Source organism: Canis aureus, chromosome 22, assembly GCF_053574225.1.
Source record: "Canis aureus isolate CA01 chromosome 22, VMU_Caureus_v.1.0, whole genome shotgun sequence".
Lineage (NCBI taxonomy): Eukaryota > Metazoa > Chordata > Mammalia > Carnivora > Canidae > Canis > Canis aureus.
Window position 1 is genome coordinate 422,581 of NC_135632.1, and position 126,934 is coordinate 549,514.

At 41.3% G+C, this 126,934-nt stretch overlaps 1 protein-coding gene, 1 long non-coding RNA gene and 1 pseudogene across 30 annotated transcripts; 1 reads left to right on the plus strand and 2 right to left on the minus strand.

The window, feature by feature from the left end:
• Positions 1–2,231: 2,231 nt before the first annotated feature.
• OPA1 (OPA1 mitochondrial dynamin like GTPase) lies at positions 2,232–88,597 on the minus strand. 10 transcript variants are annotated; one of them, XM_077864543.1, is made up of 33 exons: positions 88,441–88,576; positions 87,811–88,028; positions 84,510–84,567; positions 80,857–81,175; positions 80,105–80,201; positions 78,291–78,398; positions 77,738–77,791; positions 77,018–77,085; positions 68,313–68,423; positions 63,522–63,575; positions 60,530–60,634; positions 58,593–58,679; positions 57,351–57,464; positions 54,649–54,729; positions 54,448–54,522; positions 54,069–54,140; positions 53,886–53,985; positions 53,414–53,544; positions 50,770–50,842; positions 50,611–50,683; positions 48,565–48,680; positions 47,641–47,705; positions 46,793–46,869; positions 40,613–40,778; positions 38,467–38,619; positions 36,797–36,905; positions 36,219–36,298; positions 32,425–32,565; positions 30,534–30,650; positions 28,925–29,018; positions 28,106–28,216; positions 7,362–7,429; positions 2,232–5,170 (listed from the first exon to the last, which is right to left on the minus strand). In XM_077864543.1, the coding sequence occupies exons 1-32, from the start codon at positions 88,470–88,472 to the stop codon at positions 7,365–7,367; spliced, it is 3,324 nt and encodes a 1,107-aa protein (XP_077720669.1). In that variant the 5' UTR covers positions 88,473–88,576; the 3' UTR covers positions 2,232–5,170; positions 7,362–7,364. The 10 variants fall into 10 exon arrangements, with proteins under 10 accessions (XP_077720669.1, XP_077720670.1, XP_077720671.1 ...); XM_077864542.1 differs by lacking the exon at positions 2,232–5,170 and adding an exon at positions 6,075–6,332 and having other exon boundaries at positions 68,313–68,425; positions 77,017–77,085; positions 88,441–88,578; XM_077864544.1 differs by lacking the exon at positions 77,738–77,791 and having other exon boundaries at positions 88,441–88,575.
• Positions 88,598–88,757: 160 nt separating this feature from the next.
• Positions 88,758–117,900, plus strand: LOC144293624 (uncharacterized). 20 transcript variants are annotated; one of them, XR_013360804.1, is made up of 7 exons: positions 88,758–88,964; positions 94,372–94,635; positions 95,923–96,053; positions 99,566–99,624; positions 103,865–103,930; positions 108,853–109,129; positions 112,254–113,106. It is a non-coding gene; the product is annotated as an uncharacterized LOC144293624 (long non-coding RNA). The 20 variants fall into 20 exon arrangements; XR_013360806.1 differs by lacking the exon at positions 108,853–109,129 and adding an exon at positions 112,112–112,161; XR_013360802.1 differs by lacking the exons at positions 99,566–99,624; positions 108,853–109,129 and adding exons at positions 104,064–108,781; positions 112,112–112,161 and having other exon boundaries at positions 112,229–113,106.
• LOC144294421 (U4 spliceosomal RNA) lies at positions 97,445–97,517 on the minus strand (annotated as a pseudogene).
• Positions 117,901–126,934: the final 9,034 nt, after the last annotated feature.

Genomic DNA, 126,934 nt, shown 5'->3' on the forward strand with positions numbered 1-126,934 from the left:
ACTCCTGCCAAGTACCTTTTGCAGAAAAGCGGACTTTGCTCTAGTGGGCACATCACGCGGTACTCGTGAAAGCCGAGGACAAGGGAGGGAACCGGGGCGGGGGGTCAGGCCAGCTCGGGCACTGCTGCCCCCCGAGGCCTTGGCCTGATCCTCAGAAAACCTGGGGCGCAGCCGCGGGGTTCGTGCGTGGCAGCTCGGGCCTCACCAGCCTCCGGTCGGTGCCAGGCCCGGGCCGCCAGGGTGAAACCCTCCATTCCGGGCCGCCGCTGACCCCCGACGGCAAGGGCCTTCCGCTTCAGGCCGCTCGGCGGGAGGCGGGAGGCGGGAGGCAGGAGGCCGGAGGCGGTGGCCGGGCCCTCACTGGGGCTCGGGGCCTGTGGGCCTCTAAAACCCGAGTTTTTTACATTTTCTCAGACAGCAGGACAGGAACCAGGCTAACACCTGGATTCATCAGTTCAAAGCGATGAAGAACTCTGGACCACCAAGGAAGAAAGGAAGCGCACGGCTGTGAAGACGGTGGAGGGACTCCCTACCCCGTGGCCGGACACACGAGCTCGACGCCGGTCCTGCGAAGCAAGCAGGCTCGTCTGCAGTGACCGTACACGCGCGTGTTCAAGCTACGGACTCAACTCTAGCATCTCAAGGTACTTCTTTAACCTGACGATGTACTTTTCTCTTGCCCTTACTTTATGGAATTGTCCTCTTGAGCGTAAAGGTCACTCATGTTTAAACTGTCCTGAGACTGTGCTGCTTCCTCATCTTTGACAGTTTCTGCGGTGCTCACCTTAGCTCTTAAGTTTTCTACATCCATCAGCTTAGCTTAGTACGTGCACAATGTGACCATTTTACTTCTTACAAACTGGGTGTGTTTATTTTAAAACATTTTGGAATAGGGCAGCCCGGGTGGCTCAGCGGCTTAGCACCTGCCTTCGGCCCAGGGCGTGATCCTGGAGACCCGGGATCGAGTCCCGCGTTGCGCTCCCTGCACGGAGCCTGCTCCTCCCTCTGCCTGGGTCTCTGCCTCTCTCTCTGTGTCTCATGAATAAACAATAAATAAAATCTTTAAAAAAAAGTTTGGAATACAATTAAACAATACATCTGTGAATTTTTCATATACCTGAAGCTAATTTAATATTACGTGTCAACTATATTCAAATTAAAAAATAAAGAATGAGTAGTTTTTAAGAAGATTTTAATACTTCAATTGGAAGTGTGAGAAGGAAACAAATCACTATTGAATCAATAGAAAGTAAATTCTTCAAACTTTTTTGATACATGAAGTTTTTTTTAAAGGATTTTATTTATTTATTCATGCGGGACTCGATCCCGGGACCCCGGGGTCACAGCCCTGAGCCGGAGGCGGACGTTCAACCGCTGAGCTGCCCAGGAGCCCCATTACATGAAGATTTTGACCTTGAAGTGTACAAAGGATAAAAAAATTAAAGTAAAACTACTATTTGAGCCTCACACTGTGACTGACCTGTTAACTGTGTCAAGTGTGTCTCAGGCTGATGAGACTGAAACATTCTTCCCCAAAAACCTTCCAAAGGAATTCAAAGACTGTCTCTTGACATTTACTCACCCGAAATAAAGCACATCCAGCTATGAGGTGCCACCTAGTGAAGCAATCACGGCTTTGAACCTTTCCCTAGTTTTGACTTCAGCCAACCACAGCAGTCCTGGAGAAGGCACAGCACACCTATGCGCTGCTGCCTTATTTTACACATCGAATGATGAACAGACAAGAAGTATCAATTAGACGCAAAGTTCTGGGGGAAAAGAATGAGAAAAGGGAGTTCACAATTAAGTGGTAGATGAAAGTAAGGGATCCTCAAGGGTCCTTCCCATTCTGAGACTCAGGTATGACTTTGCAGTAGGCCCCGTACGGATGAACGTGCTAGCATCATCAATGAAAATGATGGCCGTAGCAGCAAAATCCAATTAAAAGACATTTTTAATATATTTTATCAAAGAAAATAGCAAAATGTTTTGACAAGTATCAAGACACGAAAAAAGACAGCATTGTCTGACCGTGGATTACAAGTGTGAGACGTGAAGCATGTGAAGTGTAAGGACCCAGAAGAGCCACGTTAGGCGGCCTGTGAGACCACGGATTTGGTGGCACCGTGAGATCACATGAGGACCCTGTGCGCACAGGTCTCTCCTCTCTCTCTCACCCCCTCATTAATACAAAGAGAGGTTAAAAGATGCTCTCCAATGTAGAATCGGGATGTGACTTAAATATCTTTAATTACTCATCTACACAAATGACCTTAATTAAGCACAGGCAAAATATAAATTGCAGTGACGTCTACGCGGAGTGTGATGGTTTCAAGAAATAATACAAAGTTCATTCACAGTGCACAAGTAAACACCAGGTTGAATTTTAGGTATGTAAACACATAGCCATGATCATTCAAAAGTAAGTGTATTTGTAAGCGCGTCTCTGTACTCCTGAAGTACCTGAAACTACGGCAAACACCAGCATTATTTTGATCCCTCTTACAGGAAAACTAAAATACCGTATTTCTTTCTGCAGATAAATACATCCGAAATATACAATTATTAAGTAGTCAAGGAATTCACCTCTTAAGCCTATGCTCTGAACCTTTATCACGGGTGAATTTCCCAAATTATACGGTGAGGAAGCACCACTCTGCAATGTTCCCTACTCATTTTTACACACCTCCTTTGCACGTGGAGGCCACGCCGCTGGTGGGAAGGGGCCCACTGGAGTAAAGCCTGAAAAACGGAGGGAACACAAAGAGGAGACGACGAAGCCACCAGGAAAGGCGGACGGCTCACCTGCAGCTGGGGCTCCGCGGCCCCGTGAAGCAGCAGGGCGGCCTGTCTGCTACTGTGCATTGCCCACCAGTACTGAGCTCGGACACTCCTACTCTGTGTGGCTGTTCGTCTTCCATACGGAGCTCTCCTCGCTCCGTTCTTGGCAAATTCTGCCACGAGAAACAAAGGATTCCTGCTCGAGTTAGTACTTGACTCCTGTACGTTGAATTTCTGAAGTGATTTGTTTAAATTTGAATCATTTGTGATTTTTGAACTATAGACACAACACACCGGGTTTACCGTTGAGAATCTGAATTTTATTTTTTTCTTTTAATAACATATTATCAACCTAACATTCAAGGAAGAAACTAAAAAAAGCATGCTTAGAATGAGGTCAGCTAAAAAGGAGAAAAAAATACATAGTCCATGATAGAAAGAAATCCTATTACTGCGGGGGAGGAGGTGGTGTCTGGACTCTTACGTGGGATTTTTAATCACATTAACTTTTATCATCTATTTGTACGTTTAAATTACAAACACTGACCTCGAAATGAAGACCCTCCCATCCCCGTTTCTTAGATTTATACAAAGAGATGTGAAAAAAGTACTGACTTAACATCAGCCTTTTGCTTGGGAAACATCTACAGACATACAGCTGAGGGTATTTTTCCTATCCACAGCACAAATAAACGTGGTCCTATTTCTTCAGAAATAGATTTATAGTTGTAGGTCGTTGTGTTTTTACAACTATAAAAATATTAATAATTGCATGGTGCCTGCTTCTGTGAGGGGTAGTTGCCACCAAGCAGCACTGGTTAGAGGAGTTAACCAGTGAGGTCATCTCCAAATTCGGCACAGGACGCTGGGCGGCTCTGCTCCCTTTCTGTTCACCCATCAGCCCTAGGGCTGAAAGACGTGAAATGTCTTTGGCTACTTATCGGCCACAGAACGATGTGGGCTGCTGACAGCCGTGTGCAGCTCGATCTACCTTTCTTCTCAGACAGTATAAAACAAATATTCACCAGATTCTGAATTTGTGAAATAACTTTGTGATATCCCTCCAACTTTGCATATTGTCATCAGACCTTGAAAGGAATCACAGTGAAGAATATATTGATGCTAAATTAAAAAAAAAAAAAAAAGTGGGGTGGCAAGGGAACTGTTACCCACCATAATTCTAAAAAAGCTGTAAAATTAACTATAAAATAAAAGCTGTCACACAATGGGCCTTTTTATTAGAATAATAAAGGCTTAATGAAATGGCAACAAACAGCAGAGACGAGAAAGACTATCTAAGTCAAAAATGGCATATTTCTGTGCTTTAAAGTCCTTTAGCCAATAAATAAAAGTTATTTGTATGAAACACAAGAAAACACTGTGAAGGGACTATAACTGAATAGCAATGAACCAAATCTTAGGTTTTTCTTTTTTACACCTTCAGCCAAGAGGGAGGTGGTCAACATTATTCTGTTGAAATAAGTCCTATTTAAAAGAGTCTTGTAACAGAAAGTAGTCTCGTTCTCGCTTTTCCCGATGCCCACCTGAAATGCTTGACCACCGTCTACATGAAATCAGTCAGCTGATGACTCTTTGTCTTCCTTATCCTGTGTCACAATCCAGTAGCTCTGTCAACAGGCTCAAAAAACCCTGCGAGTTAACAAAACCCGGCTTGCCTATACAACATTCAAAATGAATGAATCTGAAATGGGTGCAGAAAGGACAACAGGGCCAACGGAAGTGAACAAGGAAGCGCTGCTGACTTCACCTCGAAGGCAGCGAGCGCTCTCAGCTGTCACTGGAGGCGGGACCTCTTTCACTGGACATGGAGCTGTGATCGTCCAAATTAACTTATTTGAGGTGCTCTGCTCTTAGCTAGTCCTCTTTTCACATGATAAATGTACACTGAATTTTCATCATCAGCTTCTGCACATAGATCGTTACGGATACAGACAACAACTCCGCGGGTTACCATCATCTTATATACAACTGATAGCTTTTCACAACACCTGGCATTTTCTCCCCGGAAAAAAATGGACACTGCGTAACATCCCCTCATGAATTAGTTGAACGAGTGCCGCCACAAATGAGACAAGCAGGAGAGCAAGTTTCTTATCTTCAAGGACTGACCCTAACGGCCACACTGCTTGTATTATCTCAATTTGTCACTTCAACACAGTAAAATAGGATTTTAATGCCATTTCCACTGTTCTTGCATTCGAAAGGCAACTGATGGTTAAAGTGCCTCGAACACACATAAATTATTTTTATCCCATGACTTTATTTTATGTTTAGAAAGGTGAAATAGAAGGAAAAAAGGCAGGACAAGAGACTTTGGAGTTTTCTTTCTTCACATGTATGCTGAGGTGATTATATTATGAGTAGGATTCTGTAAAAATAAACACATTTGATAAATTAAGGCATGAGGAGACATATGCAGACTTTCTAAATTTTATTATTGCATGATCCTAAAAATACTGAAGCTTAACTGCCTGTCTGCTAGTCTTATTAAATTCAAAGTATCACCTACTATAACAAAAGAATGATATTACTAACATGATGTATGAACCAAAAAATACTGTAATTCATTTTTTTATGGAAAAAATTTAAAAACACACGAAAATCAAGCAGCAGGAGGAATCTGTATATGGCTGTGCTGGGTATATAATCATCAGCAATTATCGGAATGAATTACGTGTAACTCTCAGGCTGAGGAACTCCACACATGTTAAAACTATTACTAAGAAACTATCCTTAAAGTGCCTGGTACCTTTTATAAAATGGTCAGCATGAAGCAAGGCGACTACTAGTTTGCCACATTTATTCTTTTCAATGGATCCGCAAGGTATAAAACAGATCATGTGTCCAGCAACACACAGATAATTCTAACAGTTCCCAGGGTTATACATCCCAAGGGTTGGGAAGGGCTGTAGAATCTAAAGACATGTAAGGAACAAAGTTGGGATGGTTTCCCCATAGATGATTAATCATCACAACTCAGCTCTGGGGCCTGCCCTGGCCTCCACCTGAGACACACAGTCTGGCAGGAAAAGGCATGTTCCCAGGAGCGACGGTAACACTAACATGTCACACTGACCAGCTAGGGAAGTGACACTGGCCACTGTGTAAAACACTGGCTCGCTTTAGGCTTCCTCATTTTATTAAAGACAGAAAGGCAGCTTATATCTTTAATGGGTTTCTGTGATTTTCATGAATGTCCCCCTACCCCCACCTGTCCCGAACCACACTTATAAACAAAATTATCAAGAGAACTTTGGTACTGAAGAGGAGAATTTCCAAATCAAAAAGGCTCTCAAAATGTTTATTTCTCACATTAATTATTGATAATAATTATGACAACGAGGAAGATATCATAACAACCTTATGGCTTTAACAGAAAATTTTCATACACGAAGTTGTGTAAAGCATTTATGAACACAGGCACTGAACAGCAATGAATTAGTCTGGGGCTGTGTTAAAGACGACTGATATTTAGTCTCTAGATACGTTCTGCATCCATCCACACCATCCACAGTAGCAGGTGTACTTCGCTTCCCGGAGAGGAAACAAAGTGACAAAGCATTACTGGAAAGCTTTCTAACTCCTTCCTCTCTCCTTCATCCCTAGTAAGCTGTTCTGAGGGATAAGGGTCTGAGCTGTGCTTCCTTTTCTAGCTTGCTTTCTCAAATATACTGTCCTCCAGTGGAGGAAGACCCACAGTTTGGGTAAAGAGCCTCTTTTGAAATGAATGCAGCTGGGGAGGGGAATCTTCTCCTCCTTCCAGTTCTGCCTACGGGGCAGGCTGCAGGCTGCCTACAGGGTGAGGCTCACAAATAAAGTGATGAATTAAATATTTTAAATACACAATAATGTCTTAATTATAGCATTTTCCCTTTCTCAACTTCTTCAATAAAAAGCAAAAGACTTACTAATTAGAATTCTTTAGCAATAATTAGGAGGTTACTATGCTACTAAGGCAAGTCTTTAAATATGTAATACTTTACTTGGAACATGCTTCCAACGCCAGACTAGAGACCTACACTAAGAGTCCACGCATTCAGAAGAGTACCACATTCTAAGGCTATCTGAGTAATTTTAAATGGGAGAAATGTTTTTAAATATAAGAGAATAAGATTAAGAACAACAGTTAGGATTATTAATCAAGCCAAATAAATGCTTTGCAATTTAACACACACGTAATTATCCACTGAACGTGAACAATGAGGAATAAAATAATGAGAGCTACAGTTCAATTCTTTACATGCAGAAAACTGACGAGCCACATGCGTATTATGAAACAGCTTAGCTTTGTTTACCTTTGTTCTGTCCAAAATGAGTTCTAGGGAATATTTTTAGTTCAGCCAGAGGCAATCAAGTATTGAAAAGGAACATTACACATATGAAATGTAGAATTAGTTTCAGAGATTCCTGCCATTAAAATGATTTAATTACATTAAAATTGCTATTAAGGAATAAGCAGGATATAGTCAAATACAATGATAAACTATAATAATAAGTTAAAAAATATAAATTTTGCATCTAGTCAGTACCAATGCAGGAAGAGGACTTTGACTTATTACCATTTATTTTTCCTGATGAAGAGCTTCAATAAAAGCATCAAGTTTTTCTTGAATTTCTCTAACTTTCTCTGTGGAGTAAAAAAAGATAACAAATTAGTTAAAAGTGAATTTCTTTCTCAAAGACAATACAAATCTTAGAAGATAATTATTCAATAAATGGTCTGGGATACTCTATTTGGGAAAAGGGGAAAAAATTACTTTAGCACCACACACCATCTGATATCCAAAAAAGGTTCAAATGGATTGTAGTAGTAGCTCTTAACAATTTTTTGGAAAGGGAAGGACTATGGGGTTGGTGACAGACTCTTCTGAGAATGTTTTAAGAGTTATGGAATCTATGTAGAGAAATGTATGTATAAAAACATATGTAACTGCTTATAGAATTTTAAGGAGTTCTCTGATTCTCTGGAGTCCAACCAAGGACTCAGCAATATCTGGAACAGAAGAAAATATAAAATAAAATAATGGAACTATTTTTAAAAATTAAAAGAGAATACAGGTGAGCATTTAATAGGCCTTAGACTGGAAAGAGACTTTCTAGGATAAATGGGAAAAGTTATAAAGGATAAGATTACCAGTATTACCACATTAAATCGTATACTTTATATGTCAAAATGTCCTAAATTTAAAAGATAAAAGAAATTGTAGGAAATATTTGCAACAAACATGAAAAGGGAAAAACACTTTAAAAATACATACAAAAAAATTACTTTTCTAGCTATAAATTAATAAAGTTTAAAAACACCACAGGTACTGGAGAAAGACTTAGATTATTTTATCTGAATTTTATATTTTCATGTTTACAGCCTTCCAAATAAAATCTATACCTTCTCTCTGAAAGATTTCCTTCACAGGAAAATAAACTAGTCACAGTACACGTCAACCTCTGAATGTCAAAAAAAATAAATAAATAAATAAGTCATGATTTATTCTACTTCATCGCTAATTTAATCATGCAACTCCTCCTTTAAAATATAGCTTGTGGTAAGCCCAGTAACAAATATTTTTTGCCTGTTTAACATAATTCTACACATTAGTGGGAATTAGCAATTAAAGTGAAGTGACTGGTTCAAAACTATTGGTCTAGAGGCAAAACTGTAAAGCATTCTGCTTTGTATCTGGAAAAATCATTGTAATATTTTATTTATTTATTTGTTTGTTTATTCATGTGTTTGAGTGGGAAGAGAGGCAAAGTGAGGAGAGAATCTCAAGCAGACTCTACTGAGCATGGAGCCTGACGTGGGCTCATCTCCTGACCCTCAGCTCATGATCTGAGCTGAAACTTCAGGTTTCAGACACTCAAGTGACTGAGCCACCCAGGCACCTCAGCACTTCTATATTTTATATTTAAAAATAATCTGCAATTGAAGACATAAACATTTCTATAAGTGACACAGCAGTTGTGATGAACAGCAATGAAAGGAAGAACTGTCCTCTTTATGAATTCTTATTAGCAGTGCAGGAACTCAACAAAGCCTATAAGGCTGCATATCAAGAACATAGTGTCTTCATCTTTTTTTTTTTTTTTTGCCAGTAATTTAACACTTCTACCTCTTGGTATTAGTCTGAGACTATCACAAAATCAAAAGAGAAAAAAAAAAACCCTACTGTTTTTTAATCAAACTATTTACTGAGCAAATATGAGAATAGTTATCGCAGAGGTGGCAATAATTCCTTAATTGCAAAAGTAAACTGGAGAAATGGTAAAAAATAATCCTAGCCCATCTCTTGGAAGTTTAGTCTGTACTATCTGTAAAAGAACAGTCAAACCCCGTAAACTACATCCTTTCTCAAAATAAGGCCACATTCTTATTTTTAAAATTAATTCATCTAGTTGCTTAGAAATAGCTTCACCTATTTTCTTCAGTACATTTTAGAGAGTTCCACATAGTGCAGTTCATCAGCTGGAGAAATTTTTTTTTTTTTAAAGGGGAGGGAGAGTAGGAGAAAAGGAATTTTCTATATGGCCTCAGAGAAATTTGGAAATGAACAGGGTATTTAAAAAAATCATCTGGCTTAAATAGCACAACGCATGAAATTTAAACAGGTGTTTGAAAGCCTTGGAAACCCCTTTAAACATTTCACTAAGAACTATTTCTCCTTGGGAAACCTGTACTGTATGAAGAGAGGAAATCTGATTCTATTTGCTCCATGATCTGAGTACAATCAGGCAGCTGCAGGGCCAGCTCCATCCATCCTTTTCCCTGTCACTGACCTCCATCCGTAGCTGGACAATCTGTGAGCGGGCGGTACAGTAGCATCACTCACGAGACACTGTTCAGAGCAAGATCTGTTTGTACTGAAAGAGACCAAGGGCTACTCTAATGCAGGTGACTAACTGTAGAGTCCGAATCAAATTCAAATACTTCTAAAATTAAAGACAGGCAATTTTTTTCCCAAATGAAAGCAAACAGACTTATCTAATTACTTTAATAAGAAAACCACAGAATAAAATTGTCAAATTTTGCTTTTAAAAAGCTGTTTTTACTAAATATTTTACAATTAGAGTATCAGGACACCATGCCACCGTATTCTGAAACCTCAAGAATGACACAAAGGGTATTTACTTAAGGAAGTCACTGAGAAGTAATGGCGGGGGAGCAGGGAGAGGAGGAGAGGAGAGGAAAGAGGTAAATGTTAAAAGAAAAAAGGGTAATTGTGATAAATGTATCCTTTATAAATTTAAAAATTCATTTCTTGCCCCTTCATTTTATACAGTGCACTCAAGGGAGTAATATGGGCACACAGATGCCCTCTTGCCTTTGAGAAGAACTCCTTAGTCACCTCCTACCTACTTCATTCTAAGTCTATGAAGTGTCTACTCTGGGATGATTTTAAATCCTGTGTTTCAAAAAAAAAAAAAAAATCCCATGTTTCATTTGGTCCTCATACGACCCTGAAAGTGTCACTCTCAAAGACGAGGACACGAAGCCTGGAGAGTTATTAGCTCTGGGACATGCTTCTGATTCAGAAACATACTAAATTTGCTACCATATATAGACTCTAAATGGTAACAAAACAAATGCTATTATTTCAAGTGTATTTGTTTTAAGTTTTACCTTTAATGTGCAATAAGATATGTTGTGCTAAAAGTTTGGGAATGGAATAGTTACCAAGTACTCTCCTAAGTAGTTCTGAGCCTAGGAAGGACTAAAAAACATACAATACGTATTACCTCTTGAGAAGACTACATCTATACACATTTGAAGAAATCCTTGCAAAACCATACAAAAGTATGAAGCTGAACAAAGAAAGTCCAGCATCTTCAATGTCTACAACGTCAGACTCAATATACACACTCAATAGATACTTGATAAATGGTAACCGAAGTTCCCAGAAATACAGCACAGAAAATAAAGGCTATAGGTTATCGAGAAAGAAAACATCACTGGACGGGCTTCCTGGGTGTTATGCCAGTGACCAAGAGGGCAGAAGCCAGGAGCTAAGAACCAGAGCCAGCCTGGGCACAGGAGGCAGCGTACACACTGACAATGAAGATCAGGGACAGCTGCTGGGTCACCCGAACCACACAAGCAACACTGAACAGAGAATACTCAGATCTCACGATACAATACCAGGGGAAAGAGAAACTTCAATTTAATTATTACACTTATTAAGACTAAAATATGCTGACCTTGTGCGTGTACACACATACACACACAGAGCTTTAGAAAGTAGACTATTTCATTCTTTGCAAAGAAGCTATATTACAAATAACAGCATTATTTCTCGTATTTGAATTCACTCATTTTAAATTCTAAGTTTTCAGCACTTTTATATACTAACTATGCCACCTGACTACGTACAGAAAATAGAGTTATCCATAAAAATAGGGTTAAGTGTGAGCAACTAAAACTTTCTACTTTCTGATCCTTCCAAATTAATGTCCCAGTATTAGTGTTCTCAAGTCCCAAGATCTTACTGTATTTAACTATTTTGCTATTATAAATTTCCCACGGAAATGTGTGCACAGATTAGCATGGCTAATTACAAAACAAACTCCTTTTTCTATTAAATATTTGCATTTAATATTTATAGCTAGAGAGTTCTTATAAAATTTTAGATTAACTTGATAAATTAAACCAACTCAGGAAGGGATTAAACAAACCGCTATTTCTGTTTGAACTGCTATTTCGGTTCTGAAATAGGCAATTCTACATGTAGTGAATATGGAGTCTACTTTCCATTTATCCAATGTTTACTTAAAAGATGAACTATTTCAAACATCAATTCATTGTACTTCTTGATTGAGTCATGAATATTCCCATAATCCCCACCTCATAAACCGTTCATCTCAGTGAATGAAGTTCCTTCTCTTTTTTCTTTTCTTCAGATGACTTGACACCCATTCATGTTTTGGGTCCCTTTATCTCCACATGAAATGATACTGCTACTCTCAGTTTCTTTTTGAATCTTCTGATACTTGCTCTAAAAGTCTCAAATTTGGACTAATCTGTAATTAGGTTTTGAATACACTGTGAATACCAAAAGGCCAAACCTGGGAGAAGGTTCACTTCAGTGGTTAATAACAGTTTAGAACAGGAACAAAGAACCACACACAAAACACTACCACATGCACTGAAATAAATCTTTTACAACTTCTGAGGTTTTCGGAGAAAGCACAAAGACACGAACTGCAAACTTACTAAGGCAGTGTACTTTAAGTAAACCACACATCCAAAGATCAAAATGTACCTTAACAGAACTGTTTTATAACATGCTGCATACATACTTTGTACCAAGTTTGAAGACACCCTGTAGGTGAGATTTTGCTGTAAAAAAGCTGATCACTAAAGGACTGAAAATTAAAAGAACAATTTTTAACATGTGATATATGTTGCTCCTAAAAAGGCCTGCCTTTTATTAGGCAATTATACAGTAAGTGCTCATTAGAAGTTCAGTATTTAGAGGAATTACCCAGAGTACTGGGAAACAAGGAAAGAAAACAAACAAAAAAGGTGAACAAGAGACCAGGTTTAAGATTCTCAAAGGTATAGTCAAAAAGATTTAGATTTAGCACAAGTCAAAACTGTGCACCTTTTACATCGATGAGAGGAAAAACCAGAGAGATAGTCAAAGGCGTATAGCTAAATCCGACACTTCCCTGAATCTTGGCACTATAGTTTTTTTTCCCTACAAATAGACATGATTATTTTAAACACTCATTAATGAAGACAAACAGAATACTTCTGCTTCTTACAGAAAAAGGAGGCATCATTTCCTGTGTCCTGGAAAGCTATTTGAGATTGAGATGGTAATTTCAAAGCTAGGCGGGGTCCCTGACTTCTAGGGGTCTGCTGAAGGTGGTAATAGAGTTGTCTGGGTCATTTTCATTGTCTCAAAAGTTCAAATGGAAATCTTTGGCCCAAACTATATCTACTTTATAGTTTTCTTAGGAACAATGATTATTTGGGCTGATAGAAGATATAATGGTAACTCTGTGTTTCTAAGGAAAAAGATTACTGTAGACAGATCTTCCAAAACATAGACTTCACAGGAGTATACAATAATGAAAGGTGTGTTTTATGACAACAAATGCTACAAACCCCTAGTCTAACACCTTTAATAATCAAGGGAGCAGTAATTTTATATGGTTTTTGCAAAGATGAGGACATAGTGGATTAAAAGCTATGTGACAGCAGCAGTCAGGAGAAGCAGGTTTCTAGCCCCAGCTTTGCCTTTAACTTCACAACCACAGTCATGTCACAGCTCTAGTTTATCTATAAAGTAAGGAAATCTGTCCAGAAGCATTCAAAGCCTGTATTGCTTTAAAACTTAGGACTGAAATATATTATTATGATTATATGTTTTTAACTGCATCCTTTTAAACTTGTCTTATTTGCTTAGTATTTTTTATTTATTGGATATTAAGCTCTAATAAAAATTCAACTGCATATGACAATATTATCCTCACAGGGCTATATAATTTTAGAAATACCAGTTTTATACTGTCCCCACCCCCATCCCCACCCCCAGCACAGAAATCAATGTGGGACTGTTTGCATGAATTATCTACGTACAAAAAAGTCCGTTATTTAATATCACTTGGCCTAGCACAGAACTTGCTATGCAATAGATGCCTATGGATATTCATTCACTGTTGAGTAACCTACTTAACAATACGTAATTCAAACATTAAAGATGACCATTTTAAAAATTTGCTATAATTAGACCCCCCCCCAAAACAGTATGATTTAGAAAGCTGCCTTAAGAAAGTCTATGAGACAAATTACAACTTTATTTTCTTCTAGTTTCTCTTTTCTTAAGGCTCTTTTAGCTAATATAATCAAAACCACTTAAAACACTTTCATGATATAGTTAAAGCTAATTCTCCATAAGACTTCAGTATGAATGAACACAGAGCAGCCTTACACTTGGGTCTTTCACTTTCATAAGTAAATGGCAATCGTAATTTCATCTCGGCTAACTATTAATGCTTACGGAACTGCTCTTAATTAATAGAGTAGCTCCTTCCAGGTTTTTGTCACTGTCAATGAGTGTAAAACCTTGAACTTTGTGCTACCTGTTATTAAAAGGCTCAGCTGCAAGAAGAATTCATATTTATGGAAGATCGTATGGAGGACACTAGACATTAGCTACTACGTAAGTTTATCTTTAGATAAGTCACACAGCTACGTATCTGGACTGCATCATTTTGATTTCACCTAGAACTGCTTATGCTATTAGCCTACATTGAGCCAAAACCCAGTAAAGAGCCCTGTGAAACTCATGATTATATGTAGTCACTTGATTTACTTTATCCTATAATTCAGTGAGGATGAAGGAAATTTCCCTGAGGCGCTGTATACTAGGAACACCTATGCTTCCACTAAGCAACGGTGTGTCTGTCAGCCACCAGCAACACCACGTCATCGACTTTGTTTTCCATTTTGCATCAGCTGTCTAGGAAATTCAGAGCTAAATTTTCAGGTCACTTGCAAAACAAGAGAACCCCTGAGCAAGTATTTTGAGGGGGTACCAATCTTATCCCAAGTTTCACATCATTCCACTTGCCTTAACTTTCTTTCCTTTCACTCAACTTTCCACTTAAGCATTTTTACATCTTGTAAAGGATAGATCTTTGCAAAAGCTGCCTCGTATCTTTTGGAATAGGGCAGGGAATTAATGAACAACCTAACAAACTAGTTCATAGAAGGTGTACCACTAGGCAGCTGATTCATATAATATGCCATAATACTTGAAGAGTGGTCTTTTTATGCTGGTAATGTTTTTAAAATCAGTAATTTAAAAATATATTGAGGGGACAATTAATCGTCCATTAATTTAGTTCCATTAACCTTCTATAAGTAATTTCTGCATGGGAGAAAACATTTTTATTTCTGCTCAATGTTTGGAAAATCCAATGATATAAATACATATATTAAAGCATTTCTTTTTAGCAATGGGAGAAAAAAAATGGTAAGTTTTTATGGGATTCAGGATTGTCTTTTAAATGTAAAAAAAAAAAAAAGGGGGATCCCTGGGTGGCTCAGTGGTTTGACGCCTGCCTTTGGCCCAGGGTGTGATCCTGGAGTCCCAGGATCAGATCGAGTCCCACATCGGGCTCCCTGCAGGGAGCCTGCTTCTCCCTCTGCCTGTGTCTCTGCCCCTAAATTTTCTCTCTCTCTCTCTCATAAATGAATAAATTTAAAAAATCTTAAAAAAAAAAACTAAATAAATGTAAAAAAAATAAGATTAATAATCATCTACTGTGAATTGTTTTATTCTGTATCCAGTACATAAAATGTTACACATTATTTACATCTGTCTACTCAAATTATGGTGAAAAAAATCTCTAAAAGTTATATTTTAGCTCATTAATGATACATTGTTTTATTCCCCCACCAAAGGGTTTAAATACACTATTTCAAAATGAATATATTCCTTCTGTCTCCACAGAAAAATCTAAATATCAAAACAATTTCTAAAATATGATTTAGGTTATTAATTGAGAAGACTAAAAAATCGTTAGCCAAATGACCAATAAAATATTCGGTCTAAATCAATTAAGAAAGCTTTAAAATAACTCATCGTCTTTTTTCTTTTCTATTTCCCTCTTTTTCTTAAAAGTACATTTTACTCTGAATTTTGTTAGAAGGAAAGTTGAAACATTTTAAGAAAAGGAAAACCACCCAGGCAGCCTTTAAAGAGACAGGACATCATTTATCACCTGTGAAGACAGATTTATAAGAAGAGGGCCCCTTCTGTTCCTTTAAGGCTGCAAAACAGATGGGAAGTGAATGGACAGTCAATGGGACAAGAAAACACATGGGAGGTGCTGCTGTATGTATGTTCCCAGCATAAGAAAGAGGTCAAGATTGTAACTGCATGACTGGGTCCTGGAAAGGGTCTTTCTTCAAGCTGTTACAAAGACAAACGCTGTTCCTCATCCTGCTGTCAAACTGTTATAAATATTGGTTTGTCAAAAGACCTTCAGTACTGAAGCCTTAAAAAGGAGGCGTAACAGATGAATGAATCATGAGAATGATTCTTAAACAGTCAGCTCATTAATGTAATTTTTAAAAGTAAAAAAGTAATATGTGAACAGACACTGTAATTCTGATTTATGAACCTACCCAAAAGTTTGTGAAAAAAATATGGAACTAACAATTGAAGGTTTTAATAAAGCTACGATTTAAGCAAGATGAAAAACAAAAATGAAATACAATTATATCTCTTAACTATGACGCTGCAGCAGGACAAAGGATTATTATTAAACTTATCACAGGAAGAGCTACCGGCATTCATGTTTTGTTAGGCTGATTCTGTACTGAATTTCAGTCATTTCTCACTATAACCCTGTAAAGAGGCATCATTGTTGATGCTGGTTCCAGAAGTCAGGATAAGGCTCAAAGAAATGAAAATAACTTCAGAATCAGTATTACATATTCATTAATTTAGAAAATCACCTTTGCATTTTGCCACAATTTCTTATTTTCTACAGAAAAGGCAAATTACAAAATTGAAACAGCAGTAAAGAATACAGATTTATAAATCTGTATATTGATCTTTTTCGAAGAATGAAACCATTACATTATGTCTTTAGGAGACAAATTCATTGTTCAAGATTCCTAATAATTAGTTTAGGAGAGTAGGTTCAAAAACTAGCACACTGAAAATAAAAAAGAAAGCCAAATTACATGAACTCGGTTACCCACAAGCAAAAACCCAAAGACTAAAGAGTAGAATCGTTAAAACAAATCTAAGAAGATACTACCTCTAACACATGTTGTGAGCTCCAGCTTTGCCAAAAATATTTACGTAACTGGCTAAATCGTTTCCCTCAACGAACATTAATTTCCCCATCTGAACAATGGGGATAATACCTTACAAGCGAGCCTCCTATGCCGCGGAAATATGTAACACTTTCTATAAAGTGTAAAACTGTATACAAACGTCAGAGACAGTTGTAGAGCTCCAAGCACGATTTGGATCCCAAAGTACCAAATACTGCAGTTACACGGGAATACATACTTTCAATTCCTTAATGCTCCCCTGCCCCACTGCTTTCTCTTGGTTGTCAGCAATCTTGGAAAAAACAAATTTGGCAGAAGTGAGAAAAAAAGATTACAAAGCTATGAGGGTGGATGGTTCAAAGTGGTGGTAGCAGGCAAACATTTGAAGGTTTTTCTGGATGAGAGAATCAAGATCAAGGCAGAGCAGTCTTACGATGGGGATGACATGAGCATCTTTGGAGAAAGGACAGACATAATGCAGGCATAAACACACACAGGAAGTGCCCGGGTCCTGGATACAGGTGGGGATTAGCTTTCAAAGCAGAGTGTACGTTTTGAATGTTCTGTGTATGTTTTGCTAGAATATAGCCTTTGAGATACCTGACCTATTTAAAGTAACTAGTACCATATGAAGAAAAGGAGAAGAAATTTAGCTTATTCTGATAAATGAGAGACCAGAAATACGAGCAATGGCAAAGAAGTGAAGATTGGTGGTGGTAAGGGAAAGCTAACCTAAGATGTCCTCAGGAAAAATGTTCCAGAAATGTGCAGGAATTATGTCCCTAAGACCACATTAAAATTTTTGTTAAAAAAAAAAAAAGAAAATTTTTATTAGAATACAATGTTACAGTGGTTATCTCTGGGTAGTGCCAATTGTTTTAAAGATTTGCCATCTATGTTTTCTAATTTCCATGATGCATATATACATGTACTAGTTCTATGCTAATAAGAGGGATTAAAACAAACGCCTCAAATCCTGGTAGTGTACTTGGTGGAGACAGGCAGTCTGTCTGTACCTATGACTCAGAGAATGAAGTGGTGCCTCAAGGAGACTAAACAGGCGAGGTTAGAAAGACTTGAATTCCTTCACCAGGAAACAGATCTAACTGAAGTGAATAAAAAACAGCCAACTCGTTTCTACAACGGACAATACTAAGGAAGAAATGAAACAGCTGTTTTAAGAGAAATTAAAATGGACTATTTCCATATGTAGTAGGTAACAATGAGGCAGGGAAAATCTATCATCTTACATGGGTTGCATGAGCTGAAATTTTTACCAGTCTCAAGAAAGACTTAAACTCATTTTGCAGATATAGATCCACAGTGGGCATTTACTAGAAATCAAAAGAATTCAAAGTGAATCCCAACCACCAGGGAAGACCTCATGATGCGCAATTACTATCTAGTCCCATGAAATGTCTCATGGCATCACTATCACCAAGAAATTATTGGGAAAATATTCAGTCACTTTTAAAATTGATCATAATTAGCTTTGTCATTTCCACGAATACAGTAATTAAGAATATGAAATTTCTAAGGCAATTTTGAATTATGCTTATTTGGGAAAAGAAACAGTTCAGAAATGTATAAAATAGTAAACAGTTAAGACTTCTTTTGCCTTTTACTCCCCTCTTTACCCTGAGAACTGAGAACCCTACTTCATAGAGATTACCAGTTTTAACATGCACCAATTCATCCTTTAAGACTGTTGCTTGGCAGGGTGGGGGGTGGGGGGCGGCGGCTCCGCCCCTGCCCCCCCCAAAAAGACCTTTCCTTTAAAAAAAAATGTATTCATATCTTGCTTAATTTTATTTTTTTAACATAGTGTTTCACAGGCCAGTAGGTTGTTTTATGATTAGATTTAGTTTCAATGAGTAGATTTCATTTTTTTTCCACCTTAGCAATGGAAAGAAAACATAAAACATAATTAAAAAAAACAAAACAATCAAAATTTAATCCCAACTTTAAGATGTTACTTCATTCTTAAACTCTCAGTAAGGAAGTGGCAAGCATGATTAGGCGAAAAAAGTCTCATTTCTAGCTGAAAATATGTACATTGGCCTTTTTGTATATCACAATATATACATAAACACGTATCAAAACACATAAATATAATCTACTTTAAAATGATAAAGACCTGTCTCATTTTTATTCCTAGTTTTAATAAGTTAAAATTGAGTTTAAGGCAAAAAGAATATACTTGCTAATAAAACACTGAACACCAGTAACCTGTATAACATAACAGAGAAGTAAATATCTTTTTAATCTTGCACCAATTTATCAATATCCTCAATGCTGCCTTTAAAAGATAAGACTTAGGCCATGAAAAATGTGCTTGATTCTAAATGCCCCATTTTGAGTCTGGATTTTCTCATCAATAACCTGGAAAGCACACCACTCAGGCTCGTCACATGAAATTCTGTGTGTAAATAACTACTTCTCTAACACAGAAGCTTCTCCCCGAGGATTACTGTATTCTTTGTGCCATGTCTCTCTCTCTCTCTCTCTCTCTGGCTACAACACAAAGCAGAGTCTACTTCACCTACGTAGACTCAAGGTAAAAATAATCCTTCCTTAGTTTCTTTGTCAATTTCACCTTACTATGAAAAATATTAGTTCACAAAGGCAAAATTTAAAATCCAATTGCTTTTACCCTGAACAGGTGCCTTCAAGACCTCACAAACTGGTAACACAAAACAGAAAGAAGTAATCTTTTTCTGCATGGATGAGAGAAACATTCCAAACTTTCCAGTTTTAAAAATATACTAGTTTCTACTAATAACCACTCCATAAAATACACAAAAGGTACATGAATGTCAAAAAGAATGAAAATATTCCAATCAACTTAAAAATGCCTAACAAACACAAAAACTTATGAAAGCGTTTTGGTAAACTGGACGGGACTGGCAATTAGGAAATCACTGGTGTCCTAGAAGTGGTTTCATTAGGAATGAAAGTCGTATCACAGGGTGTCAGCAGGGGAGGGGGCGGGTGGAGACAGGGGTGAATGCAGCAAATGCAAGCTGCTCTACAAGAGAAACGATATGGTGGCTTTCCTGCTTTCTGGCAGGACAGAGGGTTAGAAAGTTCCTTAGGAGAAGAGTGAGCTTCCTTCTTCCTCCTTTGTAAGCAGGGTGGGGCTGGGGGGGAGGGCGCGGATACAGACAGATAAAGAATCTGTATTAAAAGGTCATAATTAGACAGTCACGGAACATACCACACATACCATACAAAGTATGGTGAATTTATGAAAGAACTGTATCACTTTAGCAGAACAATAAATACACATGAATTTTTAAAATTTGAGAGAGAGAGAGAATGCACACAAGCAGGGGGAGGGGCAGAGGGAGAAGCAGACTCCCTACTGGGCAGGGAGGCGGTGGCGGGGGGGGGGGGGGGGGGGGGGGCAGGACCACACACGACACAGGGCTGTGGACCCTGGGATCAACACTTGAGCTAAAGGTAAGCGCTTAACTGACGGAGGAGCCACCCAGGTGCCCCTCAAATTTTTCTTTCTTAAACTGGTTATTTCAGTTGATCTATACAGTTGCTTAAGGTGGGAAGTCTGCCTTCTGCTCAATTAAACAATACTGGTAAGGTTTTTAATCACTGGAGGAAGGTAAATAAGTAGCAAGGAGGAAAAATCCTGGTTGAGCAAGTGATAATAGTCTGGAAGAAGACACAGTGAGAGACATGAAAAGGAGACAAAGGGAAAAGACGGCTCAGAAATGTGCCAGATGTCAGGAGAAATTACAATTATTGGCCAAAGAAATGCAGTAACGGTAGTCAGATATAAGTGAAACTATAGGGGTTACAGTCCTTACACTCCAAGCTTTCTCTCCAGGGCACCTTACTCTAATCTCTGTGACTGTGTCTTTATAAAAAATCTGGCCTATGTACCTAGATTTCTACAATTCAATGCCACCTGTTCCTTTTTCAAACCTCTTTAAGGTTAATTTTCTCTGGTTACACAGACACAAAATGAATATGCTACTTCAGATAGAGTTCAAATAACTACCCAATTTTCAACAGTCACACAGTTTCTAAGACTCCACTAAAAGAAGATATGTCGATTTTATCCCAATTAATAAAATGACAACTTTTATTCCTGTAAATAGGAAGAATTCTCTGAAGTGTGGACTTGGAGGCAGAAGGGTGGGTGGTACCCAGCAAAAATCCCCTATGGAAACTTGTTAAAATTTGTATGCCAGAGCCCTACCCCCAGAAAAATAGTTTTAAATACGAGTTCCCTTTTCCATAACTTTAACTTCCAGATTCTGAGTATAATGATCATTTTGTAGGATAATTTTCAGTCTCACACTACCTCATGGCCACTATTTTCATCCATAATGACTTTCAAGGATATGGCAGGTTTGCGAGAAGTTTAGGAATGTGGAGTAACCAACAGAAATTAAATTTGAGAGTATCCTGATATTCTTCTTCTCTAAATAAAGAACAACAAAATCATTCTGGCTGAGGGTTCCATCTAGATATGTTCTGACTACTTTTTACTCAAGTTTTACCATGGCACAGAGATATATTTCTTAACTATCCTATAAATTAGAATCGTGCTTTATTTATTTATTTATTGCAGTGGGTTTTTTTTTTTTTTAAAAAAAGATTTATTTATCTGAGAGGGAGAGAGAGAGCGTGTGCACACACACATTGGGGGAGGGACAGATGGAAAGGGAGAGAGAATCCTTTTGGAGCAGACTCCCTGCTGAGTGCGGAGCCCTACGTGGGGCTTCGTCCCAGGACCCTGAGATCATGACCTGAGCTGAAATCAAGAGTCAGCTGCTTAACTGACCGCGCCACCCAGGCACCCTTAGAATTATGTTTTAGATCTAATAAAAAAAATCTTTAAGAAAATTTTAATTGAAGTATAGTTGACACGGAATGTTACATTAGTTTCAGGTGTACAACATAGTGATGTGACAAGTCTATGCTATTCTACGGGCACCACAAGCTTAGCTACCATCTGTCACCATACAATGGTATTACAATACCAATGATTCTATTCCCGACGCTGTACCAATAAAGGATCTTTCTGGACTTAAGCAGCTATGGTGCGTTTCTCTTCCAATTTTAGCTTTTAAAATGGCAGTAATGGTTCATTCTGCTGTCACGCCCTTTTTATCACCATAATTTCAAAAATATACTAACATACTAATAATGGACAAAGTTTTCAGTTTAATAATGATTTCTGTTAGTAAATATCTGATGCTCAGAGAAAAATAAAATTTCCATTTAAGTTTTCAGAGTCAAAACTGAATCTTATGCACACTGAGATACAAAGCTGGTAACTTTGCTTTTTTCTCATTATCAAGAGAAAGCACAGGATGGATTATAAGAGGAGACTGGGAAAGTGAAGAGACACAAAGACAAGCCCCACCAGCATTGTATACTCCCAAGAGAAACAAACTTTAAGTTTTAAGAAACAATTGCTGGCTGTCTGGGAGATGCCCAGGCATCAAACAATAAAGAACAGTCAACAGAGGCGAGAGGCCGAGCACGCTGCTGTGACTCCTGCTCCCTAATCCCCGGGCTCCAGTGAAAGGCCAGCTGTTGCCACCTCGCGTAGGGAGTCAGCAGAGCAAATTAACTGCAGGAGAAAAAAGCTGCGGATATTGGAAAATTCTAATTTGCTAGGCTGTATAAGCTATACTATTTTTAACATTAAGGACATCAAACTGTATAATTAAAATAAAATAAGCCCGTGCAGTGGCAAGCCCAAGTAAAGGAGTTTATCACTGTTGCACATTTAAGTAGGGAATGAGATGGAAATAGGAAGTTTCTCAATTTTTACTGAAGCACATCTTCAATTCATGTAAAGACAAGAAGTAGGAAGCAATAAATTGAAGCCTATTATCACACATTTCAACACTCCTAGCATAAAACCACCACAAAACAAAAATGAAAAACCAAAACCCTCACCAATCTTTATGCTCAAGTAAAGATTCTCTATCTGTTAAAACTAGATCTTAAGACTCTAAGCATGAACACATCACATTGAAAAGTTGTGTCTGAATTCTGGGCAACTTACACACTACCTAATTAACTACAGGAGAGTTTGATAGCGTACAACGGGAGATATTTACAGGTCATAAATTACCTTTCTTCAGTCTGGTCAGTGGCTTGGTTTACACTTTAGCGTTCCTTCCTTATCTAAATGTTCTATCAGTTTTCATATCATTTGAAAGTTTAAATGTTAAATGACTAATACTATGCTTTTCTGACCCACTCCATAAAGGACACTGTTAACTGTAAGCTTCCAAACGCAAAGGACTATATTTTAGGTAATTATATTTCTCAAAGGCTTAACTTTTCTCGACTTATCTTGGCACAGTAGTTAAAAGGCCTGGACTCACATCTTGGCTTTACCACTTACGTGTTTACCACTACGTGTTTCAAGGTTTCCATTTCTTTATAAAGTAAGAAAATGACTGTACCTATGAGAACGCATACAAGGCCTACAAGCTAATACCTGGCACAGGAAAAGTATTTAAATACTAACTCACATTCATAAACAGTTTCAAGTTTTGATATAAATTTGAAAAGAAATGCATTGTAAAGTAAGGGAAAGACTATACATCTTAGTGATCTAAATGACTTGTGATGCCCCCTTAATTCCTCGGTCTCAATGATTCTTTGATTATGTACACAGAGAATGAAGAATAATTCGGGCTTTAGTGAATAAGAAAGAAGCCTAAGCTCTCACTCCCAACCAATTGATATAAAGGTCCCAAACTAACAATAACTTAGTTAACAGTTGACACGACATTCATATAACAAGTAATAAAAGAATTCCATGCTGTTTTGCTGAAACTCAGCAATTGTTACCAGTGCCCAGATATTCCATTTCCAGGGTGGGACAGAGAACAAATTCCAAAATGTCTATGAGATGTTAGCATTATCAGTTGTTTTATATGATGACAATCATAAAATAGATTTTATAAATCATAAAACAGCTCATTATGAAAAGAAAAATCTGAATTGAGCTATATTCTATATAATCTTTCCCTCTTCAAAGAAAGCATTTAAACATATAGTCTGTTTCAATAAAGAGATTAAACACATTATTACAAACTATACTGGAAATCCAAATAGGTTCTATCTAAGTTGATGTTGTATTTATAAATTTTTTTTTAAATTTTTTATTTATTTATGATAGGCACACAGTGAGAGAGAGAGAGGCAGAGACACAGGCAGAGGGAGAAGCAGGCTCCATGCACCGGGAGCCCGACGTGGGATTCGATCCTGGGTCTCCAGGATCGCGCCCTGGGCCAAAGGCAGGCGCTAAACCGCTGCGCCACCCAGGGATCCCTGTATTTAAATATCTATTAAAAAAATCCTTTGAAATAAAATTTGCTACAAAGTCAAAAGTATTTCATCAAGGTCATAATGGGCATATTTCAACACTAGATAGTTCTAAGTGTAATTAGATAATGCAAATAAGGAATTAAGGTGGAAAGAAGAGCTATATACAGGAGGTGCGGCGCCTGACTGGTTAAATCAGTAGAGCACGTGACTCTTCATGTTCGGGTCATGAGTTCGAGCCTCACGCTGGATATGGAGCCTACTTAAAAAAAAAAAAAAATTGTCCAAGAGGTACTCACTGCCTTCCAAAATATTCAGAGATCATAGTTTTCAAATTCTCATTTTTTCTAAATCATTTTCATATGACCATGATCCATTTATGTAAGCAAATCCAGTTATAAAAATAAAATCAAACCATTTTTTACTCTTTTTACATAAAAATAATTTCAGATATGGAGAAAAGTGGTAAGAACACTACAAAGAACATATTTTTCCTGAATAATTTATGGTCATTACATCCCATAAACCCCAAATATTGTACTGTGTTCTAGCTATAAATAAAGATATCTTCCTAAGCAATCTCAATTTAACAATAAAAATTTAAAAATGAACACCATGTAACATCCCATTCAAGTTTTACCAACTGTCCCATTAATGTCCTATAAAACAAGATCAGGGTCTGGATCATACACTGTTTGTTTTCATGTTCTTCAGTCTCCTTTGACCTGGAATAGTTCCTCACTATTTTCTGGTTTCTCATGGTCTTGACACATTTGAAGATTACATGCTACTTATTCTACAGACTGTGCCTCAATTTGGGTTCATCTGATGTATCTTCATAATTGGATTTAAGTTACACATCTTTGGCAAAAATATCTAAGAAGTGCTGTTGGTTTTTTTTTTTTTTCTTTTTTCACTGCATTCTGCAAGGTGGAACAGTTCTGATTTGACTGTTACCGAGAATATTAACTCTGACAGCTTGATGAAGGTGGTTATTGCCAGGCTTATCCATTGTAAAGTTACTCTTTTTCCTTTTTAAATTATTTTGTGTGGAGATACTTTGCGTGATTATACAAATATCCCATTCCTCATCACTGATTCTGTTCATTTATTTATATAATTCATTTTATTCATTTATATAATTATCAATTTGTGGAATCCTATTTTATTTAGTGGGTTATAATTTGTACTGTCATTATTTACTTTGATACCCAAATTGTCCTACTTTTGGCCAGCGGGAGCGTTTTCAAGCTGGCTTTTGCACCTTGCTGACGTCCCTATCATCCTTCAAATACTTCCTTACTTTGTCACCTTCGGATGCTCCAGGTTCATCCTAACCTTTTCTTGTTCCAGCTATGGAGTCCACCTCTCCAAGGAGGCCTGGTTCCTATGTTGGACTTCTTTTCTCGAGACTAGAAGGGGTGGGCTCTTGTCTCTTTGATTTTCCTAACTCAAGACAATCAGTGAATATCCAAAGTAAAGTGGTAAAAAGATTTAAAATGGAGCAAGTTTAATAAGACTGGCAAAAAACATGATGCACCAAACTTTCCCAAATCCACAATACTCTACTCTGTACTATTCTGAAATTGTGGTAAAAACTCCTTTGTTTCCCTTTCTCTAAATTCTATTAACACGCTATATTCTAATTGAATATGCTATACTAAAAACTTCGATCCAAGTAATACAGTAGTTACTGTTAAAGCTAAATTGGCTGGCTGAAGGGATCCAAGATCATATCCTTAAGTGTTACATGAAAGATAAACAGTACGGAAACGGTACTCCCAAGATTCTTCTCCAACTAATGGACCATATCATGGCTCATCTCCTTTACTGTGAAGATGAAGCCGAGTCACTGGTGAAACACTTCCTGTCAACGACATTATTTGGTACATTAACACAACCATAATTTTATAGTAAATCATTCCAAGGAAGTCACAGGAGTACTTTCTCAGGGAAAAAAAGCAGGATAACATGAATCTTGGCTTGATGGGCACAAATCTGTGTTAGCGATACACCATTTTTTTTAAATTATCAAATTGGGACTGCAAAGTAATGGGGTTGTATAAAGCTCTCTTAGAAAACATAAAAGATACATTGTTTTTAATTACTTAAAATTACATATGCTAGTAAAATACAGTGAAGTATTCCATGGTCTGATAATCATGTCCTGAGGGATACAAAAGAAATATATCTGTACACCCTACAACACTGGCACACCTCTTCCTGGAACAGCACTAACAAAGCATAAACTTGTGAGGCAGGGACTTGCAAGTGGTTTTTGAAGTTATTTTCCCAAAGCCCCTCCTAGTAATATAATAACTAATTGGAGGCATTTTTACAAAGAGGCTAAGGCTCTGAGAGATAACGTGCCTAAGGGAACACAGCTAGTGAACGGCAGTGCACAAACACAGATCGTCTACGAGTTAGCACAAACTTACTCTGATCAAGTGGCATGAAAGAAACAAAAAGAAAAGCAACAGAAAACAGAATATGAACTAAAATAAGATACACTTCAAAATAAAGATTAAGGGAAGAAAGGGCAGAAAAGACAGCAAATGACGAGCTGAGGTAACAGAGGAGGCGACGGTGCCAGTGGAGGAGCACGCTGCTGAGGCCTGGCGGGGGTGGGGTGGGGGTGGGGGGGCAGGGTTTTGACAGGAAAACCACTGGTTTCTCTTGGATATTCTAGGGAGCGTATTGTAGTGACCTAACTTCAGATTAGAAATGATTTTCAAATGTGAGGAACTTCTTCTTATTCCGTATCTGCTTTCTCTTACATACCGGAAAACTCCCAAGATGGTAAATTTAAGTATATGCTGAAAGGGAAAATACCATTTGGGAAAATTAAATGAGGAGAAGCTTGTAACAAACGAGGTAAGCTCAAACCGAAGCACCAACCTCAGTGTTTTTATTTTTATTTAACATCACTCCTTCTGGGATTTCCTTGGGTTCTCAAAGCTCTAAGTAAATCTTAACATGCAACTCAAATACTTTAAAGCTAGGAACACCAGCATTCAGGAAGAACCAAACGTCTCCAGAGAGAGACCAAGTGATCAGTAAGGCCAAGTTAGGTTGGGGGTAGGGGACGCGTGACGGAAGGGACAGCCCTATGGGCCAGTGTAGGCGTAACACCTGACCCGGTTGAAGAGGGTGCTGGTGGCGTGGCCCAGTAGTGGGCGAGTATCCGTGTAGCAGGGCAGTCCAGTCTGCTGCAGAGTTCTGGAGCACATGTAGGATGAAGAGGGAGTCCACTACCAAAGCATGGCCTGGCTTCAGGAGGTCCTGGCGCAGGGGAAGAGGCAGGAAGGATAAAAGGGGATCCGCCTACTACACAGTGCCAGTGCATGAGCTCCCTGAAAAGGAGTCTGTGAAGAAGGGTAACATGGCACGGGGTATCCGAGCCTGCATGAGGTAAAAGGGGTGTCAACACAGGGCAAAAGGGATGCTTGCGCAACGAAGGGGACAGTGACAAGTCTGCATACATATGGGAAGGCTGATCAAAGTAAGTAAATATATTAAGGAGAGCTGGGAGCCAGATTTCTCTTTCCTCAAAGAAAAAGGAGACTACTAGGATGAACCCTGAGCTACCAAATTATAAGTATCATTGTTAACTTAGGGCTTCCAACACAGACATATACTTGTGATTAGAAATAGAGATATAAATGTGTGGACAGGTATCCACACACGTATACACGCGTGCACAGAGACCTGAATGCAGGCAAAATCTGTTCCCCAGCTCTTTCCACGGAGAGAGTCTGTGAACAGTGATAGTCCAGTAACAATCAGCACATCTAGCTTCCTACTCTTGACTTCTAAATACCATTCTCCAGAAAAAGGAAGCTGGATCAGGGAAAGTACAGGCTGAGCATGAACATCTTCTTACACAAAAGGACAATACTAGGACGACACAGGATACTTGAATGGGGTCTGAAAATTAGATGCAGCAATGTATCAGTGTCAACATCCTGATCTGGATGGTTGCTAGGAAAAAAAATCCTTGTTTCTAAGAAATACACCTTAAAGTACTTGAAAGTGATGGGGCGACAGGTCAGCAACTTTCTTGCAAATAGTTCATGGAAAGAAAGTTCTTTGTATACACTTCTATAGTTTGCAATTAAATGGATGAACGAATAATGGAAATGAGGAAAGAGAAAAGGCAGCACGGGGCGGAGGGCGGGAAGAACTACTTACTGAGGTCTTCAGCCAGCTGAACTCGTTTGCCAGTGAGCAGTTTTACCTTCTTTTCACTGTCTTCAGCAAAATCTTCCAACACCTCTTTCACATTTTTCTCTAGTCGTCTGACTGTTCAAAGTAAACAAAAACTTGAGGAGCATCGTTATTATGAATGCATATGGAGGATAAATTAGCAATACATGGAGAGTAAGTTTGGATTTTTCTCATGTCAGACTTACAGAGTTCAGATTTCTCACAGCTATAGGGAGAATCTCTACCTGTTATATAGTACTTTTGTCCAACATGAATCTAATATCCTCAGAGGAACTCATATTCTCAAGTCCTAACACTTTAAAGAAGTGCAGATTTCCCCCAAAAAAACTTAAGTGATGCTTAGGAGTCCTTTTCTAACAGTTTTTGTGTAATGAAGGGAGACTCCTGGTATGTTTTATCTCCCATCTTTTCCAATTATGATTTACTTTCATTACTATTTTATGGGCAGATGATAATTTTCAGTTTTTCTAACAAATTTATTTTCATTTAAATTTATTATTTGCAAGAGAGAGAGAGCATGCATGCGTGTGCGTGGAGGGTGGGACAGAAGGAAAGGGAAGGAGAAAATCTCAAGTAGAATCCCTGCCAACTCGGGGCAAACCTCAAGACTCAGATCATAACCTGAGCTGAAACCAAGAGTTAGAGGCTTAATCAACCGAGCCATCTTAGGTGCCCCCAGTGAATCTATTTTTAAAGAATCACTTTGATATCTGTCTATTAAAAATGAATGCTATTGCTATTTTTTTGATGTTAGAATTAGAAAGTGATACCTCTGTGGCTTACCTTCAGTGTTTGTAAGTTGCTGCCTTAAAGTATTTGCAGTGATAGCAAGCATACGCTGTATTCGCCAAAACAAGACGACATCATTGCATTCCAACTGAAATTTAGGAAATGAAGATTACAGATGCAAATTTAAAAAATGAAAGCTATGACCATAAACACACACAACTACTAAATTAGGCTATTATCTACACCCTAAACTTTAAAAATCTCAGACCTAACTAATACATATATTCCTTTTATTTTTTTTTACCTAATACATATATTCCTTTTTTTTTTGAAGATTTTATTTATTTATTTGACAGAGAGAGCCAGAGAACACAAGTGGAGGGAATGACATGGGCGGAGGGAGAATCTAAGCAGGGAGCCCGACGCAAGGCTCAACCCTAGGACACTGGGACCTGAGCCGAAGGCAGATGCTTAACCGACTGAGTCACCCAGGTGCCCCTATACATTCCTACTGAAGATATAAGCCACTGAATCTTTTCTGCAGGTCAATGAACTTCTGCATGATTTGGCTTCAAACTGCCCCTCACCTATAGAGGTTTGTTTTGATTCCAATGACAAAGCAAATCAATTTGGGAAGTAAAGAATTTCATGATTTATATACAAGTAGAAAATCACAGGATATAACCTTAATTTTTATTTAGTTTCAGTTAACAACCATGTTAGCTTAAATACACCCTTAGGTTAACCTCTTTTCTTTGTGCACTCAAGCCAGTTTTGGAATGCAGCTGTAAAAAAAATAAATTAATGATATGTTTTAAAAGAAGCTTATTCTGTAAAGAGGTCTTTTCAACAATTAGGCAAAAAACTTGCCACTTTTTACACAAGTATATTTAAATAAAAATTTATTTTAAGCTGTAGAAAACTCAAAAGCATTTTACGAGTCTCAAATAAGATCATTGCTGAATAGCTCTTTCAGAATGATACTCTAAAAAAGCGTTTCTGCTTGTAAGAAAATGCTCAAAACACAATCAGTCTGCTGCCACCTAGGGGTTACTCTGTGAAACGTGGCATTAAACAATGTACAACTTTATATACTTCTTTTAAGTAAGCAGAGATTTTAATGATATAAAGAAAGAATTACAATAGACAGGAAAAAGCACAACAAAAAATTGTTTTTACAGTAGGATTTCCACTACCCAAATGGATTGTTATTGTCATACACGTGCAGATACACAGTGTATAGAAAGAGTTGAACATACACATAAAATATTAATTAAAATTCCTCCTAGGTCAGGGAATTATAAGTGACTTATTCATTAATAAGGAATATTAAAATAACTGGCTATGTCCTTTTGAAAATTTTTTTACATTTTTTATTGCATTTCCACGAGAACATACTATTTTCTAATATAAAAAGCTAATTCTTAAAAAAAAATTAAAAAGTGGTTTAATGCCTATTATCTGCATACACAATCTTTTAGTGTGTAAAATATAAACTGGTAAATACCTCAGAAAAGACAAGAGTTAGGGTATTCTTCATAACCCGCATATGCTTTTCCCAGTAGATCAAAGGACTTAAAACTAATGCTAAAGCTACTTTTTACTTTTAAGCATCTAAACAACAATCACTAAAAGCATTTCCCTTTGTTTTTGGACACCTTACCTCAGAATCTACAAAATGCCTTTGGTAGTAGTAAAAGCCTCTTCGACAAAGGTTACAATGGTTTAGAGCTGTTTTTAAGAAGTGTCTTCTATAAACTTGGTGCCAAGTATCCTTAATCTAAAATGAAAAAAGAAAACAAAAACCAAAGAGTTTCTGGATACTCTGCAGGTTGACCAAACCTATCCTGAAAGGTCAGCTACAGAAGTTATTATAAAAAACATAATTAAAACTAATGGTGATTTTATTATTCTTCCAACCTTTTTTAACCATTTAAAAAAAAATTTTAAGACAAAGATTATATTTACCACTACTCTGACCCCTTACCAGTTTATGTACTTCCAAATACACAATGTTTTTAACAAGGATTGTTGTAGTCATAGAATCATTCTGCAGAGTAGTAGGGTTGGGATTATCATCTCCCCCGGATAGAGGTAAAGAGCCCCAAGGAAAAGAGGTTGTGAGCCTAATCGAAGGACAGAGTTAGTTAGGACTAGGAAGCTGGTCTCAGACCATGTCCATCAATACAACATTTCCTTTTTGATTATTACATTTCATTGCTGCCACAGCAAAATGACCCCCCAATGTCATTACTATGAGGTTTGTTAGAGTGTTCAAGGTTCTTTCACACCATTGCCTTTTCTGAGCATGACAGTAATAAAGTTAAGCAGGTATAGCAAATATCATCAATGCTGTGTGACGGATGAAAACAGTGAAATGTTCAGAGATTATACTAGTTACTAAAGGTATTATTACTAACGAATGGGATGAAACTGTGCTAGAATCCACATCTCTGACATGTAGCCCATCTGCTATTCTTGCCATAACGTTTTGCTAACTACTTTATAGCTTCATAGAATACACTGAACAAAATGTCTCTTGGAAAAAACCTGAGATTTTCTTGCTGAGAAAAAATAATTAAAATACACAGTCAATTCGTATCCTAATATGTGGGCAAAGTCCAAATGTGGATAAATTAAACTTACATTCAACTAATAATTTCATGTATCATTAGTTTCAGTTTCATTTTCAATTTTTATAAATAATGCTAGATGTAACCGCTTGAACTGCTTTGAGTTTTACCCGGTTTCTTTTCTTGTTCTGACCTCTGGTGGAAATCACATTAAGTATACTCATTTCTCAAGTGCAGAAACAGATCATCTCTAAAAGAATTTATGTGTGGTTCTGAAATTTCTTATATGATTATTTTTCCCCTTAGAATTATTTTTCTAATTGGGTTTCACTTAAGTTAACTTAAGCTAATGTTAAAATGAAGTTTCGATTCCTTACACCCTCACTGGGGCACACAAGCCCAGAAAGTTGTTTTTTTTTTAATTTCCCAAATAAGTATCATGAAGTATTATGACATAAAACATAGTCTAAACTGTAATTATTTTTATTCTTATATTTTCCGAGTGAGGAAAATGAGATAGAACCCTAAGGCACTATCCAATTTAATAAAAACTTAACATTCATATTTTTTCTAAACCCACTCATATTTGATAAGGTACATGTGACCGAGAAAACACACATATAAGTGAATTTTATCACAGAAGAACTTGTATTTTGCAATCTGAAGGAGTATAGCGTGATGCAGAGATGTGGCGGCCTTTACCCCCTTTTGCCAGAGCTCCTTTCTGACCTTGCCCAGATACCTCACTTTTCTAAGTCTCAATCTCCTCACTTACAAATAAAGCATTACACTTAAAGAAATACCAACAAGAAATCTCTACTCTCTACAGTCAAAATGACTGTTTTTTGTCAGCAAAAGTACACATGACCAAAGTCAAATCAAGCACTTAAATATCCAAGTAACGTGTGAGAAGTAGTAACATTTTACCGTAAGAAACAGAGATTAAGGAAGTAAGTTCATATCATCAGCAGTATGTATTACCAAGCTTGGGTCCACTTCTACTCCTCGGGATTCAAGGTTCTTTCGGACTGTAGTTATCTCATCGCTCGCCAGATAGGCTGGGTGCTCCTCGTTACACTTCAGCATCTTCTCCAATTCACTCTTGGTTTCATTATGCACAAACTTTAAATTGTTTAAAAGAGGACTGTGATTTAGATGGATCATGATTTGGCAAATGCTTATAAAAACAGAGCCCTAGTTTTAATAAATATATTGCTAATGCACCACAGGGAACACGAGCTCCACATAGGAAACAAGAACATAGTATCTTGGCTTATGAATACAGAATATTGGTATTCTGGATTATGAAGGCAGAAGAAGTTGGACTTAGGCAAGGCAAAAAAAAAAAAAAAGGAAATTTAGCCTTATTTGTTATATATTTCGCTTTTGCTGAAATGTTTTATTGTCAAAGTTACCTCACCAGGTTCCTGACTCTGTAAGCTTCTTGACCTTAGGATGGGATGTCAGTCTAGGAAAAAGGACCCTGAACATGGGGAGAGATAATGTTCTATAAATGCCTCGTATCTAAGAACTAGATGACTGTAAGGACTTGCACCTGCTGTCTTTTTTGATAACTATGAAATTCATAGTTGGATTTTTTAAAAAACTCTTTTCATTAAAATTGTGCTTTAGACTGTTTCTGCAAGGTGTCTATCATCCCTCTCTTTAAGATTATTTTATTTTTTTAGAGATCTTATTTATTTATTTGAGGGAGAAAGAGCATGAAAGACAGAGCATGAGCAGGGGGAAGGGGCAGAGAGACAGAGAGGGAGAACCAGGCTTCCCACCAGGGAGCCAGATGGATCAAGGACCCAGTATCTAGGGATCATGACCTGAGCTGAGCTGATGCTTAACAGACTGAGCCACCCAGGCACCCCTAAGGTCTTATTTTTAAAGCAATCTCTACACTCAACATGGGGCTCAAGCTTACAGCCCTTAGATCAAGGGTAGCACGCTCTACCCACTGAGCCAGCCAGGTGGCTATCATTCTTAAGTATACTTCCAATCTCTTCTCTGTAACTGTTCACAGTCTGATGACCAAAGGAGTAAAAGATACATAGTAGTGACAGATATAAAAATAAGATTTTTATGCCGTGTCAAATCACGTTTATCTTTTCTTTTCAATCCTTTCAAAATTGCATGTTAAAAAAAAAGTCTAGCTTCAAATGCACTGATTACTCTGAACAAGCTACTAGCACAGCACTTTGCCCCAAACTGTAACAAACTACGATATCCAAGTACTCACAGAATAAAATATAAATGCAAATAACTGGCTTATAAATGAAACTACTAATATTCTCTGAAAACACGACATTTAGAAGAGAAATTTTACAGTTTCCTTAAACATTTGCTCTTGGTCTGAAGTAAGATGGAAATCTCCCAGTTAGATGATACTCCCCAACTCTCGTCCTGTTTTCACTTCCATCTGTGCACCTGCTCCCTGACCACACAGCGTTCAGGAGAAGACTACTCTCCCATCCACCCTGAACAAGATCACCACAGTTCAGCTCAGGCAAGGTGAGAATGTTTCAAAGGGATGGATTTTTCCCTAGAAAACTAAGGAAAAAGTAACAACATAAAAGCACAAAATAGTTTTCAGAACAGAGACTTATCTTTAACATAGGACGACCTAAAATGTCTTTTTCCACTAAATCAGTCATTCAAAAAGACAGAAGGAATTGTTACATAGCCACCTAAACTTGCAGCGTGAGACATGGGGACAGTCTCAACCTCTTCCAGAATCTGTTCCTCACCATAACCTCCAGGAATGAGGGTTAGAATAGTGGTTTTCAACAGGGAGTGGGAGGGATGAGAAAAGTCAGAGAATGAGAACGTGATTCAGTGAGTCTTACAGGCAGGGCTTTCTTCTGAAACAGAAAATGACACATAACACACACAAACCGTTCCCCAGGTGGTCCTGAGGTCCCTCCTCCTACGCCCAATGATGGCCTCTGTTCCACAGAGTCTTACGCTGGCTGCCCTGAACCCCTGGGAAGGCTCTTCTCTGAAGCGTTTCCATGTTCCTCTCCTAGGCCACGGATCCCTGCACTAATCTTAAAATTAATTCCTCTACTTTACTTGCAGAGATTCCTTTTGGATTCAAATTTCTGAGACAATAACTTACAACTAAGAATGATTTCTCTCTGAGAGTGTTTAGACCAAGTGTACTGGCCACTAGTTGCTGAGTTGCCATCATTGATTATTCTGGAGACTTTAGGACTAATTTCCCTTAAGCCTTTATGGTCAGACACCATTTTTCTTCTGAGTTTATCTGCCTCACCCCAGTTCCTTTCAATCAATGCGTCTTTTAGTCTTAAAATCAGAAACCTCTGATGGATCTCCTAGAAATTCCCTTTGACAGACCTCGTCCTCTCAGCCCATGTGCAGAGAGAGATAACCGATGCTCCCTGAAAACACGCATGATCCAACCACTAACTCTGTCCACTTCCTTGGCCTCTCTGCAGTCTCTTAATGACTCATTTTTCCACAAGAATCCTATTAGGAAAAAAGAGAAGAGGGAGACTGTCCCTTCACTTTTTTAAGACAAATTAGGACTCACATCTGATAGATTATGAGGCAAAAAAAAGGCATGAAACTTAAAAGAAAATAGGGTGTTGATTATAACTTAAATCTGTATTTAAGACAAAAACAAAAAATTAGTAAGAAAACAGGCATGACATGTAATTTGGTAATTTTCCACTTTTTAAATTTTCTTTCCTGATATTCCATATCTTGGTTTCCTTTCTCTAACTACATGGATTCAAAGACTGAAGAAAAGAAAGGGGATTGGATGCCACCTCTTTTTCGTATTATTTCCTTCACTTATGTATGTTCTGTATCTTGTTTTCACTCTTTTGTTTAAGGAATGAACATAAGAATGAGATGTGGTGTCAAACTAAATCCTAGATAGGAAGAGAAGCCATAATAAGAAATACAAAGATCAGGGACACCTGGGTGGCTCAGGGGTTGAGAATCTGCCTCCAGCTTAGGGTGTGACTCCAGGGTCCTGGGATCGAGTCCTTCATCGGGCTCCCTGTGGGGAACCTGCTTCTCCCTCTGCCTGTGTCTCTGCCTCTCTCTGCGTGTCTCTCATGAATAAATAAATAAAATCTTTACAAAAAAAAAGAAATACAAAGATGGTAGGAAGTGGGGCCTTAAATGTTCTGTACATCTTCCCTCTATTTACTCATCTGTCAAGTTACTATACTTGCTTTTACCATTTTGTTCTTCAGACGTGCTCATTATTTACTGAATAAAAAAATTCTACAGTTCTACTTCCTGTCTGAATTTTTACACCTATTTTGCACACAACAGCAAAAAATGCAGAAGAACAGAATATTTGAACAGACAACAACACAAAAATCCAGAGGTAACAACAGATGAAGTAAAAAAATTAAAAAAAAGAAAAAGTTGCTATAGGTTTTATTCTAATCATATTTCCTCTACATCCTCTGAAATCCTTGTCATTTTTAATTTTTGTTCATAGCTTTAATATTCGCTTTACCTCAAACCAGGAATTGAAATGAACAAAGTAATCTACCACAGAAAGGGCATGGTTCATTTCCCTTTCCTTTTAATAACACAGCTACTTCACTTTAAAAAAAAAAAAAAAACTTTTCTTTTATAGTTTTCTATTTATTCTAAAGATTCATTATGTTTTAAAAAGGCTGATGTAAAACATTTGAAATTATTAAGATTGGTCTGTAGGCATGCAAAAGTTACATTTTAATGCTTGAGTTAAACAAAATTCTATAAGACCAAAGATTTGTTTTTACCTGTTCTTGGGTCCGGTTCTTCCAGTATAACCACCTCTTTTTCCAATCTGGACCTACCATGTTTTCAATTGCGTTTTCAGCTAGAAAAATTTTTAAAAATTGTTTTAATTCACCAAGAATTTTGTCACTTACCAAGCACAAAAATTATAACTACTAATAAATAGTCATTTTCTTAATTACTTCAAACTGCTTGATCAATATAAAATCAGTTAAAATAAACAAAAAGATTACATGATTGATACAGTACATATATAAGAAATAATTTAAGCATATAAGTTTATAATCTCTGAAAGGTATAACTGCTTGTAAAGTTCCTGTAAGTACAGAGTCTTCAATTCAATTATAGTTTTTAAAAATGAGTACATATAAACATGTGTCTATTTTAATATTTTCAGTAGTCACTAAGCAGTTGACCGAAAAATTTCACAAAAAATATTTAACTATGGTATTAATGACAAAGACTATGAAATATTAGTTTTATTTATTTTTTAAAAAACATTTTCCCCCCAATTATCAAGTTGGATAACTTCTCCACCACCGGGAATACTCAAAACTCAACAACCTGTGTCCCTACTTACTATCCTTGAGACGAGCCTGAAGAGCTTCTTCCATAAAATATATAGCTGCATCCCACTGCTGTTTATCAGATATGGAGCGGTCTTCTAAAGCATTGTGTTGAATAACCCTCTGAAATAACAAGGAAAGAAAAACAGCTAATTTGATTTATGCCTTATCATTTTAGTAATTTTATTCAAATTGACAGCTTATCAAATATACAAAATAATAGATGTACCTAAAACAACATAAAAGTATGTCCCTCACACGCAAGTGCAGGAGGTCCTATTATCTGCCTATTGGTCACCTTTCTTTCAAAAGAATGAACAGTGAAGATTTTTTCCTATCTCAAATAAAATAGGCTATGTCTAAGACAGAGAGAGGCATATTATATACATGCAGCCACATATAAATCTGCACCCAAAACACTAGTTCTCAGAAATTAATGATTCAGATCACTACTTTTCCTTTTTGCCATATTGTCTGTGTTAGCATTTTCAAAAAAAGAGGAGAAAAACAACCACTGTCTCACTGTTAACATCAATGAAAAGTGTAAAGGAGGGAAGCTTAAAATGTCTAGACCATAAGCCAATATGAGTTATATAAGAAAATTGATTTCTAAATTTTATAACTTTTGAACGAATGAATGAAAAAGGACACTTCTGGGGCGCCTGGGTGGCTCAGTCAGTTAAGCATCTGCCTTTGGCTCAGGTCATAATCCCAGGGTGCTGGGATCAAGACCCCTCATTGGGCTCCCTGCTCAGCGGGGAGTCTATTTCTTCCACTCCTTCTGCCCCTCCCTCTATTTGTGCTCTCTCCTTCACTCTCTAATAAATAAAGTCTTCAAAAAAAAAAAAAAAAAGAAGAAGGAAAAAGGACACTATTCTCACAAGAAGCTAATCTTAATAAGGTATTTAACAAGAATGAATATTGTTTTCAAATATGAAGACAAGTATTTGTTTAAAAATAAATTACAACCAGCCCACAGTGAAATAAGCATTTTTCTATTGCTTATTGTTGCATCTTATCTTTCAACAGTGCCTCCTCTGAAGTGTCTGAGCAGAGCAGGTGCTAACACAGGTTTGATTATGGTGATGAGAACGTTCTCCATAACAAAAGATCTGTTGGAGGTGGAGGATTTGGTGCAGGTCAAGAGCTGGGGCTTTGTAACTAGAGCAGGGCTTGTGTTAGGGCTTTGAGAAGGACAATAATAGGACTGCTTAAGAACTAAATAAAATAGTGCTTACAACATATATTGTAGTTTCTAGCACCTTTTAAGCATTCAACATGTGGTAGTTAGCATTATTTTAGGAGTCTAATATTTTATGACTCAAATCCACAGAAAACCAATGAATCTAATTCCTTTCATTACCACCAAGAGTAAAATAAGAAGCAGCTATCTGAGCCATCTGCGGTTCAGGCCCATGTATTGGCGACTGGACAATTTGTGGAAGTTTACAGAAGCCTGTTTACTGTGAAGTTGGACTTTTCTCTGAAATGACAGCCACAAAAGAAATAGCAGAGAAATGTTAAAGGGCTGATTATATACAGATAAAGATGTCTTTCCCTCATTATCTTAAATTCAGAAGCTAATTGAAATGGTCATATAAAGACAACTTCCTCTAAAAAGAGTATCAATTTGAGAAAGTATGTAAAGCCGTAAGGCTGACACCATAATATACAAATGACGTACCAAGCTGTCCTCCGCAAAATCATTCCATTTGTGGCGTTTAATACTTTCTTCTTTAACAGCCTCTTTAAGTTTATCAAATATGTCATCATGTTCTTTCCCTTTTGGTTCTGTCATAAAGCGAGAAAATTCTTCCTGTAGGGTCTCCCACGCAACCTAGATTTAAAAGAAAAAGCCATATTTATAATACAACTTTAATATGTAACATGACAAACACCTGAATTTAAGCCAAATAGATGTAATAAATCAACTAACTTATCACAAAATATATATGAAAGCACAAGTTTTTTTTTGTTTTTTTTTTGTTTGTTTTTTTAAAGGCAGCAAATACAAACTCCGGCCTAGAGATCTCACACTGGCAGCTGGCGGGGTAGGTGTGGCACCCTGATATGTCTTGCTAGACAAAATGCGGTATTTTAAATTTTAAGAAATTAGTAGCCAGCATTATAAATAGCCTTCATATAAAATCTCGAACTATCTGGCGGCACTGCACCTGCACTCCTACGGGACACTAACCGGAGACAAGCAGGAGCCACCCCTTGAGACAGGTTTGCACTCCAGTCAGCCACCAGACTTAGTTCACTTATTTCATTTTGTACGTGGGAGTCTGCCTGCTTCGTCCACACTGTAGAAAGTTTAAGATTTCACAGTGACTTCTTCACATCTATGCCCTTATGTAAATATATGAAGCAAAGCATCAATACCTTCAATCACAGCCGAGAAACATTCAACTACGTTATAGCTAACTCCCGATTACTTGGGCAGTGAAAGGAAGAACACAGTGTCAAAAGTAACGAAGAACTAAACCTTCTTATGGTTCAGTGGGCTAGTTAATGCTGTATTTTTTACTCAGCCCTCTTCATTTCAAACATTAAGAAATCATGGCATAAACCACGTGACTGTCCTAGACTACCCAGTGAGGTATCAGCACCTGTTTCCTGACCTTGAGCAGATCCACATCTTTCTGCCACACCCAGGCATGAAGGGAAAAGCAGCAGGAGACAGAATGGCCACTTCCACTGCTGAGCCTCAGGATGTGACAATACCCGTGGGACAGGGCCCAGACAGATGCCAGGGACAGTTGTGAGGGGAGCTAATGGGGCAGTGGCAGTAAGCCCTCGGTTATTTTAGGGGTAAACGTGGAGAGAACTGACAGGGCTCAGCAATATGCAGCTTCGGCACAACAGCTGTCAGTTCTTTGAAAGAGAAGCAGGAAGACACTGAGTAAAGGGGTGAAGAAGCCAGGAGTGCTGTAGGACAGGAAAAGGGGAACCACACCCAAAGAATTAAAAGTTGACATTTTCTTTTTAAGGTAATGAAAAATAAGATTATCTTTAACACTGATTCTAATTTTGTGAGCAACCTCACACAGAAGCACAGGACACGCTGAGCCTTTGCTAGAACAATCATTCTTCAGAGTAACACGCATGGCAGATCAACCCTGATGATGAACATCATCACAGTAAAGCAGCTGGCGCTTACTGCAGTTACCATGGGCCCGGGACGTATCATACACATTTCATGTTCACTTACTCCTCATAACAATCTGTGAGGTAGGCAACCTATCCTCCTAATGTACAGACAAATAAACAGAGTAAGCAGGAGTCCAAGGATCCCACAGCTACTAAGCGGTACAGCCAGTGTGTAACAGAAAAGCATTCTTCAAGGTACTCTCCTAGAATTCCTCGTCTAACCTGCTGGCAGGATCCTAAGAAAATGATTATTTACATATAAATGAACCCTGCAGAAACTCAACAAATGAAATGTTTCATTCATTAAATATTTTCCTTAAAATAGTTATTTTAAGGAAATATTGTTATTTCCATATTCTGTGGAATTGTTATCCACAGACAAATTTTTTAAAGAATTTCCCATTCAAGCAAACGTTGCCAGTTTTGTTACATGCTATTTCTGAAACAGAACCGATACCCTCAGATCAACATCATACCAAATAGTAAATTTTTATGATGGCAGCAACTGGTAATAGCATTAAGGTTAACCCAACACAGAGATGAGGAGTAAAGAATAAACGGAGCATAATGGCCCTAAGAAGAGACAGTAGGCTGTGATCGGAATAAAACCTAAAATTCACAGCTCCTACTCCCTTCAGATAATGCTTCTTACCCATTTAATTAAATTATATCCTAACCTCTACTGCTTTATTAGGAAGCTGTTTATCAGTCCACTGTTTAAGCTTGATATCCACTGTTGTATTGAAAGTCCCTGAATTCATGGTCTGTGCAGCTGGAAGATATATGTTTTCAATCACATGAGTTGATACTCTTTCCCACAAGGACTGCTGAAGGATTTCCTCCCTGAAATTAAAAAAAAAAAAAAAAAGTTTCAAGAACATCAAATTTAAATATAATATTGGTTTTAAAAACTGCTTTATCGAAGTATCATTCACTCCAATAATTTGCACGTATTTAAAGTTCTGACATATGAGCACACTGGTGCATAACCACAATCAAGATAATGGCTACAAGTTCTAGCCACTGGATCTGCTTTCTGTTACTAGAGATCAGCTTATATTTTCTAGAGCTGTAAATAAATGCACCCGAACAGCATACTCTTATTTTGCCTGCCTTCTTTCACTGAGCAGATTTTGAGATTCATCCATATTGTTGAGTATATCAGCGTTTCACTTCTTTTTATTGCCGAGCAGTACTCCACTACTTGAATGTGTTTATCTATTTAGCTGCTAGTGGACATCTGGGTGGCTTCCCATTATTGGCTATTCCAGACAAAGCAGCTATGAGCATTCACGTGCGAGTCTGTATGGACACACACTGCTGCTCCTCTTGGGTGAAATGTCTAGAATTGGAATACCTACATCATATGGCAATTATACCGTTTCTCAAACTGGCTAAACTATTCTACATTCCCATGGGCACAGGATGAGGGCTCTAGACACCCCACGTCTTGCCAACACTTGATATGGTTAATCATTCTGCCGGGCTGACGGTGGTATCTCATTGTGGCTTTCATTTGCATTTCCCTAATGACCCATACTCTTAAGCGTCTTCTCGTGTGCTTATTTGCTTAATATTAATACATACTTTCTATGTATTGACTGTGGAGTCCAAGTCTGAGAACTTCTTGGTATGATTTTGAAACAATTTATCAGATCACAACACAGAGCACAGAGATGCTATGAAATATTGCTAAGTAAAACGGTCTAACACACCATGACAAAGGTTAACAGTATAAAAGATAATCATGTTGAGAATCCTGCCGTAAAGGCACCTTACAAGAACACAGATGTCTAAACAAGAAAAAGACAACTATTTCAATCAAGAAAAAAAAAACTGAACTCTTAAGAAAATATTTATTTGGCTTCTCCCAAACTAATTTCTACTGTAAAATACTACAACATACAAAAACATTCTGCTTACCAAAAGTAGTCAGTCTTAAGAGTAGCCCCAACCCCTACTACACAGCCACTAAGCTCAGGGCAGCAGAAACATCCCTGCTGGCCAAAGGTTTTCTTGGTTGAGGAGTGTCAACACTTCCTCCTATCCAAAGCTCCTAATATTCACTCAACATCTTGTGTAAAATCAAGTCTACCGAGTCAATGGGCTTGGTTGTGGCTGCCCCTTGCTAACTTTTGGGTCTTTTTCAGTGACAACCAGAACACCAAAGAGCATGAGGAAAGGGTACGCCCTGGGGCACCAGAAAGACAAAGTTCATTTAGTCACAGTGTTCATGACAGATAAGGACGGGGGAGAATTTTAGAAGGAAGCTGGAAGGAAAGAAGCTGCTCAGGGCCTCCTATTCAGATATAATTTTAAACACAAATCCAAGATTTCTGAAGATGGACAAAGGGCCAGGATCCAGCCTCTGACCACCAGGGCTTGTTGCTGCTCCCGCCTCAGAACAGACTCGGTCTGTTGTCTCTTCCTTGGAGCCTGTGGGCCAGGAATCGATATCCCAGACACCTCTTCAAGGAGGTGATAACAAAATCCCAGACCACCAAGTCCTGACAAGCCTGAGGTCCAGTCCACCCCAGGTAGCTGCTGTCACCCATCCTCACCCACCTTCCCGCGCCTGCCCTTCCACTGCCCAGCTGCTGTCCTCTGTCCATGCTCCCTGCTCCCCTTCATCACAATCACGTTCATTATGCCCCCAGTACTCGGCTCCGTAACAGACCAACCACTTTACATTCTCACATCCTCAAACCTTTCCTGGCTCTCCCTTCCAGGAGGTGGTTGTCCTCACATTCTGACCAGAGGTGCTCAAAGTTGGGAAGTGGAAGCCATGTGCTCCTCACCCTACACTCTTCCGGGCTGGACCAGGAGTCCTCAACTGCCCCACAGAAACTCCAGAGCCGTGAGGCCAGAACACGTGCTTACGCGGTCGGCCACCCTGACTTGCACTCTTATTTACATTTTCTAGTATATGTCATGTGACTGTAGACATCTCTATTCTAAATTCTACCATCATCCAGGGAAGATTCCACAAATACACAAATTACAATTAACATTACAGTTCTACTCATTCCCCTTATTATCTCCAGGAACTTTACCTCCATTTGCTCCATTTAAATGAAAACACTTTTCTTTTTTTTTTTTTTTTTTTTTAATTTTTATTTATTTATGATAGTCACATAGAGAGAGAGGGAGAGAAGCAGAGACACAGGCAGAGGGAGAAGCAGGCTCCATGCACTGGGAGCCCGACGTGGGATTCGATCCCGGGTCTCCAGGATCGCGCCCTGGGCCAAAGGCAGGCGCCAAACTGCAGCGCCACCCAGGGATCCCATGAAAACACTTTTCAAAATGGAAATTTGTTTTAAAGCAGACGACTTAGTCTTTACAATAACTTCAGTCAATACAGAAAAAGCAAGAAGTCCTCCGTAATTCCTTTCAGTAGTACAATCATTATTCACGGCTTGATTTATCAATAAAAACATTTAATGCAGGATCCCTGGGTGGTGCAGCGGTTTGGCGCCTGCCTTTGGCCCAGGGCGCGATCCTGGAGACCCGGGATCGAATCCCACATCGGGCTCCAGGTGCATGGAGCCTGCTTCTCCCTCTGCCTGGGTCTCTACCTCTCTCTCTCTGTGACTATCATAAATAAATAAAAATTGAAAAAAAAAATTTAATGCTTGCATAAGTATTTGTGTTTACATAAATGGATATTACAGACTGCTTTATAATACTTGTACAGTTTTCCATGTCAACATCCTATGTTTGTGAATGGCACCACAGTAATCCACTCTATGAATAAATCAAGTATGTTAATTCCAAATAGAAAACATAAATTTTAGATTTCTTTATACTTATACAGAAAACAACGGTAAAGATTCTTACGTGTTCATCTTTGTCAAATATATCTTCATTCCTATAAATTCCAAGCAATGTAAATTACCTGATAAAAATGTACTCACTGTTTAACTGACTTCTCTATACCTATACATCCAATCACTAAACCCTCTCAATTCTGTCTTCTAGGTAACTTCTCAGATATTTCAAAATTGTCTCTTCTTCTCCATCTGCCCAACCACTCTTCAAGTTCAAGCTGCCATCACCTCTCATCTACATAACTCCAACAGCCAACTGCCTCTTTGCTCACTGCCCCCTTCTTCACAGCCTACCACTTTCCCTACTACGGATCTTTCTAAAATGAAAATCTGCCCTAAAGTTATTCAGGGGCCCTCCGTGCTCATGGGATAAATCTCAAGCTTCTGAACACGGCTTGTATGGCCCTTGATAATCGCTATCTGGTTTGTATCTACTGTTTAATCTCCTGCCTCTTGCCGCGTATGCTAAAGCCAGAGGTAACAGCCTTCAGCTACCTGGGACACCTCCCCGGCTCTGCAATTTTCTTGTCACTGCCTTTACCTAGCACCTTTTATCCTTTAAATCTACGATTTTGATATCAGAAACCTTTTTAATTCCTCAACTCTGAGGGGACTCAACTATGCCTACCCATTTTCCTTTCATTCTTTCAACAAAATAAACTTAATACTTCTAACCAAAAGTTATATGCGTACCATCATACCATTTTTTTAAAGTGGACTTCTACTAAATGACATGAAAAATAGATAAATCTATAATAATGGTCCCATAATGTTAACGGTGTATCAATATCTCCTGCTTGATGTCAGTAATCAGTTTCTGATGATCAGGTATGTTGTGTGAAGACACTGAGAGCCAATTTCTGCCTATAATGCATCATGTAAAATATAAACCCCCAACAACCTTTTAAGAATATAGTTACAGTAGAATAGAAGGTAAGTAAATAATAAACTATCACATAAAGGACATAAAGTACTTGTAACACTGCTTCCAGATCACCAAATGTAGATCAAATAGTCCTGGCAATTAAATAATTAACATCTTAGTCATGCATCCTAAAATATCACATAAGGCATATGCAACAAAAAAAGTACGTTGGACAATAATGACTATGGGTACAATGCAGTTCAATTCAGTGTGGCATGAACTGTACAATTAGGATCTGCTATTTTGATCTATGTTTTTGTTAAGCGATAGAGTCTGGGAAAAAAAAAAAAAAAAAACAAAGAAAGCTGATGAAAATATACAGAATCATCTGATCCAGCAGGTCACAGAATAATTCTCTTGCAGCCAGACGTCCTACTTTCCTCCCTTGCCTTCTCAATAGACAACCTGGAAATACAGGCTTCTCGTCCCTTCACAATTTCCTTCAGACACCTGCATGTTAAATAAATGACATCTATCTTCCTTGCTCACCTTAGTTCAGGTATACTTTGATTTCAGACTGCTCTGCCCAAACAAAACTAACCATTTCATTTGACGATACCAGGAATTTACAGAGGCACCATATTTTTCTCCCATAAGCAGCATAATTAGTTATAACAGTTTACAAATCACTTTTCATGTACATTATCCTCATACAACCTACTATGACAAGTAGTATTCACTGTGTGTGTGTCTGCATGCCAACAGGGGTGTGTGCGTGTGTATACACACTATTTCCTGCATATTCAAAAGCTAATTGGCTTACAGAAAGCCATAGAACTGGCTCAAAATACAAATAACAACAAAGATAAGCTGGGTTGTATATATCTGATTAATCAATCAACAAGTAGAGATAAGATCAGAACTCTTTTTAAGATAAGGAGAGGAGATTAAAAATAGGCAAATTTTGAATCTTTGAAGAGAGAAAAGGGGTCATCATCCAGGACACGGAGGTGGGAAACTACTAATACTGAATTTAAACTTAAGGACTGGCCACTCTGAATGTGAACTGGTGCAGCCACTCTGGGAAACTGTGTGGAGGTTCCTCAAAGAGTTAAAAATAGAGCTGCCCTACGACCCAGCAATTGCACTGTTGGGGATTTACCCCAAAGATACAGATGCAATGAAACGCCGGGACACCTGCACCCCGATGTTTCTAGCAGCAATGTCCACAATAGACACTGTGGAAGGAGCCTCAGTGTCCATTGACAGATGATGGATAGAGAAGCTGTGGTCTGTGTATACAATGGAATATTCCTCAGCCATTAGAAACGACAAATACCCACCATTTGCTTCAGCGTGGATGGGACTGGAGGGTATGATGCTGAGTGAAATGAGTCAAACGGAGAAGGAGAAACATTATATGGTCTCATTCATTTGGGGAATATAAAAAATAGTGAAAGGGAATAAAGAGGAAAGGAGAGAAAATGAGTGTGAAATATCATAGAGGGAGACAGAACATGAGAGACTCCTAACTCTGGGAAACGAACTAGGGGTGGTGGAAGGGGAGGTGGGCTGGGGTGGGGGTGACTGGGTGACGGGCACTGAGGTAGGCACTTGACGGGATGAGCACTGGGTGTTATGCTATATGTTATGCAAATTGAACTCCAATTAAAAAAAAAAAAAAAAAAGAAAGGACTGGCCACTCTGGGCAGCTTGGGTGGCTCAGTGGTTTAGCGCCGCCTTCAGCCCAGGGCCTGATCCTGGAGACCGGGGATCAAGTCCCACGTCGGGTGTCCGGTTCCCTGCATGGAGCCTGCTTCTCCCTCTGCCTGTATCTCTGCCTCTCTCCTCTCTCTCTCTCTCTCTGTGTCTCTCATGAGTAAATAAATAAAATCTCTTTAAAAAAAAAAAGGACCATGGAGAAAGTAATTTTTCAGAATACCTCTTCTGAAAGATACTTAACAGATACATAACTTATTGCACTTAAATAATTAGACTAAAATAGTGGTTAGATTTTGCAAAAAGACATACTTTTATGCTATTGCCTATTTACTGTTTGGGGGGATAAGCCAAGGCTATAATAAATCACTGCTTTATGAATCTAAATTTTAGTATTTCATTATAATCCATATAGTAAAGTCTTTGAGAAAAGGTCAAATACTCACCAATGTTTTGGTGTAACCTGGCTCAGACTGATAACTTCATCGAGGATTTCATTTTTAGCCTTTTCAAATAGTTCGTTCTAGGTAATACAGATATAAGTAAGTAAGATTTTCATAAGATTGTCAATCTGCCCTGCCATGAGTTTCAGAGACCACTAAAAACAAGGCCTCTGACAGGCTGGTAGGCTGAGCTTACATCTGAACACGCATGACTAGCAAATAATGTTCCCTCCTACCCTCTTTTTCACAAATACCAGTGGCCATATAAGGACAAAGACATGGACACGGGTGTCTACCTTATTCATTTAATTCTGAGTGCAGTTTTTCACATAACATTTATTTCGTCAGGGAAGTTTTTCACGTAACAAATGTTATATGAAAATATCAACGCCTATTAATTTAGTCTATTTGCATCAGCAAATTGATGCTCCTTTACAATGGATGGCATTTTAATATCAAGGGAAACCAAGACTGAAGTCCCACTAAATTAGAATATATTTCTCCACAGTAAATGTTGAAAAGGTAAAAAAATTGGTATGTAATTTTTAAAAAGTTTTTCACATATTAATTCTCTAAGACCTTTTAAAGAAATGTTCCTCACTTTTTCAGAAAACATTTTACACTTGCTTTAGAATCTTATGATCTTTAATTACTTTTTAATATTATGTACTAAATAATCTAAACTACTATAGAAGAGGTAACTGCATTCCTGCAGTTAAACAGAGAGCTGTATCCTGGCAGCTCTAAATTAGTAATCTTAAGGTCAAAACCAAAGCAGTTTGGCTGACCAGGTTTTGCTCATCAACACAAATTCTGTTAGAACACGATATTAAATAAGACATCTGTATTACCCGGTCGAGTTCTCGCAGGCGAGGATAGTTATTCTTCCACTCAGTTTCAAGGTTAAAACGTGTTGCTGAGGAAGAAGGAAAGATGTTCCAGTTTCAGGACTTTCTTTCCAGCTGCAGTAGTTAAAGCTGATCTCACACACGTCTGTACTAACTGAACTTCTGAGTGTACACCTATGGTTCCTGAGTGTTCTGGCTCTCCACAACTCAGAGTCTCACCACTGAGACAGTTTTCCAAACCAATCTTCTGGACTTTAGTTTCTCCATCTTCAATCCACAAAACAGAGCTGACACAGCTTAGGATAGCCGCTAACGGCACGGACTCTGGAATCACATCGCCACGATTCAAATCCTGGGTCTATTACCTATTGTGTAGGATGCTGGGGGCACCACTTGGGTAAGTTACTGTTGCCCCAGTTTCTCTTCTGTGGAATGGGAACACAACAATACTCATAGGGTTGCGGAGGGACCCTGTGGGGGTCCTTGCCAAGGGGAAAGGGGAGGGAAAGGATACTCTCATCAAATGAAACTACGACAACAAAGCCACAGAGCAGGAAAGTGTGGGACTCAGGAACTAGTACAACACAGCTGAAGCACAGGCCGCTCTGCCTCCCAAGGCCATTCCTCTCGCATCCCTAAAAAACGGGGAATCTGAGTCCTCTGTAGTTCACTAAGCTTTCTCCCAAACAGTACTGCCAACCTTCTACTCGGTTTCAACTCTGCAAAGTGCTCCTTGTGATGTTTCCCCTGAAGGAAAAAGTGTTCTTAACAAGTGAAAATTTGTATTTTTTCTACTTTCCACATACTATCTAATAGAAAATGAACTAATACGCAACTACTCAGGGAATAAAGAATCTGCTGGATACCCAAGACTGCCATCTAATAAAATGTCTGAAGTTGTTAGTTCATTTTAAAAAGCCAACTTACCTTTGAAACTATCAGCCTGTTGCTCAACTGACTCTCGTACCATTTTCCAAAAGCAGTCTGAAACAGCGAGGCTTAAATTTCTTGTGGTCACTTGGTGTGCCTTTAGCATACTTGTCCTAATAAAAAATAACAAGAGCTACAGTACATAAAAATGGCAAAAAGGACAACATTACTATCATGTCTGAAAATGTGCTTGTTATAATATAATGAGAACAGCCACCCTCACATCTTACACCAGCACTGCTGAATGAATGTTCTGTGATGCAGAAAACGTCCTCTAACTGAGCTACCCAAAATGGTAGCTACTAGCCCCATGGGGTAATTGAGCCCTTGGAAAGTATGGCTAGTGTGACTGAGGAACAGAAGTTTTCCTTTCTTTAAAGTTAACTAATTCAAATTTAAGTAACCCGAGGCTAGTGCCTATTCATGCTGGACAGCTAGGTGCCATACACCTGGCTCCGGTCCCTACAGATAACACTCAAGACCATGTCTGCAAGAACTATCTTGATTTACTATACCAATACAGACACAAACACACTTTGCCATTTTAAGAGATTCCATATATAAGGTTTTAATATAATTCAGTTGTCCTTTAGTTCTTCTTTCTTGCTTTTTTTGTCAGGATCTTATTTTCATGAATTTCTATCAATATCTATGTAGGGTACCCCTCTGACATCCCCACCCCTGACTTCAACTTTCTCCAATACTGAAAGAGAACGGAATACATTTACACAAAATCCAACTGTTGGGGGCACCTGGCTGGCTCAGTTGGTAGAACATGCAAGTCCTTTTTTTTTAGAAGATTTTATTTATTTAGGAGTACCTAGGTGGCTCAGTTTGTTAACCATCTGACTCTTGGTTTCACCTCATGTCATGATCTTGGGGTCATGAGATCAAGCCCCATGTAGGGCTCTGCACTCAGTTCAGAGTCTGCTCCTCCCCCTTCTCACTTGCTCTCTATCAAATAAGTAAATAAATAAAATCTTAAAAAGTAAAGATTTTTTTTTTTGACTTACTTGAGAGAGAGGGAGGGAGGAAGGGTGTGAGTGGTGGCTGGGGCACAGGGAGAGGGAGAGAGAGAGAGAATCTCAAGGGGATTCCCGGCTAAGTGCAGAGCCCAACATGGGACTGGGATCTCATGACTCTGAGATCATGACCTGAGCCAAAATCAAGAGCCAGATGCTTAATCGACTGAACCACCCAGGCGCTCTGCTAGGACATGCACCTCTTGTTCTGAGTTTTGAGACCCACGTCAGAGGCAGAGTTTACTTAAAAATAATAATAGGGCAGCCCGGGTGGCTCAGCGGTTTAGCGCCTGGCTTCAACTCAGGATGTGACCCCGGGTCCCGGGATTGAGTCCCACATCGGGCTCCCTGCATGGAGCCTGCTTCTCCCTCTGCCTGTGTCTCTGCCTCTCTCTCTGTGTCTCTCATGAATAAATAAAAATATTTAAAAATAATAATAATAAACATAAAACACCAGAAGGATTGGTTCCTTTAAAAGATAAATAAGTAAAAATATAAGTGCTGATTTTTATTTTTTAATGATTTTTTAAAAATTTATTTATTCATGAGAGACACAGAGAGAGAGAGAGAGAGAGGCAGAGACACAGGCAGAGGGAGAAGCTGGCCCCATGCAGGGAGCCCGATGTGGGACTCGATCCTAGGTCTCCACAATCACGCCCTGGGCTGAAGGCGGCGCTAAACCGCTGAGCCACCCGGGCTGCCCTAAGTGCTGATTTTTAAATATCAGCACTTAGGGCATACTATAAATACTATAAATACTTATTTATAAGTAAAACAACTAAAGAGGTGTCTGTGTTGTCTTTCAGAGGCAGTTTATTATACCAGCATGTACTGTATCATAGGATAAGCTGTCCCTAATTCTGACTAGTTGAGGACTTGGCTATTAGATACAGATCACTATTTGGGACAAACTCTGGAAACTCAATGTTAAACTAACAACTACAAAACAAACTTTTAAATAAAAACAGTGTAAGCTACTCCCGCACTACAAAATCTTTAAATATTTAAACCATATACCTACTTTAAGAGTTTTGAATTCTGAAAAAATTCTTCTTCATATTCTCTTATAGCTTCAATGCTTTCCGAGCTGTTTCCTAGGAAAAGATGGTGAAGGTCTAAGAAAACTAATCTTATCTGAAGACAACAAAAACTTAAATTATAATAATCCATCTTTGCATACCTTTTCCTGTTACGACAGCAAAATAACCTAGAGCTTTCATTGGGAAGAGTTTTCCTTCAATTATCTGCTGAATCTATTTTTAAAAGTGGGAAAAAAATTTGAGATGTACGTTTATATAAGGTTTTTAAAGCATAACACACTATTCAGAAAGCAAACGATAATGCTGTATATATATATATATATATGTTCAGTCAAATATATAAATCTGTACAGAAGTATCAAAATGTTTTTCAATTGCTATTTGAGGGAAAAAATATTTAATTTCACTACACTAAAAGATACATTATTAAGATATAAATGTATTATTAAAACTTGGAATGATGTGTAGTGCTTTGGGGTCAGGCTTCGTTTAATTTTAGCTCCACCACTTACTAGCTATAAGGCCTTATTACTTTTTTCAAAATGACTGTTGAGAAGATTCTCTGAGGCACTATGATACATCCCACAGTGCCAGGGACGCAGGGGCACTCGATAAATGGCAGCAGCGATGATTATTTCCCCATGCTCTTCTTCAAATAGATATATTCTATCCAAGTTGGACTGTCCTATCTTACTCCCTTTTTTAAAATATTCGGGTCCACTGGCTCTCATCTCTTTTAGGGTCAAAAACCCTTTTATAAATATAATAAAAACTAAAGACTCTGTCCCCAGAAAAATGCGTATTTGCACAGAGATCTATCATTCACACAATTTGAGTGCTCCTGCTCCCAGGAGCCCGTTCACATTAACACTGAGATAAGAATCCCTCCTCTAAGACAAGTTACACTCCTGAGCTAATGCTGACTCTTTGGCATAAAAAAGGACTGATATAAACTTCAACTGCATTTCAAAAGAAATACAAACTCACTACCTAGAGAAGAGGGGAAAGGAATGAAAGAAATGAAGAGACATGGGAAGGAGGCACAGAATTTGCTCCTACCTCGTTTCTCCCCGCCTCCATACCAGGACCACTACCCACCACAGTAGGCCTTCCCCCTCAAAATATGGCGAAGCAAAGGTCATGGAGGCTGTGCAGAGAAGAGTTAACATAGCAGGTCTGAGACTGCTGTCCTGGAAAGGCCTGCTCGTCCCTGGCTGGCATCTGAGGACCTCAGTGGTAAACAATTACCACATTGATACAAAAGTTTCCCCATATAACAGTGGTTCATTGTGTAAGTAGTGTGGTTTCTGCTGAACATCTGCTTTCCTTTGGGTGTCTGGAATCTGAGGGTGCCTACATGCACAGCCCCCAGTCAAAACCTTAGGAGCGGAGTCTCTCATGAGAAACTTGTTGCTGGAGGGATAAGCACTTACTGCAGGACTCTACTGGGAGAGGGCTCCGGAAACCTGAGCCTGGTTTCCGCCAGATACCATCTCTTACACTTTTGTCTTTTGTGATTTGGCCTTGTATCCAATCACCGTTAACAGATCTTAGGTTTAAGGATGACTGTGCAGAGTCCTAGGAGTCCTTCTATAGAATCAGTGAGCTTTGGGGTGGTCTATCTTGGGAACCCAGCACAAGAGGCACACTGGCAGAAAGTTTCAGGTGGAAGGAGAGAAACTCTGCGCAGCAGCACAAGGGATGCACACTTGTATCCGAAGTTGCTCTATGGGGGAATCAAGATACAATAGCAGATGACAGCCACCATGTATGTAAGACCATGCCAAGCATTATTTTAACCACTTTACAACGAATATTTGACTCATTTTGCAACCTAGTACCATTAATATCTTCATTTCCAACAGATGAGGAACTGAAAGCACTAAAGAGGTTTAAAAATGTACCCAACATTACACAGCTAGCAAACACTAGAGCCAGCATTTGAAACCAAGCACTCTGACTAGATTCTGTACTCTCAACCGCTACGGTCTGCCTTTACAACTCAGTAAAGAACGTGTCCTCAGTCAGGACCTGCATCCTAATATCACTTACAATGTTATCTTGAAATAAAACTCTTTTGTTGATACAGGAGAAGGACAGGAGGGACACTGAACCCCGCATATAAAGTTGCAGAATTTCAGAAAGAAAATGACCCAAGAGATCAACTAGATTAATAGGATGGATTATGCACTAACTAGATGCAGAGAAGTAACAAGATTTGCCCAAGGACACAGAGACAGTTGGTAGTGGAGCATGGATAAGAATGCTGAGGCCTGACCCCAATCCAGTGCCTTCCCTATTAGAAAAATCTGCTTCATAGTCTTTGATCAGTTAGGAAAGATAATGTTTATTTTGGGGTGGGGGTGGGGGGGAGGACACAATGTCCAAAAGGAATCTATAGTGTCACTAGGTCTACACTAATTTATGAACATCAACTAAAAACAAATTAGAAAAGAAACACCACAATTGTTACTAATTTGTGGTTAATAAGTGGTTAATGACTGTCAGCATACAAGATTTAAATCAGAGTAAGCAACATTAATATAGTGTTCTAAGAATTTCTGAAGCAAACAAACCAAAATTATGGGATTTTATTTATATCTCAAAATTGCACTTAAGAATTTACTATAAACTTTCTAATACTTTGTTTTTCATAAGAAAAATCCCACTAAAGTAATCCACAGAAGTTTTCGTTTGCTTGTTTTTGTTTGTATAACGAGTCCCTGTCATAGCTGAAGCTTGTACTCTAGACACTGTTCCGTGACAGTACAGAACTTCCCTCACCCTGCTTGGGCTAGCCACGTTCTTTTCCGCCAGGTCAACTTTGGTCAAAACAAATATCGTCCTCCTTCCATGAGGATCCATTTGACTGACCAAGTCTGTAACAATGCTGCGTTCAGCATCCACGGATCCATCTGAAAAAAATTTGAAAAACGACACTGTAACAACTGCAAAGTAGATCTCAAAATTTCTATATGCTACACCCTTGTATCTACATTATAGTTAAGAAAATATTTCTAATTCATTTATTGTAGTTATGAGAAGAAATTTTAGTCAATAAATATCTTTGATGCCTACATGAAATATATCAGAATATTCCCAACTTCAATTCTATTTACTAATAAAATGAATGACTTAAAGGAGGGCAAGACATATTTATCTTGTATGTTTATGTAACACGCACATTTAGAGCAAAGCTGAGACTGCTAACGAAGGAAGCATATCAGTGCAGTTAAAACCTTTTGATAAGATTTACCTTGAATACATAGTATGATGGCGTTAGGATTCTGCATATAAGCTTTGCTGATACTGAAAATAGTTTCCTTTGTGTCAGGAGCCATGCCTGATGTCACAGTCTTGAAGAAAAAGGTTTTAAATGTCATTATACATATTTTTCACAATAGGAGCAAGACAAAATATATGTTTTATATACACTTACATTAATCACACCTGGTAAGTCAACAAGCACCATTCTCTGCAGTCCAGGGCCTTTTACATTTAAGGATATGGTCTACTCAGGGAACAAAACAAAAACAAAACTAATTGTCAGGGGCGGTTTGTTAGGAATTTATTGATGATATATATTCTGAAAATTCTGTACCTCACCCATTCAGAAAGAAGTTACTCTTTTTCTGATCCTTTTAGTTAATTATTCTAGATAACTACCCATAAAATGATACATTATTTAAAATATTAAAAAAAATCTATGTATTTTAGAATAGCTGCAATCTAAACATGAATGCCAATATCATGATTTATATCAAATCATAAACTTTGGATTTCCATAGAACATTGTTAGAATGAATTATAACACTTACCTCAGGACTAACAGTACAGCCTTCTTTCACATTTTTCCTCATTCGGAGTTCTATTTCATGTCTTAATGCCGCAAGCTATTAATGGAAAACAACAAAATCCTATGAAAATCTTCGGCTAACAAATATTCCAGTTAGTTGTCTTTCATAAGCTTACACGAGTTACAGAGTTACACACATGAACCTCACGTAAATTCTACTTACATCCTCCTCTTTGGTAAGATCGAACTCCCGAGAACTATCTTTAAACAAGGCCACATGGTGAGGACCTTCACTCAGGGTCACCTGAAATCAACGGAAAATCGAAATGCAGTAATGCATTTACAATTCATATTGATCCCATAGGTCTTATATGGTCTTCGGCCCACTGCACTGCATAAACCCGGGCATCCCCTCACAGTACACTTCAGGAATATACCGGAAGGCTGTCAACATGTCAGTGCCGAGACTACAGAATTTTTTATCTGTACTGTCCATACATCTGTTGCATGTGCTATAATTTCCCAACAAGACTGCCGGCTACTCTTTATCTCTCATGACCTAGAATAAAATGCTGCCACCCTTCTCCTTTCCCAGTCAATGCTATTAAGCCTAAGCACAAAACCATCAACCTCAAACTTCAGAGACAAAAAGAAATCTTGCATTTAACTCCCAAGGTTAATTTAGGTAAAGGACAATCCTTTTATTCAACTTCTATCTATTGAGGGTTCACTGCGTCAAGTGTTGCAGGAGGGGAAACAAAGAACCCAGTGTCCCTGGTTTAGACCTCACTACCTCCTGGGAGAAATACACACAGAGCCAACAGGACAGTGAAGCAAACCCAGGTGCACACAAGACTGACCACAGGGGAGCTAAGGCAGCCTTCACCCAAGGAGTGTGACGTGCACACAGCAGTTCTCTAGCAACTTATATATCAACTATCAGGGCTTTCATGACAACTTCTAAACTTCATGTTCCTTTACTTTTCATTCGTAACTTTCAAGCTTCTTTAGAATGATTCTATTTCACTTTTAAAATACAATTTCTTCTACTGAGACTAGCTAAGCAGGCGAGGTAACCAACATAACTCAGCTGTTTGAAGGCATCAGAGAGCAACCACGGCTGCTTGGCCTTGGTCCGAGACCCCAGAGGAATTCAGGGCACATTCTTATGGTTGTTTTCCCTCAGGGTGCTTGCAGATTTGTGGCACAGGGTAGCGTAAGAGAAAAAGTTAAAAGTTGAGGCAGTGTTACTGGGTTGAAGAAGGAAGATAAGAGATCAGGGTATCAAGCAGCCCTGGGTTAAGGTGCTGAAGCCCCAGAAAAAATCGACACCCCCATGTCAATTACATGCTGCGATTTATTCAGGCCAAAAACACTGGCGTCATCTTAACAACTGCCTCTCTCTATATCGAGTACGTCAAGAAATCCTAGTGATTTTGTTTTCAGAATAGATCCATAATCTAACCATCTCTTATCACCTTCCTGGCTAGTTCCCTGGTCTAAAACATCACCTCAACACTGCAATAGCTCCCCATCTGGTCTCCATGGTTCTACCTATCTTGCTTATGTCTACTTTCAACATAGCAACCATAATGAGCTTTTTAAAAAGTAGTACCATATAGGGTGCCTGGGTAGCTCAGCTGAGCACGCAACTCTTGATTTTGGCTTAGGTCATGACCTTGGGGCCCTGGGATCAGCCCTAAGTCAGGCTCTGTACCCAGCACAGAGTGTGCTTGGGATTCTCTCCCTCTTCCTCTGCACCAACCCCTCACCTTGCATGTGTGTGCATGCTCTCTTGCTCTCAAAAAAAAAGGTAATATTACTCTGTTCAAAACCCTGGACTTGCTCCCTATTTTATTAAAAATAAAAACTGAAGTCTGTGTAATGACCAACAAGGCCTTAATAAACTACTTCCCCCTGCATCCCATTATTCGTCTCATCTCCTCATCTGCTACTCCTCACTCTGCTCTAGCCACACTGGCCTCGAATACAATAGCCACCTAACCACCTCAGGGGCTTTGCACTAACTTTTTCTCTGCATGGAACACTCTTAGATATTCACATGACTTCTTCTCTCACTTTGTGCAATTCTTGGTTCAAATGTCACTTCAATGCAGTCTTCCTGGCACCCTCCCCTCACCTGGCTCCACTTTTTTTTTTGGTGGCACAACACTTACCACTTCTAACATACTATGTAATTTAGTCATTTATTTTGCTTATTATTTATTGCCTGCTTCCCCTTCTAGAACACGCCCTGCATTATGGCAAGAATCTGTTTTGCTTAACTAACACACTGTCTAGAACAGTGCTGGAATATATGAAGCACTCGAAAAGTATTTGTTGAATGAAAGACTGTAGCCACAGACTTTCTTGCTGTGACCATGGATGAACTGTTATAACTTCTATCTAATGCATGCTGAGTCCCAACCTTTTACCTCAAAGACTCTGCTACTGCAATTGTTCCCTCTCTCACCTCATCATTTTTACTTCTCAATCTAGATCACTACAATCAGTATGTTATCTGTCCCTTGACCCAAAATATTTCAACTGCTACTGCCCCAGTACTCTAGTCTTCTTACAGTAAAACTAGAAAATTGTATCTACTGACTCCACTTTCAATATTCTCATTTTCTGACTCTTTTCACTGACCTCAATCCGAATAAAATCTAGAGTCCTAACAATGGCTCTGTGTAGCCCAGCCCACCATGCCTCTGCCTTCCTCTCCCATCTTCCTTCTATCACCCCCTCGGCTCCTGTCACACTGGCCTCTAGGCTGTGCCTCCACCAATTTCCACAATAGGGAGTAATTCCCAATACTAAGCATCAGTTCTTTTCAGTTACAATTCTTCATTTCAACACAATGAACAAACTTCACTGTAGTAGCTACCTTCCAAGGAGCTTCATCCTGATGAGCTGCTGTCCTACCTTAACCGGAGAGCGTGTCATCATCTCCCCAGATCCTCGAGGGAATATCCGCGCCTGAGCAATCATTTCCAACACACTAGTTTTTCCAGCACTCTGGTCTCCAACCACAACAACCTTACCAGAGAACAAATAACATTTAATTCAGTTTTTTTTTAATTCAGATTTTTTTTATAAGCATTTTTAAAAATTTTTTTTTATTTATGATAGTCACACAGGGAGAGAGAGAGAGAGGCAGAGACATAGGCAGAGGGAGAAGCAGGCTCCATGCACCGGGAGCCCGACGTGGGATTCGATCCCGGGTCTCCAGGATCGCGCCCTGGGCCAAAGGCAGGCGCCAAACCGCTGCGCCACCCAGGGATCCCTTTAATTCAGATTTTAAATACAAACTTATCTTTAAATAGATTTGAAATACTGCTGAGATTTTTCAGTCTTTTAAAATATCTACAGTTAAATAATTTTAAAAATCCCATTCATTAAAACAAAGATGGTTGTTATCTCTATGCAAATTGAAAATATAAATAGCAAAATATTAATTGGGTCCATTATTTATAACCAAATTTTTAATAAAAACTTGTGTTAATTAAACCACTACTTCTAAAACCAGATCGTTCATGTTCTACAGCTAGTTTACTCTGTATAAAGACATTTTCAATTCTATGATGTTAAATTTCACTTGCTGATAAATTTAATCCACTGTTCAGGTTTTTCAGTTTCAGAGATGTTATAATACATAATTCCAGGGATCCCTGGGTGGCGCAGCGGTTTGGCGCCTGCCTTTGGCCCAGGGCGCGATCCTGGAGACCCGGGATAGAATCCCACGTCAGGCTCCCGGTGCATGGAGCCTGCTTCTCCCTCTGCCTGTGTCTCTGCCTCTCTCTCTCTCTCTCTCTCTCTGTGACTGTCATAAATAAATTAAAAAAAAAAAAAATACATAATTCCAAATACTTGATAACCTTGCTTCATCACATAAATATAAGTAAGCTAAAGGACCAAAAGAGTCAAACAACATTTAGTGCTTAAGACATCATCTAGAGCACATAAATAAGTAAAAAATATATGTCTCTGTTTATGTCTGTGTGATGTGTACATATATATATGTCTACATTGTGTCTGGGTATGTATGTATGTATATATAACTTTTTTATTTTTTTTACTTTTTATTTATTTTTTTATATAACGTTTTAAAAACCTAGTGTTCGTTTGCTAAAGAGCAGGTTCACTGTGTATTAATTTTTCACTTACCCTTGGCAGATGATCTTGTGTATTATAACTGGCGTCATAATCAGATAGAACATCCAGAACTTCAGAATACATGTCAATCAAAGATTTCTGTGAAATTTTAAAAATTAAAAATTTTTAAATATTAAAATTTAAATTTTAAACAATGAACAAATTTTAGAAATAAATATGTCAAGAGGGAAAAAAGCTGATAAATACAAAATGTTCTTCCATAGTGATTATATTGTTTTTTTCTAACTACATAAATGCACTTTCATAGTAAAACAGTATAGAATAAAATTTCATTTTTTCTTATTCAATTTGTTTTATTTAGAGATATGCTAATTTTATTTTATTTTTTAAGATTTTATTTATTTATTCATTAGAGACACAGAGAGGAGAGAGAGAGGCAGAGACACAGGCAGAGGGAAAAGCAGGCTCCATGCAGGGAGCCCAACATGGGACTCGATCCTGGGACCCCTAGCCACCCAGGTGTCTCGCTGATTTTAATACAGTAAATTAACTGAGGCTTTCCCAATCTTCCGATTAAATTTTAAAAGAGGGAAGTTACTGTTTAATATTGAAGAACTAATATTAAATAGTAAACAAAGGGAGACTATTAACACCACAAAGGCCAAACAAGGAGTCAGGTGACCAACTGCAAGGATATCATCCTGTATCAAGTTTGGTATGTATATCAGAGATGGGGGGGGGGGGCGTTTGGCAGAAAGAGAGAGAGAGAGAGAGAAACTTCAGAAAGGATAAAAGTAAAGAAGAAATCACAAGACTGTTAAATCAGTAGGAATGAGTAAGTGTACTATGAGAGTTGGGCAGACTCAAGTGTGAGAGCATCAGAGGCAGATATCCTGCATTGTTTCTTTCTCTAGAACCAGGACAGAACTTGGTACCTGGCAAATAATAAGCTTCAGAAAAGTATCTGATGAACGAATGAGCAAACAAAAAAGTAGGAGAAAAAAGGGCTGCTATCAAGCATGTAATAATTAAAGACAAGTTTCAGTGCACGGTAGGAACAAAACGAGGGCCCACATTTCCTTTCATCTCTTAACACCTAAAAGTAATTACATAGAAAGCAACTGCTATTCCTTCCATCAAAAAATAAACAAAGTTCTTGAAATGTTCATTACCATTTCATTTTATGACAATGCCATTTCTGAGGTGAACTCTCAAAGTATATTAACACTTGGACATGACTTTTCTCAACTGCCATGTGTCACTTGTGAATAAAGCCATGCTATTTGCTTTAGGCAGTCATGATTTAGCATCAGAACTACTAATACATGTCGGTCAAACTAAACTACTTCTTTGGACTTTGGCTTCAGAATACTTCTGAAATGATTTACTGTAGGTTTACTACACACAAATTGTTTACTTGTATGAGATTAAAGTTAAAAATATTACTTCAATTTAATTCAGCACATACAGCTTGGTTTAGTGGGCAATGAGATTTAACTTACTGATAATGGTAATTACCAATGTGCTGATGATAAAAATACCAGCATATGCTTTTTCAAAAATGCTTTAAAATGCCTAAGAAACCTTGCAGAAGAAAATATTAATTCATTTAAAACTGAAGATGGTGGACTAATCATTCACTGGAAATATAAATAAGTTATGATGCTAAGTCATATCTAAACGTCCCTCAACTCACAATTCTGATTTATAGCTGTAGGAATTAAAGAAGCCTAAAAACAATTAGGTATTTAAAAAAATAAATTCACAAGAACTGTTAAAAGGATGAAGATTTTATGGGCCTCACACGAAACAAATGTCTGGAGACTATAATTTATGAAGTGTCTTAATATAGGAATAGATTTTCCTATCTCCCAAGAATACCAGGTTAGAAAGAAAAGGACAGAACCTTTAAAAACTAGTATTGACAAATGCACAATGCGAAGTGGCAAAGTTCTGGAACTAACAAAATTAAGGTAAAATGAAAATACCTTAAGTTTTCTGTGATGGATGCCTTTGTCATCTTTCTGCAATACTAATTTTCGTAATTCTTTGTTCTCTTTTTCTAATCGCTCCAGGATCCTCTGGTACTTTAACTGTAACAAAATAATACCATGACTACATAAGAAAAAGATGAGTTAATTAAGTCTAAATCAAAATCTTCCAAAATCCTGAAGTCATATCTCCTGAATATTTAAAATGAATTATTTCATTTAAAAAGCTTTGAAAATGTTGAGAGAATAAAATAAATTATGAAAATTCTATCATACAAATGGGGGTATTCATTACAGTTTTCGATTGAAATTCAGCATTTTATTAGGAAAATTCTTTGCTATTTACATTGAAGAAATTGAATTATTTAATAATACTAAAATATAAGAATTTAAAGAAGCAAGTCCTTAAGTGCACTCTTCTGAAACAGTATTTCCTATTATATCAAAAATTTAAGCCTTCATAATAGGGACATTTGACAAAAATTCAAATTCTTTCCATTACCCATGTTATTTTATATAGTAATTAAAACGATATAAAAGAACAACAGCTAAAAGTACCTGAGTATTATGTAACAACAGGCTGGATGCTGAGTGTTTTACCTTCATTAGCTTCCTTAAATCTTTACATGAGGCGAAGGTTATCTAGATTAGGGACCTGAGGTTAGGGACCCTTGGTTGCATATCCAAGGTCACAGGGTTTTGAATATAGGTCAGAGTCAAGAGCTCAAATTCTCCAAATTTTGGTTAAGTTTCCATGGCCAGAGAATTACACATTAATTTTTAAAATATTGATACAAAAACAGATTTAAAGAAGCTTGTTTTGTCAAAGTAGATGCTTAGCTACACATTTTTCTCCTCAAATAAATGTGATCCTTTCCTACTTGGTCATCTCAGTGTGTATACTATCATTTCTTCTCTAAACATGAACAGTGTTCAGACACTAATAAGAATTACTTCTTCCTACAACCAGGAAAATGTTTATGTCCAACTTATATCATGACTTTCAAAATGGAAAATCATCATTAGGAAAATTTTTAGGTTGCTGTAATCTTCTAAGAACAAAGTAAGTAACAGGAAGTCAGGGCTCTATCCTCAGGGAATGTCCAACTTCAGTCAAATTTTAAAAATGCACGTTCTGCAGTAGGACTGTACTATGGGATAGGTAGAAGCTAGACTCTGCCGTAAGCATCTTCAACAACACTGGTCCATTTGTATGTGGTAGTAACACATACAACAAAATTCTTGCATGATTATTAGATCCTGGCTGTGTATCATGGTAGCCACTAGCCCCTGGGGCCATAGGGCGCTCTGCAATGTGCTTAGTCGGAACTGAGACGTACTGTTCAGCGTAATTTTTCAGCGATTTTTACCATTCAGTAAATAAATGAGTAACTAAAATACCTCTTTACCATTTTTATACTAATTACATGTTTAAATGATACGGACTTGGGATTTACAGAGTTAAATACAATATGTCACCAAAATCAGTTCTACCTATTTCTTTTTATCTTTCTGGAATCTAAGAATTTTAAATGACACATGTGGCTTGCATTCTATTTCTATTGCACACCACTGATACAGATAGCCCCACGGCTTACTGTCGGGAAATGTTCACACAGTGTGTCAATGCCCACTGGCTGACACTACAAATCTGCACAAGTCAGAGAGTTGATATCAATGGATATACAAGGGTGGTAGGACACTGGCTCATTTCTCTGTAAATACAGAATCAATTACGGGGTCTACATTCCAGAGAAGGTACCATCTTTGGTATAGGTACCATCTGCAGCCATCCTGCAGAGATGTGTTACTGAGCTGTCCTCCAGAGATCTAGGACCAATAGTTCTCAAACTTAAGGATGTATCAGGATCATCTGGGGGCTTTTAAAAAGAAAGACTGCTGGGTTTTACTTCTAGAGTTTCTGATTCAGGAGGTTTAAGAAGGGGTCAATAATATGCATTTCTAGCAAGTTCTTGAAAGGATACTGATGCAACTGCTCCAAGAGACTACACTTTGAGACCAATGATTCTTAACCTCTGGCTGAAGATTGGAATTGCGTGGCAAGGAAGCCTTTAAAAACATACATGGTGATGGCCAAAGCACAAGTGACTCTATGGTAGAGCCAGACATGAGGATCAATGCATACGTATCAAAGAAATCAATGCACAGGTATTAGGAAAACCTGTGACTTGAAATATAATATTTAATTTCATCTAGACCGCTTTTATTTTTTTCCCAAAAGTTTTTCCTTAAAAAGTTTTAACATAAAAAACAAAAAATTAATCATTGCATATCATTATCTATGTAAATTAACATAACTGTTTTATATTACAACTATATTTAAATTACATTATAATACACTAATAATGATAATAATATATGAATTAATGATGGAGTGGGTGATAAGGCAATTTTGCACTAGAATTTACCAACTCATCAGGTTGCCCAGAAAAACATGTCTTTAAAAGAATGGTAAATTAAAAAAAAAAAAAAAAAACAGAATGGTAAATTAACTAGAGGAGAAGAGTTTTTCAAATTAGTGCCAGAAATACATTTAGAAAAGTCATTAACTGATTGGTCCTGGGATTTAGAGAAGTAAAGGAAAATGATCCTGAGGGATGACTCGAACTATAGTGGACTCAAATCAACTTTCTATGACTTTAGCCTACCAATGTAAAAATGCAAGCATAGGTCTCTATAAGAAAAAGTTGCTTTTCTGCACTTTTTTTTTCTATAGCAGTTTTTCTTTAAAATTAGAAGCACAAGATTCACTCAAAAGTAGGTTTTTATACATAAAGGAGTTAATCATACTTATCAAGTTCCTTTTGTATTCTTTACTTCTCAATTTACTTTTGCATTTTTTTACATCTATTGATAATAAGGTTGTATCATCAAACCACTCCAAATTTTGCTCTCTTAAAAAAATTCCCACATCATCAAACTTAAGTATAAGATAAAGTCCCTGGTTCTTTCTACACATCAGAATTACCTGAGTATGCAGAAGTTCTTCTTGAAGCTGGTCAATTTTCTCTTTGTCTGTCACCTGAATATTTAAAAAGATTAATTTTATTCCAGTAGAAATAGATTTATATTTTTTGAAAAGTAAATTTAAGTTAAATTTTTTGAAAAGTATCTTTAAAATAAAAACTACTGACTTTATATGCATATTTAATCAAAGTAAATTTTAAATCAAGTGATTTAATAAAGAAACATCTGTATTCAACATTAAAATTGCTTATCAAAATTTTGTAACTGTATTAATACATAAAACCTTAAAAAGCAATCATTTTCCAGATGCTATTCTAGTGATTTCTGATGAATGGCTTGTTAGAAAAATAAGAGATCAACACGTATGGTTACTACAGTTTTCATAGGTTGTTTTACACTCAACCCCAGGCATTTGGATGCTTGGAGAAAAAGAGCATTGACACCTACAGAAATGTGTCTGGGGAACTAGATACATGTTATCATTTATAGCTACTGAAAACATTCCGTGGTCATAGTGTATATGTTAAGCATCTATTATCCATTTCTATTCTGTAAATAGGGAAATATCTAATAAATGCAAAAAACAACTTGTATTTTCAGAGCTTTAAGTGGAGCCAGGCACTTGTTTTTAAATTCAATTCCAGCATAAAATCTGCTAACCCTTAACAGAGTGAATGCATCAGTAGCGATAAAGTTGAGTAAGGCAACTGTAATTGATTTAAACATAAAACAAAAAAATAGGATAAAATTTATAGCTATTGTGGAAACTACTCCCAATTGCTATTAATGTTAATAGTTCTAAGATGAAATATCCAAAAACAACAAAGAACTTTACTGCATTAACAGGCTCTAGTCAGAGTGTAATTCTAAATATAAAACACAATGATCAATTTCAATTAAAATGATGTTATTTATGACAAGTCCATGTAACTGTGCTTTGACTCCCTGATGAGGAAGACAGAAGTTGTCGTACTCTGTCTTTCAAAATAATTGTCTAATTTCTGATAATCAAAATTCATAAATATGAATTTATTTCATAGGAGACAAAACTCAAGGTAAAATTCATGGAAGTCCTGTTCACTTTCATTCAATGGCTATTTAAGCAATCAAGACATCATGGTATCAAATATATATGAAAAATATTTAAATGATTTGTGGTAGATATTAATAACTCTTGTCCACACAATAAAGATATTCTGAGGTTTTAATTCCTATTTCCAAATACTTTCTCAAAGTATTCCCTAAACTTCTTTTAAATAAAAATGACAAACCATATGTAAATATTATTTTTTCCCTAAAAGTCTATACCTAAAAATCTCCAAATGATTCAGTAATTAGAAAAAATATAAAAAAATTCTGTATTACTGTTTTCTCATTCTTGTATAGCAAGCAGACACAGAGAGCAGCTTTCTCATTTGTGTAAAATGGACAAGAATTACTAATAGTCTTCTAAAATGTAAGGAAACAAGCAAGTTGGGAAGGCTCCAACAACCTGAAGAACAAAATCTTGAAGACCGATGAAGAAATAAACAACTCATTGTTTTCACATGGCATGCCATCATACTCTAATAATGTGGTCATAAATATTTTGCTATGTAGATTAAATTCCCAATTCATTTTAAAAGGTAACTGTGTTCCATTAAGTACTCATCTGATTGCAGCTAAATTGAGATGAAATATATAAGCAGTATTAGTTTTGAATGTGAATATTTAATGATTTCATGCAATATATTCTAAATTATAATAGAAAATGCAATAGTACTCTACATATGGGACAATAATTAAGAACGTAATACAATTACACAAAAAATGCTTACTGCAAGCCAAGGTCTAGAGAAGGTTAACTTGGTAGTTTGGTAAAATAAAAAGGGTATATGTAAAGTTAAAATGTTACAAAGTTATTAGACTTTTGCAATTACATAATTTATACTAATATTAGTATTTAGTAATGATGACTATTAAGATTTTTATAATTTGGATTTTAGGAGTATTTATTAGATTTATCATTTGCCCTTCCGGCACAAGTGTTAGGCATAACTCATGCATAGTTTTATTATTATGCTTCCTATCTGCTCAGTTTAATGGAACATCAAAATTAGCATTCTATTATAAGACAGGTATTGTGGTGGAGTCAAGAATCAGACCTTGGTATCTTTTCTGGGAAACAAGATGAAAACCTTTACATTTACAAAGTAAATATTAAAGATAATGAGAAGATACTTTTACATATTTTCTTAAGGGAATAGCACATGTGATTTTTCATCTGTCACTTATTCAATAACTTAACTAGCAGTCTGAGTATATTTAATGTTGATGCACTTCACTGGTAAAGTTCTGCTACTTACGACAAGAGTTAAATTCTTGTCCTGTTGTTCAATATATTCAGTTTGCATTATAAAATTAATTAAAACTCACCCTGACAGAAATGGGTATCAATGGTCTTGAAACCAGAGCTTTTCTACAATTCCAGGGCTGTGAAACTGATGGAGAAAGAGCGGAATCCTCCGCAGAAACAAGCTAAAGCTGAAAGAGAAAAACCTTTACTAGCTCCTCACAAAACCAAGCCCGAGTGTTATATTTTAAGTATTTCTTCCTACTGAGCTATTGCGGCCATTCTGAAATACCGAGATACATAGGTAAAGGACTCATAAACATTGCCATTTATGTGTAGTATTCATAGAAGGCAAAACTACCAAAGGCAGTTTGAATTGACTGTCTCTGCATGAGCTATAGGGACAGTTTATTAGCTGCTACTAGTAAGATATAAAAAAATGATAGCCTACTCAACATTTTCAAGAAGGTAAGGGAGGAAGAATGATTAAAAAACAACAAAAAGCTGTGGTTTTGTACCTCAAGAAAACCTCAAATGCCTGGAGGAATGATACAAATCTCACGATTTAGGATGCAGATCATGAGGACAGTGAAGGGCAGAAAAGTCATCTGCGTACCCACTACGGGGAGGAACGGGGGAAGATACAGTAAGGAAATGATCTTTAAAGACAGTCAAGGGAATGATGTCATTATAGAAGAGTGTGAATTGTTTTTGAAATTCCATTTACTTTCACACGGGGTAACTCCAGAGTGGGCCAGACTGTCTGGTGCTCTACTAAGTAGGCCTCAATAAACTAAACAGATGGAGGTGCAGGTCTGTTGGCTGCTATTTTACAAATGGAGAAAATGAAGAATAAAAGGGTTACATGGATCTGATGACATCAGAGATAGAAATCAGCTCTAAATCTGAAAATACTCTAGTAAAATAGGTCTGCTAACCTTGGGCAATGTAGAAAATGAACATTATTCACTACTAATATCCTTTAAATCATCCGATTCAAAAGTATATTGATAATCTTAAGCCATATCTTAGAATAGCAGATCTGTGGGACTCATTTCAAATTATTTTACCATTTATGAAAAAACAAGAACTTGTAACTGGAGCTTTTCATATTTCTAACTAACATACCAAACATAGTTCCTTCTTCTTTCTGTAACAAAGCTAAGGAATAGATGGCTTAGCTTAAGCATACAATTTGTTAGAATATTTAAATAGCACTTCAACGACATACAGAACAGAGAATGCTAAAGCACCATCTAAAATAGGCCCTTTCTTGGTTTAATACATCTACTTGAACTTAATCAAATAGAAAAATAACTTATTTTCGATTTCCACCCATGTTGTTCATTTTCTGAAAGCTAATATCTAGGAGTTGATTCCACAGCCATGGAATTGAGAAAAGCCAGGAAGGGGCACTGAAAAGACAAATGGAAACCGTAAGGAGTATGCTCAAGTACTACCCATCACCAAATGAGGTAAGGTTAGGAAGCAACATTACTGCATTAAATCATCGTCTGCGATACTGGTTGACTTCAAACCAGACCTACAGGAAGCTAATGAAATGGCTGGATCTCTTTTCCTGACTAAAATTTGTAGACGATTTTAAAACTTTCCTGATCTAATATATGTCACCTAATTTAATTAAGCTCATGTCAAGATCTCAGAATGTAACTTTAAAGCCGTTATGTTCATTTTGACATAAGTCTCTTCAGAACATTAACCTTGGGATCTACACCGTGGGATCATCTAACAGCCAAAAGCATATTTTCAAGGACTTCTTGATTATACCTATAAACAAATATTTATATGGGTTTATGCCAACTTTTATTAGAAGCTGTTCCTTAGCACCCTGAATTATATCAAATTGCCAACATCACTCCTTCAGTAGTCCACGGTAAAAATGTATTTGTGTTGACTTCACTGATAATTGTAGAAAAACTTAATCAATGAGTTTATCAGGATGTATAAGAATAATTCTGTGCAAAATTTATACCAAAATAATATTCTTCTGTAAGAAATAGTCATGTTTTCGTTGATCCATTTTACTAAAACAAGTATATTTCATTCTTTAGTAATTTAAATAGTGGTCGTCCACAGCAATCCTTTACACTTTAGGAATGAAAACTTGGGAGAACCATAGACAAGCTGGCTACAAACTGAGGGTGACTCAATACAATAACCAGATCAAGCAAACCACAATTCAGGATTCTTCTCCAAATACAAATCCATGGACCCTCACAGGGAATCTCAGGTTCAGAATATAAATCCCTTTTTTAATATTTTGGGTTTACTTATCCACTCCAACAAAGTTACATATTTGTATTATATATCTTTCATATTTTTACTGTCAAAAATAATTTTTCATAACTAAAGTCCATGAATGGATTAAGGTGACATGATCTTGGTAGAAATGGCTGATTAGTGTGAACACATCAGTAGCCCCCTTAAACCATCCATCACCTTGCGCTTCTGTTGGGCATAGCTCGTGCTATATTGGCCAGCGGCTCTGCGGGCTTCCTCTTCATGCTCTTGAATTTGCTGTTGTAAGAGAATGAGCTCACCAAGCAGACCCTGCCGTGAGTTTACAATGAGGAGAAGAGGAAAATCGGGGAGGAGAACAATGTTAAACCAAAGGGCACAAGCAAGGAAAAGATGTAAGTCAGGGAGGAATGGATAGCTTATAACAAAAATGGAAACGTGTCTATGTACCTTTAGAGCCACTATGTAATAGGGCTCATACCACATTTCCATTTTCCCCTCAGTAAAATCAGATGCCTCAGAAATATAAAACAGCAGAGTTTAAAAAGTGAAAAGCAATGATTCTGTCTGCTGACTAAAACGAGCCAGATACATATTAAATTACAGTAAAACCTAGACTAACTGGAATCCTCGAGGGAAGTGGCATTGTAGTTAACAACTTATTACTTGAAACCTTACTTTTGAATAGCCAACAGGAACTAATGTATGCTCCTGGCTTGATACAAAAGGGGGAAAAAAATCTTTTAATTCTCAACCATAATTTTCACAAGACTGAATGGGGTATACGTAATAGCTTATCTAATAATTATTATTAAGTATTTTTTCCTTGATACCTAATGACTTCAGTTAAGGATTAGAGCTCCTCAAAACCATTAAGTTTCCAAGCATCAAGTTAATTATGGCTTTACATTAATTCATATATTCTACATGCTTACACAATAAGCTTATCTGACAAAAATTTAGGATTCTCTTTTTTGCAAATTAAAAGACAATGTTGGGGCATCGTTTTAACTTTATACAGCATAAAAGTAGTTTGAGTTTTCACTTTTTATGAGCTGTTTTGATATTCAGTTTAAAAATGGCCTCTACAAACAGAAGAATGTATCAATTACTAAAGCAAAAGCACTCTAAAAGAACATAACTGAGATTTGGAGGTAATACAGTTATCATGAAAATTTAAAATGAAACAAAACCTAGTTTGGATCTATGTACAACACAATCACTATTCCTATGTTTAAAATTCATTTCATTAATAATCATGAAATGTTAACTGGTGCAATTTTTATCATAATGTATTCACATGTGGCATGGTACGTGTAATTTTCAATACGTGTAATTGCACAGTATTTGTAATTGCTGGCCTATTAGATGACAAATCTCAGGAGATGTGGGAGAAAAGACAACTAAGAATTGACAATGATACAAGCTTAATATTTTTTTCAATTAGGCACCCTAGAAGAGGTAACATTCTAACGAAAGAGGTCACTATTTAAATCTGCACAAGAACAATGTTCTGGGTGAACAATGGGCTCAAATTTTACCACATTATAGAAAGAGCTAGGAAAACTAATACTCATTAAAATAATCTAAATTGGCAGTTTCAAATAGCTTCAGAGCTTTTTAAAATTATTGCCTAAAACATTGTATTTTATATAAGACAACTAAAAAACTAAAAGTTTCCTAAAATGCTGGTTAACGTTACATTCAAATTTTAATTAACAGACTCATGTAGAGGCTTAATAATTTACTTTTATAACCCAAAGACTTCTATAAATAAAAGTTTTCCTTAAAAGAAGTAAATACAAACAGAAAAGCCAATATAATACTAAAGCATCTTAAATTAAGGGCAAGTATTAGCATATAATTTGTGAGATTTTTGTCTGATTCTTAGATTTAATACATTAGGCTATGCCAACAATAATGAAACTGACTTACTATAAATCAAAGGATGAAACTAGTTGATATTTCTGTATGACAAGTGAGAGAACATCAACATGATAGGTAACATAACTGAACTGTCATCATCTGTTTCCAAATTCAACAGCACAAAACACATTTATAAAAACCTGTGGTTATCCATAAGGTAGATCTTGTGAGTAATTTTATGGCAATAGATAGATCTATCAAAGAAAGACAATGTCAACTGACTACTCTCACTGTCCTCATCATTCCCCTAATATCTGTCACTTTTTCATTTTTTATATCATTGTTTTTCATAAAGCAGAAAGAAGAGTAATCCAACTTATTTTTATTAGTTATTTACTACAGTTACTTCTCATATCCAGTGTTTAGATATCTCAAAACAACACCCTTTTAAAGGTTTCTTGTGCTGGCTTGCATAGCCGCGTACCTGTGCTTTAATTAACATATCACCAGTACTCTCATTTATAACATCAAAGCAGTGAGCAAATATTCCACATTTCTTAACTGTGCTAGTCTATCAGGCACAGGATTCCTTTTTACTTTTGAGTTAAACACCCTTCCCTAATCTATTGCTTGTATCTATATACAAATTGTACAGTAAATACTTAATAATCTATTACATTATAAGCAAACACCCTCTTTCTAGTGACACCTCACTTTCCTTCCAAGTCTGTTACTGAAGCACTGCTATGTGAAGATAGTTGAAATTAACTGTTACCTCCTGAAAAAAGTAGGAAGAAAACAAGAATTAGACACAGAAAAAACTATTTACACTATACTACATGACTAAAGGAGGTTACCTTTTATTCAATTTTGGGCATCAAATCTCACCCTAACTGTAATTTTTGAGCTAAGGCCATGTAGAATAAGAAGGGAAAGAAATGTGACTACTGTACAAGACACATTCCTTAAATGGACAAAATACATTTTGTTCAATAAATATTTTCCCAAGCTCAGACATTTTTCCCTCGAGAAACAGCATGTAATTATGTTAAAATCGCATACATTATATATAAAACATAATTGTAAATAACAAGTTATTGTGAACTACAGATGATACACTCTCTAAACAGCTAGTTATTGTCAATTTCACACCACAACTCTCACAGTCTAATGGTATTTCTACAGTATTGTCAGATTTTTAAAAAATTGTATGTTAGACCAAGAAATCAGGCATAACTCCAAAAACCAAAATATCAGCTGAAAATGCAAAAACCTGAAAGTTAGAGTTTGAAAGGAAAGATTATAAATAATTTTAAAACTAGAAGTCATTCGTATGGGAGTACATTTAAAATACTGTATTTGCAACAGCATTTTAAAAACTCAAAGCAGAACTAGGCCCTTATTCTGTTTATTCACACACCTAGCACCTAGAATAAGCCCTGACATTTGAGATGTGTTACAGCTGACACTTAAAGTAGGGCTTGGCACATGTTTGTTCTTTGAATGAATCAAACTGTGACCTGACCTATTTTTACCTAATGATGCACGTCTAGTTTCTAGTATAAAATCCAAATCGGTGGGTGCCTGGGTGGCTTAGTCAGTTAAGTGTCTGCCTTCATCTCAGGTCATGATCCCAAGGTCCTGGGATCAAACCCCACATCAGGCTTCCAGCTCAGTGGAGACCCTGCTTTTCCCTTTCCTTCTGACTCCCAGCTTGTGTGCTCTCTCGCTCGCTCGCTCACTCTACCTCAAATAAATAAAATCTTTACCCCCAAAAAAATATATCCAAATTTGGGTTTCTAAAAAAAAATGTGTATTCTGTAAATAAGCTATACATCAGCCCCATAAACTATTTTCCCATTTTTCATAATCCCCAGAACAGACTCCACAGAAATTAAGGGGAGGAAATGAATCAAATAATGTTAATAGGCAATTAACTTACTCAGTAATTAAAAATGTAAGGTAATAATCATCATCATCACCCTCATAGCCAATATTTGTTCAGTTTTATGATGTGCAGATCTTGTGCTAAAGGGCTATACACAATTTTCAAAACAACCCTATCAAGTAGGAATTCCCCCTTTTACAGAAGAGGAAATCAGCAACTCAGAGTATGATCTTGTCCAAACAAGGTCACATAGCTCAGGAAGCAGGAGGGGCAGGATCTGAGTGACTACAAAGTCTGTACCAACACCATCCTGTTGGCAAGATGGTCTATTTACAAAGTGGCCCTGACTCCATCAAGTTTACTCCACATTTCAAAGGAGAAAATGGTAATACTACAATATATCCGAAGGCATATCTGAATTACTAAGAGGATGGGCGGGCTGAGTAGTCCACAGAGACCTTAGGGCCTACAAAGCTAAAATATTCACTACCTAGCCCTTTAAGGAAGAGTGTGACAACTGGTGCCGTATTAATTTTAAAAGTAACTTGGGTCCAGAAAAGAACTTCATGAAATTGGAGACTTCCTTCCTCTCCCATTCAAAAAATACTGTTGGCATTAAACTAGTTTTCAAAATTTGAATAATTCTATTTGATTAGCTAAAAATAACTATTTTTTAAAATTTTTCCCCTCCTAGTAATACATAACTTTGCTCAAAGTATTTATGGTCAACAGAAAAATGTTTATTAGTGGGTATCAGAAGGAAATATGTCTTTCCATTTGGATTATTTAACCTGCTTCTGTTCAGAAATATCATTTCCAATTTTACTACTTGGATAATTTCTACAACTGATAATCTTAAGAGATGAACATATCAATCTACCAATAGTTATTATCATTGTCCCAATTCCTACCAAATCCCTTCTAAATTTTTTCCAAAAAACAGTATTATGTATATATACTTAATGTTTCTTAAATGACATGAAAGTACAGTGTGCTTATAAAGGAATAAGATAAGATTGCCTATTTTGCCATTCTACTTTTCTCCATGCAGATCTTCCCTCTTCTCTTCTCGGATCCCTCTGCTTCCCAACTACTACACCCAAAGACGTTAAGTGGGTTGGCTTCCCGGCTAAGATTCTAACCTAGTACAGTTGCCAGTTAGCTGTTCAGGAAACTTAAGTTTACTGATCTGTGGTGACTCCATGATGTTGGTCGTGGGAATTTCATTTTGCCAGTTACAACATTATTTGTTGCATGAGGAATCCCAGAAACGTAAATCGTACTTAAGCAACTCTGCTTCATTACAGTTTAGAACACGAAGCGTAGGTACTACTTTTCACACATCCTTCTTTTTTTTTTTTTTTTAATTTATTTATTTATGAGAGAGAGAGAGAGAGAGAGAGAGGCAGAGACACAGGCAGAGGGAGAAGCAGGCTCCACGCAGGGAGCCCGATGTGGGACTCGATCCCAGGTCTCCAGGATCGCGCCCTGGGCAGAAGGTGGCACTAAACCGCTGAGCCACCCAGGCTGCCCTACTTTCACATTCTCATTCTCCTCAGTAGTTGCCAAATATCAAAGATCAGCAGAAATTCACATGTGATCACAGTGAAGAGACATATAAAATTTGTGGCCTACTTGCTGGCATTGATGAAATTTATTTCAATTAGCCTCTCTTTTACTGTGTTAAATCAATCAGTTTTGCCAACAGTATAGTATTATCCCAGGTGTTCTGAGGAAAGAGATTTCATGATAGAAAGAATGCAAGCCAAAATAAATAATATTTCAGCTGGCAGCTTTTCAGTGCTAAGAGTATAATTAATGGTACTAAAATAGTCAGAAGGCTTTATGAAGGGGACAATAGTGTGAGGCTTGAAAAATAAGAAGAAATCTGACAGAAAAGGGAAGAAAAATTTCAGCTGGAAGATACAAGAGAAGTAAAGCCACAAAATTAAGAATTAGAATAACGTGTGAAAAGGAAAAACATTAATTATTGTCTAATAATTATACTTAAAACAGTAATATTACTCTTCATGATTTGGACTTTTAAAAGATCCTTCAAATATCTTCTATAAGTTATAAATGTGCTTGTAACCTTCAGAATAACCATGCTGCTTACTTCTGTGAGATGTTTATGACCAATCAGAAAGATGAGAAAACAAAAGCACAGATAATAAAACGTCTCATTTAGCAAATTAGTTTTCACTAGAACAGACAATCTTACTGAATCCTAACGGAGATTCACTAAGTTGTCTTGTCACCTATCTGTGTCATGATTGATATACAGAAATCTGCAGATTTACAGATTATTCACTAAAATAGACTTATTACTTCAATTCTCAATTTGTCTTCAGGTGGTTCTGAAAGTCTCCAGGTCTCAAGGATTTTATTCAGTTCACATCAAGGGCTCTTTCTAATATTTTTCTTCAGTGGATACAAATTTTAAAATTTGATTAACAGCATTTACTGAAAAGTGGTTTCAATATTTTTCCATTTTTTAAATTTATTGAAAGTATTATCAGAACTTCTGGTCAACATGATGTAAATAACTACTGTCCATAAACCGAATGGATATAAATCTAAGTAAAATCAAAGAAACTTGATATTTAGTTAGCCTGAGCAGCATTATTCAGAAATATATGCTTTTAGAGCTTTTTGTAGACATTTTGTAGACCTCAGTTACAACTTTCCAGAGTACCCAAAATTCTAGGGACTCCAGAATAGGTAATCAGTTCATTGTATTATCCACTCTGTCCAACTCAGGTCAGTCTAACATTTATGCTTTCTCAACTCCGTCATTTTCACTTCAGTTCACTTTGAAAGGTCCTAATTGTGCCTCTATTTGCCAGCACTTCTCCAGATGTGTGTGTGTTTTTTTTTAATTTACTTATTTATTTTAGAGGGAGAGAAGTGGGGGAGGGGGTGAGAGAGAGTGACCACAAACATGCACAAGTGCAAGAGCTCCCCGGCATGAGCAGGGGATGGGGCAGAGGGGAAGCTGACTCCCTGCTGAACCGGGAACCTAAAGCAAGCCTCCATCATCAGATGGGAAGATCATGACCCAAGTCAAAACCAAGAGTCAGATGCTCAACAGACCGAGCCATCCAGGTACCCCTGTGTTCTTTTATTAGAAAGGACAAATCTCTTTTTAATTCTAGTTAGAGAAATGTTTTTAATTTATTACTATTTTTTAAAAATCAGATTCACCTTTACTTTTCTATTTCTAGCATAAGTCTGGCCAGAAATTTTGGTACAAACCTGACAACCATTAAGTTAAGGCATGATTGCTTCAAACTCTGAAAAGCATTTCCGATCTGGGGCTCTCGCAAGTTAGAGTATTTACAGGTAAGAGCCAAGCCTTGAAACACGAAATGTAGCACAGTAACAGAATTTAAAACCACTAGTTGAGGCTGGAAATACTATTCCTGTAAATTCTTATACTAGCATTTGTTACAATCTAATTTAGACTGTAATGAAAGCAGCTTAATTACAACTCCAGATTTAGTAACAGTAATTGCTGAGTTTTTAATGAGAAAGATAATCATCATAAATTATGAAAGTTATAAGGAAATAGTAGATGAGGACATTTACCTCCAAGCAAAGTAAATTATAAAACAAACCAATAAATTTACTTTTATGTCTATTATGTAAAATAACATCTGAGAATGTGATTATATTCCCAGGTATCCATTCTCCTGTACTGCAATGCTCCTGATCACTTACCAATTATTCATTAAGCATCTTAGCAGGATTTTAAGGAGATTATCTGAGTTAGACCCTGAAACAGGTTTTTCACTCGCCAGAGTAATCCTAGGCCATACCAGAGAACAGCAGAGATGCCGACCTCCCTAACTGATCTAGGCAACAAGACATCTTGTCGCTCGAAAACCACACTACTAATCCTGCAGGAGAGTTTCCTTCTCCCTCATGAGATGAGCTTTTCTCCGCACATTAAGTCTACCTGCATTAAGGGCCAAGGCCTTGCCTCAAAATAAGCTTTGCATAATAGGCTAATTGCTATTCAAATTTTTCTCCTCAGTAGCATGAGCACCCCTTTGGTTAAAATGTCAATGGAAAAGGTATCAAACAAGATCAAGTTAAAAGGCAAATACACTTACACACATGCACACATATGCACACATATTTTAAAATGTTTTCTCCAAAAGATCTAGTTAAAAGGCCAGAGGAAAGTCTTTTGAAATACTAGAATTTAAACCTGGAATATCACGTAAAAGTTCAAAGTTAAAGGACAGGAGACAGATGGAAATTTGTGCATAGGAATTATTTTCTTTCCACTTTCTAAATAAACATAAATTATTTCCCTTCAGTTTATAAAAACCGTAATAACCTTCAATATAAAAGCTATATACTCCACATTTAATTTTAAAATGTTCATGGAGTATTTTTCATGTATCTATTTGTCCAGATTTTTTTTTTCAGAAAAACTTTCAAGGAATCAGTTATGCTACCAATTCCAAAAGATGAATAAAATGAAGACTAAGAGAATGTCAGGTTAACATATGAATATAAATAAAGAGCAATGCATATGTTATTTTAAATCAGCAATTCTCCCAAAACTTTCGTATGAATTTTAACACAAATATTGAAATTGACATAACTGAAATAAGTTCATATATAACTGTTCACTATTAATGTAACAGGTTCAATTTATTCCCTAATAACCCATTTCCTAGTCCCTTAATATTTTCCCTAAGTGTATGCCATGAAACATCAGTCCCTAGAATATATTTCATGGAAAAAGGGTTATGTTGCTAAATAAATCTGGACAACTCTGTACACTTTGACTTCTCCTGGGATTCACAATGTATACAAGTATATTAAGGTCTGAGAAGTCCTAGGGAAAAGAAAAGCCTGCTTGTTTTACTTAATCAGCTTTTCCTATACATATTAAACAATAATGCCCTTTGTTGAAAACAATCCTTCTAACTAATATTTTACAGAACACATTTGAAGGAAATGGGCTCTCCAAGAACTGTCACATAGTATCTCCACTTTGCACCAAGATTAAAAATACCTCTACTTAGATGCTTTTATATTTGCTCCTCAGATGTTACTGTTTTCAAATCTTCCAGGTAGGTAAAAACTGTTTTCTCTTTCAAGACTACCTATGTGAAGAATTCTCCTTTATACTTACCTTTCTATAATGCTTGTCACTTTCAGATCCGTGATCTGTTGCTCTAAATGCTGTTTCTCCAGGTGAACCTTAAAGATAAATATGCAGTCCTTTAAATTCTCCATCACTGCCAACGGCCCAAATTCAACTTATGTCTAGTTAATTTAAAGGCAAATGATTTTTAGAGCAAAAATCACTTTTTTGAAAATTAAAAGCTATTCTTATTTTAAGGAATATATTGGTAACTTATGCAAAAAAAAAAACCTTTTAAATATTATAGGACATGTTTAAAATATCACTGAAAATTACAATTTAAAAAAAAGACAATCTTTGATAAGGATTATCTTCCATGAGAGTACTTACAGTTCAGCCATTTACCACTGCCATTACAGACTACATAGTAACAAGATAAATTTAAATATCAACTGTGACAGGACAGATGAGACAAACTAAAATTACTTTTCATTTCAATTATCAGAAATAATCATATCAATTTTAAGAAAGTATTTTGGTTAAGCAAACTTTCTAATAGTTTTAATTATAGATACGTATTTAGGAATTTTAGTTTTACTGCAAAATGATTATTTTCACCTGTACGATAAGGAATTTGCCCAATATTGTTCTGGAGTTTTAAAATTCAGCATAAGCAGCATAAATTTGGTCTGCAATTTTATTTGCAACTAGTTTATTAGCAGCATTTAAAAGGCATGTTAAGGTCAGCAAAAATGTCTGTTTACACACCTAACAAGAGAAGTAGGTCAGAAGCTCCTATGACTTCACTAACCAATTTGTGACCTGTGAAAAATCAGCAAAAGGGGAAATAGAAATGTAAAATTTGACAGGAATGAGCAAACAAATACGTCTGAGATCTCAGAGTTATATAATGATGGGGCATGAATTGGGCAAATATGCCAGATTAACCTCAGTATATTCTACTCATTATTGTCCATCATAGTTAAATTTGTTTTAAAATCACCAAATTGGTTCTAAGCAATTATGAAAAGCAAGCACATAGGAAGTCTCATCTACCTGTCAGGAACAAGAGATATTTTTTTCCCCTCACTGACTAAAGCCAGGCATGTTCATGCTCTTACAAATTTTCATTTTGTTGCACTAACCAAAATTTAAAACCACTGAGCAACAAAACTTTGTGCACGCTTCTTTCAAAAATCTGTTTTTCATTTGTATTAAATGTTTTCACTTAAAAGATAGGAATCAACACATGAATACATCTCAGTATTTTTCCTCTGGGGTTTCTGAAACTTTAAGTGAAATCAAACAGGATCTTCCTTACCTGTGGTGAAAAAGTCCTTCAATAAGCTGAGGCTCTCGACAATCTTATCAAAGTCAGGTGCCAATTTTGCAAGGTCCTCTGAATTAGGAAGTGCTTTTCTAATTTTCTCTGGAGAAGATGGAAAAAAAAATTCACAAAATAAGAATTTCACTATTAAAACAATGATAAAATTTAAATAATCATCATGTATAAAGTTAAAATACAACTGCTACATGTATTTAAAACAATGCCTAGCTCTAAGAATATTCCATAAGCCATGAAATTTGTTTAAAAAGACTCATCAAATGTCTGCCTTATATGGACACTTTTGATCTATAAGTTAAATGCCTGGACTCAGAAGCACTATATTAACACTGTATTGGAATCAGAAGTATTTTTAAGGAGAAAGTCACAACAAAGAGGCCAAGAATCAAAAAAAAGAAAAAAAAAAGAGAGAAATGCCTCTTGTCACACCTGGCTCAAACTCAAAGAAAGTAATGAAAACTCAGTCCAAGTTCAAAAACAGAATTCCAATACTTTTGTCTGTCCTTTCACAGACTCTCAGAAAATTCACACTTGTTACTATTTGGAAATAACTAAGAGCCTAAGGCAAGCTGTGGTTTTATTTTTGCTAGCTTTATTTATAAAATGGTCAAGGTACGTAGTTTTGATTACAAACACTCAATAATTTTGTCAAAGTTTGGTACAGCTTTACAGTATCTTCTGAATTAGGATGAGCTTTTCTTAATTTTCTCTGCAGAAGACCAAAGCACAAATATTCTCAAAATAGGAATATGTGTCAGCTATTATTCTAAGTGCTGTAAAAAGCATTCACCAGCTCAACCTTCATAGCAACCCTACAAAAAAGTTATCATCAACTCCACTTTACAGGGTGAGGAACTGAGGCACTGAGGTTAAGTATCTGGATGTGCACACAGAGCAAAGTGGGGAGTCAGGCTTCAAGCCTGGCCAGTCCAGCTTCAGGATCCAGACCTTCACGCCCACACTGCGGCACTCGCAAATTCATCAAGGTAAAAGGCTCTCCTCACGAACATCAGAAAAATACTGAAGGAGTGCTGCAAATTCCGGCAGGTTCCTCTGTCAATGCAGCACGGTTTTATCTTTGGGAAAATGATATCACTGAAGTACATAGATTAATTCCACTCCCATACACACTAAAGTTTTAGGAAAGTCTAAAAAAAGAGACTGAGGAAAATAATTTCACTCAAAAAAAATTTACTTAAATCACAACTTAATCTTGGCAATCAGAACTATCAAATACATTTTTTTTCTCACATACCTGTTACAGAACGAGGAGAACAGTGACTGTCTATGGGGAGAAATTACTACGCACACTAGCAGGCATTTAGGGACCTGGTTACAAAAAGTAGAAGTAACCAAGGGATCTAGTTAGCCAGTTAGGGGGGTCACAGTGCATCTGTCCTGGGTAACAGCATACAACACTGAAAGTGACGTCTCGCAAGGCTGTTTAGCTGACAAATTTGTTAGGTAGCAAAAGATAAGAAACCAAAGTGTGTGTTCACTATGGCTATATAATTTTTAAAAAGGAAACTAAAATGTTAACCACACACACAGACTAGCTACAATTAAAAGAAAATGTCCATAAGGATAATGGCGGCTATGTGAGAGTGATGGGCGAGGGTGTTATTTTCTTTTTCCTACCAATTTTTTTTGGGGGGATACTCTATTACTTTAATCATTCAAATAAAACTGCTACATAGTAAGCTCATGAGTGAAGAAACTATCTCAATAACACTATTTCTATTTCCCAAAGACACAAACAAGAAACGCGTTTTAATGTTGATTATACAAACCTAAATCGATATACTCGTCAATCTCCCATACAATGTCAGGCACAATCCATTTATAGTCACTCAGGTCAGGTATCATATCTTTCCACTGATCAAAAGTCTAAAAGAAAAGAAAGTGTGCCGATCAAATGTTCTGAATCTCAAACAAAAATAAAGAAAAACCACCTTAGTTTATCTAATCAAAACACGCTGATCTGTTAAGAACGATGCATTATGTTAAAAAATTTTAGAAACAAAGTAGCCTCAGCTCTTCTAAAAATAAATTAGCAGGCAAGCATATACAATATGTAAATCTTCCTTTATGAAATACAGAAAGTGTAAAAATTCAGAAGATAGTCTTATTTCAAACAGGTTTCATGATTTGGCTTTCAACAATACTGTGGAATAGAAGGCAAACTAGGGGTCAGGACACGTTGCCTTTGCTCCTGAAGCGGCCACAGAGTGGGAGTGCTGGCATGCCACCTACTTTCCTGTCTGAGCTACTAAGTGGCACGCTGAAAATCAGATCCCGGTGACCGCACCCCAGCCCAGTGCTCCTTCCACTAGGCCGTTCTCATCATCTGTAAATATAACCAACATGCAAAGAGCATTTCCCTATTAGCACCATTGAAACAATATATACACGGTAGAGATACACAAGACATTCTTAAACATCTAATTACCTTCTACTGTACTTAAAGAAAAGGGATTTGTGCTATAAAATCTTCAAATAATCATGCTAAAATAACCGAAAGAAGAGGGGAAATCAGACTCACCTTTTTGGCTGTATAGCCACCGCCAACAGCAGATCCTAGGATGAGATACCGCAGTTTTAAGAGTCTTGCAGCTAATCTGGCTGGCCAAAAATTCCTGCGTGGCTGGTAGCCATATTTAATTGGAGAAAGTTTCAATTTACGTAATGGAAGGTTAGTTAAAGAAGAGAACTGATGAAATGATGTCCTGAATTGGGGTCTTTGAAGCTTTAAGGTAGGATGATGAGAATGATAAATACTTCGTGAAACCAGATGCAGTTTTTGTAGCGGTAAAGTTCCTTGGACTCCAGAGCTACGTTTCACTAAGGAGTGGCACACCTCACTGAAAAAGAGAAGGAGCATGCGACCAAGATGAGACTGGGCAACAGTGCAAAGGAAACGGCAGAAGAAGAGCAATATCCCAAGAGAAAACACACACGTGTGCATGTGCCCAACCTGGTGTCCTAGCACACCTCACATCTCGAGGGCATTTAGCACGTGCCCCAGACCCTGCTGCAGCGTGGGCCGCCTCCTTGAGTCCTGCTCAAAGTCCTACAATGAAGACCCTCGTACTCCCTCCATTCTACCAACGAGGGGAAGGGGGCACGCACACATAAGTAACCTGCCCACGTCTACACTGATACAAGGATTCAAACTCAGGCAGTGGGACTGCAGAGCCTGCCCTCCCGTTTGCTATCTGTGGGCTACAATCCCGATCCAGGGAATTGAAGCTGAAAAAGAAAAAGGGCGGAGACTTCATTTATTAACTGCTATTCACTGTCAGTAAAATCAGAAACAAAGTGAACGCAAACCTGCTTTTAAGCACAAAAATTCCAACAACTTGGGGATCCCTGGGTGGCGCAGTGGTTTAGCGCCTGCCTTTGACCCAGGGTGTGATCCTGGAGTCCCGGGATCGAGTCCCACGTCGGGCTCCCTGCATGGAGCCTGCTTCTCCCCCTGTGTCTCCACCTCTCTCTCTCTCTGTGTGTCTCTCATGAATAAATAAATAAAATCTTTAAGGAAAAAAAAAATTCCAGCAATTTAGAATAGCTCTTCTTTGGCCTGTCCCCTAGGTTTCGGGGTCCTGAGCTAGCCCAAGTTAAGGAAAAATCACGAATATATAAGGCCCCTGGCTGAAAGTTTTTGAGTAAGATTAATTAAGCAGTAATAAAAGAAGATACTAAGGGCCACGTGCTACAACCTGAACATGTGTCTCACCCAAATCTATATACGGAAGCCTAACTCCCAACATGACGTATCTGGCGGTAAGGCGTGGGGGGTAGTGTGCTTTCCGTGGGTCATGGACGCGGAGCCCCGGGCTGGGCCTGCGCCCGGGTACGGAGGCGAGCAGCACAGCTCTCTCCCTGCGTGTCACGGAGGACACGAAGTTGCCCCGCTATGGACCAGGACGCAAGTCGTCACCAGACCCCACGACGCCGGCACCTGCATCCAGGAGCTCGGCCTCGGGAACTGGGAGGACTGAGTGCCCACGGCCGGCGCCGTGCGCTCCTGGCGATCGGGGCAGCGACGAGGCACTCTGCATCAGCTGCGCAGGGGCAAGGAAGGTGCTGGAGGGAGGTGGCGGCTCGAGGACGGACGGGGGCAGACATGGGCACGAGGGCAAGGAGGACGGGGCACTCCTGAGCTTTCGGCGGGCACCAACGCTACCACCCAGGGACAGAAACCGAGCAAGGGCCAGATCGGGGTGGGGGGGGAGCCCACGGCTCCACGACATGCAGCTCAAAGGTCGTTCAGCTCCGTCCCGACAGCCGCTCAGTGTCTTGAGCCGGATGAACTTTGGTTCCTTTATCGTTTCACGGCTTACCTCTCTGCAACCAAGAGATATTACGACCTCCACAGCCTCAGTTTTTCAATCTGTTAAAATGGGGTAAGAGCTGCACCAGAGCTCCTGTCCGTGATCTCTAATTCGAGTACCCTGTCAGGCCACCTCGCCTTCCCTACGCCGCCTCTGAGCCCACTGGAACCACCAAGTCAGGGACACTTCTACCTTCCTCTACCTGTCAGTCTCTATCTCCCTACCTGCCCACTTAGCCACCTTCTAAGTTCCCCGATTCATAGTTGCAATGACTCTTTTGCAGATACCGTAAAGTCACTTGCCCTCTGGCTTTTTGTCACACTTGTCTGGCAAAATGCAAATCCTAGATGACCCTAACTATCATCTATGGCTGCAGCAAGGGAACGAAGCACTGCTGGGGAGAGCTGCAGCCGCTGGACGGACAGACATCTCACCTGGCCCCCCAGGGACACCCGACAATCTAACTTTATCAGCTCACCCTTCCCCCTTCTGCCAGGACCGTTTCAGATGCTCTCCACCCTCCTCCACGCTCCCACGTCTCCCCACACTGCCTACCATTCTCCAGAGAAAATGGAAGCATTAGAAGGAGACGCACCGTTGCCTCCCCATGGCGTCTGCACCCACCCTCCTCTAGCCCCCCCACCCAGGTTACAGTAAGTACTCCTCCTCCCTTCAAAGGCAAATCTTCCTCCATTTCCCCTGAATTCTTCCTGCCTTTTCAGGACTCACTAGTCAAGTATCTCTCTATTTAAAGAGACAAAAAAAAAAAAAAAAGAAAAAAAAGCCCTGGTTCCCTGCTCTCGCTATTCTATTAAAAGCCAAACCAACCTGATTTCTGTTTGTATCACTTCAGTGAAACAGCCCTTACTGAGTGCCCTGACGCCTTCCAATGGGCGTGTGTTTTTTCAATTCTCATTTTTTCTCTCTCAGCAGTATCTGACACCCCCTCCTTGGAACTCCCTCTACACTGGCAGCAGCTAGCTTTACTCCTACTCACTGGCCACTCTTTTTCAGGCAGCTCCTCCCCAGCTACCTTTTTTTTTTTTTTTAAGAGAGAAAAAGAGACAGAAAGAGAGCCCACAGCATGGAGGGTGGGGCAGAGGGTGAGAGAGAATCCCAAGCCGACTCCTGAGCGAGTGAGGAGCCCAATAGGGCCTTGATCCTAGGACCAGGAGATCTCCACCCCACTGGAAATCAAGAGTCAGATGCTCAACCAACTGAGCCACCCAGATGCCCCTCCCCAACTACTTTTTAAATGTTGGGAGTTGGGCAGCCCCGGTGGCTCAGCGGTTTAGCGCCGTCTTCAGCCCAGGGCGTGATCCTGGAGACCCGAGATCAAGTCCCACGTCGGGCTCCCTGCATGGAGCCTGCTCCCCGCTCTGCCTGTGTCTCTGCCTCTCTCTCTGTCTCTCTCTCTCTCTCTCTGTCTCTGTCTCTCATGAATAGATAAATAAAATCTTAAAATAAAATGTTGGGAGTTCATGGGACTAGAAGTAAAGTCATTTCTCATCCTCCCACTCTTCCTGGACAATCTTATCCATGCCCATTTCCTCAATGAACATCTACATACCCAGGTTTCTCAAAACTTGTATGTCTAATACAAATGGTTAAGTTCCAGATCCTTGTGTCCAACTGCCTACTGAACGTCACTCCTTAGATAGCAAAAAAGTGTCCAAATCCATGGTATCTTTCTGCCTCCCCCCACCCCCGGGAAATGGCACAAATACCTGTCCAGGCGCATAAGCCACCAACTTGGGGCTCATCCTTGAAACCTTCCTCATCCTCAAGTGCTGTTACTTGTACCTGCAACATCCATCCTGAATCTTTGATTTCTTCCATCTTCTCTACCCCCGTTCCTTACCTGGATGCTGGAACAGTCTCAACTGAGGTGTTTTCCGCAGCACGACCAGGCCACTCTCCTGAAATGTAAATCTGATCGCTGTCACTCACCTGCATAAACCTCCTCAGTGTCTCCTCCTACCCTCCTCACTCAGGGCCTTGATACCCACTGTGCTTGCACAGACTCTTCTACCTACTTAACTCCCGTTACTCACAAATGGGTTCACCTCTGCATTCCCTCCTCTCCCGGAACCAACATGCTAATTCGAGGGCCCTGCTACAGTTCTTAGCTCCCCCATACTTTTTGTTCAATGCACATAAAATTGGTATTATGTAATAGTGTAATGATTGGATTTATGTAATAGTGTAATGATTGGATTAATATTTGTCTCTACCATAAACTGAAACCTTCATAAGGCCAGTGGAGTCTTGTCTGTCTTGCTTATCCTTGTATTTCTAAAGCCTAGTCCGGTGCTTCACAAGTAGTAGACAGTTAATACATTTGCTGGATGAACATATGTTATTGGGGAGAAGAGCCAAAACAAAACAAAACAAAAAGTGAGAGAACCCAGCAATGACATAGAGTCAGTGCTCAGTAAATGTCATTTCAACATTAACTACACTAAATTCTACTAATGTATCAACGAATAGCTCTCTATCCCTTTTTGCTACCTATAGCAAAAAGTTGTTTGCTTTTATTAAAGAAAAAATGTATATATTAAATACATATATATATTCAAACAGATAAACTCCAGCCCCAAGTAGTCCTGTTGCTAAGATTCTAATACAATTTTTTTTTAATTAAACATGTCTTTAAGAGTTTAATAAATGTTAAAAAGGAATGCAAAGAAATTAAAGCTGTAATTGTCGATTAACAAAATGAATAGCAACACTAGAAAATGTACTGAGGAAATTCTTGGGAACTTAGAACATAAAGAAAAATGGTAGAAACCGTGAGGAAAAAATTTACGTGACTCAGGGAAGTGGTATCCAAAGTGGGGATGTGTGTGGAATGCATTCCATAGGATACATAAAATGACTCTCTGGGACTCAGGAACAAAGTACCAAAGCTTCTAAAAAAAAGTACTTAAAAAAAAAAAGTTTTGTTTTTTTTTTTTGTATCTTATTCTTCAAATTATGTTAGGGTAGAATTACGATGTAGTACAGAGATACCATATATAATTTAAGAATAAGTGTGTATATACACATATTATGACACATGCTTACTTTAAAAAAAAAACCCATATGAGAAGTACAGATTGTATTTTGCAAATCATGGACATACAGGATCAATCTGAGAAGACCAGTTCTGTCTAACAGGAGTCTAAAAACAAAAAGAAGAGGAAAAGTGAAAGGAAGAAAATAAGTAAGAAAAACTTCCCAGAACTGAAGAAAAATATCTCTTTAACAGAAAGCCCCACTGAGTAACAAGCCAGATTTGGGGTGAAGGTGGAAGTGGGGGGGACCACACCTGGACAGAGCCTCGAGAAATTAAAGATAAGGCCAAGACCCTGAAAGCTTCCATGCAGAGAAAAACAGGATACCTACAAACACACAAACATCAGATTGTCCTGAGGGTCTGTATTAGTAACAAAGGATGCTGGGGGGGGGGGGGGGGGAATGTAGCAATGCCTTTACCGTTCTGAAGGAAGAGGATTTGCAATATAGACTTCTATACTTGGCCAAACTAAAAATCAGTGTGATGCACAGCAAACCACCGCCCCGTCACTCCCAGACTCACGTGCTCTCTGTCCTCTACCAACTCTTGACCTATACACCATTGCCTAATACGAATTCTTTTTTTCAACATATTCACACAAATAGTTATTGCACCTAAATGAATGTTAGTCACTGATCTCCTTACATGTCAAAAACTGTTTTGACCCAACACGTCTGAGAACAGGACTCTAAATGTACTCCTTCATAGCAAACATACGGAAGAAACACAGCAAAGGACAAATTCCGGAGCTTGAGGCTCCTGACCTTCCACATCTCTACTTCTGCAGTAGCCGGACTGCGCTGTGCACAGAAACACTTCCAGGCTATGACTCTATGGGGTCCCTGGTAACATCAACGATTTAGCCCAACGGCACCCACCTGAATAGACGAGTACCAGGTACTGATCAGTCTGTTGTTAAGCTCAAATCTTAAAAGTTTTCCTCCATATCTCAATTGTTCCAATGAAGTGTGCTATTTCCTGCAAAGTCTCTTCCCTTTTTATTTAAGTAAAACTACATGATGTCTCTCCAGGAAACAGTGAGGGGTAGAAATAAAAAGGTAAAAAGTAATAATAATAATAATAATAATTTACTGCAGTATCAAGGGCTGTGGCTTTACTCAGAAACTCAAATTTAGGGCAGCCCCGGTGGCTCAGCGGTTTAGTGCCACCTTTGGCCCAGGGCCTGATCCTGGAGACCCGGGTTTGAGTCACACGTCAGGTTCCCTGCAGGGAGCCTGCTTCTCCCTCTGCCTCTGTCCTGCCTGTCTCTCTGTGTCTCTCATGAATAAATAAAATCTTTAAAAAAAAGAAAGAAAAGAAAAGAAACTCAAATTCTATAAAATGACAAATAATTATGCTGGGCAGCCTCAGTGGCTCAGTGGTGGAGCATCTGCCGTCAGCCCAGGGCGTGACCCTGGGGTCCCGGGATCCAGTCCCACGTAGGGCTCTGTGTGTGGAGCCTGCTTCTCCCTCTTTCTCTCTCTCTCTCTCTACCATGAATAAATAAAATCTTTAAAAAAAAAGAAATAAATAAACTCAAATTTCATAAAATGACAAATAATTATGCTGGGCAGCCTCAGTGGCTCAGTGGTGCAGCATCTGCCTTCAGCCCAGGGCGTGACCCCGGGGTCCTGGGATCGAGTCTCACGTCCGGCTCCCAGCACGGAGCCTGCTTCTCCCTCTCTCTCTCTCTACCATGAATAAATAAATAAAATCTTTAAAAAAAAAAGAAGAAAGAAATAAACTCAAATTCCATAAAATGACAAATAATTATGCTGGGCAGCCTCAGTGGCTCAGTGGTGCAGCATCTGCCTTCATCCCGGGTCGTGACCCTGGGGGTCCCGGGATCCAGTCCCACATCAGGCTCCCAGCACGGAGCCTGCTTCTCCCTCTGCCTGCGTCTCTCTCTCTCTACCATGAATAAATAAATAAAATCTTAAAAACAAAACAAAACAAAAAAACAATAACAATAATCATGCAATCATTCTGACTACGACTATTGGAGGTCGCCCGGTTCCAGATTCCGACTCAAACGAACCTTCATTAAAAAAAAAAAAAAAACCAAAAAAAATGCACTCCACTCCCTATGCAAAGCGTAAGTTACCTGCATCCCTCAAGCATCCCTTAAACAAGCTTCCGAAAGAAGTTCCAGGCAGGCGGCGGGAGGCGGATTCCGGAAAGGCAGGCCCTGCCGAGCTCCCCGGCTGCACAGGCACGCGCGGGAGGCCGCCGCGACGGGGAAGCCTGCAAGCGCCGGCGGCAGAGACGCGGCCCGCGCGGAGGTAGCGGTGATGGGAGTGCGACGGTGTGCACGTTTGCATCCTAATGCAAGGTGCAAAGAAAAAGGGTTTCTTTCTTTTTTTTTTTTTTTTTTTCATGCTCAGGACCAGGGCAGGCCCGGGCAGCACGGCGCAGCCAGGTCCCCGCTCGGCGCCGAGGGCCGCGGTGCAGCGGGGCCGCCGCCCGCGAGGTCCCCCGGGCTGGCTCGGGCAGACGCAGGGAGAGGAGCCCGGGCACCTGCCGCGGCGGCGGGGGCGGCGGCGGGGGCGGCGGCGGGGGCGGGGCGGGGCGCGGCGGCGGCAGGGACGCGAGGCGCGGAGGGGCCGGGGTCCCCGGGGCGGGGGGGGCGGTCAGCCCAGCGCGGGCTCCGGCACGACGCGGCCTCCAAGCCCCGGGCGCAGGCCGGAGGCGGCGGGGACGCGGCGCGGCTTCCCGGGCGGGAGCCCGCACTTACCAGGCCACGGCGGCCCGCCGCAGTCGCCACATCCCGCCGGCGAGGACTTCCCGCGGGCGCTCGGCCGTCCGCCCCCGCCCGGCCCGGCTCCGGGCGCGACCGAGACGCAGCCGCCGGCAGCAAGGGCACCGAGCAGCCGCTGCGGGCCTCCCAATGGCGCGCCGACTTCCGGGGGCGCCCGCCCGGCACCCGTACGCCGTCCGGCAGGGACACGGGCCCCCGCGGCTGCTCCCGCGGCCGCGGCACAAACGGGCCGCGCCGGGCCTGCAGCGGAAACGGAAACGGACACGGACACGGACGCCTTCCGCGGCGCACCGCTCTCCCGCGCGGCTTCCGGGACGGACCGAGGGGACCCGCGGCCGCGGGAGGGAGGGCGTCGGGCGGGGACGCGGGCGCCGACCCCCCCACCCCGGGCCGGTGAGCGACCCCGAGACGCGCAGGCGCAGGGGCGGGGCCGCGCTCGTCCGGCGCTGGCCGCGTCGTGGGAGCGGGAGCAGCGGGCGCCCGGCTCGGACCTTCCGCAGGTCAGACCGCGCGGGGGCGGGGTGGGGCGGGGCGGGGTCGGGGGCGGGGTCGGGCCCGCCGTGCGGCTGCGCTGAGCCGGGCGTGGGCAGCGCCGTCAACTAGAGAACACAGTCCGCCCCTTCGTTCTTTCCGTTTGACATTTGCTCCCGCTGCCCTGTTGAAATGGTTCGTGTCAAAGCCCCCCCCCCCCCCCCCGGCCCCTGGACCTCGGCGGGAGATGCTCCCCGTCCTCCCGGTGCTCCTCCCCCATCCCTGGGGGTCACGGGGGTCGGGTCTCAGATGCGCCCCCCGCCCGCCCCTGGACCTCGGCGGGAGATGCTCCCGTCCTCCCGGTGCTCCTCCCCCAACCCTGCGGGTCACAGGGGTCGGGTCTCAGATGCGCCCCCCGCCCGCCCCTGGACCTCGGCGGGAGATGCTCCCCGTCCTCCCGGTGCTCCTCCCCCAACCCTGGGGGTCACGGGGGTCGGGTCTCAGATGCGCCCCCCGCCCGCCCCTGGACCTCGGCGGGAGATGCTCCCGTCCTCCCGGTGCTCCTCCCCCAACCCTGGGGGTCACGGGGGTCGGGTCTCAGATGCGCCCCCCGCCCGCCCCTGGACCTCGGCGGGAGATGCTCCCGTCCTCCCGGTGCTCCTCCCCATCCCTACGGGTCACGGGGGTCGGGTCTCAGATGCGCCCCCCGCCCGCCCCTGGACCTCGGCGGGAGATGCTCCCGTCCTCCCGGTGCTCCTCCCCCAACCCTGGGGGTCACGGGGGTCGGGTCTCAGATGCGCCCCCCGCCCGCCCCTGGACCTCGGCGGGAGATGCTCCCGTCCTCCCGGTGCTCCTCCCCATCCCTACGGGTCACGGGGGTCGGGTCTCAGATGCGCCCCCCGCCCGCCCCTGGACCTCGGCGGGAGATGCTCCCGTCCTCCCGGTGCTCCTCCCCCAACCCTGGGGGTCACGGGGGTCGGGTCTCAGATGCGCCCCCCGCCCGCCCCTGGACCTCGGCGGGAGGTGCTCTCCGTCCTCCCGGTGCTCCTCCCCCAACCCTGGGGGGTCGAGGGGGGGCTCGGGTCTCAGATGCGCCCCTTCCCGCCGCCTCCGCTCCGACCCCAGGCCATCGGAATCCGCTCTCGGACTCCAAACACGGTTCCCCCTGCACTCCGGTGTTTTACGAGGAAGCTGGGGAAAGCGATGTGACCCACAGAGGTGATGCAGTCGACGACTGGCCTGACCTGGACCAGAACCCAGGGGCCTGGCGCGCTCCTCCCCTCGAGGGCCCCCCCCTTCCTTTTCTCCCTTAATCGTCAGGACCCTGAATCTGTAACCTTCCATTCACAGCCGTTGGTCGTGAACTCCCCAGATGCCCCACTCTGGCCATCCATTCTCTTTATCATTTTTACTGCAGTGACTGTTTTTAATGGCAGGTGCGGACAGAAACTTGCTCAACTGACCTGTGCAAACTGTAGCTTTTCCCGGGACTGCAGAGTTGTGCAAAAATTCCTTGTTTGGGCAGCCGGGGTGGCTCCGCCGTGGAGCGCCTGCCTTGGGCCCAGGGTGTGACCAGGGGTCCCTCCAGGGAGCCTGCCTCTCCCTCTGCCTGTGTCTCCGTGTGTCTCTCATGAATAAATAGATAAAATCTTTAAAAGAATATTCCTTTGCTACTGTTACTTCTCAGTTGTTTTAGAAAACATTAGAGAAATCAAATAGTAGCAACCCCTTTCATATATGGGTTACCTTTACATTCCACAAAACCCTTTTTTTTTCTTACAATTCTACTCCTAGGTGCCTAGTCTACTGAATCATCCCCACATGTGCAGAAACACATGCATGATGTTTATTTTTGCTTTGTATGAAAGAGTGAAGGATTGGAGTCAACATTGTTAAAAGACAAACAGGCATAATAAAAATTCTAAACATTTATGTGGTCAAAATTGATTTGAATTAAGCAGCGCCAGAAGTGGTTAGGAGTGCTCCGCCACCCAGAGCAAAGGACAAGACTTCTATAGGGAAGACAGGGAAGCAAAGGCAAGGAAATCATTTGATTGGCTATAGCTTACCTGATTGCCTTATTTGAAAAAGTCTAGTTGACTGTGATTGGTTGCCTTAGATACTGCTTTCTTTCTTTCTTTTTTTATTTAAATGCAATTATACAACATATAGTAGTACATCCTTAGATTGAGATGTAGAGTTCAGTAATTCATCGACATTTTTTTTTAAGACTTTATTTATTTCGGGCAGCCCCGGTGGTGCAGCGGTTTAGCGCCACCTGCAGCCCAGGGTGTGGTTCTGGAGACCGTGGATCGAGTCCCACATCAGGCTCTGTGCGTGGAGCCTGCTTCTCCCTCGGCCTGGGTCTCCGCCTCTCTCTCTCTGAAGAAATAAATGTCTCTCATGAAGAAATAAATAAAATCTGAGGCACCCAAGTGCCTGGGATTGAGCCCGATGCAGGACTCAATCCCAGGACCCCAAGGTGACGCCCTGACCCAGAGGCAGATGCTCAACCACTGAGCCACCCAGGCGTCCCCCTCCCCTCCCATCAGCATTGCTTTCTTAAGTTTTGGTTTACTTAGTAGGCTGCCAAGACATTAGAACCAAGTTGGTTCGTATATTCAGTCTATTCCCAACATAATCCCCGCAGACATATACTGTAGAAATTAAAATATTTGGGGATCCCTGGGTGGCTCAGCCGTTTGGCGCCTGCCTTTAGCCCGGGGCGCGATCCTGTAGTCCCAGGATCGAGTACCCTGTCCGGCTCCCGGCATGGAGCCTGCTTCTCCTTCTGCCTGTGTCTCTACCTGTCTCTCTCTATCATGAATAAATCTTTAAAAAAAAAAAAAAAAAAGAAATTAAAATATTCTAAAATTTAGATAGAAATGCAAAGTGCCTAGAATGTTCAAAACAACAAAACTAGAGTATTTATGGCCATCTGACTTCAAGACTTAGTATTATAATCAAGAGAGTATAGTATCAAAGTAAGAACAACTAACTCAAGAGCCCAAAATAGATGATTCAGAAATAGATCTCTGTGCAGTCAATCGGTTTTTGACAAAAGCACAAAGCAATTCAGTAAAGATAGAAATCTTTTTAAGAAATGATGCTAGAGGGATCCCTGGGTGGCGCAGCGGTTTGGCGCCTGTCTTTGGCCCAGGGCGCGATCCTGGAGACCCGGAATCGAATCCCACGTCGGGCTCCCGGTGCATGGAGCCTGCTTCTCCCTCTGCCTGTGTCTCTACCCCCCTCTCTCTCTCTCTCTGTGACTATCATAAATAAATAAAAATTTAAAAAAAATGATGCTAGAGCAATTAGATATCTGTATGGAAAAATATACGTGCTATGCATAAAAGTTAGTATAAATTTATACCATATACAAAAATTACTATACATAAACAAAAATTTATATAAGCTGGGACATAGCCCTAAATGTAGAAGTGAAAACTATAAATCTCTTGAAGAAAATTAGAATATCTTTACAACTTGTAAGTAGACAAAGATTTTTTAGGTCGCAGAACATAATACCACAAAATTAAATTTGATAAATTGGATTTCATCAAACTAAAATACATCTCATCATGAAATAACAATGCTGAGAAAATTTAACAAACATCAAATTTGGGGAAAATATTTGTAGAATATTTATCTGACAACATGTGCATGTCTGGAATATATAAGAAATTCTTACAACTCAGTAGTAAGATAAACAACCTGCTATGCTTTGAATGTTTGTATCATTCCCCTGCCAGTCACATATTCATACGTTGAGATCCTAAGGCCCATTTTGTTGGAATTAGGGGCCTTTGGGGGGCCTTAAATTATGTGGAGGAGCCCTCATTAATGGGATTTGGCTCTTACAAGAGACCCCACATAGCTCCCTAACTTTTCCACTCTGAGGTTACAGCAAAAAGCCATTTATGAACCAGAAAGGAGGCTCTCGGCGGCCACAACAAGATCATGCTGGCACCTCGATCTTGGACTTCCCAGCTTCCAGCAATGTGAGAAATCTCTGTTCTTTATAAGCTACTCCATTTATGATATTTTGTTATAGGAGCCCAAATGGACTAAGACACAACCCGGTTAAAACTTCAAACAAACACTATACGGAGGAAGATAGATAGATAGATAATCTCCAAAGAACACATACAGTGCTCTGTGTTCTTAGTCAGCAAGGAAATGCAAATTAAGACGACAATGAGATACGACTATATCACTAAAACTGATGAGTACGAAAGGCACTAACCTTAAGAGACTGACAATACCAAGTTTGGTGAGCATGCGAGGCAGCCAGAGCTCTCAGGCACTGCTGATGGAAACGTAAAACAGTATGACTACTTTGGAAAAATATTTGACAATTTCTTACAATGTAAGACACACCCTTCCCCTTTGGTCTAGCAATTCTAGTCATTCAGATCCAAGAGAAATGAAAACATATGTGCACAAAAAGGCTCGTACAAAAATGTTCACGGCAGTTTTATTCACAATAGCCAAGAACTAGAACCAGCCAAATGTGTGTCAACAAGAAAGTGGATAAATTAATTTACACAAGGCAATACTCCTCAACGCCAAATAGGAAAGAACTGCTAGACGTGTAACAACATGACTCAGTCTAACAGACGTGCTGAAATCAGGAGGGGATGTTGCACTTATGGGGAACATGGGTGTCGGGAGTGGGAAAGGAACACCGGGGAACCTCTCGGGAAGATGGAAATGTTAGGAGTATGAGTTACTTGGATCAAGTATCTGTTCATTACAATGCGCAGCTAAGAAATGTGCGTGCCATGTTTCAGGTGAGCGTATGTGCATTTTACACACATCTCTAATTGAGGGGGAGGATCAAAGTGGGTGGAGATTAGAATGAGCAAGAATGACAAAATGTGGGTAATTATGGAAGCTGTATGGTAGGCACGTGAGGGCTCCACATACTTGTCTGTTCACTTTGTATGTATTGGAAAGTTTTCACCATTGTAGCTTTAACATGGGGACGCTTGGGTGCCTCAGTGGGTAAAGCATCTGCCTTCAGCCCAGGTCATGATCCCAGGGTCCTGGGGTCAAGCCCACATCAGGCTCCCTGCTCAGCGAGGAGCCTGCTCCTCCCTCTGCCCCTCCCCGCTCATGCTTTTCTGTCTCTCAAATAAATAAATGAATAACATCTCTTAAAAAAATAATAGTTTTAAAATGTATCACATAATGTGTGACGCAGGAAGTAACGTTGTAAAAAGGTAAAAATGATGCAGAAAGAAAAATAAGGTGGATTTGACAGAGATACAGTCTCGTGGGTGTGAGAAGGAGGAGCAGAGGACAAGTACAAAAGGCACTCAGCCCGTGTACTACGTGGAATTTGCTCCAGCTGTATTTGTTTCCTACTGGGCTGTAATAAACTACCCCAAATGTAATGGCTGAAAACAAACCTAATTCCTTGGTGTTCTCCAGGTCAGAAGTAAGAAATGAGTGTCACCGGGCTGAAAGCAGAATGCCGACAGGGTGGCGGCTTCCCTTTGGGGGGCTCTCAGGAAGAAGCTGGCTTCTGGCCATTTACAGCTCTGAGGCTGCGTGCATCCTGGGCTCCTGGCTCATTGCTCCCCTCGAGGCCAGCAATGGCTGATGACCTTGGGAACATCATACACCTTGGACGCCGACGCTCCTGAATCCCTCCTCCACACTTAGGGACCCTTGTGGTGTATTGGGCCCATCCAGGTAATCTAGGATGATCTTCGTATTTTAAAGTCAGCTGGCTGGAAACCTCAGTTGCATCTGCCTCCTTAAATCTCCCTTGCTTGGCAGCCCCGGTGGCCCAGCGGTTTAGCACTGCCTTTGGCCTGCACTGTGATCCTGAAGACCTGGGATCGAGTCCCGCGTCAGGCTCCCTGCATGGAGCCTGCTTCTCCCTCTGCCCATGTCTCTGCCTCTCTCTCTCTCTCTCTTTCTGTCATGAATAAATAAATAAAAATTAAAAAAAAAATCTCCTTTGCCATATTCAAAGGTTCCAGGAATTTGGATGCAGACTTCTTTGTGGGAGGCATTATTTTGCCTGTCTTATAGCTCCATTTAAATTACTTTCAATGATGTCTCTCTGACACTAAACTAAGGAGAGAGAGAGAGAGACAAGTTTATGCAGCTCAGCCCCACGTGGAAATAGCTGTAGTTTTAAAATTGTGCCTCTAATCTTTGTTCTTTATATTTATTTATTTATTTATTTATTTTTAGTTTTTTCTTTTTTAAGATTTTATTTATTTGAGACGACTAGAGGGAGAGCTGTGGGGTGGGCAGAGGGGCAGGGGGAAGCCGACTTCCTGCTGAGCCCACAGTCTGACGCGGGGCTCCATGTCGAGGACCGTGATCAGGACCTAGCTGCCCAGGCGCCCCAACTGTAATGACTTTCATACCTTTCTCTTTTTTCCTGCGATCTAAAAAGGAATCTCAAGTCTGCGTTCCATGTCACAAATTTCCTTTTCTGCAGTGGCGTTTTTGCCTCCTAAGCAGCTTCTGAAAGTTACTTTTGCATTGTGAATCTTGAAATATTTCCTTTACTTACCATTATCTTTCTGTGCCTACATCTTAAAGTTCAAGCTTTTTCATCCTATCAAAGATGCAGGATTGTTGCCTAAAATTTTTTCTTGCTCCTCGAATGAATAAACTCATAGATGATAAACTCACAGACACAATCTTCCACTGGCCCTTCCTACTGTAATGACTACCGTGACTGCTGTTACCAGCCGACACCCACTTAATGTGCTGGGTGCCGTGTTAGCTTTCGTGTATAGTATCTCCTTCCATTCTTTCCTACGGTATTTTTTCACGGACTTCATCTTTTTCTTTCTTCCCTGCTCTTCCAAGGCCAGAGGGTTTACTTTGCTTTATTTAGCAAAGGATGTATTGACCAATGACTGTAAACTTTAAATCTGCTGCATGGGTCTTACCCTTAGTGGTTATTCCTCTGTGAATCTGGTTATAAATTTTTATATTTTTGTTGTGTTTTCACAGGTATTCTAGTAATTAGAAAAAAAACTGCACCAAGGACAGCTAACCAAATACCGTATTGGCTGAGAAAACATGGCTCCGGTGTAGATACTCAGACTGAAGACTGCTTCAGCTGTACACACCCCTGAGGTGAGGTAAGCTTTTAAATTGGATTTATGTTCTTTTTCCAGACTTCTCTTTTCCTTTCCCCATTGAAAGCATAGGCAGCTTTTGTAATTTCCTTTGCCTCATGGATGTCAGTAGGAAAGAAGTGTGGGGAGGTCAAAGGTTCTTTTGGTAAAAGCTCTCTGTGAAAGCTTAAGTCTGTGCTAGGGTTTTGCTAGGAGCCCAGGAGGTTCCTGGAGGCCAGGAAGAGGAGAATGTTCTCACCTAACTACCATTCCCCGTACTTGGAAGAGATCCAGACCTCTGAGGATTCTCAGCCCCCCAGAAGATTCCACCCAGGCATGATCAGAAAAGCTGATCCATCAGATTCAAAAGGGTCATGAGGACTAGGAATTTGCGGGGCCCCAGAGGTTACTTATGACCACTAATTAGAAAAAGCGCTATTTTCTATGCATGTGGCTACCTATATCCAGTATATCCGTGTGGTGAAATAAGTATCTAGTAGCACAATACTGTGTATGTCTTTCCAGTTCCGCCTTCACTGACATCTGCTTGGTAGCTTGAAACTAGTTATGGTGGCAATATTTACCCCAGAAGTCAGCAAACTCTACCAGTCGGGGCTCCATGTATTATTTTGTTGATCATTGAGTCTTTTTCAAAAATATTTTATTGGGCAGCCCCAGTGGCTCAGAGGGTTAGCGCCACCTCCAGCCCAGGGCATGATCCTGGAGACTCAGGATCAAGTCCCACGTCGGGCTCCCCGCATGGAGCCTGCTTTTCCCTCTGCCTGTGTCTCTGCCTCTCTCTCTCCTGTGTCTCTCATGAATAAATAAATAAAATCTTTAAAAAAATAAAATAAAATAAAAATGAAAAATATTTTATTAATTTGAGAGAGAGAGCACAGGTGGGGAGGCAGGAAAAGGGGCAGAGGAAGAAGTAGACACCACCACCTCCCCTAGCAGGGAGCCCAATGAGGGGCTCGATCCCACACCCTGAGATCACAACCTGACCCAAAGGCAGACGCTCAGCCGACTGAGCCACCCGGGTGCCCCTGACCATTTAGTCTTAAGGAAGTTATGGGAAAAAATAATAATACTATTATACAGGTTAAGTATTATATTTAATACTGTTTAACCCGTAAAATAGTACTACTTAATACAGGTTAAATGTGTTTTGCCTGTGGCTATTTCATTCTGAAGAGCACAGAAAACTGAGGAAATATTCCTTCAGTATTTTTTTTTTTTAAGATTTTATTTATTTATTCATGAGAGACAGAGGGAGAGAGAGAGAGGCAGAGACACAGGCAGAGGGAGAAGCAGGCTCCATGCAGGGAGCCCGATGTGGGACTCGATCCCGGGTCTCCAGGATCACGCCCTGGGCTGAAGGTGGCGCGAAACCGAGAGCCAGGGGGCTGCCCTCCGTCAGTATTTAATTAGCAATAATCGCGCCTTGGATTAACCTCATTGGCTACGATACTGCCACTGTGCAAAGCTTCCTTCAGTATTTAAAACCTTTTATCTGATTCAGTAAAGAAGTCATGCACATTTTTATGAATTGCCTAAGTTCTCACATATGTCTTTGTTTCACTGTCTTCTTACTTGTTGGTGGGTAGGCAAAAAGCCACCAATATTCATGTCAGATTTGAACTCATAAATCAGTGATGTGAGCAACTTCTTGCTGAATAGATAGCAATAAAAATAAGCATTTATTCCTAGTAAAATGTACAGTAAACGTTCATATATATGCGTGATTTTTTTGTAGATCTGGGTGCTGAACACTTAGCAGCGTGCCAGAGGCACGCACATGTATGCTCGAGTGATTCACCAGTTCTTTCCCTTCGGTCTGTTTCCAACTTTCCGTCATTGAAAACTTCTGCCATTTAGTTTTTCATCTGTCTTGAAGTTTGCTCTCTCTCTGACCACTCACACGCTGTCTCAGTTTTGGGGGCCAGCGCCATGAGCAAAGCCTGCAGGGCTATTACTCCCTTCCACTCCCCAGGTTCTGAGGCTTTCTCCCTCTTGCTTGGAGCTATTTTTGCTCACACTTGGGAACATTGCTTTTTGCTTCCTTTTTTGGACTAAAAATATATCCTCTACTTCCACCATGTTCCCAACCTTGGCCTCTGTGAGAAACAAAGCACACATCAGTCCGTAAGTAATTCTGCACGGCCGTCCCTCTAGCATTACCCATACTAGTGTCTTCCTCAGCGCCAGTAGGCTGGCCTGTTTGCCTTGCAGAGGGACAGGCTCCCACATCCTGCTGCTCATTGTTGCAGGCTGTTGACAGCCCTCCTCCTTTCGCATCCTCTGGGTGGTCTTGAGGTGCCTTGGCAGTAGGAAGGGCCACGGTGACCAGCTGAGGCAGTAGCTGGCGAGTGCTGTCATCCTAAGACAGCTCACAGACGGCATCAGGAAGGCGAGCTCGGTCCTCTCCTGACCTGGGGACCCCCTGCACAGCCGTGGTGCCGGCATGTCGGGAAGGCAAAGTGATACATAAACATCTACCTGTTCCAGGAGGAGAGACAATAGGAGCGCGCAGTGCCCAAGGACTTCCCAACAAGCAGGGTTGGATTCACAAGTTCACACAAAACAAGCACAAATTAGAACCCCGTCTCCCTTTGTCTCCTTTTTTTGCCCTCTTGCTTCTTCCTTGAGGATGGGTGAGATTTAGAAAAGCAGAAAGGACAGAGGGAAGGAATACGGTAAGGTGTGTGTGGTGAATTTGGGGTTCAGTGACTCTTCGGTTCGTACTTCCACACCCTTCTATTACCATGGCATCGTGATATGTGCTGATGTGTCTACCTCATGGTAACACAGCTAATATATGAGAGGCATTTAGAACTGTGCCTGGCAGGGCCCCTGGGTGGCTCAGTGGTCGGCGTCCGCCTACGGCCCAGAGCGTGACCCCAGGGTCCTGGGATCGAGTCCCGCGTTGGGCTCCCTGCAGGGAGCCTGCTTCTCCCTCTGCCTGGGTCTCTGCCTCTCTCTCTGGGTCTCTCATGAATAAATAAATAAAATCCTTAAAAAAAGAAAGAAAGAAAGAAAAAGAAAGAAAGAAAGAGAGAAAGAGAGAAAGAGAAAGAAAGAAAAAGAAAGAAAGAAAGGAAAGAAAGAAAGAAGAAAGAAAGAAAGAAAGAAAGAAAGAAAGAAAGAAAGAAAGAAAGAAAGAAAGAAAGAAAGAAAGAAAGAAATGACCACTCTGAGAATGATATATATACATGACTCTTTTTACCCGTTCATCTATCATTGGACACTTAGGTTGCTTCCGTATCTTGGCTCTTGTGAATACTGCTGCAGTGGACATAGGGGTCCATAGGGACATATATCTTCTTGAATTAATTAATGTTCTCTTTTTCTTTGGGTGAATACCCAGTAGTGGAATTATTGAATAATATGGTATTTCTATTTTTAATTTTGGGGGGAAACTTCCAGTCTCTTCTCCACAGTAGCTGCACCAATTTACGTGGCTGCCATCGATGCACCAGAGTTCCTTTTTCTCCTCGCCTCACCCACACTTGTTATGTCTGTCTTTTTGATTCTAGCCATTGTGACCGATGTGAGGCGATACCTCACTGGGGTTTTGATGTGCATCTCCCTGAGGGTGAGTGATGAGCATCTTCTCTTGTGTCTGTTTGCCATCTGCTTAATGTCTTCTTGGGGAAAATGTCAATTCAGGTGTTCTGCCTATTTTTAAATTAGATTATTTGGGGTTTTTTGGTGTTAAGTAATAGAAGGTCTTTATATATTTTGGATATTAACCCCTTATTGGGTATCTCATTTACAAATATCTTCTCCCAATCAGTAGGTTGGCTTTTGTTTTATTGATGGTTTCCTTCTCCGGGCAAAAGCTCTTCAATTTGACTTAGTCTCATTTGTTTATTTTTAGCTTTTCTTTCCCTTGACCCAGGAGACAGCTAGAAAAATGTTGCTAAGGCCAGTGTCGGAGAGATTACTATGTTTTGTTATAGAAGTTTTATGGTTTCTGGTCTCATATTTAGGTTCTTAAACCATTTTGTTTGCACTTATTTTTGTATAGGGTGTAAGAAAATGGTCCAGTTCCATTCTTTTGCGTGTAGCTGTGCAGTTTTCTCAACACCATTTGTTGAAGAGACTGTCTTTCCCCATTGTATATTCTTGCCTCTTTTGTCATAGAAGAACTGACCACGTAAGTGTGGGTTTATGTCTGGACTGTCTATGCTGTTCCTGTATCTCTGTGTCTCTTTTTGTGTCAGCACCATAGTGTTTGGATTACTGCAGCCTTGTAGTGTACCTTGAAATCTGGCATTGTGGTACCTCCAGTTTTGTTCTTTCTTCTGAAGATTGTTTTTAGGTCTTTGGGATCTTTTGTGATTCCAAACAAGTTTTAGAATTATTTTTTCTGATTCTGTAAAAAATGCCATTGATATTTTGATAGAGATTGCATTGACTCCGTATATGGCCTTGGGTTTAGTTGCTCTGTTATACTATGGCTTTTGTGTGTGTGCCCCAGGGTGATCAGGGCTAGTGTGGTCTGGGGACACAGGGGTTGCTGAGGTCACAGGCTGGCTGTGGCACCTGGACGCTGCTCCCATCTGCATTGTCAAGGTGAAGAGGAACGTAAACTGTGGTGCTCGCCAGCTACTCTGAACCAGAAAGAGTTCCAGCATCTCCTCTGCCATTTGGCAAGTTTCTAGGGCTGATTCCTTTATAGTCTAGTTGCCCTTTTAAACTGCACTTTTTGGGCAGTCCCGGTGGCGCAGCGGTTTAGCGCCGCCTGCAGCCCGGGGTGTGATCCTGGAGACCCGGGATCAAGTCCCACATCAGGCTCCCTGCATGGAGCCTGCTTCTCCCTCTGCCTGTGTCTCTGCCTCTCTCTCTTTCTCTCTCTCTCTCTCTCTGTGTCTCTATGAATAAATAAATAAAATATTTTTTTAAATAAATAAATAAATAAATAAACTGCATCTTTTTTTCAGTGCTGCAAGGCAGACAAATTTGCTCACAGTCCCTAGGTACTATCCCTCCCCCCTGCAATTCACAGCACCAGGCCCCAGGGTTCTCTTCATTACTGTGTCTCCATCTCTCTTGCGGTTCTCTGTGTGGTCTCTATCTTTTGTGGGGCACAAGCTGTTCATTCAGCTCTCAGTTCTTCTTCAGGAGGAATTGCCCTATAAAAAGATGTAGATTTAATGTGTCTACAGAGGTGGTAAATTTAAGGTCTTTCTACATCACCATGTTGGACCCTCCCACTCAGCCATAGACACATTTAAATATATAAAAACAAAGATTGAAATTGAGAGATTAGAAAGAGTCACCATGCAAACATTCACCACAAGGAGCTGGTAGAGCTCTCCTAGTATCAGACAAGATAAATTATGAGACGAGAAGTCTCACCCAAGAGAAAGAGAAACCCTTTATAACGATTAGGGAGTCAATACAGTAGAAATAATAGCACAGTCTCAAATCCTTGCACACCAAATAACAGCTTCAAAATACAAAAAGTAAAAAAATTGACAGATCTGAAATCCACTGAGAGGGAAATCGTTGATTAAGTTCAAAACTGATCTGAAGAGTGAGTTACTACTAATTCTGGACTCTTGATCACAAAACCCCTGATTTGCCTAAGTAGTGGCTAAGTTGGCCTTGAAGTTGCCCTAGGGACAGTTGGAAAGGGGCAGCAGCAGGTCAGTGAGCTACATCCATCACCTAGATTTCTTGCTTAGTGAGACCTCTAGAAAACATCTCCAGTACTTTAATGAAAACACTATGCAGGGGCACCCGGGTGGCTCAGAGGTTGAGCGTCTGCCTCTGGCTCAGGGCGTGACCCTGAGGGTCCTGGGATTGAGTCCTACATCTGGCTCCCTGCAGAGAGCCTGCTTCTCCCTCTGCCTGTGTCTCTCCCTCTGTGTCTCTCATGAATAAATAAAATCTTTAAGAAAAAAAAAAAAACACTATGCAAATAGTACATCCTTACATGAGACTGTTGCATTCCATCTGCATTTTCCTAAGTGAATTTTGTCGATGTCAGCAGATTACCAGATCGGATCCCAGCCTTAGGATTTTCGAGTCCTGGTGTTGTGAAACGATAAACATAATCTGCAGCTGCATCTTGGTACCTGACCAATCAGGAGTCCTTGTCAAGCACCCAGTGAAGTGCTCCAGGATTATGATCCAAAGGATCATAATCATGTAGAGAGAGGATTTTTAAAATATGGGTCTTGGAGATCCCTGGGTGGCTCAGCAGTTTAGCGCAGCTTTCAGCCCAGGGCGTTATCCTGGAGTCCTGGGATCGAGTTCCACATCGGGCTCCCTCTGTGGAGCCTGTTTCCCCTCTGCATGTGTCTCTGCCTCTCTCTCTCTCTCTCTCTCTCTCATGAATAAATAAATATATAATCTTAAAAAATAATAATAAAATAAATAAAATATGGGTCTCTTCCTCAGCAAGGAGCACATTACTCATTTCCCTCTGTCTTCACTAATTTTTGCCCCAAGAGCTATTATTTCATGAGTATCACTTGACTTTCTCGATCCTGTCTGTGGGCACCCCACACCTCTGACCCTAACATACATTGCCTACTTGGGCAAGCTCTCAGGTCATTGGCCATAATTTCTGCATCAGAATTTTTTTTCTCCAGGAAGAGAAAATTACTCTGCTACATTTGTCCAGCTTTAACCTTCAAAGGATGTGCACCATCCTTTTGGGGTATCCCCTCTCCCATTGCCTCCCTGACATGGGGCTTTTGCCCTAGAGTTCACCCATTTCCTTTCACCCAGGGGGAAAAAAAGGCCTCCCCTTCCTTTTCTTTAGTCCCTGGGACCTCCCTTGGGTTCTAGCCACTGCTGTCTCCCCAGAATTCTTGGTATTTCTGCTATCTCCATAGGGTCCTGATAATCTGCCTCTAGTGGCTCAGGGAGTAAACCCAGCGTCTCTTGCTGAGGGTAGGACTGGGGATTGGGTGCAACAATAGGCAGACCATCGTTAACAAACCTGGTAAGATACTATCTTGAGATATAAATCTGTGGAGTTTTTCCCCCACTTGCTTTTACAGTAAGCAAGTGGCCCCATGGAAGAGTAGAGTTGATTGAGAGGGATTAAAAGAGCTAAGAATAGTTATTGGTGAGCTATGTGACTCTAAAATAGAGAATCAAAAAGTGAAGTTTGAGGCATAAAGCACATGAAGAAACGCAGAGCAAGGAGAGAAACTAGAGGAATTGCCAGACAACCGTATCCCAGTGTCTTCAGGGGCACCAGTGTAGGTCTAATGGGTGGGCAAGGGGAGGAATAGAGAGGAACAGATAGAGAAAAGCGGGTCAGCACCGGGAACCTGGGGAGCACCTTGGAGCATTTCCCATTACCACCTTTCCCCCAGGAGGCCCTCAGCTGGCTGTGTACTCCTGGAGATGTTTGCCAGGCCCCTTCCATATGCCTCTGAAGGGTCACCCTTACCATGTCAGTGTTTTGGGAATCTCATGGGCCCCATGTATATGTTAGGAATGCTTTCAGCTGCAAGCAACAAAAAATATGGTTAGTAGTATCTTAGACATCAGAGGTTTATTTTTTCATGCAACAAAAATGCTAGAGGTAGGTGGTGGTTTTGTAAAATGCAGATTCCCCAAGAATCCTGAGAACAGGATTCAGTTAGTTCTGGAATGGTCTCCAGGGATCTGTAATTCTAGATTCTTCCCAAGCGTTCTTAATGTGCAACCAAATGCCGGAGTCACTTTTCCCTAGTTTACTGTCCCCTCTTCTGAGTTTTCAGAGTCCTTTAGCTTCCAAAGGAGTCAGCAGCACTACCAGTGAACACCTGGTTCATGTATTCATTCAAATGGTCAACAAATAGTAATTGCTCACCTGTTTATGGCAGGCACCAGCTCTGTGAAGGCCGTGAACTGGGCCTAGAAACGTGAAGATTTATTAAAACATTCTCGAGGTAGGTAGAATTTCCACAGAATCTATTTTAAATTTTTTTTTTCCCGTTGAGGAAAGATGGTAACCATTCAACTAAACATAATAAACACCTGTTTTCTCTACATTTCTTCTCAAAACCTCATTACAATATGAAGATTTTGTTAAAGACAACAAAATCCTCGGGGACAAACTAAAAACGTAACAAGAATGGAAAGAAATATATGAACACAGTGTTGGCACCTGGAAAGCAGATGGTGATGAGTTACTCATAGACTGGGCATGGGGTGCAGGAGGCAGGAAGCTAACAGATTGGCCCCATAGCGCCCCTGACGGCGCAGGATTGGAGGCACCAGGAGCTGCTCTGGAGCTGGAGTGTTGGTTAAAAGCCTGTACTAAATGCAAGGGAGATCATTAGATTCCTTCTCCACCCCGCCCCATGAGGCATCTCCCTCACCCCCACAGAAAGCATACTGGAGAAGATTGGGGGCCAGCCAGTTGGCATGCTGAATGAATGGTGAGTAACTTTCTCCCATCACGTCAGAGCATCCTGGTGGCCTAGCTTAGACACCTGAGGCAGCAGCTGGCAGTTTCCTTTTTAGGGAAACTTGAGTTCTTCAAAGAAAAAACTTATAGACATTGATTATTGGGAATCCTAATCAAACATAGAAATCCAGAGGAAACCAAGACCATACAAAGAGCAGAAGAAACTGTCAGGAAAACCATAATATCTTCAGGGAGATAATAAAAGATAACTGTATCAACAGAAAAACAAAAAGACTAGCTCATAGAAAAAGAGTTCTCAGTTTTAAAAAATATAAAAACAGAAAAAAAATTGAATAGAATCCAAGCATGCTTTAAGGGAAACTCCCTGAGGATATACTCTGCCAAAATGAGAGAATAAACTAGGAAAAAAAGAAGACTCAGGACTCAAGAAAAGGGGATCCAATTCAGGGAAGTTGGATGACACATGAGAGCAGGAGGCCAGTGGGCTGCAGAAGGGCTGTGTTAAAAATTTAAAAATCAACAGAGTACTTGATGAATTTGATATTCTTTTAAAGATTTATTTATTTTAGAGAAGGAGAGGGAGTGGGAGGGGCAGTGGGAGAGAATCTTCAAGCCGACTCCCCACTGAACACAGAGCCCAATGTGGGGCTCGATCCCATGACTCCTGAGATCATGACCTGAGCTGAAACCAAGAATTGGACACTTAACCAACTGAGCCTCCCAGGTGCCCCACCTTTGAATTATTAAGAGGAGATTAACGGTTTTGGCTAAGTATAAATCAAAACAAGGGAATTTTGAACCCCAGGGAGGAAAAAGTTGTGTAACAAAGGAAACCCTGTTAGTCCATGCGGCACGACTTAGCTGGGGAAGATATTTACAATCATCACAACAGTGTTAACTTTGAATACTGGTTTAACCAAATATTATGATATATTTATGTTGGAAGAATGAGGAGAACAAGATTGCTAAATCCTCACGTTTCGTAGGAGGAAGTCAAGAGTTTATATCTAAATCTGAGAAGTCAATACAGAAGCATATTATTTAAACACATGGAAGAAAGATCCAGAAGAAGCAGCTTAGCCAGTTGAAAATGACACTTCTGTCTCTGATGAGCAGGGCCACGTGGGAAATGGCAGTCTGTCCGACCACAGGGAATTTTTCTGGTCAACAAATCCCAGACTTTTGTGATTCTTTCCCCCTAGTCCGCTGGGTTCAGCCAGAGTCCTCCCTTGAGGTTTGCCAAGTATGAGCTCTAAGGAACACACAAACACACACGATGAACTTCATTTGAACTTCGTTCATCTTTTTTCCTAAGCCAAAGGTGTCATAATAGGGAAAGGGCCAGAGCCCACCCCGATAGGAGGGACGTTAGCGCAGCAGGCCTGTTCCCTGCGCCTCCTGCATCTGTGTTTCCTATCGACATGAAGAAATAGGAGTGGCGCGTTCGCTAGCCACCCCAAATACCAGGCCCTCAGTGCGTGTTGGAATAGATGAGAGGATGAATGAATGAGTGACAGAAGAACCCACCATTTTTCATACATTGTGGATGCCTACAGCCTAGCGCCAACCCTGTTTTGCCTCTGATGCTTCTTTCTCATTCACTCAGACTTAATGGCCTGTTGTGTGTTTTGTCACCTATGAAGTGGGCACCTCCAGTGTGCAAGGAACTCTCCTGCCTTCAAAGATTACGGTCGGTTTGGGGAGGCAAAATGTGACTAGACAAGTTTAAACACAGCCACGGAGAGCTGAGCGGTGGGTGCAAGGAAGCTCCTATGGGATTTGAACTCAACCTGAATGAGGGTCTGGTGCAGGGAGGCGTGACTTTCCCCATACTGGCTGCAGAGTCCCTAGAGTGAGTGCAGAGTCCACGTACTTTGTTCACAGTGAAGATGGGAAATGGGAAGATGGGAGGAAAGTGTTGTACTGAGGGTTGCTCTTGTTGACAAAAGTCAACAAAGCACAGATTTGGTTGGCACACCACGAGCATTCTCAAGTTCACCTCAACACTTTAAAGAAGAAAAATCGGGGGATCTGGGCTGAAGACAAGGATTTGGACAGCATCAGCACAAAGATGGCAACAAAAGCCATAGATGTGGATAAGAGTGTGTAAAGAGAAAACTGGGACAAAACCCTGAGGAGCACCAACATTTTTTCTCCTTTTTTTAATTTAAATTGAATCAGCCAACAGAGTATATCATTAGTTTCAGGTGTCGAGTTCAATAATCCATCAGCTGCGTAGAACACCCAGTGCTCATCACATCAGGAACTGACATTTAAAGGCAGCTTCTCGGCCTTTGGCTAAGATCAAGTGTAGGAGCACCAATATTTAAAGGCAAGGTTAGAGAGAGAGCGAGAGAGCGAGGAATCTATAGCCTAGATTGAGAGGAAATAGCCAGAGAGTTGGGAGAGAACCGAGGAGTGTGGAGTCGCGGAAACAAGGGAGCCCGAGCTGTAGGTGTGGGTGGACACCAGTACCCAGTGCTGCAGGGAAATACGGCACCGTAAGGATGGAAAAGCGTATGTCAGATTTAGCAGCGAAGCAGTTGTTTTGAATTGAACTGCGCCCCCCGAGATCCATACGTTTAACTCCTGATACCTCAGGATGGGACTGTGTCTGGAAGTGAGATCTTTAAAGAGATAATTAAGCTAAAATGAGGTCCTGTGGGTGGGCTTGAGTCCAGCATGACTGGCGTCCTACAAAGATACTGGGACGCACACACTATACGGGGAAGACTGAAGACGCAGGGAGAGGGTGGCCCCCCACAAGCCGACGAGAGAGCTCTTGGAGGAAACCGACCCCTCCAACACCTCGACCTCGGCCTGCCAACTCCCAGAATAATAAGAAGCTAGATTTCTACTGTGTGAGCCCCCCCGCGCCCCCAGCCCCCCCCCCCCCAGTCGGCGGTACTTCGCGCTGCAGCCGTAGCAACACGTGTTGCTCCGCAGTCCTGGTGACCGATGGGAGGAGCTGCATTGAGAGCATGATGGGAGGGCAGGTGGCAGGAAGCAGGGGCCCGCAGGTGTGAGGAAACGTCCAACAGGTGTAGAAAATGATGTCAGAATTCCGTCTGAAGGGAGAGAGCAGACCGCGGGGTGCCTGGAGGCACCTGTGGGTCCGTGGGGGGCAGTTGACTGGGGGCTGCTGGATTAGTGAGGTGATTGTAAGGCGATGGGACTAGTCCTCAGTGGCTCTGCCACCGAGAACCGGAGCGCATTCCAAGACGGTCTGACACTCCAGGGCGGAGTGTCACCAAGGCCGCGGGCGCGTCCCCTCTGATCGGGCCCTGGGCGGCAGCCGCTGGTGCATGCAGCTGCTGAAACTTCACATCATTACAATTGACTACAATTTAGAATTCAATTCCTCAGTCGCACTTGGGCCCTTCAGGTGTCCCGCGGCCGCAAGTGGCTGGTGGCCACCGTAGCAGGTACCGCGGGACATCTCCATCATCATAGGTCAGTGGGACAGCACTGCCCCCGAGGCCGAGACGGTGGCTGAGCGGAGGGCCCGTGCCAACCCCGTGTCGCAGGTCACTCTAGAAAGGCACGCTTAGGCCAGACACCGCTGGACACAGCCCTCCTGCTGCCCCAGGAGGCAGAGCCGGGTGGTGCTCCCTGGGCTGTGGCCCTGGAGAGTGGGACAGTTAGTAGGACCTGGCATGGAGCGGCTTTGGGCTTGTGGTCAGGAAGCCCGGACCTGAAGGTGGCCTCCAGCCGGCCGACCATGCACCCTCTCCTGCGGCCAGGACGGAGGCCCTGCCATGGAAGTCCTGGGGAGGGACTCCACACCCAGCAGCGGTTGCCAGGACACAAGCGGGACTGAAGAGGCCATCCGAGGGACAGTCCTCCTTGGTCTCAGGAAGCCTCCGTACGTGGCCAGGCATCAGCTTCCCTGGAATTCCAGGCACTGTCCTGGTGCTAGAAAGGATAAAACGGTTTAATTTGCTTTAACCGTTCTGCTGGTGCCTTCTCTTGTTGTTGTTGTTGTTGAAGTTGATTTAGTTGTTTCTTTCCATCTTTTAAGACCGAGCCACGTTTGTCTTTGGGTTTTTTGTTTGTTTGTTGTTGTTGTTGTTGTTGAAATACACACAACGTAAACTTTACCATCTCAACCATTTTTAAACTTTTTAATTTATTTTAGAGGAAGGGGGGAGGGGAAGAGGGGGAGAGAAAATCCTCAAGCAGACTCCCACTGAGTGCAAAGCTGGACAGGGGGCTCGATCCCAGGACCCCGAGATCATGACCTGGGAAATCAAGAGTCGGCCGCTTGACCAGCTGAGCCAGCCAGCCGCCCCCGACCATGTTTGTGTACGTACAGTTGGGTGGTCCAGTGCGTCCACGTTGCTGTGCAGCCATCGCCGCCGTCCGTCCCGTAAGTCTTCTCATCTTGTGAAACTGAAACTATATTTATTAAACAATGACTCCCAGTTTCTTCTTCCCTAGCCCCCACCAACCATCGTGTTTTCGGTCTTTATGATGTTGACACCCCAAGGACCTTACATAAATGAGATCGGACAGTATTTGTCTTCTTCTGACTGGCTCATTTCACGGGGCGTAACGTCCTCACGGTTCATGCACGTGGCAGCCTCCTGCAGAATTTCCTTCCGTCTCAGCCTGGACAGTATTTCACGGCACGTGCACGCCACAGTTTGCGTGTCCGTCGTCAGCGGTGGCACCGTTGCTTCCACGCTTTGGCTCCTGTGAATAAGCTACTACGAACGTGGGTGTACGAGTATCTCTGCTCGATTACTCTGGGTCTGTAGGCAAAGTGGAACTGCTGAGTCATATGGTGATTTTATTTAATTCCCTGAGGAACCTCTCTACTGTTTTCCACGGCTGCTGCTTGTTTCACACATGCACCAGCAGGGGTTCAGCTTCTCCACATCCTTGCCAGTTCTTTTTTTTTTTTTTTAGTAGCGGGCACCCGAATGAGTCAGGTGGTCCTGTTGGCCGTTTTCTGAGTGCTCTAGCCATGTGCAGCCCAAACCTCCCAGATTGCTGAGCAACCGGGCCTGTCACCCGTCACCCCAGTTCCTGCTGTCCGGGGGGCTGGCGGCAGCCCGTCCCGCCACCAGCCTGTGACACCACCCGGCTGCCCTCCAGCCGGCCCCTGATCCCCCCGGGCCTGAGCTGGGATACGATGCCAGCTCCGCGGGGTCTCCGGCTCGCGCGTGGCCTCTTTCCCTGAGTCCTCCTAGTGCCCGTGACCTACTCTGGCTGCCCTGGCCTCAAGCAGCCCAGCGGCTTCATCTGCTTAGACATGGGTTTTACCTCCGCCTGAGTCATCGCCTTAGAAGGGACGCAGCTGGGCTGTCGGGGGTCCCCGGGGCAGGTGGAACAGGCGGGGAGCGGAAGGTCGGCCGGCCAGGCGGCCTCAGGCGGCCTCTGCGACGTGAGGGCAGGTCCCTAATGTGTCACTCTCACCTTAAGGCTCCGCGTTCCATTGTTTGTCCCTCCCTATACCTCAGAACTTGGTATCTTTGGGTTTTGGTTTTGGTTTTTCAAGAGAACAAATGCAACAATTTTATCTACTTTTCGATGAGTTTAAACCGTTGAGGATACGGGATTGCGAGGAATGTACGCGCAGCGGCCTGGGCAGGAAGGCCGCTTCGTGGGTTCTACGGCTCCCGGGTCTACGTGGGTTAGAGCCTTCCTCGGGTCCCGCTTGGTTTCGTTTGCTCTGCCGCCAGGACTCACTGCCATGTGCTTTAGGCTCACAGCGCGTCTCCCGCACTAGGAGAATTCAGTTCACGTCGGGCCTAAATCACACCTGCCGTTGAAAAAGAACCGTGTGCTGTGCTGTCCCGGCTTCGGCCTGGAGCCAGGCTCCCCACCCCCGCCCCGCCGGGGTCCTGTTCCCGCAGGCTCCACGTGAGGCACAGGCTAGGCTTGGTCTCCCCATAGGACAAGAATCTCCCGTAGTTGGAGAGGAGCAGAGTGCTTTGTCAAGACCATCTGCCCCTGAATAATCTGTGTTGACTGCTGCATCTACGACATAGCGATACGCGTAGCCCTAAACCTTGCTCAGATTCCTTAAAACTAGCTTTGATGAGCACAAGGCTGATATCCTATTATTTTGTTGTTACTGTTTATTATTTCATGATGAAAAATTAACACTACAAAAAAGTAACAGTTCACTAATAACTCCGCCAGGGAAAAATAACTTCCCTTCTCCCTATTAGGGTCTGAAAGAGCGTATCGTTTTACGTGGGCATTGCCTCAAAACTCCTCATTAATCCCGAAATGATGTAAGTAAAAGTGGGTCAATAAAGAGGAAAAAAAGAACTGAATTTCATTAAGTATTAAGGTTGCTCAAAGTCTGGCCCAAAGCCGCGCTCCTCAGGTTTCGTAGGAGTTAGGATTGGAGAGAACTCAAACAGGACAAACAGCACATGGGGTGCAGCAGGACGTGGGAGTCCTGTCGGAGAGGCCTCATGGCCCTGCGTCCGTCCTAACAGTACCTAGCACGGCTGGGGTGCCTCTGCAACCTCGGGGGCCCCTCCAAGCCCCACCACAGGCTCACGGCACTGAGCGCCTGAGAAAGGTTATTGCCCCCAGTGTCCCGTAACCCGATGTCCTTCTGGTTGATGGATAGACGGTGGGGGGCGGGGGGGGGGAGACTGAGTGCCACACGTTACAGCAGCGCCCTCCTCACCGAGCTCCTCACTGCCTGTTCCCGAGGGTTCACAGCAGGGCAACCAGAGTGACTCTCTGGACAGTGTGGTTGTGTCTGGAGCATTCGGGCCTCTCATCCATGTGAGAACAAAGACCAAGGCCTAAAGTGGTTCCTTGACCACCACCTTCCACTTCTTGTTCCAGTGCACTGGTCATCCAGAAGCTCCTCAAACATCCACGAGGCCCCTTCGGTGCGCACAGCTCTGTCCAGGCTGCTGCGGCCCCCCGCGCCCACCCACCCCTGGCCTTGGCTCTTGGCTCACGCTAGTACTTGACATCTCAACTTCAACGTCTGTTCCTTAATAAACTTCCTGCTCCAGACGAGTTGACCTCTTCCAGAACCAAGAATCCTTCCCTCAAGAATTTGTCACGCATGCAACCATGCAGTCCTGTGTGGGCTTATTTGATTAACGTCGTCTTCCGCCCCTTAAGCTGGGATCTCCATGAGGGCAAGGCCCGTGTGTGTTCTGCTTACTGATTTTCCCCTAATGCCTGGCAGAGGTACATCGTAGACTCTTAGTAAATGCTTGTTGCGTGAACCAATGGTAGGGTGCTGTCCTCTCCTTTAAAATGTATATTTGGCTTCACTCCCCACCATTCCAGCACAAGGTATAACCAGCGTACAAACTTTTATCCCAAGTACAGTAAAGGTTCACTCACACCCTGGGGGCTGGAGCTTTACAGTATATTGATGACTTCGTTCATGCGTCTCCATCCTTCAAAAGAAAGCAAATCGTGATAGACTTAGGGACTAAAATGGGACTCAGTTGTTTTGACCGGACGTTTTAAACATTAGGCAACTGTTGAGCAGTCTAGTCAAGATAACTGAGCTTCCTAATTTTTTTGTACTGTTAAAGATTCTCTTCCTGCCCCAGAAGTCTAGTGGAATACCATTTGAGTCTTTAGTCACCCGGCAAGATGGCGGAAGAGTCGGGGTCCTCAACTCACCTGAGTCTTTATTCACCCTAATAGACAAAGACATTTCTCCTTGCTTTTCATGTGCTGTCCCTCTGATTGTGAAATAAAGATGGCCCATGTGTAGCTTGGGTACATTCTCCAGAGCTCTCCCTGCAGCTGGTGGGTATCAAGCCCCCTTTTCCCTGAAGTAAGCCACTCCCATTTCCAGCTCAACTTCTGTTTAAAGTGGTTTTTCTTCTCCGCCTCTGCAGAGCTGTCAAGGAAAAGACAACGTTGTTTAGAGAGAACAGCGAGGATAAACCGGCTCCTCCTGGGATTAGATGTTAAACGACTGTGATGACCGACGTGACAGGCGCCAGGGCTTCTGTTTCAGTAGCACCAGGGGGACTAGCGAGAGTGGGAGATCCATACTGTGAATCCTGCGCAGTGCCTCATCAAGGCTGTAATCCACTGTGGCTCCCGGGGAGTCGCTCTTCATCTGACCCACTTGAGGCTGCCTCGAGGCCCAGGCACCTGTCTAAGGATCACAGTCACAGTTGGGGGGGACCTGGTTTCCCCTGACTTCCGTGGCCTCTCTCCTCTGGCCACTACCCCTTCTGTGCTCTGAGCCAAAGCCTTCGTCTCTTCTCATCCCTCACGTTATCTGTGGTTGGCCTGTTGTTGGGAAGACTCTCCGTCGTCCCATCAGTGTGGGGCCCCAGTTGTTAGCAAGTGACATCACCATGTCAGTCCTCAAGGACTAGTGCTGCTCAGTCTTTATCAAACCCACTATTCTAATCTTCAAGGAGAGAAGAGAGGTGTTGCCTCTCAGCCCTGGAGAAAGTTGCCCTCACACCCAGAATGGACCAAATAGCTCTTTACCACCCAAGGGAAGAAAAAAGACAATAAAACTTGACTATATTTGTTTAAAGGGAAAGTTTATATCCTGCTTTTCAGGCCATAGTCCATTTAATTCTCATAAAATCTCTAACCCACCCCCACACGGGAAACTGATCACATTCATCATTTTTGAGACCTCCCCATAGGAAGAGCACTTGTGATTTATATTTTGTTTAATGCTCAATTTATTAAAACCTACAAGTGTAATAAAACTTTGAAAATCGATTTTCTTATATGTTTGAGCCTTGATTATTTAAATTACCTTAATTTATTTGAGCCACAATGAAATTTTAGAATAAGTAATTTCTGAGCAGCTCAAACAAACATGACAAAACTATTTTAAATACCAAACCGACTTCTGTCCTTAGGATTTCTATAGTTCTTAAGCCTTCTCAAGTTTGTACAAAATACAGTATTACTTGTTTCGATAACTTCCCAGTATACAGCATTCCAGGCAGAAGAGATGGGCTGTATCACTCGGGGTCCCGTCAGGAAAACCAAACCCCAGAGATCTGTCAGACGATGGAGATTCAACACAAAGATTGGCAGCAGCAGGAGCACATCGTTACCTTCAAGCTACTGCAGAGCAAGAGGAACGTGGTATTACCCGAGTGCACAACCAACCACTATGTGTGCAAGGCTCCGGAGCACCCCTGCCGCCACCACCACCTTGCAGGAAATTCGACGCCCACCCTTCCACCAAAGCAGCAAGCCCACCGCATCGGTGCCAGAGCCAAGCCCCGTAGTGCTCTTCGCCCTCTGTCGTCACAGTCACCAGTTTGCATGATGCCCAGCGTTGGTCAGGAGGTGTAGCCAAAAGAAGCAGCCCCACGTACTACTGTTCTACCAATTACTATCAACACAACATCTAAGACGCACTATTGTAGTCCCTATTCTATAACTTCCTTTTTTCCACTTTATATTAAGTTTTCTACATATCTAACATTTTACCAATTCAACAATTCCAGTGAACTGTAATCACCATTTTCTTTGTGATATTTGTACTGCCAAAGGGACGGGAGCCCTCTAGCTCAACCCCTGTGTTCTTTCAGCGTAGCCCCTCAAGCCCTGGATATCATTCTCATTTTGCTCCAGATCAATCCTGAGGATTTTCAGACCATGCCACGGAATCAGCTACCCTCCGGGGGTCCTGGATCCTCATAGAGACCAATCCTGGGCAGAGGGGTGGCATAAGAGGGTGAGCGTCCGGGAAAGTGCCCCTGCTACTACTCTGCATCATTAGCACTAGAATGAGGGTCTTACTCAGGACCTACAGTCCTAGTGATGCTCCAGGTGAGCGTATCCTACGGTTGTAACCTGCTTAGAGTGTGAGGTTTCATTCACCACCGAAACTTTTTTTTCTTTTCTACCCTTTGTTTCCTGAAGACAGCTGAGGCTGGGAGAGCGTATGCAGTGCGTCCAGGATGACGACATCAGTAAACAGCAGATGCTCGGGCCTCGTTTAATCCCAATGCTCAGTTCTCTCCATTACACAGTACTTGGTGAAACAGAAGCTACAGGTCTGGTCATGTGTTCTTCTCCTCTCTGAATCAGTCCTCCCTTATAGCGTAGGACTTGTCTTCCCTTCTCCATCTTCTGTCATGTGGTCACAGGGCGATCCAAGTATGTCTTGTCCATTCTGGACTTGCTGCTAATGATCACGGGAAGAAAAACTCCTGTAACTGCATCGAAGTGAGAAAGAATTATTTTAAGAATTATTTTTATACCTTCAAGAACTATTCTTTCAAGGCAATCAAATCACCTTACATTTCAAGGTCAAGGTCAGCCTAAAGAGTAAAGTACAACAAAAGAAATCCTGTGAACCACGCAAGCCAGCAGAGCTACAGTAAATGAGATTTCAAATCTTGCTGAACTCTTAAATTTCAGAAGAAAAGATTTGCTCTTTCCTCACAGAATTGGCATGAGGATCAAATAAGAGCCCTTTTAGAGTAGCTGTTAAAAAGCAAATGCTCAAAAATGTCGGTGATCATTAGTAGTATTACTTCTTTCTGAACTGGCGGTTCCACAGATCACCTGCCACGTGTATTGTGATACAAACCGGGGCGTTAGTGTAGATAAACAATCTTGCCTGTCAAATAATAAAAATATTTTTTTAATTAATTCTATAAATAAAAGGTTGACAAACGTCACAAGGTGCTGTTTCGAGTTAGAGGAAGAAGATGGGCTGACGGAAGATGGGTGAGCCAGCTCCCAAGAGGCGGGATACACGTAGCGGGCTCCCCCCCATCTTCTTTCCCAACCTGAGAAAACTAGAAGAGTCCAAAAGGAACTGATTTCAGAACTATGATGGAGTAAGTTAAATGTACATCTTATTAAGTCAAATGGTCTAAGCATTTAAGATTGCTTATCTTCATCAAGAAATCAAAGGACTATCTGGGTTTTAGCACAAAAAAAGGCTTTACCTCAGCACAACCTTACTTCTTCCAAATACAGCACACTTTGTTTACTGAGGTTTCTTCATTCAGAGTGATTATATTTCCGAATTGGAGTCTGCTGAAGTCTTCAAAGGCCTTCCATCTGTGGGGTTGGCAGATTAAATAAAATTGCAGTCCGCTCAATGGGATGTGGTAATGTCATAGTAGAGAAAATTGGACAGTCTCTGTTCCACATATTATGAAAATCTCCTTTTAAAAAAAGCAGGAGGAAATTCTTCAAACTGACAGTTTGAAGCCAAGCAGTCTTTTTTTTCCCTCTTAACACCATCTTTTTTATTGCTGTTTTTGTTACATACAGTACAAATGCGTTTTTCAAGTATTTTTTCCTTTTCTTTTATTTTTATTTTTTAAAGATTTATTTATTCATAAGAGAGACCCAGAGAGAGAGAGGCAGAGACACGGGCAGAGGGAGAAGCAGGCTCCTTGCAGGGAGCCCGATGTGGGATTCGATCCCAGGACCCCGGGGTCACGCCCTGGGCTGAAGGCAGGCACACAACCGTTGAGCCCCCCCAGGTGCCCCTTATTTTTTTATTTAAATTCAGTTAGCCAACATGTAGTACATCCTTCGTCTCAGATGTAGAGTTCAATAATGTATCAGTTGCATATAAGATCCCGTGCTCATCACATCCTGTGCCCTCCTTACTACCCATTATCCAGTTAACCCCTCCCCCCTCCCACCCTCCTCCAGCAACCCTTAGTGTGTTTCTCAGTTAGGAGTCTCTCATGGTTTCTCCCTCTCTGATGACTTCCCATTCAGTTTGCCCTCCTTTCCCAGATGATCCTCTGTGCTATTTCTTGTCTTCCACATATGAGTAAAACCGTATGATAATTATCTTTCTCTGATTGACTTATTTCACTCAGCATAACACCCTCTAATTCCATCCATATTGATGTAATGGTATTTGTCCTTCCTGACGGCTGAGTAATATCCCTCTGTACATACAGACCACAGCTTCTCTGTCCAGCATCTGTCCAAGGACACCGAGGCTCCTTCCACAGTGTGGCTATTGTGGACATTGCTGCTGTAAACATTGGGGTGCAGGTGTCCCCGTGTTTCACTGCATCTGTATCTTTGGGGTAAATCCCCAGCAGTGCAGTTGCTGGGTCGTAGGGCAGGTCTATTTTTACCTCTTTGAGGAACCTCCACACAGTTTTCCAGAGTGGCTGCACCAGTTCACATTCCCACCAACAGTGCAGAGGGCTCCCCTTCTCCAATCCTCTCCAACACTTGTGTTTCCTGTCTTGTTAATTTTAGCCATTCTGACAGGTGTGCGGTAGGATCTCATTGTGGTTTTGCTTTGTATTTCCCTGATGACAAGGGATGCGGAGCATTTCTTCATACGTCTGTTGGCCATGTGTAGGTCTTTGGAGAAATGTCTTCTGCCCATTTCTTGACTGGATTGTTTGGTTTTTGGGTGTTGAGTTTAATAAGTTATTCTTTATAGACCTTGGATACTAGCCCTTTATCTGATAGGTCATTTGCAAATATCTTCTCCCATCTGTAGGTTGTCTTTGAGTTTTGTTGGCTGTTTCCTTTGCTGTGCAGAAGTATTTTGATGTTGATGAAGTCGCAATAGTTCATTTTTGCTTTTGTCTCACTTGCCTTTGGAGACGTGTCTAACAAGAAGTTGCTGCAGCCAAAGTCAGAGAGGTTGCTGCCTGTGTTCTCCTCTAGGATTTTGATGGATTCCTGTCTCACATTGAGGCCTTTCATCCATTTTTAGTTTATCTTGGTGTCTGGTGTAAGAGAATGGTCTAGTTTCGTTCTTCTGCACGTGGCTGCCCAATGTTCCCAGCACCATTTATTGAAGAGACTGTCTTTTTTCCAATGGATCGTCTTTCCTGCTTTGTCGAAGATGACAAAGGGTTCTTAGGGTTGAGGGCCCATTTCTGGATTCTCTATTCTGTTCCATCGATCTATGTGCATGTTTTTGTGCCAGTACCACACTGTCCTGATGATCAGCTTTGTAATAGAGCTTGAAGTCTGGAATTACGATGCCTCCAGCTTTGGTTTTCTTTTTCAACATTACTTTAGCTATTCAGGTCTTTTCTGGTTCCTTACACATTTTAGGACTATTTGTTCCAACTCTGTGAAAAATGGCAGTGGTATTTTGATAGAGATTGCACTGAGTGTGTAGATTTCTCTAGGAAGCATAGACATTTTAACAATATTCTTCCAATCCATGAGCATGGAATGTTTTTCCATCTCTTCATGTCTTCCTCAATTTCTTTCAGAAGTGTTCTGTAGTTTTTAGAGTACAGATCTAGGTAGAGTACAGGTTAGGTTTATTCCTAGGTATCTTATAGTTTGGGGTGCAGTTGTAAATGGGATAGATTCCCGATTTCTCTTTCTTCAGTCTCATTGTTAGTGTACAGAATGCAACCAGTTCCGTGCATTGATTTTGTATCCTGACACATTGCTAAATTCCTGTATGGGTTCTAGCAATTTTGGGGTGGAGTCCTCTGGGTTTTCCACATAAAGCATCATGTCATCTGCAAAGAGTGAGAGTTTGACTTCTTTGCCAATTTGAATGCTATTTTTATTTCTTTTTGTTGTCTGACTGCTGAGGCTAGGCCTTCTAGTACTATGTTGAACAACCGTGGTGAGAGTGGACATCCCTTTTATGTTCCTGACCTTAAAGGAAAAGCTCTCAGTTTTTCCCGTTGAGAATGGTATGTGGCCCTTTCGTGGATGGCTTTCGTGATGTTGACGTATGTTCCTTCTATCCCTTCACTGTGGCGAGTTTTGATCATAGCCAATTGGCCTTAATCAAAGCTGATCTCAGTTTATGTAAACAGTGGCACAAATTGAAAATAAATAATTCCTTTCAGTTCCTAATTTCTCAAGTACAGAATAAGTTAGCTAACCTTGTTCAGAGTAACCTGATTAGTAACTGCAGCCAATTGGATAGCAATTTTTAAACATAATTTTTAAATATTATGAATAATTGAAGTCTTTCTGTTAATCTTAAAAGCAGTATTGCAAATAGGCATTAGGCTAAACACTACAGTGAAGACCTAAACTTGTGTTGTTATTAGTATTAAGTATAAGATGTATAACCTAAGCTTATACATCTTATAATTGGCAGATCTATATCATCCAACCAAGTGTTTATTTAGAGGTTAGCCTCTCAGATTTCTTTTTTTTTTTTTCAGATTTCTAATAAATGTGACATGAATTTTGGGACCCTCTATGAACCCCCTCCATGAAAATAATGCTTGAAAAACTATACATTAAATATATGTTTCTTCTGAAACAGTGTGGGTGTCCAGGGAATTTATCATCTGACTGCAGCTATCGATAAAAAAAAAAAAAAGTTATTTCATGTGAAATCAAACTCCCATGCCTACTCCACTCATAGGAATGGGATTCATGTGTACATTGTCCTGGGAGCATGGGAATCCTGCTCCAAAAAGATTATGCTGAGATTTTTCCTGGAAACCCAAAGTCCTGTGATCTAAGAAAAGATAAACTACCCCAGAAGCATACCAAAAAGGAATCAGCACCTTGAAAATTTGAGATAACCATGTACCCAAGATTAAGGACATGTCTCTTTCTGCCACATCGGAAACACTTAATAAAAATTGAACATTTACAAAAATTGACAATTGACCAACAAAAGGAATCTTGGTAACTACCAAAAACTCTACCTGCAGATAAAGTCCTTAACTCCAAGAAAATATAGTCAAAAAACCCAAAACAAATGTTAAAAGTAAACCAATTCGGACTCCCGGCATGGAGTCTGCTTCTCCTTCTGCCTGTGTCTCTGCCTCTCTCTCTCTCTCTCTCTCTCTCTCTCTATCATGAATAAATAAATAAAATCTTTAAAAAAAATGTGTCTGGAAAATAAGATACAACTTTCTAAATATTTCATAAGTTAAAGAATAAGGCATTTAAAAAATGACAAAACATTTAGAAATGGATGCCCCCAGAAATCTTACATACCATATGGAATGCAACTAGTGCAGAACTTTTATAGGAAAAAATTAGATATATTAGAAAAGAATAAAAATTCAAAACCTTAAAATATAAGCATTCAGTTCAAGAAACTGTTGAAATAATGATGAAGTAGGACAGAACTAATGAATATAAGAGCAGAGATGAATGATACTAAAAAACAAAGATACTAAATGTGTTTAATAAGATCAAAAGCTGAGGCTTTACAAAGACTTGTAAAATGGATGAGACTCTCCCCAAACTGGTCAATAATAAATGAGAAAAGGCATAGAGCAACATACAATATGAACATTAAATATAAATGCTGGCATAGGAACTTTTTTAATTTCATGAAATAATACTATGGAAAATATGACATTAAATAATTACATGTAATAGAAAATTTTCTAGAAAAATAGATAAAACCGGGCAGCCTGGGTGGCTCAGCGATTTAGCGCCGCCTTCATCCCAGGGTGTGATCCTGGAGTCCCAGGATCGAGTCCCGCGTCGGGCTCCCTGTGTGGAGCCTGCTTCTCCCTCTGCCTGTGTCTCTGCCTCTCTCTCTCTCTCTCTCTCTCTCTCTGTCTCTCATGAATAAATAAATAAAAATCTTTAAAAAAAGAAAAATTGATAAAACCAAACTTGACTCAAGGAGAATAAAAAACCTTAAAAGACCTGTACTCATTTATAAACAAATTGAGGGGTGGGATGTCTGGGTGGCTCAGGTCATGATGGGCTCAGGTCACGACCTCAGGGTCCTAGGATCAAGCTGCATGTCAGGCTCCCTGCCCAGCGGGGAGCCTCCTTTTCCCTCTCCCTCTGCCTCTCTCCCCACTGGTGCTGTCTCTTCCTGTCTCTAATAAATAAGTAAAATCTTTTAAAAAAATAAATAATAAAAACAAATTGAATCAGTAATTTAAAACAAATCAATCCCTAAAAACAATAGCCCTTCAAAATGGTACAGCTACTTCGGATGTTACTTTGGTGGTTATTTACAAAGCTGTAAACATGCTCATGGGATCCAGCAGTCAATGCTTCTTGGTATTCACCCAAAAGAGCTGAAAACTTCTAGCCACACAAAAATATGTTCAGGGGTGCTTATAGTAGCTTTATTTGTTAATAACAAAACTTGGAAGCAATTATCAAAACCTGGTAGGCAAATGGGTACATAAACTGGTGCATCCAAGACATGAAAAGTCATGAAAGAAGTCGATCTGAAATGGCTGCACACTGTTCAATTCCAACTCTAGGACATTCTGGAAAAGGCAAAAAACTATGGAGACAGCAAAAATATCAGTGATTGTTGGGGGGCTAGGGATAGGAAGGGATGGACAGGCGGATGACAGAGGGTTCTCAGAGCAATGAAACCATTGTTATTGTTCTGTAATGGTGCGTACATGTCATCATTCATCTATCAAAACCCATAAGGAAACGTATGACACCAAGAGTAAATCCTAACGTAAACTACAGGCTCTGGGCGATAATGATGTGTCCGTGTAGGTTCATGACTTACAGCGAACCTTCCACTCTGGTGGGGGAGGTTGGCAGTTGGGAGGGGCTGGGGGTTTGCAGGGAGAGGCAGAGGTACAGGGGAGCTTTCTGTTCTTTCTGCTCAATTTTGCAGTGAACCTAAAACTTCTCTTTAAAAAACGAAAAAAAAAAAGTCTTTGGTGGTTTCACAGTTGTTTTATCAAAGATTTGAAGAGAGGTAGCAGGGGGGATCCCTGGATGGCTCAGCAGTTTGGCGCCTGCCTTTGGCCCAGGGCGTGATCCTGGAGTCCTGAGATCGAGTCCCACGTCGGGCTCCCTGCATGGAGCCTGCTTCTCCCTCTGCCCGTGTCTCTGCCTCTCTCTGTGTGTCTCTCATGAATAAATAAATTAAATCGTAAAAAAAAAGAAGAAGAAGAAGAAGAGAGGTAACAAAAACTTAAATAAAACCGTACCAAACTAAATCCAGCAATGTATTAAAACTTAAAACACATGTAAGGCTTATTCCCAGAATGAAACAATGACCTAATTATCTAAATGGCCTTAAATCTGTCAATGTAGGAGATAGCCTAACAAAGAAAAAATAGATAATTTAAAAAGAAAACATATAATTATTTCAATAAATCTAGAAAAACTCACTTAACATCTTTGAAGCCCATTCTTTTTTTTTTTTAATTTTTATTTGTTTATGATAGTCACACAGAGAGAGAGAGAGGCAGAGACACAGGCAGAGGGAGAAGCAGGCTCCATGCACTGGGAGCCCGATGTGGGATTCGATCCCGGGTCTCCAGGATCGCGCCCTGGGCCAAAGGCAGGCGCTAAACCGCTGCGCCACCCAGGGATCCCTTTGAAGCCCATTCTTGATCAGAAAACAAACTTTTAGCAAAGTAGGAGTAGGAGGGAAACTCATGATCCCACAAAAGATGTCCTCCAAAAAAATTACAGCAGACATCATACTAATGAATGAACCATTAGAAGCATTTCCTCACAATCAAGAAAAATTCGAGGATTTTCAATATTATCACTTTTATGTCACTCAAGGCTTCAGCCAGCACAGAGAAGCGCAGAGGTGAATATAAAATGTGTAAGTGGGGATCTCTGGGGGGCTCAGTGGTTGAGCGCCTGCCTTCGGCCCAGGGCGTGACCCCGGGGTCCCAGGATCAAGTCCCACGTTGGGCTCCTGGCATGGAGCCTGCTTCTCCTTCTGCCGGTGTCTCTGCCTCTCTCTTTCATGAATAAATAAAATATTTTAAAATAAATAAATAAATACAATGTGTAAGGAATGGAAAGGAAGAAACAGCCTCGCCATTAATTGTAGACAACACAGCGTTTATGTATGTATCTGCCTTCTGTTTCTACATAACAAGTTGATGCCGCAAATTTCGCAGCTTCAGGCAGCACACAGTTATTACGTCCCGGTTGTGTCCGCCAAAACTCTGTTCTCTGCTCAGGGTCTAAGGAGGAAGAAATCCAGGTGGGGCCCCGGCCCTGTTCTCCGCTGGATCACAGTGTCCGCGTCCCAGCTCACTTGGTTGTTGGCGGGATTCAGTCCTTGTGGATGCAGGACTGAGCTTTCTGTTTCCTTGATGGCGGTCCTCTGAGGGCTGCTCTCAGCTTCCAGAAGCCTACATTCCCTGGGCACCTGGTGCCCGCTGTGACAGCATGCTTACGCAGAGCCGCCAGGAGAATCCGTCCCTTCCCCTTCGGTCGGCTACGGCTGGGTCTTGTAGGATACAACGTGACAACGCGGGTGACTATCCCATCACCTTTGTCATGCGAAAGAACCAATCAAGGGAGTGACCGTTCTAGCACATTCACGGGTCCTGCCCGCACTCGGGGGCGGGAGGATCAGATGGGGTATGTACACAGAAGGCAAAAATCGTGGCCGCCTTGTTAGAGTCTTGCCAACCACCACACAGTACCTCCAAGAATTTTTTAAGACCGTTATAACAAACGTGACAGTTTAACAGGTTGCTGAACACACAATCAACGGACAAGAAGCAAAAGTATTTAGACCAGAATCAACTAATACAAATGTAGTGGAAAAGGAGATTTCAATATTAATACAAAACAAAACTACCAGGCACCCAACTACAGAAAGAAAAAAATCTAACAAAAGTAGAGCCGGGCCTAGGGAAGGTGCGGACTCTAATGACCGACGTGAAGGGAAACCTGAACACACGGCCTCTGTACCGCAGTCCCACCGGTGAGGTTAACATCTTAAATAAGCCCGTTGTCCCAAATTAATAATCGCAGCGCAGTTTAAATAAAACCCCAGCAGACTTTTTTTCACGGAACTTGGCCAGTTCATCCTCAGAGTGATAGTGAGGAGCAGAAAATTACACCTAAGAAAAAATTGAAGAAGGAGAAGGAGACTCGCGTTTTTGGACGATGTGACTCGCTATGAAGCCAGGGAGTGGAAGGATGAGTGCAGAGGAGGGCCCGGGCCCCGCCGAGCCGAGCAAGGAGCGCGCCGGGGGCAGGTCCTCGCACACGTGAACGGCCGCTGTGACCGGGGCGCGTCACAGCCTGGCCCGGGAGGTGAGCCTGGGAAAACTGGGCGTGAGTGACGCGAAGGTCACTTCCACACACGCATTCGAACCTACGCGTGATGAGGAGTCAGCGTGGGAAGCAGCACCTTGATACCTTTAGAAGAAACGAGATCATTTTGTGACGCTGAAGCGGAACAGAAGTTTCCTAAATTAGATTTCAACGCGCAAACCGTGAAAGAGCCACGTGAGCCACGCGCAGCAGAAGTCAGTGCACAAAGTGGGGGAAGCGCAGGGGTCGAGAGGCGCAGCCCTGCAGGCAGAGACTGAGGAGTCAGCGGGGCCGCGGGGCCCCCTGCTTCCGGGGTCCGCAGTGAAGAGCCCTCGAGGAGCAGGCCTGGGCTTGCAGCCAGAGCACCCGGCCGCGCCCCGCCAGGCCGCCCTGCCCCCTGGCCCGAGGGCCGTTTCCAGCCCGTGGGCGGCTCGCTCAGCCCGCGTGACCCCGACTGCTCCCTGCGGACGCCCGGCGGGGTGCGGCCTCGGCGGCCTGGCTCCCGGGCCCCAAGCTCCGTCGCGCCCCGCGCCCGCGGCTGAGACCGGCCGCCATCGGGCCAGGCGGGTGTCCCGGGTCCCCAGAGCCCTGGGCCCCGGCGCCGGTGAGCGGCCAGGCGGGCGCCCCCTCCCCCCCCCCCCCGCGACGGGCCCTCCTCGGAAGGAAGCCGGTGGCGCCAGCGAGGCCAGCGAGGCCCCAGGCTGAGCCCCTGTCGCGGCCCGGCCCGTGGCCACTTCGGGGCGACCGTCCGGGCGGTGGCGGCCCCGCGGCGGCGGCGGCTCCGGTCAGCTCCTCCGCGTCCCCCCAAACGGCTGCGCGTCCCGGGCAGGCGAGGTGCCTCGGCGGGTCCGGCAGACCGAGCCAGTGGGAGGAGGGCGCGGGCCCGAGACGCGGGAAGACGGCAGGACCCGGGCGCCGCTCGGAGCGGGAGTCCGCGGCCAGCTCAGGCCCTTGTGCGCCCGCGGGGTTGTGTGCACGGGCCGGGGACCCGCGGGGGGAGGAGCCTCGCGCACGGGGCGGCCGGGACGGGGCTGCGGGGCGAGGCCGGGGTCCGCTCCCTGCGCGGGCGCCTGCCGAGCTCGGGCACCTGCACGCGGGGGCGCGGGCGTCTCTGCGCCGGCAGCTCCGTCTTAACGGAGACCCCGGTAACGGGAGGAGGAGCAAAACGGTCAGAACAAAGACGCTGGAAGTTCTGGTTTCTTAAGCGAACATCCTACCGGCTTCCTCACGACGGAAGAGCATCCGTCCCTAAGACGCTAAGCAGACCCATCGCCCTCCCCGGAGTCTGGTGGTGACAGCTGACGGTGACCGGAGGGGACTCAGAGACCCGAGAGCGCCGGAGGGAGGAGGAGGCCTGTGCTGGGAGCGCAGCGCCCGCGTAGTCACGGGTCAGCGCCTCCGCCGCGCGCTCACTCACGGGGGAGCTGACCGAGGACACCCTGCGCCCCCGGAAGAGGCTTCAGCCCCTGAAGGATCCCAGATTTTCAGGAGCGTGTGCTCCAAGCCTGGAGGGTCACCCCAGAGGGCCCAAACCCGACTAGATCTACTCCTGGGTGGCTGGACAGGAAAGCCATGGATTGTGGACAGATCCTCAAGGCGCTCAAGTATTTTAATCACCGATTTGGACGAGGGCGTAGGGGACGCGAACGCCGAATGCTTAGAAGCCGCGCGTAGGGGTGACACCGCCCGTCAGGTGGGCCCCGGGCCCGTGAGTCACTGCACCTAACACGGGCCGGGACTGGGCCCAAGCCAGAGTCAAACTAGAAGAAACGAAAGAGTAAAGTGCCCTCCGGCCAGAAGCCAGCTGCCGAGTCCGCGGTGGGAGCGGGGTCCGACGACGGGGAGCCTGTCGCCTCTCGGATCACGCGCCGCTTACAGGCCCGCGGTGCGCGAGTCCACTTCGCTGGGCGCCGCTTACCTCCCCCGGCCAGGGCGCCCACGCGAGGGTGCCGCTGCAGACGGAGCATCTGGGGCGGGACCGGGTGCAAGGACGCCCCTCGTTGCTCTGCGCTTTGGGAAATGCGTTATTTGGGCTGAAAAGGAGTAAAGTACAGGTTAGGTGACCGACCACCCGGGTTCACGCGGGGCTGCCGGGAGTTGTCGGACACGGTACGTGCAGGCTTAAAAGCGCGGGCAGGGCCGCCCGGTGGCTCAGTCGGCTGGGCGCCTGGCTCGGGCTCGGGCTCGGGCTCCCTGCTCCGTGGGGAGCGGCTTCCCCCTCTCCCTCTGCCCCCCCCCCAGCTTGTACGCTCTCTTGCTCTCTCACTGTTTCTCTCAAATAAATAAAGTCTTTGAAAAAATAAATAAATAAAACCCATTCCCAGGAGCCATGTGTAGAAATCCCTCGACGTCCCTGGCCGCGTCACGTCCCGCGCTACCCCCACCACGGGCACCGGCACCGTATTTCGTGGACACGCTGCCACCCCGAGCAGCACTGGGGTTCAGTTAGCAAGGAGGGGGAGGAGGATGGGAACTGGGCCGCACAGGGCAGGGTGCCCCGCAGCCGTCCTCTGGGCCACTTACTCATCACCGTGCCACCTCCCTTCTCCTTGGGAAGCTACACAACCACCGGCCTAAGGACACGGCCTAGGGTGCGGCCCAGCAGGAGGGCACGGGGACTTGGGGGGGCGCCGGCCGCAGTGCTGCACCAGGCCAGGGCCCGTGACTCCCAAAGCCGAGGTGCTCTCGGCGCACCCCGGGCCCGGACACCGGCCTTTAGGAGGAGCAGCACAACTGGCACGGAAGGAGGGTGCGACGGGCCCCCCTTCCCTCAGGACTCCGGTGCGCTCGGCATAGCTATTCAACATTGAGAGGAATGTTCTACTAGGACCCGCCGTCCTGAAACCAAAAACAGAGTGACCGAAGCACGGGGCCCAGAGGAAGCCGCCTCGTGGCCTGGGTGACACCGGCGGTGCCCGCTTACACAGGAGCGGGCCAGGGGGCTGCCCGGGTGGGCGCCTGCGGCCCGACCCCCTGCTGGCTGTGTGCCCGCACCAGGAGGGGCCGCGGGGCCTCTGCTGTCCCCACGCGGGCGCCCGGCCCGGGGCTGCTCCTGGGGTTCTGGGCATACGCGGCCTTGAGGACCCTTAGCCTAAGGCACTGGGGTGCATCTAACAGGAGCAGCCAGGCTGGGGGTTTCTAACATTTCCTGAGGGGCTCCTGAGAAGCAGGCGAGAGCTAAATCAGGCCCCTGAGCTATGTCACAACTTCCGAGAGCTTAGGGTCGAGCTGAGGCAGGGAAATGCTCCACGGGCCTGTAATGGAACGGGTGTTTCTTAATTTATTATTTTTTTTTTCTGTCTTGAATATTGTAGTAAGAAGTGATTCATTTACGAAATTTGATCCCGTTAGAGTTCTGGCACTGGGTATAGGGATAAAATGTGCCAAAAAGTCTCGGTCCTCCCACCGTCCTATAGCCTTACCCAGAGGGACGGGCTCCAGGGGGAGCACCGTATCCCCTGCGGCCTGAATCCTGCCCCCCAAGTGCATGTCGAAGCCCTGGCCCCTCGTGCTTCTGACTGTGCTTGGAGATGGGACCTTGAAAGAGGTAAAATGAAGTCCTTAGGGTGGGCCCTCGCCCAGCAGGACTGGGGTCCCTTGAAAAAGAGGTGATTAGGGCACACAGACGACA

Coding starts and splice junctions, on each gene's coding strand:
- OPA1 (XM_077864542.1), bottom strand. CDS start 88,472: ATGTGGCGACTGCGGCGGGCCGCCGTGGCCTG. Junction 46,870..47,640: donor GCCTGCGAGAACTCGACCGG/GTAATACAGATG, acceptor TGTATTACCTAG/AACGAACTATTTGAAAAGGC. Junction 36,906..38,466: donor ATTTTGCGGAGGACAGCTTG/GTACGTCATTTG, acceptor TTGTTATTTCAG/AGGGTTATTCAACACAATGC.